Source organism: Sceloporus occidentalis, unplaced genomic scaffold (genome assembly GCF_023333645.1).
Source record: "Sceloporus occidentalis isolate IW3139 unplaced genomic scaffold, rSceOcc1.0.p SCAF_1, whole genome shotgun sequence".
In the NCBI taxonomy this organism is placed as follows: Eukaryota; Metazoa; Chordata; class Lepidosauria; order Squamata; family Phrynosomatidae; genus Sceloporus; species Sceloporus occidentalis.
Genome location: NW_028316981.1, coordinates 151,023,503 through 151,167,681, shown reverse-complemented (window position 1 = coordinate 151,167,681; position 144,179 = coordinate 151,023,503). Strand labels below are relative to the sequence as shown.

The 144,179-nt window shown below is 42.3% G+C and overlaps 3 protein-coding genes across 7 annotated transcripts in view; 1 reads left to right on the top strand and 2 right to left on the bottom strand.

Annotated features, from left to right (window-relative positions):
- Positions 1 to 2,049, bottom strand: part of PYM1 (PYM1 exon junction complex associated factor) — an 8,332-nt gene extending 6,283 nt beyond the window's left edge. The window contains exon 1 of one of the 2 annotated variants that reach the window (XM_089477461.1): positions 1,989 to 2,049. In XM_089477461.1, the coding sequence (XP_089333587.1) occupies positions 1,989 to 2,019 (31 nt within the window). In that variant the 5' untranslated portion in view covers positions 2,020 to 2,049. The remainder of the gene's footprint in view (positions 1 to 1,988) is intronic. The other variant, XM_089477453.1, reaches the window with a different exon arrangement.
- Positions 2,050 to 42,933: 40,884 nt separating this feature from the next.
- DGKA (diacylglycerol kinase alpha) lies at positions 42,934 to 118,569 on the top strand. 3 transcript variants are annotated; one of them, XR_016271749.1, is made up of 25 exons: positions 42,934 to 43,119; positions 82,207 to 82,302; positions 83,115 to 83,191; positions 85,024 to 85,153; positions 85,608 to 85,688; positions 87,631 to 87,680; positions 88,714 to 88,788; positions 89,718 to 89,837; positions 91,203 to 91,320; positions 95,114 to 95,202; positions 96,352 to 96,471; positions 97,863 to 97,961; positions 98,706 to 98,798; positions 100,812 to 100,885; positions 101,360 to 101,434; positions 102,021 to 102,106; positions 103,284 to 103,373; positions 104,408 to 104,568; positions 105,315 to 105,379; positions 105,709 to 105,799; positions 106,423 to 106,621; positions 106,879 to 106,999; positions 109,734 to 109,794; positions 110,132 to 110,400; positions 117,835 to 118,569. XR_016271749.1 is itself a non-coding variant. In XM_089477317.1 (24 exons), the coding sequence occupies exons 2-24, from the start codon at positions 82,233 to 82,235 to the stop codon at positions 110,228 to 110,230; spliced, it is 2,244 nt and encodes a 747-aa protein (XP_089333443.1). In that variant the 5' UTR covers positions 42,934 to 43,119; positions 82,207 to 82,232; the 3' UTR covers positions 110,231 to 111,622. The 3 variants fall into 3 exon arrangements, 2 of the variants coding, with proteins under 2 accessions (XP_089333443.1, XP_089333452.1); XM_089477317.1 differs by lacking the exon at positions 117,835 to 118,569 and having other exon boundaries at positions 110,132 to 111,622; XM_089477326.1 differs by lacking the exons at positions 42,934 to 43,119; positions 117,835 to 118,569 and adding an exon at positions 81,874 to 81,898 and having other exon boundaries at positions 110,132 to 111,622.
- On the bottom strand, positions 113,871 to 134,497 carry PMEL (premelanosome protein). 2 transcript variants are annotated; one of them, XM_089477298.1, is made up of 12 exons: positions 134,373 to 134,497; positions 124,705 to 124,833; positions 124,422 to 124,568; positions 123,788 to 123,931; positions 121,613 to 121,774; positions 120,464 to 120,907; positions 118,531 to 118,983; positions 117,590 to 117,751; positions 116,930 to 117,023; positions 116,438 to 116,640; positions 116,016 to 116,106; positions 113,871 to 114,207 (listed from the first exon to the last, which is right to left on the bottom strand). In XM_089477298.1, exons 1-12 carry the CDS (start codon positions 134,437 to 134,439, stop codon positions 114,048 to 114,050), a joined length of 2,256 nt encoding a protein of 751 aa, XP_089333424.1. In that variant the 5' UTR covers positions 134,440 to 134,497; the 3' UTR covers positions 113,871 to 114,047. The 2 variants fall into 2 exon arrangements, with proteins under 2 accessions (XP_089333424.1, XP_089333431.1); XM_089477305.1 differs by having other exon boundaries at positions 116,016 to 116,103.
- Between the last annotated feature and the right edge of the window lie 9,682 nt (positions 134,498 to 144,179).

The following is a 144,179-nucleotide window of genomic DNA, read 5'->3' as shown; positions in this document are numbered from 1 at the left end:
CTAAGCATTAGTGTCTTTTCTAGTGAATCATGCCATCTCATGATATGACTAAAGTATGACAGCCTCAGTTAGTCATCTTGGCTTCCAGGGAGAGTTCAGGCTTGATCTATTCTAGGACCCATTTATTTGTTTTATTTATTTATATGAAATACTTATATCCTGCCTTTCTTCCACTACGGGATCCTTTTTTGGCTGTCCGTGATTATCTCAGCGCTCTCCAACACACCTTTTCTCCAGCACCATATCTTAAATGAATTGATTCTCTTCCTATCCACTTTCTCCCCTATCTAACTCTCACATCTCACATCTCTCTATATGTTTTTAAGGTAAATGAAATAAATAAATAAATAAAAACAAAATAAAAGAGTTTATTCTCTTCCTATCTGTTTTCACTGTTCAGCTTACCTCCATCCATCAATAATAATAATAATAATATTTATTTCTATCCCACCTCTTCAACAAGATTTATTACAAAATGTTGGGTTTGTTGGTGAGATTAAAGGAGGAATTTTTTTAGTATTTTAAGAAATCTACAACAGATTGAGGTGGCTTACATCAGTAAAAAAACCATATAATACAATAAAATAAATCCCATTGTCCCCTTCCTCTTTAAAACAAATCAATATAAATAAATCCATGGCGATGAGGAATGCAATGGCTTGGAATCATAGATTCATAGAGTTGGAAGAGACTACATGTGAAAGGGATCTAGGAGTCCAAGTAGACCATAATTTGAACATGAGTGAACAGTGTGATGTGGCAGCTAAAAAGGCCAATGCAATTTTAGGCTGCATCAATAAAAGTATAGTGTCTAGATCAAGAGAAGTAATAGTGCCACTGTATTCTGCCTTGGTCAGGCCCCACCTGAAATATTGTGTCCAGTTCTGGGAACAATTCAAAAAGGACATTGAGAAACTGGAGCGTGTCCAAAGGAGGGCGACTAAAATGGTGAAGGGTCTGGAAACCATGCCCTATGAGGAACGACTTAGGGAGCTGGGGATGTTTAGCCTGGAGAAGAGGAGGTTAAGAGGTGATATGATAGCCCTGTTTAAATACTTGAAGGGATGTCATATTGAGGAGGGAGCAAGCTTGTTTTCTGCTGCTCCAGAGAACAGTAATCAATGGAGCAATGGATGCAAGCTCCAGGAGAAGCGATTCCCCCTCAGCATTAGGAGGACCTTCCTGACAGTCAGGGCTGCCCGAAAGGGGGACACACTCCTTCCTCGGTGTGTGGGGGAGGCTCCCTCCTTGGAGGTCTTCAAACAGGGGCTGGATGGCCCTCTCTCACAGGGGGTGCTTTGATTGTGAGTTCCTACATGGCAGAATGGGGTTGGACTGGGTGGCCCTTGGGGTCTCTTCCAACTCTATGACTCTATGCTTCACAAGGGCCCTGATCCAGTCCAACTCCATCCTGCCATGCAGGAACTCTCAATCAAAGCTCCCCCAGTGACAGAGGGCCATCCAGCCTCTGCTTAAAGAGTAGCCTTAACAACTTTGTTGCTCATGTTGTGTATTTTTACCCTTCAAGACTCTTAAGGTGTGTAATTTAACTTAAACCCACGCCTCCTTTCCACCCAGTGAATCACTCTCCCATACAGAGAGAGAGAGAGAGAGAGAGAGACAGGAGAGGCCCAATCCCCATGAAAGGCCCTTTCATCAGGTGGCCATGTTGCCTATTGAGAGGAGGAAAGGGGCACACGTGTGAACAAGGAAGGCTCATCATCCCCGCCGCTTCTCCAAGGCTGAGGAGCAAGAGCAGGAGAAGTAGTCCCTGCTGCAGGGAAGAAGACCTGTGGTGGGAAGGGGGCGGGGCTTGGCGGAGAAGCGGAGGGAGCCTTTCAGGCGGAGGGAGAGCGGCCAAGGAGGAGGCGGAGCGCCGCCCGGAAGCGCCCAGAGGAGGCCTATGGCGGGGCTGGAGGGACGGGGAGCCCAGCGGCGCCCGGGATCCCTCCGCCTCCTCCCGTCCCCATCCTTGCTTCCCCACTCACCGGTTTCATCAGTAACATAGGGAGTCGCCATCTTGGAAGCGCGACCTACTTCCGCCTGCCTTGCCTCCACTTCCGGATGTGACGTAGGAGAAGGTGGAGGAGGGGGACAAAAACCAAAACCACTCCAGCGGCCATTTTGTATCGAAGCGAGCGCCGCTCACCTCTTTCCCTCCTGGCTTCCTGTAGTCCTGACCTCAGCAAGACTTGCCCTTCGTAGTTGCTCTACTATTTCCCCCCTGTATTTTTGCCCGGAATTCGCAACCCGCACTGCAGAAATAATCCCGTTTTGACACCGCTCTAACCGCCTTGGCTCAGTGCTAGGGGATTATGGGAGTTGTAGTTCGTTGTGGCTGTCTCTCTCTCTCTCTCTCACACACACAGAGCTCTGCTGTGGTGTAACAACAAACTACAATTCACAGGATCCCCTAGCATTTGTACATGTAGAAAATAGAAGCTATTTGAACCAAAGGGCGCAGTATTCCCCTCTTCCTACGCAAGACGTCTTTCTATGCAGTTAGAGTGGTATCAAACCGGATTATTTCTACAGTGTGGATACACCCCCGCTTTTTATAAGTTAGAAATGGACACACTCTTGGGAATTGTAGTTTATTGTGGCACCAGAGCTCTCTGACACAGGAGGCTAAATGTCTCACAAAACTACAGTTCCCAGGATTCCCCAGCATTGAGCCAGAGCAGTGAAAGCGATCTCAGACTGGATTGTTTATGCAGTATGTTTGGGATGATGAGATCCATGACTGTGAACGCAGCAAGCAGCTTCATAACACAAGCGCAGAACTGTGCCCATCTCTAATATATGAAAAGTGGGGGTGCATCTATACTGTTGTTAGCTGCCCTTGAGGCCCTGTGGATGAGACGGCTCCAGGAATCCCTGTCCTCCACTGCCCTTGCCTGTTACCCTACTGATCAAGTCTATCCATCTGGTTTGTGGTCTTCCTCTCTTTCTTCTACCCTCTACCTTTCCTAGCATTATCGTTTTTTCTAGCAATCGGTGTCTTCTCATGATGCGGCCAAAGTACAATAGTCTCAACTTGATCATCTTTGCTTCCAAGGAGAGCCCTGGTCTGATCTGTTCAAGGACCCATTTCTTTGTCTTCTTGGATGTCCATGGTATCCTAAGTACTCTTCTCCAGCACCACATTTCAAATGAGTTTTCTTTTTGTCTGCTTCCTTCACTGTTCAGCACTCATATCCATACATGATAATTGGGAATACAATGGCCTGGACAGTTCTGACCTTCTGTAGTCATTATTTTTGTTTTCTTTGCATTTTCATCTTTGACTTTCGTTATTAACTGTTCCAATTCCTGAATGTCTTCTGCTAATATAATGGTGTTGTCCTACATATCTTAGGTTGTTAATATTGTTTGCTCCTATCTTAACTCCTCCTTTTTCTGATTCTAATTCTGCTTTTCTTATGTTTTCAGCATATAAGTTAAACAAGTAGAGTGATAGGATGCCTGACCCTTTGCCTATTGGGAACCACTCTGTTTCCCTGAATTCTGTTCTGATGGTGGCCTCTTGTCCTTGGTACAGATTCCTCATCAGGACTATCTGATGTAGTGGCACCCCCATGTCTCTGAGGGAATTCCATTGCTTTTTCTGATCTGTATAATCAAATGCTTTTCTGTAGTCTATGAAATATGCTGATTCTTTTTTTGAATTCTTTGGTGCACTCTGTATTATGTGCTCTTTTCCCCATAGAGCATCCCTGCCTTTGGTTTGAACTTGGCTTTGATTTCTCTGATTTTTTTGGTTGACGTCGCTACACTGTAGAAAGAAGGAATTTTGATACTACTTTTACTGCCATGGCTACGTCCTACACAATCCTGGGAGTTTTATGAGGCACCAGCGTTCTGGCACACAAGGCTAAAAGCCTGGTTTAATCACAAATCCCATCAGATGGAGCTACAACACTTAAAGTGGTGTCACACTAGATTATTTCTGCATTGTAGTGACTTTAAATTTTTAATCCAAATTCATCTTGTCCTCGATCTAATCTACATTATTAAAATATTCCTCATTCCAGTCAAATTGAATGTAGGTTACACATGATTCACAGAAGTTAAGGCTTTTTGCAGTGTGTGTGGGGTGAGGTGGCTATAAAACTCAAAACTCCACAGAAAAGGCTTTGTGGTTTTTATTGGAGTATCAACGGAAATCTGTAGAAATGTGAATTATTGCATGTGTGGCTGCCCCTCTGTTTTGCACACTTATAGCTGCACTTCTTTGGCAGAGAGAGGGCAAATAGTTGTGAATGGCACAAGAAAGTGAAGACAGCTAACTGTTGATGCCAGTGTGTGAAAATCCACAGCAAGGCACATAATCCAATTACCTGTAAATTAGTCTCAGTTCCTGTTATTTGGAATGTTATTTTCTTCTTGTACCTGAGATTTAAGAATTTAGGAATTGTCAGTGATCTTAAAATTGCATTTTGTGTAGCTGCAGCAGCCAAATATTTTTGGAAAACAAGTAGAGACCTTTTAAAGAGTCAGACTTACCAGTTGTTTCTGAACAAAAAACAAAAAAGGAAGATTATGGTCAAAACCAGGGCTGGGGTGTAGGGTAGGAGCAAGAAGTAAAGGAATTAGGTTTTTACAGGAGTAGGAGTAGGAATAAGGAATAACAAAATATATTTGTTACTCCTTATTCCTGTTATTGTACATGCAAACACCAAAAAACAATTTTATTATATTGCACTGGGGAAGTCATGTGGCAATGATGATTTTATTTATTGAAGAGTAGTGTAGAAGTAGGAGTAATGTTAAGAAAAAATATCTTACTCCAGAGTAAGACAAAGAGTAATCCCAAAATCACCACCACTCCCCAGCCCTGTCTAAAACACACTGTAGAAATAATCCCATGCTAGGGAATCTTGGGGATTGTATTTTATTGTGGCACCAGAGCTCTCTGACAGAGAAGGCTAAATATATCACAAAACTACACTTCCCAGAATTCCCTAGCGTTGAGCCAAGGCAGTTAAAGCGGTTTCAAATTGAATTATTTCTGCAGTGCGTTTTAGACCACCATTAAAATCTTACCACTTTACTGCAAAAAAAGTCCCTGCCTGGACTATTATACTCAGTGTTGTTAAGCAGTTAGCTATGAATAAACCATCATCCGGCAGGCCTATCCAGGCAGTTTTTTTTAATCATGAATTTTAAACATGAATTTTATATTTAATTATTGTCCTACATATTGTAATATAAATATTGCATAGAGATGCAGCTTAATAGTTGTATTTTATGTAATTATGATGTTTTAACTACGTTGTAACCCGCCTCGAGCCATGAGGAGAGGCAGGTAATAAAATAAGATAATAATAATAACATTATTATTATTATTATTATTATTATTATCCTCTCTATAAAGATACGTTGGCTCATTGAGTTCTAAGTGATGCTATCAAATTAAGTAAAATGTATACCAGTTCTATTCAGATCTGTTCGTCACATGGGAAGTTGTGCATGGTTTGTTGTTAAGTACCGTCAAGTCGGCTTTGACTTAACGGCAACCCCATGAATGAATGTCCTCATAAGTCAACCTGTCATCAACAGATCTGCCCAGGTCTTGCAGATTTGGCTGTGGTTTCCCTGATTGAATCTATCCATCCAGAATAGGGTTTTCCTTCTCTTTTCCTGCTGACTTCTACTTTACCATGAATTATGGTCTTTTCTAGAGAGCCATGTTTTTTTATGGTATGACCAAAGTACAACAGCCTCACTTTAGGTTGTATCTCCATGGCAGAAATAAAGCAATTTCCATATCTTCATCATCTGCTTTAAATTTATGTAAATAATTTTTGTTTTCTTAATGTTCTACTCTAAATGATCTACTCTAAACCTGGTTTTGCACTTATTTTCCTTTTTCAGTAATTTGTCCTTCTTCTGTAATTCCAAGTTTTTACTATTTTCTTCTAATAGTATGGTGTCGCCTGCATATCTTGTTGATGTTCCTTCCTCCAATTTTCACACCTCCTTCCTCCGAGTTTAATCCTGCTTTACGTATATGTTCAGCATACAAGTTAAACAGAGTGATTATCTGGACCCATTTCAAACCGGCCTCAGGGCGGGATACGGAGTTGAGACGGCCATGGTTGCCTTAGTTGATGATCTCCGCCTGGGTATCAATGGGGGAGGTGTGACCCTGTTGGTGCTCTTAGACATCTCAGCGGTCTTCGATACCATAGACCACGGTATCCTTCTGGAATGCCTGAGGGAGGTATTGGAGGCACTGCGCTCCAGTGGTTCCATTCCTACCTCTTGGGCAGATTCCAGATGGTGTTGATGGGGGACAGCTGCTCTTCTAAAAGAGAGCTGATATCTGGTGTCCCTCAGGGCACCATCCTGTCCCCCATGCTGTTTAACATTTACATGAAGCCACTGGGCAAGATCATCAGAGACATGGGGTGCAGTGTTATCAGTACGCTCTATGTACCCAAATCTACTCTATGTGGTCCCATTAAAGTTGTAGTCCCATTAAAGAGTTTTACCTTTGTTGGAGGCCTGAAACTTCAAAGAGTCCCAGGCCCAATCATTTTTTCTCCTGTATGGTTTTTAACATTTTTGTCTGATGAAAAAGCCAGTGAACCTTCAAAAGGCTAGAACAGAAGAGGAATTTCTTGCTGCAATGACCCTGTCGGACTGGCCACCGCAAGTGTCTCCTTCACATCAGGCTGACACAGAATGGTCCTACCCTTCTCCTTTTTCATAAAACCACTGCTGAGCCAGATGCCGTTTTTGTATTTTGGATTTTATTATCCAGTTTTGTTTTTGGACACTGGATGAGAAGGAACAGAGTTGAAAAACTAAGCAAAGAGTTTTGGCTCGCAACCACATTTTTACTTGTTACATCACTTCCCATTGGTGACAGCCATACTGAGAAGAGATGGATACCTGACCTGTTTTTAAATAGGCTTGGTGGGTGTGTTTCCTAGGATACTTGAATGCAGGACAAGCACCTCTCTTGCTGCCTCCAATTAGGAGATGTGAAGTCTGATCCTTTGTGTGTTTTCTCAGAAATGTCATTTTGTTTAATGAGACTTTCTCCATGTATTAAGGACTTGACTAGCCATTTTTTTAGCATAGGTTGGCTGTTTGTATGTAAGATGGAGATGTTGAAGGACTACTTCTTAGACAAAGAGGAAAATATGATAGACAAGTAAAATCTTGTAGTTTCCTCCCATCCTTGCTCATCTCCGTTATTAGGAACTGCTTAAATGCTGGATTGTAGTGAAATAGTTCAGAGTAGGAGACAGGAATTCTTTTTTGTTCTCCTCCATTCAATTATTGGCTGTGATGTAGACTTCGCACCTTTATAAGCAGCTGTCTGGAAGTTTAGTTTGGCCCCAAGCAGGTTGTGAATCAGTTGTGTCTTGAGTGTGCTATTGCTGCTAGATTTGGTGTTTTATCATAGATTTGGCGTTTTGTTGTTGGAAGGCTTGTGCTCAGCCTTTGCAGCAGTAGGGTTCTGTAAGCTTGGCATACAGAGCTTTGGCATGCAGCCCCATGTTTTTTCCTTGGCTTTTCTTTTATTAAATGAAATCAGACTAGAAAAATGTGAATTTGATTAGGGGAGTATCCATGCTATATTTTAAAACATTTTTCCTCCAGCCATTTTTTTGCTAGTAATCCCTTCTCCAGCTGCTTTTCTGGCTGGGAAAAATATAGAGATATGTATCTTTTCAACATAGAGTGAAACAATTTTGAATTTAAAAAATATAATGAAGATGGTCCATTCCCATCACAGTCTTTCTCTTTAGACTCTCAGCTTCCTGACAGTGCCTTGGATTGAATGACAAGCTATAAGATTTAGTTGGGGTCTACTGTCTAATGGATCTTGATGTTGCCGAGGGCTGGACTAAATGATGCGTATAAGAGGCTTTCCCGACAGTTGATGCCTATAATGCTTTACACTATCCGCAGCTGATGGTGAAAAAGTATCATTCTCCCAGCAGCTAAATATTGGGACAATTTTATATCCCCACTGCACAATTCATTGCTGTTATATCATAAGACAAGATACTGGATTCCTTTCCATGGATGACTGCATCTGTTGCACTATAAAACAAAGTAGAAATGTACAGAGACCCCAGAGTATCATGATGATGTTCTTGTCCGAGGGCTGTAATTTAAACTGCCCAATGGAGCCCTTCTGTGAGTAGCAGGCAGGTCAAGGTCTAGAAACAATATTGTGGGTTTATTTTGCCTGCTCTGTGCAGAAGTGAATTGTGTGCATTGTTTTCCAGTCTTTACCCTTACAAGTCATGTGGATTGGGGGAATAACATGCGTAAGCCCAACAGTGCTGTGATGTTCTCCGATGGATATTGTATCTTATCTAGCATCCATTGTTTTGCTTGAGTTACTAAGTGGCTAATTCCAAGCGGGTCTGGCCAGGAAGGTTAGAATTTAGAAGCCTTTTCCATTCTAGTGACCTCCAGATATTAAGTGATAATTTTCATCAATTTACCCAATGTAGCTAGCCATTAGAGATCATGCAAATTGTAGCCAAAAATATCTGGAGGGTATAAATTTGAGGAAGGTTGTCTTAGGCGGGTTATAGACCGCCCATTTGGGGTGGTCTGCACCCGCCCCTTTCCCCGGTGTATCGGGGCCTCAGCATGCAGAGCGGCAGCTGCTGAGGCCCCGATCCGCCGCTTTTCAGGCTGCGGGGAAGCAGCAAAATGCCACTTCCCCGCAGCCTGAAAAGGGGTGTCCCTGGGGCTTCAAGCCCCAAGGACACCCCACGGCGGCAGGGAGAAGAGAAAGGGGCCGCTTGGCCCCTTTCTCTTTTAGTCCGCTGGGCGCAGCCGTCTGAAGGCTGCGCCCAGCGGACTAAACCAGGAAGGAGCTCCGAAACGGAGCTCCTTCCTGCTCCGTGTTCAGGGCGCACTAAGCGCCCTGGCGCGGAGCAAGGACGTCACGTCCGCGCCGCCCCGTCTAGAGGCGGCGCGGCCGTGACGTCCTCACGGCGGCGGCCATATGGAAGGGCCACCACCGTTTAGTGCGTGACGAGCATGCACTAGGGTTAGGGCGGTGCGGAAGCACCGCCCTTTTGTAACCCTAGTGCGTGCTCGTCACGCACTAAAGTGCCGGTCTGTAACTGGCCTTGGCCAGCAATGCTTTCTATTGTTGGTGCATTCCTTCACGTAATATCTGATTTATGGAAATTCTATGGTGAACCTGTCACAGTTTTTTTTTTTGTGGGGGCGGCAAGATTTTTTTCTGAGCCTTCCACTGATGCTGAGGGAGTGTGACTCTGGGTTTCCATGTCAGGGTGGATATTTGAATCCTGGTCTCTAGAGTCATAGGCCACTCCTCAGACCACTACGCCATGCTGGCTTTCAGCACTTTTTGTGCAGAGGACCATTAGCCTTTGTTTCATTTTGCCTGACCAAAAAAAAAATTCTATGCAGATCAGATGCTTGCATACTCTTATAGCAGCAAAAACTGGTCTGTAACATTCTGTCTTTGTTTGAGACATGGATTAACATGGGGTTAAAACTGTGACAGTCTAATTAAAATTGGCAGTACTATAATTATATGTACATTCATGGTAGGGAATGTGTGAAGTGAAGGCTAAAAGATAATGTATGAATGGTGGAATGGAGGGAGGCTTTACTTGTTGAATCTCATGGAGATTCTGTTCTTGTTTCTCCTGAGTAGTGTTTGTACACAATAAAATGAACTGTTTCAAAATTATTAATAGATCATGTCATGCTGTCTCACTGATGTGTTGTTCCCACCCTAGAGATGATTTAACATTTGGTAGAGGACATCAGTTGTGAACAACTATGCTGACTGGTTTGGCATCATATAGTTACTTCAAATGTTCTGTTGCCATGTTTACTTCATGCTTCTATGTACTGGTTCAATATACTGAGATATGAGGCTTCCCTATGAAGTGGGAAGAGAAGTGCCCAATCCATAATATGTGAGGAGGGAATAAATGAAGTAGGCATTCCAGCCCGGTTAGCAAGGAAGACAGCCGCACAGATTTATACAATGGACCAGACTCTAGCAAAGGAGTAGTTAGTGCCACCCTCCCTCCAGAGTAGAAGTTTCAAGCGTGGTAGCTTTATTAGACTGCTACAGCAAAGAGAACTATGTGTCTTGTGGTACCTTAAAGATTAATGAATGTTCATTTTTACAACTCTGCAAGATTCTGGTATTTCCTTACCACTGTGTACACTTTAGCAAGGGAAAGGTAATGATGTGCTTGAAAAACATTTCCTAGGAGAACTGATAAAATGACTGAGCATTTACACTTACTTTTGTGGTATTTGAGAAATTTTGTTTCTTTTCTTTAGCAGCAACATAGCTGTCTTGGTTTTTGTAATTGCCCAGTAGATGTCACTCTGGCTTGTTAACAGTACAGGGTGCTGGCCTAAGAAAGACGTGTCTGGTTCATTTCTCCCACCTAGGTGTGTGGCCTGAGAAAGCAGTGCCTTCACTGGTCATGGACATCCAGTGCTGAACCATAATTTAGTGCCCACATCACTCTCACCCTTATGGGACATACCTCTCTGTTTGCACTTTTCAGGAACTTTTCATCCTTTTTCATCCCACTTTCAGGGACAAAACAGACATTCGTTTTTTGTGGGTTTTTTGGGCTATGTGGCCATGTTCTGTAAGGCATTGGTTAATTAGCATGGTCAACAATGATGTCTGGTTTTTAAAAAACAAAAATATGTACCAGATGTGTTCTGTCCTTTATTCATGTTAGGATAATAGCATCCAAGGAGGGCTGGTATAACTCTTCCCAGCCATCTTGTCTCCTGCAGCATGATTATAATCCCTGGGGCGGGGGGCGGGGGGCGGCGGCGGGGGTGGGGGGTAAATCTCCTACTCATGCAATGGGAATGTTATCTCCAAAAGCAAACAACTTTTGGCACTGTGCTGCTCTTCTTTACATGGCGTCTTTGGAAAAGCCACAACATATATATATTTTGTGGACTGCATCATAGAACACAGTGAGGATGCTCTGCAGCCTTGAGAGGCTGCACCATCTGAATTTTGGCTTCTCTGTATCACCATTTGGCATCATTGCATCTGTGGTTTTGAGTGACCAAAAGTGAGGAAATATCACTTCTTGTGACTCCTGGAGCTTTTTAATTTCAGTTTTACGGTGAAGAGACACGCCCAAACAGTATGTAAAGATACAAAACAGTATGCAGTAGGCCTGGGAAGGAGTTAATCCTTTAGATGTATTGATTTGATTGGAAGATTATTTATTGGCTAAATATCGTGGAAAGTGCAGGGGCCTTTGGGGGGATCCCAAGGGCCAATCTCAACCCCAAAGAGCTGTATGAGCCTGCGGACTACACAGTTCCCTCCCCTGCCATAGAGTTACAACATATTATACAATATACAACACGCTACTCAGATATATTATCACTTCCATTATGGTTTCTGTGGTGAAATATACATATCTATAGATAGCTGTCATTTCTTGCTGTTATAGTTCTTATTTCTGGCCCTGTGTTTTGCCCAGGCCCAGGACAAAAACAATTTGTTATTTCTTTCATTATTGAATGGCACTTTATCTTGCCTTTCCTTTGAGGGGTGCAAAGCAGCACACATTGACTTCTATTTATCCATTTTATCATTGCAACAGCCCTGTGAGGCAGGTTCATCTGAGGGTTGGTGAATTCATGGGTTTCATAAATGAGTTAATACTTGAACCAGGTCTTTTTTCAAAACAGTTGCAGAAAGGTCTACTAATATTCATGGAAAAGCACCATGGATGCATCTTCCATTTTGAAGCATGAAGGTAATGGCATCTAATCCCCCTGAAATGCTCTCCCAAGGGCTGTTGGGTTACACTTTTGACATGTTTTCTACATGTCTCTGGATAAAACCTTTAACCTGTGTTACTGATATTGGACTACCAGAAGTTATCTAACCACTTCGGGATGTATACAGCAGGGCTATAATTCTAGTGTCCAAGAAATAATAGCATGGGCATCATACAATACTAGGTTTGTTGTCAATGGTAGTAAGCAACAGAATTCACAACTATAATGATTGCGTATTAAATCATTGTTCTTACTAATTTGTTCCAAGACGTTGTAAATCCCTCTTATTAATTCCCCTAGCAGCAGATACATAATGTAGAAAGCTGTTGCATCTTAAATGCAAATTTATCATTGCTGGGTTGGTATGAGCTTTCAGGATCTATCGCTTACTTTATCAAATCCCTGACATGTTATCCAGAATGTCAGTAGTACACATAATTGGGGGGTAGGATTGTAGACTGTAAGATTAGAGAGAAATACAGAAATTGCTAACACTGATAATTATATTATTAAGACAGACCTTTTACTGTAGATCCAAATATCTTGGCACTAAGTAAGCCAATTAGCACATGTAGTCTAATAAGAAATGGTTACCCCTAGTCTGTTTCTGGTGTTAAACTGAAACACTCTAGTAGAAGTCAAAGACAGAGTTCTGTTAGTCTGTAGAATCAGTATGTAGAGAGATCTTGTAGAACCTTTGAGGCTTTCAAGCACATGCTGCCAACTTCCTTCTTTAGTTAATCTCAAAGGTTCTACAAGATCTCTCTACATACTGAAACACTCCAGTGAGACTTGTATTGATATAATGATTTCAAACTATGACTGAGATCCTACATTGGACAAGTGAAGTGTAATGCTCTGTGTCCTTCCCCCACAATGGCAGCCATTAAGTTCCAGGAGGGGCACTGGTGCGTCCCAGTGACGAAGGGAGGAACAGAGAGGGGGGGAATTCAAACAACATAGAAACAACTGGTTTTAGCCGGAGGGAGAGGGAAATAGATAAAGGTATGCACGTACACAGATGAAGTGTATCCTCCTTTTCCTTCTTTTCAGAGCCCAGATAAGCCACATCTCCATCTGAATTCCCCCCCCCCGCCCCCCATCTCACTGGTCAGCAGCAGTGGTGGCCCTTCTTAGAGTTTGACAATTGTTAGAGTGGGGGAAGGTTTTGGATCAGATGCAGAGGATTAGAGAATAGCAACCTGCATCCCTTCCAAAAAGACATATGTTAGGACATATGTTCCTAACAAAATGTCACTCAGTATAAGTGAATTGATTGTTTGCTGTCAGGATAATTGTTTCATCAGCAATAGTTTGTTGAATGGCTATTGTTAATAATGTAATTGCTACTGACAGTGCTTTCTGCTAGTAATCTCAGACTTGTGAAGGGTTTGTGTATATATGTCTAAAAATGTGTTTGGTTGAAATCTATCAGAGCACTGAAACATGATGTCATTTTGTCATAAGTATAAAATGTCATAAGTATAAAAAAATTGAGAGTGTAAATAAGATTAAGATGTGAAATGAGCAAATCAAAATAAAAAAAATTTTTTTTTTAAAAAAAAAAGAAACATGATGTCATTTTGCCAAACATTTTGTATGTTTTGCCATTGTTCCTCATTCAGAATATACTCTTCTAAGCCTCATTCCCACTGGGCTATGAATCGAATCAAGAATCAGATTATAGGAACATGGTTCCCATTTGAATCCGCGTTCAATCCAACTTTGATCAATTTCTCTAGCTAAAACCCGAATCAGCGGTGGATAACCTGGGTTATCCTGACACCACTTTTCCAGAGGTTTTTTTGCAGCTGCCATGTCAGATCTGTGGCAAATTAATGGGAACGACAAGGGTGTCCGAATTGGGGGAGGAGCAATGTTCAAGGAGCTGTCCCGGGGTTGTCACCAGCTTTGTTCTTTCGTGGTGCCATTTCCCGCCATTCGCATAGCCTTTCCCCGGTGGTGTGTAAAACTTTGTTGTTGTTTTTTTAAAGAAGAAAGTTAAACTTGTTTTTCTGGAGAGGGAGGGAAAAAGAAAGGAAAGAGGAGAAGGGATATGGAGAAAGGGAGGCTGGCGAAAACTTTTTGTGAGCGGAAAAGAAAAAGAAAGAGAGAGAGAGAACTCAAACCCTGAATGTGGTTCCTGCATCCAGCCTTGTTTCCTTTTTTGAGACAGAAAGGGGGTGGATGGCTGCTCCATGTTGGGGTGGTTTGAAGAAGAAGGTGGGATAAGAAGAAGAACTGGGGATTAGATATCACTGTGACGTCTAATTGCCTAAGCGCTTGATTGACAGCTTTTTTAAAAAATGGTTCCAGAAAGGCAATGGGAACGGGGAACAAAAAAACCCACGTCAAAATACAACAGAGAAATATCAATGGGAACAAGAACATGGGTCAAGAAAAACTGAGTCCGTTTGCTCCCTTTTGTAATGGGAACAATGGACCTGATTCGAATACGACATGGAAACTTGATCCAATCCAGACTCGCAGTGATATACGTCAGTTTATATGCCCAGTGGGAATGGGGCCCAAGTCTCCAGAGGGAAAGAAGCAGTATACACACAACAACATTAGGGGCATTTGTTATACTATCTGGTTTGCCTAGTGCTAATTAGCTGTACTTGCTTTGACGACATTAGCTTTCTGATCATACATATTTTCCTGGAGTAGTGCAATTGTTTGTACTTGACAAAACAAGTAATAAAAAACAGAGGTACTGAAAATTCATTAGATCTATTTAGATGCAGAAAAGACTGCTTTGGTACAAAGTCTTTTAGGCATATAAATAGACATTAATACACACACACACTGTAGTCTTTTTCTAAAAAGACATTGGCTTTAATGGTTTCTAACTAGTCTTGTCCCAAATTTCAGTTTTATTTATTTATTTATTTATTTAAAAAAGTGAAGTTTGAAGCATGGATGTTTTGCTCTTATACTTTTTATATGCCACCATCTTGAAGGGGAGAGAGAGGCAGGCAAGCTCCAACTGCCTTCCTCGAAGAAGACTAGCCCTCCCTTCAGCCACCATCTGGAAGGGGAGAGAGGCAGGCTAGGTCCAACAGGCCTGCCTGGAAGAAACAGAGCCCTCCCTCCGGTCCATCTGCCTTGGTCCAGGCCTGAGAGGGAGAGAAGAATGCTGGACCTGATCCCCTCCCCCCCACCATTCCCTTCTCCTTTTGTGTCGTGTCTTTTAGATTGTAAGCCTGTGGGCAGGGAATTGTCTGGTTAAAAAAATAATAAATGTAAGCCACCCTGAGAGCCATTAGGGCTGAAGGGCGGGTATAAATATCTAAATAAATAAATATTTTTTAAATTCTTTTTCCAGAAAAAATATTGCCCTGAAGAATGGTATCCTATTCCAAGTATTAGAGAAGGGACAGATACTTATAATAATTACAGACCTTTGTCATCGTCACCAGTACCCATAAATCTGAGTTTCCTGTTAATCTAAAAGATTGATTATAACTATGCAGTGAATGAGCACAGGAGAGAGACCTGTGTTAGCATCCAGTTGTTGAGTAGTCATTTTTTTGTATGATGGTGTGATAACTCTTTTTGCCAATTAAGAAGGTGAACTGTCTCTGAGCTTCAATGTTCCTCAGTTATAAAATGAGACCAGTGATTTATATGGATTGCACAGGAGAGCCACATGGTGTAGTGGTTTGAGCTTTGGACTGGATGATTGGAGACCAGGATTTGAATCCCACTCCACTGTGGAATACTACTATGTGACTTCAGAGGAAGGCAAAGGCAACCCCTCTCTGAACAAATCTAGCTAAGAAAACCCCATCTTAAGGTTGCCATACATAGGAAATAATTAGAAGGCACACAGCAACAAAAACAACAAGAATATCCCTATTTTCATATGTAAAGTATGGGAGAATATATCTGTGTTCAGGACAAGCGGCTACTGTCAGAAAAGAACACTGACAAACAGAATGGTTCCCAATTGGAAAGGGAATCAGGCAAGGCTGCATCTTATCACCCTACTTGTTCAACTTATATGCAGAACACATTGTAAGAAAAGCATGCTTGGATACAGAAGGAGGAGGAAATAGGAGGAAGGTATATCAACAATCTAGGATATGCAAATGATAACATAATACTAGCAGAAAACCTCAGAGACCTGGAACAAATACTAAGAAAGATCAAGGAAGAATGTGCAAAGGCAGGCTAGTTGTTGAACATAAAGAAAACAAAAATAATGACTACAGAGAACCTGCACAACTTTGAATTAGACAATGAAGAAATAGAAATAGTAAAAGAATTCTCATACCTGGGATCAAACACTGATAGAAATGGAGACTGCAGCCAGGTAATCAGAAGAAGGTTAAGAATGGGAAGGGCAGCCAGGAAAGAATTAGAGAAGATCCTAAAATGCAAGGATATACAACTGAGCACAAAAGGTAGAATCGTACAAGCCATTGTATTCCCTATTGCCACATATGGTTGTGAGAGCTGGACAGTTAAGAAGGAGGGTAGAAGGAAAATCAGTTCATTTGAGATGCGGTGCTGGTGAAGAATGCTAAGGATTTCATGGACAGCCAAAAAGACAAATAAATTGGTCCTGGAGCAGATAAAGCTAGAAATCTCCCTAGAAGCCAAGATGACAAAACTCAGGTTGTCGTACTTTGGGCACATCATTAGAAGGCATGAATCATTGGAAAAAACCCCAATAATGCTCGGAAAGATAAAGAGAAGTAGAAAGAGAGGAAGACTGCATGTGAGATGGATGGACTCTATTAAAGAGATCTCAAATATGAGTTTGCAGGAGTTGGGCAGAGCAGTGGAGGATAGAGGGTCTTGGAGATGTCTCATCCACAGGGTCGCCATGGGTCAAAATCGAGTCAAGGGCAGTTAGCAACAACAAATATGTATACTAATCAAGTCAAACACCTCACTGCTCTGCATTCCCGGCAGCAAAAAGGACTATTTGATGAGATTGCAAAATGGATATCTCTTCCATTTGCTACTTCAACAAAACTGCAAACTTAGGTGCTGCCTAGACGGGCCCTATGGGGCGCCATCGTGATGTGCGAGGGGCGGCGCTTTCAGATGCCCCTCGCACGTGACGAGGGCATCAAAATGGCGGCACCCTGTACATACGGGTGCCACCACTTTGACGTGATGGACGCCTAGCGTCCGCATGTCTCAGCACCCTTGTGACGCCGCAAGTGCACCATTGGCGTCTTGCAGCGTCACAACCACACCACAGAAAGAACCCGCTTTTTGCAGGTTCTTTTTGCTATGCGAGAGAGCCGTGCGGTTTGTCCGCTGTGTCTCCCTCACGCAGCAAACCAGGGCAGCGGGAGACCACCCTTTTTGGGCAGTCTGTATCCCGCCTTAGGCAGTATAGTGGGACCAGACCTGGCAGGGAGAAAAAAAGAGCAGGGCATTTGACCTTTCTTCCTGGAAATGGCATGTTGCTTGATGAGCCTAGCCCTAGCCCTTTGTATTTGCAGTTCGACAAATGATGGGCATTGCCTTCTGATCTTACATAGCTTGTTATTTGCACAGCTGTGTATTCAAACAGTTCTTTTCTGCTCTTTGTTATTTGGTGGTTTTTGCCTCTCTTGCTCTTTCTCAGACATGTGTGCAGCTACTGCGAGAACTACAGGCTGGAGCTGTGACTCATCCTCCACAAAGAATATGTTTGCTTCTTTGGTTGCAGCCACTTCTGAACGACATCTCTAACTTCCTGTGTGTTGCCACCTGCTTTGAAGAGGCCTGAAAGAGAATAAGCCAATCAGCATACACAGATCATCAAACGTTTCTTGAACAGTTGCGCAGCAAGCCTGTTTCAGCTGCTAGGTTCTTACACAGAACTGTAAACATTTTCAAAAGATGATTTGTTGTTATGTCATGTTCGCTTCTACGTATGGCAACTCTGTGAATAAGAAACCTCCAAGAGACCCTGTTACGAATAGCTCTGCTCAACTCTTGCAAATGCAGGGCCTTGGCTTCCTTGACTTGAGTCTTTTAATTGAGTCTTTCTCTTTTTTTATACTGCCTTCAGCTTTACTAAGCAATGCCATCTTTTCCATTGAGTCATTATAAATCCAAATTGCAATAGTCTCAGTTCAGTAATTTTTCCTTCTAGTGAGAGTTCAGACTTGATTTGCTCTTGAACACATTTATTTGCCTTTTTGGGTGAGTCCATGTATTTGTAAAATGCTCAACTTTCTTCGCTGCTCAGCTTTCATATTCATTCACAGATTTTGGAAATAATATGATATGGATTATCTAGACTTTGATATTTGATGACATAGCTTTACCTTGAGGATCTTATCCGGTTATTTTATAGCTCCCCTTCCAAGTCTTAGATTATTGCACGTGCTTTATCCCATCATTTCCCCAACAGAATAGCCATGCATTTAACTTCAAAGACATAATAATTAATAATAATTTGTTTTATTTATATACCGCTATTCCAAAGATCATAGCGGTGAACAGCAAGTAAGCTAATTAGCAAGTAATATGTCTTATCATATTCTCCCATAGCAACCTAGGTTTATCCTGAGGCTTTTCAAGGATGGGATAAGATCTGTCTTTGAATTTAAACACATGTGTATCCAATCAGGAAAATGATGGGATAAAGTACGTGCGATAATCTCCCTAGTTCTCTTCTGATTTCTTGACAGGAGTCTCCATTTTGATTTATGACTGAGACAAAGTTTAGAAAATCTTTACCAATTACACTGGTTGTTATCACACGACTGAAATTGGAAGTATAATCCAGTGTCATCCCGAACACAATCATGCATATTCACATCATTGCACGAAAGGTTATCAGACGCATTTGCTGGCATTCTGAACGCACTCCGAATGCAATCACGCATCAATCCACACTTAAGTAAATTCGGTGAACTAGGGAATTCACAAATCCTATTCCCAGGCTACTTTGCATTTATGGGGATGTCGTTTGGTGTGATATGCATGTCTGCTGTGGACCTGGTATTCCTCCTGCATCATTTTTCACAATCCTCTATTTTGTTTTGGCTTCCAGGGCTCCTAGGTCTTCCCCGGCTGCCGGGAGGAAAAACAGCTGTTTTTGACAGGAAAGAGTAGCTCTCCATGAGGTGCCCTGCAAGCTCTCTCTCTGCCTAAAACAGTGGACTTGGGGCTTGCCCTGCTTCTGGTGCCTTGTGCCCATCAGGGACCTTTTTGCCTTCCTTCCTTCCCCCAGGGCCAGGGGGCTTCAAAAAGAGAGATACCCCCCCCCTTTTGATTAGACCCAAAGAGTTCTTCTTCCCTCATTCCTCCTCCTTTGGGGGAGGATGGAGTAGGGCATCCTGGGGAATGGGGTTTTGTTTTCCTCCCCTCAGGGGCATCGCTCTGGACTCACAACAAACCCCAATTCCCAGAATTCCATAGCCTTGAGCCACAAAGAGTTAAAGCGGTGCCAAACTGGGTTATTTCTCTAGTGTGGATGTAGCCTTAGTTGCCAGCTCTGGTTCCTACACAGCTTCCCCTCCCCTTTCCCCTCTTTCGATTCATGGCGAGGCAGCACCATTGTCTTCAATGGGACTCCCAATGGGACCCAAATCTCCCCAACTTGGCTGCAGCAAAGCTCTCCCAAATGACAGGAACTCCTTCTCTCCCCCCTCCCCCCCCCATAGCTGGAGACGTAAAGGCACAGACATAGTCACACACACGCGCACACACACACAACCATCTGGAGACCCCCACCCTGCTTTTTGGGTTTTCTTCGCAGGTTTATTCAGATGGGTTCTGCCATTGCCATTTTCTGAGGAGGCTGAGAGAGTGTGACTTGCACCAGGTCACCCAGTGGCAGTTGATCACTGTCTTCTAGTCATAGTCCAATGCTCAAACCAAGTACAAGGTTGCTTTGGACTGATTTTGAATTGGTGAATTGCCTAAATAACGTGAAACGAGGGCTAATGAATGCACAAATAAAGTGCATTGCTTAAATAACATGAAATAAAGGGTAATGAATGACTAAATAACGTGAAATAAGGGATAATGAATGAACAAGTAATGTGAATTGCATAATGTGAAATAAAGGGTAATGAATGAACAAATAACATGAAACAAGGCAAAACCACGGGAACTGAAGGCAAGCCCCACCGGAATTGTAAAAAGGTCACGATCCTGCGCATGTGCAGGGATGCTAATTCGAATTCTAGACTACGAAGGGTACATATTCATATGGTAACTTGTTCTGCATTCTCCCTACTTTGACTTTGGGGTGGGCACTGTGTTCTTCTGTGCGTTTGACAACCATTCATGTAATAGTGTTCATTTTCAAATTGGCCCTAGTTTCTTTTTTTCGAAATTGGGAGACATTCCTCCTGTGTGATATCGTCCACTGTCTTTATTGTCCACTTTAAAGTTATGTAGATCATCTGTGGCCATTATTTTTGTTTTCTTAATATTCAGCTGTAACCCTACTTTTGCACTTCCTTCTTAACTTTCCTTAATTGTCATTTTAAGTGTACAGTATGTTCTACTACTATGTAATATGGTATCATCTGCATATTATCTGCAATTTATTTATGTTACTTCCTCCAGTTTTCATACCCCTTTCTTCCTTCTAATTCTACTTTCTGTATGATATGTTATATATGTAGATTAAACAGATAGGATACAACGTACCCTTGTCTGGTCTCTTTGCCAACTGAAAACCATTCGGTTTCTCCATATTCTGTCTTGACAGTGGCTTATTGTACACTTTAGGACAGTTAGATATTGTGGTACTGATGGTATACACTCTCCTCCTAGTGATTTATTTCTCACAAGGGCTTTGAGGGCAGCTTCCACTTGACTTTTTAAAATTGTATGTTCTTTGTCAAAAGGTTCCACTTTGCAAGAAACTTTCATTCTTTCCTCACTTTTGTATAGTTCCTCAGTGTATTCCACTGCTTTTTTATTTTGTCCTGAACCTATAAAATGTGCATCCATTGATCATTCAGCAATATAGCTCTTGGTTGAAATTTTCCTTTGATTTCTCAAATTTTGTGGAAGAGAGGACTGTTGTTCTACATTTTTATTGTTTTCTTCTATTATTTTTTGCACTAGTTACAGTAAAAATTCTCTTTGTCTTTACATACAATTCAGTGAACAGTTCCATTCAAGAGTCTGACTCCATTTCTGTCACCTTTTGCTTCTCATCTGTCCTTAACTGTTTGAAGAGTTTTGTTAGTCATCCAGTGAGACTTTCCTTTCTTTTTGGCTATAAATAGAATATTCTTCCTGGGTAGTGTCCTTGGCTTCAGTCCCAGGTTCTTCTGATTCCTGGTTATTTAGAGTTAGTAGTGCAAATCTGTTCTTTACATTCTGTAGGAATGTGTTTTTTTTAGATTGTATTTTGACACTGTGGTTCATTTAATGTACTTTTAAATGTTTACTTTAGTTTTGACATTTGGATTTGATGGTCAGCATCACAGTCCGCTCATGGTCATATTTTTACAGAGAAATCTTCTGCTTCCTATTATATAGTGTATTTGATTTCTTTGTTGGCCATCTGGTGACTTGCATATCTATAATTGTCTGGTTACTTGAAGAATGTATTTGCAATGAACAAACTATTATTGGCTTTGTAAAATTTAGGAAGTCGTTCTCCTGCTTCATTGTTTCATCCTCAATCAAATTTCCCAACAATGTTTGCTGGTATTGCTAGGTTTGCATGTTCCAATTCCTTTTTCATAATTCATTGTTTTCCCTGATTCATGCTTATCATATTCCATGTTCCTATTGTATGGATTGTGCTGCTTTGGACATTCCTTTCTGAGTATATTAACAACTGAACATCCTTCTGACTTGAATCCAGCTGTATCAGTAGACACAGTGCTAGTTGTATTTGTCCTCCCCCCCCCCCCCCCCCCCAGTATCTGTTTAAATGCCTTTCTATTTGAGGTTGTCATCCTCCAGCACTATCTCGTTTCACTATGAATGGTCTCATCATATAGGATTTTCAAGTTAAAAGAAGTATTTTACCATCACCTTCCTCTGTTCAGAAGTATTTTACCATCACCTTCTTCTGTTCAGTACTAATAAGAGTAAACTAAAATGCTCCTGCTCTTGTCTCTTAAGAAATCTCCTATCCGTGTCAACTTCTCCTACTGCTGCCTTCCAGTGGCATCCTTCTGAATGGAGCCCCAGAACTGATTTTAATGTGGGTTGGTCAACATTGGCAGTCATGTTATTAACTTTGCCCCCTTACTGGTATTTGACAGGGGAAGGACATATTATTTTTCCATCCATTTAAACGATAATGATTCTTACAAGAAAAATGTGCACTTAGAAATGTGCCTGAGGAGGTTCATCTTGGTGGTCCAGTTTTGTCAGCTAATTTTTGGAGAAAGGGGGACTCAGTTCCTATAGCCTAGACTGGGAGGACTTGAGCTGAGGTCCATGTTTCTGGAGGTTCTCCATTATTCTCGCCATTAGTACTTTCTTCTGCTGATGGTAACTGTCACTCCTTGACAAGGATGGATGCAAGTTAGTCTTGTGCCTGTGCTTTCAGCATTCCGTCATAATAGGATCCATTGGGGGACCCAATGTTCACTCTGTACAAATTTGTGATAAAATCTAGTCTCCTGACAGTTTGACTATCATCCTCGCTGGCACACTAAACCCCACTTACCATATTAAGGTATGCATTTGAGAGGAGACCAAAAGATGCTAGCAAATCTTTTGTTCCCTCTCACATTTCCTTTTAAATGGATTTCATAGTCCCAGTTTATAATAATGAAAAAATGTAAGTTTATGAAATAACATGCAAACCACATGGTGATTATCACACATGATCTTACATGAGTGCATTATGCTTTCTGTGCATTCATTATTGCAATGTGGAAGCCAGATTGGTTGTGGTTTTCCACTACAGTTACATAAAACATGATTTGTAGAAGAAAACCTTTAATGTGGATTATATGTCACTTAATTTTTGTGGGTTTTTCAGGCTATGTGGCCATGTTCTAGAAGAGTTTATTCCTGAAGTTTTGCCAACACACACACACACACACACACACACACACACACACACACACACACTGTGTGACCCTGGGTCTGGAGGATTTCCATGTTAATCTGTGCATTGTTCTGTTGTTGATGGCAGGACCTCAGGGTGGGAGGATATGCAAAGAGAATTGGTGTCTGCCAATTGGTGATCATTATCTGCTGGGAAAGACCCTGGCTCTGAATGGTTTCCCATTTGCATTTGATCAGTCCTTATTTTGCTATTCTTCAGGACTGGTAGCCAAACTTTGTACACTTTAAGGGTTTCTTCTTTCCGGTTGAAATTATCCAGATGTTTATGGATTTCAATGGCTCCCCTGTGCATTCTGACCTGATAGTTGTTGGCATGGTCTAGAATTTGAGTGCTATCAAACAATATTTTATGCCCAAAATGGTTTATAACATGTTCTGCTACTGCTGATTTTTCCAGCTGACTCGTTCTGCAGTGTCTCTTGTGTTCCTTGATTCATGTTTGTACACTGCGTTTGGTGGTCCCTATTAGACTTGTCCACAGCTGCATGGTATCTGGTAAACTCCTGCGGAAGTGAGAGGGTCTCTCTTGTCCTTCGCTGAGCGCAGCATTTGCTAGATTTTCTTGGTTGGTTTGTAAACCATTTGGATGTTGTGTTTCTTCACCAGTTTCCCTATTCTGTCTGTGACTCCTTTGATGTATGGTAAAAATAACTTCCCTTTGGGTGGTTGTTTGTCTTCACTCTTCTGGGTTTTCTGGCAGCCCTTCTGATATCTGAGCTGGAATAACCATTAGCCTGTAGTCTAGTGGGGTTCACAGATCCATTTTGCCTGTTCTACCAGTGTTTTTATTGTGCTTCTTGCACAATTTGCCTGGCTCAGAGGATTCCTGGGAATTGTAGTTTATTGTGGCACCAGAGCTTTCTGACAGAAAAGGCTAAATGTCTCACAAAACTATAGTTCCCAAAATTCCCTAGCTTTGAACCAGGGCAGTTAAAGCGGTCTCAAACTAGATTCTTTTTGCAGTGTGTTTTGGACCAGTGAGAGAATATAACAAAAAGGCATTCAGGGCAGTAAATTTGTATATAAGTAAATGATGTGCTGAAATATGGGCCATTTGTGTTTCTTTTTTCAACAAAGCCTTCTTCATCTGGATTGTCATTATGTTTCAAAACCTCTGTCCTAGATTTTTATCATATTTCTGAATATTGGCCTGTTTTCCAATCTCCATGTTTAACTTACTCTCAGCAGAGAGTTCCAGCATCACTATCTGGTCTCCAAATCTTTGGCTGACATTTATTTCACATTTTTGGTGATCATTTCTAAGATAGCATCTGAAAAAATGTTCCCCAACTACTTCTTTATATGTACATACAGCAGAATGCTACGCTCTGCTAATAGATCTAAATACTACTAAAATGGCATATTCTTTTGGCATGAAATAACACACTCTGCAACATAAGGTGACCCATATAGTGCAGTAGAAATAAATGCTGCAAATGTCCTAGTTCTTTAGTAACTGCCTTTCCACAGATTTATGGCACAGAAACTCATTTTTAAGTGTGATACCCCTGCAAGTACCTTTGTAGTGGCAATAGAGTTTTATCCCAGTGGTAATAGATACAGGGTAAAATAACTATTCCTGAGGGAGAGTTGTAGCAATGGTCATGTACTTGTTGTCGTCATCATTGTGTGTTTTCAGGTTGTTTCCACCTTATGGTGACTCTAAGAAAATCCTATCACTTTTGTGGGGCTGACAGTGGGTGACTTGCCCAAGGTCACCCAGCAAGTTTCCATGGCTGAGCAGGTAACTGAACCTTGTAGTGCAACACTCAAACCACTACACCACACTCAAATACTTTTTACATTTCGTCAAATGTGCATCCTTGTGCAGGAGTCCTACAGCAGAACTGTACAGAGTGTTAATTAAAAACGATGATAACAAAATGTTAACAGTTCATAAACAGGCTAGGTATAGAAACAGGAAGACAGCCTGTTTCCGTTCACTATTTTTGTTATTGTTGTCTTGATGTTTAGTATTCCAGATCAAGGTAATTATTTTCATAGAATCATAGTTGGAAGAGACCTCAAAGGCAATCTGGTCCAACCTCTGCCAGGGACTCACAATCAAAGCACCCCCAATACATGGCCATCCAACCTCTTCTTAAACACTTCCACACCACACTCGGAGGGAGGATGTGCCACTGTCCAACAGGAAGTTCCTCTTAATGTTTAACTGGAATCTCTTTTCCTGTAGTTTGCATTCATTTTTCCATATCCTATTCTCTGGAGCAACAGAAAACCAGCTTGCTCCATCCTCAATATGACCAGTTGCATCCCTGGGGGGTGCAGCAGTGTGGCCTGCACTGAGTGACACCGCAGGTGACAGCTGATCAGGCTGTCCTCCCACAGGGGGTGGGGGTGAGCACGCCCAGTCCTAGTTCCCTGCAGTGTCTACAGTTTCCTCACAAGGAGGCTGCTGCCGCCACAAGAAAAGACAAGGCCAAGCACTCAAACCCCGATTCTCTGCAGCGTCAGCAGTTTCCTCACAACAAGGCTGCTGCTGCTGCTGCTGCTGCAAGGACAGCAAAGGGTGAGTATGCCTGGCCCTGATTCCCAGCAGTGGTGGCGGTTTTCTCAGAAGGAGGCTGCAGCTGCCACTAGGAGGGAGAAGGCTGAGCTTTCCCAACCTCAATTCCTTGTGGCGGTAGTGGTCTCCTCATGGGTAGATTGCCACCACAAGGAGGGAGAAGGGATAAACGCAGCCTTTTTAGCCCCACCCTTGTTACCACTGCCCCCCCCCCAGGTGACACCAAGGGGCAGGACACCACAGAATATGACACCCCTTGAAATACTTAAATAGGACTATCATATCGCCTTTTAACCATCTCTTCTCCAGGCTAAACATACCCATATCACTAAATTGCTCCTCATAGGGCTTGGTGGTTTCCATAGCTTTCACCATTTTGTCCGCCCTCCTCTGGGCACACTCCAGCTTCTCAACATCCTTTTATAAAAAACCTATTGCACTAATCTATTTTATGCATTGGTTAAAGTCTGTTGGTTCTGAAAAAGAAAGTCACAAACAATCGTCAGTAGGTTCCTGTGACATTCTGGTGATATTCATGCAAGCACAACCTACATAACGATCACAGCTGCTTTAGATGCTATTATGAGTTCAGCATGTATCCCATGATCTCAAGGAAAAAAGCACCCTGGGCAGTGGCATTTTTTCACAATTATTCAGTCACCACCCCCAACAGACCATCAGTTGCAGCTGCTGGCTATTGTTTATCACAATACCTGTGTCTCTTTTATCTCACCACAGGCTATCCAGTAGCCATGAACTACACTCAAAAGCACTGATGTACTCAAGTGCTCTAGAAATCATAGCTGAGCAGTAACAACAACAACCAGTTTGAATCCCACTCTTGTTCTCTGAATTTGTTCATGTTTGCATTTCCAGGGTTCCCGTGCCTTTCCAAAATGCATGACAATGTGCTGATGAGCAAAATTGCATTTGTTTCTCCTCTGTCATACAGTTTTCAGATGTCCTGGACATGTCTCTGTCGTTTTTGTTAACTGCCCTTAAGTTGGCCTCAACTCATAGCAACCTTATGGTTGAGGCATCTCTAAGCCTCCCTATCTTCCACTGCTCTGCTTAGATCCTGCAAATTCGTGGCCATGACCATCTGGCATGTGGTCTTCCTCTCTTTCTTCTGCTCCTTCCCTAGCGTTATTGTCGTTTCTAGTGAGTCATGTCTTCTCGTTATGTGACTGAAGTACGACGGCTTCAGTTTCATCATCTTGGCGTCCAGTGAGAGTTCAGGCTTGACCTATTCAAGGATTCATTTGTTTGTCTTCTTGGCCATCCACAGTATCCTCAGCACCCTTTCCCAATACTTTCTTGATTGAATTTATTTTCTTTTGTCAGCTTTCTTCACTGTCCAACTCTCACATCTGTACATGGTGATGGGGAAGATAATGGTTTGGATAATTCTAACTTTAGTGCTCAGTTGCCTCTAGGAAGGAGGAAAATGAGGAAATAAGTTGGGAAATAAATCAGAAGAGGATTGATGGCTAGAAATTATGTGAAGGCAATAGAGATTTAATGGATGCTCTGTATATTAAAAAAGGGGTTGGTCAGTGCAAGACCTTTTCCTCTCCCAATTGTATAACTGTTATAACAACAACAACAACAATTTTATTTCTATCCCACTTTCTCCCAAAAACTGGGACTCAAAGGAGTTTACAATAAAAAGAACACAATCTAGCGCAGCAGTAGTAGCGCTGTGGAAGGAGCCCTGGTGGTGCAGTGGTTAAATGCTGGTACTGCAGCCACAAGGTAATGAGTTCAATCCCAGGGCTCCAAGACTGACTCAGCCTTACATCCTTTTGTAGGTCAGTAAAATGAATACCCAGCTTGTTGGGGGCAATTAGTTACAGATTGTAAACTGCCTAGAGAGTGTTGAGTTCACTGATAAGTGGTATAGAAATGTAAATACTATTGTACAGTGCACTTGTGTCATACGCAGCAGGGTGTCAGGGGCTGCACATCCCATTTAGATTAATGGGGTGTGTGTCCGTGGTGTGTGCGCGCACCGCCACATGCACAAGCCCCATTACTTTCAATGGGGCTCAAGCATACACAGGTTTTTTATGCAGGCGGGGGGGGGGGGTCCAGAAAGGATCCCCCGCATAAAAAAAAGTCTCACTGTATAACTGATCAGTGCTACAAAAATTGTGTTTCCAAGTATGCTAGACATTTGAGGCTGATATTTAAGAATCCAAAAAACGTATACAGTTGTGATATAAAATGATTGGTTCTGGAACATTACCAGATTTCAGAAATATTTTTCCAGTCCTATTTAGGAATTCTCCCCTTTAGAGAAACTGGAAAACTCTCGAAAACTGGCTACTTTCAGATAAAATAGTAACACACTCTATCAGAAACTTAGAATTATTCCTGTTGTCTCTCATTTACCCCTCCTTTTTAGCCAATCAAAATTATCTTTGTGTACCTACCATGAGTAGGTACTGAACATTTTCTTTTCTCTGTGTATCTGATCCTTCCTCTTGCCAAAGCAGCTCCTCCGCAGAGGTCTGACAACTGCCAGCCATCTCAGAACTAATTAGCTTTTGCAATGATAGACTGTAAAAAACTGATCATCAGGGTTGCGTTGATTCATCCAAACTGTTTACACGTTAGAACTTTTTTTCCCATTTTAGCATGAGAAACAATATCAGTAATTCTGTGATCTGCCCCCGCACCTAGTTACCATAGTATTGGAGAATCTTCAGTCTGTTACACAGTATTGTAGAACATGAAGTCTCTCCCTACTCCTGCTCACAACAGTAGAATTGGCAGAAAGAAACCAGGTTCTCATTGAATATTCAAATTATGACTGAATGAACATTTTCTTACAGGGCTCCTAAAGTAGGAGGGTATACTCTTCTCTCCCCAAGTACTGCAACTGATCAGGGGCTGCACACACACACACATGCACATACCCACTCTTTCCTCACCTGTCCACACCTCAATGTGCTCACACAGTTGGATACAGAGGAGCAAAATCAATCCTGAATATGATACATCTTTGGTTTGTGTATACACACACAACTTCAGAATCTTGAGAGAGATAGTAGCTGCACATTTCATCACTTTTGTGCATGAGCTATTCCTAGCAAGAGGTTTGAGTTTATGGAGCTCTACTTACAAATGTCAAGGTGTCTAAATGTAGATGAATCAGATGGCAGTGGGCTTCTTACAAAATTCTTAAATGGGCAGATAGGTTGAACAAACTAATGTGAATATGAAGAGAAAACAAGATATACAGACTGTAGGGAGCCATGCTATTTTGCTATTTCATAATGTTTTTATGCCACTGATATACATGGTTGTCAGAAATGCCCTCAGAATGTGCCTTGAATGTACATGAGTTCATTGTATCAACTCACTTCAAATAATTTGGGGATATAGTTGTTCCAAGAATGTTTAGAATTCCCATTGTTAATCCTATACAGTGGCCATTGAAGATAAAAGCCTTGTCGAATTTAAATTAAGTTTAATGTATATAGTTATGTTGTCATTATGTTGCCTTTATAATAATGTATTTTTAAATCTTTATACAAGAATTGTACAGACAACTTGGCTGTGGTCACCCTTGCCTTATTAATATACAGATTAGACTACTGCAATGTGTTGTATGTAGAGCTGCTTTGAAGACTAGTTGGAAACTTCTAATGGTATGAAATATGAAAGTCAATGTGCTGATTTGAGAAGAATGGTCAGAACATATCTCTACATTTTTAAAACAGCTTAACTGCTGCACAGTTGAATTCTGGTCAGGAATCAAAGGTCTGACAATCTACGAAAATCTTTGCTTACCTTATGCACCACAAATGTGTTGGTCAGCAACTACATCATGTCTGACTATGCCCAGTGGGATAATGGCTGAGAATGATGCAAATTGTAGTTCTACACAACCGCAGGGCCCCTGGTTTGGGAAAACCTCAGGTTGATGTACCTTGGACCTGAATATCCAGAGGACTGTTTGCTTCCATATGAACTTGCTCATTCATGAAGCTCTTTTGCTGAAACCCTTCCCCACATACCCTTAGTGACATGATCCTGTCATGGAGCAGGGACCACATTTAGAGGGAGAAAAGCTTGAAAATTCTGAGAAATCTGGGAGCTGGTGATGTGAACTACAAGGGTACCAGCTACAGATTACAGGACCTATGCATCTGGAGCCCTGTGAGTGAGAAGAACATCCAAATCACACTTCTACTAAAGATTTCCCAGTTTCCAGCAGTGCCTCACAAACCTAGCAAAGGTGACTGCATCCTGCTAAACACAGTGGAGGAATAATGGGGTGCAGCAGGCTCTAGACATGGGGTTTTCCTCTTTAAATATCTTAATCCCATTGGAGGCAGAGCCTGAAATACATAATGAGCAAGGAAGATTTTGCTAGGCTCCAGTCTTTGTTGAACTACCAATTCAACTTTATTTGCTTCCTTACTGGTGCCATTTTGACTTCTTGCATGGATTCTCATGATCCCATGTACTTTCACTTTTGGTCAGACTTCTATCATTTTGACAACACACTACTAAGTGTACTTTCCTGTATGCATACACCTGCCGCCCTTGCCCTGTGAACTTATGTGATGGCAAGCATCTTATTCTGACAAAGTTTGCTGATAATGGCCCATGAATAACACCTTTTCTGTAGCTGTGCCTTGAATGTGGTGCTCCCAAGGGTTGCCCACCTATCACCTATTTTGATTAGCTCAGGTGCCAAATTTAAACTTTTATTTGCTCAGTCTTCTTAAAGCACTGACTTTATGTTGTTTTATAGAGGTTGGTTTTTATTGCTTCTCATTTTTATATGCTTCTGGTGCTATTTTTATGTGTGGTGCTATTTTTGATTTGTTGCAATGTGATTTTTTATTTTTTTAAAAAAAAATATTGTTGTAAGCTGCTATATGAATTTTGAACTGAAGGATAAAATTGTCTTAAATTTGGCCTTCAACAAGACCGATTCCTGCCTTAGTAGGCATATGACTGAAGCTGTAATGTCCCTAAAAGGACAAGTGATAGCTGTTGTGACAAGATGTAGAGAAATAGATAGTATATAAGGTAAAACTTTGCAGGTTAAAAATAGCATTTTAGAGGATGGTCAGAAAGCTGTGGGGAACATGTTTGCTCTGCTGCATAGATAGTGCTTTGCTGTAAGGCAACCCCAGCCATGTCAGAACAGAATTGCAGCTGCTTTTCTGCACCAGCTGCATCTTGGAACAGGCTTCAAAGACTGTCTCATATGTTATTTATTTATTCAGAAATGGGAATGTCTTGTCTGCTCCATCCCAAGGGCTTAGAGTGAAGTTCGGTGCTTTCAAAAAAATCATACGCAGTAGTGATTTGAGTGCTGGACTAATGCTGGCTCAGCCATGTAAACCCACTGGGTGACCCTGGGCAAATTACACTCCCTCAGTTTCAGAAAATGGCAAAGCAACCCCTCTCTAAAGAAACTTGCCAAGAAAACTCCACAATAGGTTTGCCTTAGGATAGCCATAAGTCAGAAATGACTTTAAGGCACATAACAACAAATGTACAAAATAATCAACATTTGAGTTTGTGAGTGTATAAATGGTTTTCTAAAGCTGCACCCACACTTCAGAAATAATACAGTTTGACTCTGCTTTAACTGCCATGGCTCTATGCTATGAATTCTGGGAAACGTGGTTTACATAGCTCTCAACAGCCCATGGCAGTTAAATAATAATAATTATTATTATTATTATTATTATTATTATTATTATTTGTATACCGCCCTATGGGAAACCAATCCGGGCGGTGGACAACAGTAAAATATAAAATACAACAATTAAAAACACTTTATCCCTCCCCCCCTTAAGACAGTATTAAACAGTATAACATATTAAAAACACAATATCAAGCATAAAAACAACAATTAAAAACTAAAACCCCTGATATCCCTCTGTGGGGTCAAACTAGATTATTTCTGCATCTGTGTTGTTGATTCTATGAAAAAATTGTTGCAAACATTTTTTTTTTTACCAAACAGAATGTTTGAAAACGTTTCCTAGCCAGCACTGCATTATAGTATCAATAATAGTGTCATATGCACAGATATTAAAATAGTAGTTCTCTTACTGCAGCTAAATTGGAAGACTCCTCTGACTACCAAATGTATGTTAGCAAAAGTTCTCCCAGTTGATGAGCATGCTTAATCTATAGGTTATAATCTGTACTTAAAATTCAGACAGCAATTATGTTGCTGATCTTTAGGGTGCCATATGGTGCTGTGTCACATGGTAATACTGATGCTCTGTGTCTTATCTAAAAAAAGAAAGAGACGGATACATTTATTTTGCTTATGCATTTGTGTTAGTGTTCATGGGAGTTACTGAGATAAATACTTTATGGGGGTGCTCCTGAGACAGTTCTGTGGATGTCCATGTGCATGAAGAAGGAGGGTCACTATATGTTGAGTTTAAAGTAAAACTATGTACATATCACTATGCTGAAAGGCAAATTATACATAGGGTCATGGTAGTAAGGTCTTAACAGAGGAGATACAGGTTGAGTATCCTTTAGCTGGAATTCCAAAATGTTCCAAAATCATCCACGTGGCTGGCTGAGATAGTGACACTTTTGCTTTCTGGTGGTTCGGTGTAAATAAACTTGGTTTCATGCAAAATTTTATTTAAAATATTATGTATAACATTACCTTCAGCCTATGTTTATAAGGTGTATATGAAACATAAATTAATTTCATGTTTTGATTTAGGTACCACCTCCAAGATATCTCAATATATATATATATATATATATATATATATATATATGCAAATATTCTAAAATAAAATAAATTTAAAAACTCAAAAATCAAAAACACTTCTGGTCCCAAACATTTTGAATAAGGAAGACTCAAGCTGAACTATACTTAGTGAGGAAATTTGTACATAAGCATTGTCTTCCATTGTTGCTTGGAATTTTGAGAGTGGATGTCCTGCTTAGTGGCAACATACTGTTTTAAAGAAGGTCCATATATGGGAAGCTGGGATATTTTATTCAAAGAGATGAAGTAATTCTTCTAGTGTTGTACTGCAGCTCGACTAGCAGTGTGAAAGCAGGAAGACATTTCATTAGAAGGAATGGTGACAAAATTACCATTCCATTTAGATTTCCCTGTTTCCTCTGAGGTTAGTTGCAGTGCTCCCAGCAGGTAGAGGGAAAATAAATTTTCTTAGCAACTATAAATTGCTGTGAACTTTCATTATTGTACTGCAAAGTATTTGGGGCAGTGTGGTCTTGAATGATAAAGGCCATAGAATCAAAGAGTCAGAAGAGAGCTCATGGGCCATCATGTCCAAGACACTGCTCTGTGAAGGATCTCCATCTAAAGCATCCCCAGCAGGTAGATGTCTAGCCTCTTTTTGAAGAAACCAAAAGAAGGAGACCCCACCATCTCTTCAGGCAACTGGTTCCATCACCTGACCTCTTTTACTGCTTTGAAGCTCCTTCTAATATTGAATTGAAATCTCTCTCCTGTAACTTCAAATTATTAGACCTGGTCCTACCATTTGGGCAGAAGAGAACATGCCTGCCCCTCCTCTCTGTGACAACCATTGATATATGCAATCAAGTCTTCAGTCTTCTCTTCACCAAGCTGAACATCTCAGATCCTTCAACCGTTCCTCATATTTTGTTCTCCATACCTCTTATAAACCTTGAGGGCATTCATGCTCTATTTTTTGTCGCGAGGAGATGCAGATCACTGTGCTGATGCATATCGGGTTTGTTGTTCCCATTTGGAGGGGGGGGGGTCACGAATCTCTTCGAGTCATTGTAACACCTGTGTTATTCACACATGCCATCATTTCAGATTAAAATGGAGCCACTTCCCTTTCTTCCAAGGAGAAGCAACAATACAGAGTGGTCTGAATTGATTTGGAAGTTTATTCATGCTGCTGATGACACAGATCTTTCAGGAAAACTCGGGGGGGGGGGGAATGGTATTGAATATCCTGGGTTAAGTGTTTTTTTTCCCCTTTGCATACAGGAGATTTGTACAGGTAGATCAGTATACATATAGGGCCCCTAGTCATTCTTCTCAAATATGTGGCGATCATGTGATGGCAAGAAGATAGCTCCCTTCTTGTAGCCTTTAACATGCAAGGTAGTTTGTAGGAAAGCTTCTATTCTTGACAGCAGTCAGTGAGTAGATGCCAGAACCTCTGCACTGTGGGTCATAGCAACCAAAGACTGTGATCCTTGTCTATCTGTCAGAATTGACTATAAATCTGTCTGTGTTAAGGGAAACTTTGCAGAGGTTAGAAATCACCAGCAACTGACTCTTTGAACCTTTTTTATCCAAAGAACATCACTGCACAGAAGAAGAGAACAGGGAAGCATCACTGTCTCAATCTTCTCTCTATTGTGGATTGCAAAACTTCTCATCTTTGCATTTGGAGGTTTGTTTCTTTCCTTTCTTGTGAGGCCCCTGGGTTTTAAGCAGAGTCATAATATGGCACTGAAATCATTTGGAGCCTAAACCGTGGTAGATAAATCTGCACAAATTCTTCATATGCTTATATGAATGTAGGAATAGTTCCAGAGCACTGGGAAGTAGATTCTGGGTCAGTGCCTCATGGATCCAGGCATAGAACTACTTCCAGTTTTAATAAGATAAATTTTATTTGTCCAGCAACCCTGGCTGCATCCACACTGCAGAAATAATCCAGTTTGACACCACTTTAACTGCAATGGTGCAGTGCTATGGGATTATGGGAATTATAGTTTTTGAGAGAATTAGCCTTTTCTGTCAAAGAACGCTGGTGCCACAACAAACTACAAATCCTAGTATTCCATTGGTTGGAGCCATGACCGTTAAAGTTGTGTGAAACTGGGTTATTTCAGCAGTGTGGATGCAGCCCCTGTGAAGTATATTGGTGGCTTGGCCCAGTACCTCCTTATGAGCTGTGCTGCTTAGCAGATATTTGTCTCTTTCCCATCCAGACTCTACAGTCTGTTCACTGCACCTGGTGTTTTTATGACAGTTAAACCATTTCCCTCTCCCTTTTTAAGTGCTGTTTGCTATTAGTGGCGAGGGGCACTTTCTTTAAGAGAAGGGAGCTTAGAGGGTGACATTTTCTTTCCCGTGAGATGTGGGTCTGGAAAGACTAATTAACAAATGATAGTAATTCAGTCTAGAAATGTGACTGCTGAGTGGGCTGAGAGTGTATGTGTATGACTGTTTAAACCGCAATACCAAACACCTCCCACCCACACACATTTAGCTGGCAGAGAAAACATCTGCAACTTCGAAAGGGGAAATTCCAGATGCAGCATTTATGACACAGTGAAAGGGACTGAGGGAGTGCCCTCTCTTATCCAGACCTTCCCTGTTGTGGATATAATGATTATACCCACACCACCCCAAAATAAGGACACCCGTCCTGGAGGATTTCTCTGAAGGGGTGGATGGGGGAACTAACATGTTTGGCCTCCACATTCGAATGTTCGAGCCTAACACTTTCTCTTACAAGCTGAGTTGTCACCAGCCTCATGGAAGTAATCTGCAGTCTCTTGAGACTGCTAGGATGATATAAGCAGGGCTCAAGAAGATCTTGAATAACAATCATTTGGTTCAGTGGACTATGTACAGAAGAGGGGGATGAGCTAAATATACCAGTTCTATATGTCTGCACCAGGAGCACAGAAAACACCAATTTTAATCTGTTGACTCTAGGGAAGGTCTGCTGTAGATATCATGTTAGCTCTACATTAACCATGCTTAGGGAATGGGGAAAACTGTGCACAATCTCTGGTGCTTGGATTCCTTTCCCACTTCCCAGTTCCTTTTGTCTTTAAACAGGGCTTGGCCCTGGGACTGCAGAAATATTGCTAAACATAGTTTACTCTATGGTGGGTGCACGTAAAACCTTACATTTGGAGCAAGTTCTGAGAATTGCAGCATGTAGGTGAAAGAGCAGAGGATACATCAGGGGATAGTAGGCTGTTAATTTGCTTGTTTGTGCATGTGTATCATCCCATTGGAGCTGCAACCTTTGATCCTCAAAGTACTTTGCACGATAGCTCCCCAATGTTCCTTATCATTAGTGGACTGATGGGAGTTGCAGGCCAAAATGTCTGATGGGCCAGAGGTTCACCACTTCCACTATATAAGGCAGAGGTGAGCAAGTGCCAGGACATTGCCCTTGCAAAGGGCTTTGGAGGGCCTCGGCACCTCTAAGCTGCCCCCAACCCTAAATTAAGTCTATACTCTTCCTTTGTCACCAAAGTTGATCTCAGGGCAGTGTACATCACATTATGAAAGCAGAATAAAATAAAAAGACTAAAATTTGACAGGTATCAGCAATTAAAAACATTTTAGACTGAATTAAATTTGTCATTTTAAGATTTAGAAGTTATACTCAAGATGCCTAGGCTAAGAGTAACTGAGCAAAGCTGTCTCTCTTGGTAAGACATAATGATATCAGAACACCACCATAGAGAATTTCTTCTCTTTTGTAGATTTATAGTACTCTTCTCCCAGTGCTGATATTTAATTAATTAATTAATTAATTAGTACGACATCTTTCTCCCAATATGGAACCTGAGGTGGGTTGCAATATGAAGATATGGAGAAAGACATTCTCTGATTATCTCGATGCATGGGTTTTTGATAGGACCTTCTTTGACCTCTGGGAACATACATTCTCAATAGCAGCTCATCATGTATTTAGTTCAGTCCTTCCCACATAGATAGAGTGATTCATGAGCAGAACACAGGCAGACTGAGTCAGGAATGCCAATATGTATATCAAGACATTAACACCCATGTATTTATATACAGAAGAGCAATTGTAGATGCCGGCACTCCTGTCCTGATGCACAACTAAACAGATTAAATACACAAGCAAATTGGATATATGCCAAGTAAAACCTAAGGATGTATAAATGCATGTAGAATCCCTTGTGGCCATTCATATCACATACAAACCACAGAGTAATTAGGAGCCATAACACTGTTTATGTTTTAATATACATAACAATACATAATACAGGTATACCTCAGGTAATTGTTTAGATGTGTCCCTGGACTTCCCTCTTTAACAGAAACTTTGGTACTGTACAATACTAGAGGTAGCAATAACATGGAAAGGAGGGGGATCGGTTCCTACACTACAAAAAAGAACAGCAGTTCAATATGTTTCAGCAATTTTTTTATGTAAAGGAAACAGTATGCATCTGTGAAATGAAATAACCAGTCAGGTAAGCCTTGCATAAGTAAACAAAAACATGTTGAACTTTTTAGAGACAGCTTGAAAGCTTCTTCCAAAATGCATCCTGGTATGATTCCCCCCCCCCTTTTTTTTCAATAGCTTCCACTTTTCTTGTGATTTCCTTTTGGGGTGTGTGTGTGTGAAACTTATAGACCTACAGTATGCTTTTTCTGTTAAGGAAAATGCAACATGGGACATACAGTAGAGAAATAAAACATGTATGTGAAAGTCACAGTGACTAAGCAAAAGCAATTAAGAAGCCACACAGGTGAAAAAGATAATGTAATTTAGAAGTCCTGAATGTCAAGGACAGAATTGTAGAATGTACAATTGAAAACACCTGAGAATCATTAAGTGTACAAGGTGAAATGATGAAACTCTTAAGTATGGGTTGAACTATGTGAACCAATCAAAATGAATGTACACGCCCACTGGGTGGAAACTGACTAAGTGGGTGGTGTTTGACAATGGCTATAATAATTGCTATGTTTGCCAATGTATTTTGTGGGTAGTTTGGAGTAGTTTTGGAGATTGTAGAGATTGTGATTTGTGAGGGCATTAGTATTTCTATATAGTAGAATAAAGTAGATCTTTTATATAAGACTACTGAGTTGTCTGGTGTCTTGAGTGAAGGATCAAGATCCTGGAGAAGTTTGAAGACTTCTGAGGAAGAAGAGTGAGAAGGCTTGGAGAGTTTGTCAGGGTCTTCAGCCTATTCTCTGAAACTCTGCCGCTTTGGAGAAAAGCACTAACCACTGATCAAAGCTGGTCAGCTCCGCTGCATAACAAGGTGGTGAGTTAGAGCCAGAGGTGAAGAGCAACAACTCCCATCATCCCTGACATTTTCAACAAGCCAGAGTAGCTGGTGAGGCAGACTGATCTGTCTCCACTCCTTTCCCTCCCTGTTTTTTTCTTCACACATGCTCACTATTTGATTCTTGAGACAGCTGTCTATCCTGCCTGTTGTACACACAGCTACAGTACAGTCACCTAGAATAGAATTTCATTATTTCCCATGTCAAACTTTATAGCAGTGTTTATTCCAGATGCACTGCTGCAACCCAATGAAGTCTGTCTTTCTCCAGTCCTCTTTCACCATCCTCCCAGTGCCAATGCTGCAAAGAAACTCCAGCTAGACAGAAGACAAGAAAAGGGGGGCTGGGCTGGGCTCCCATAAAAATAATTTATAAAAACTTTCTTTGTCAAAGTCTTTGTTAACTTAGGCATATCTGTACAGGCATCATTAACAACTCTGACTCGCAAGTTCTTATTTGAACATAATTTATTTTCATCGAAACAAAATTTAGACATTGAAATATAACATTGAAAATTAACTATCAACAAACAAAAACATAGTAGTCAAGATGCCATCTTGTCATTTAACCACTAGCGAAATGGAAACTCCAGCAGAGGGATATAAATATAATTATGTTGCAGATGGAAGAACACTTTAGTGCCAGCTCCACCTACATATTACTCACCTGTCCTTGTGGATATATTTTCCTCCCTTGCAGCAGCAAGCAAACGCTAGTAATCAAGGAGCCCTGCCCTGACTCTAGGCTTATATTTCTGCCAAGAAGGAAAACCCTATTGAGGAAATAAACAAATAACAGTGATGGGTGTAACTTTTGCTGAAGCCAAGGTGTGAGCAGGGCATGTGGAATGCTGTTTAGCTCTTTGTGGGCCAGATTCTCACAAGTTTCTTACAGATTCTCCACCTGCAGTTTCAGAACTGTGTTGAGGGCCAACCTTCCAAAGAGTCCTCATCAGTTATTTTTTTGTCTTGGAAGAAAATGTAGGTCAGCCACACCATGGGAATAATATCCAAGGCTTGTGATCCTACAATTACGTACCCATATCATGTGCCATTGAGTAGTATATGGTTGAAATCTGTATGCAAATCTAGAGATGTCTTCTGAGTGGTAGTCTTGTAATCAACAATATGCAAATGTGTATGGAATAAAACTTTGTATACAAAGTCCCAAAGGGAAATTTAAACCAAGAGTGGGGATGCTCTATGACCAAAGTGGCCAAGCAGAAATAAAAAGAAGAGAGAAATAATACATGGAATAATTTTGTAAAAGAGATGAAAGGGTGACAGATTTGAAGTCAAAGGCTTTTGCAGCTGGTATCCTTAGTTTTTTGTGGGTTTTTCGGACTATGTGGCCGTGTCCTATAAAAGTTTATTCCTGATGTTTCACCGGCATCTGTGGCTGGCATCTTCAGAAAATGCTAGCAACAAGTAAAGTCAGAATATTTGTGATAAAGCATTGCCTAACTGTTTTGCTGCAAGGTAGTCTGTTTTTCAAAATAAAGTGCTTCCGAGCTTGTAGCCAAAAAATAAAATAAAAAAATTAGGAAATCATAATGTAAGTGAGTTGGCTGCATGAATAAGAGTGGCGCAAATTAGCCTTAATTCTCAAAGCACAGCCATTTCTTGGACATGCTATAGTCTTTTTTTACAGCATACTAATTCACAGATCTAATCACAGTGTATTAATTGAAAATGGACTAACTTAAAACAAACAACTCAGTTTAAAACAACCTCCTAAATCAGCCTTAAAGGCAATGACAGATTCAGTACACTCAAATGAAAGAGTGAACAAGAGCTGTTCTGAAGAGAAAAAGATGCTGTCTAAATGTAAAAAGCACTGACAAGTTGTGTCATGTGAGTTATCAATAATACATAAGTAGAGCTGCCACAAAATATGTGCAACATGGAGTGCTCTTGATCCAACTAGCTACAAATTCCTTCTTTCAAAACACTTGATTCCATTTGTCCTACCCATAATAGCTGGAGTTTTGCTTCATAGGTCCCCCATAAATATTTTTCTGCCCACTTCTGTGAACTTCCCGGTTCCTTTTTGTATTCTGATACACATCCACCTCTCCCCTGTCTCTCTGTTTCAGCTGTTAAAACAGTACATACCTTAGTTTGCAGTGAGTGTATGATAACAATTAATAAATCAATAAATTTCAAGTTGTCATAGAGCTATTACAAAGCTTCCTGTTTGCTATTCTGATTGCTTCTGGAATTTGATTTGATCCTGATTTAGTAATACTTCAAACTTGTTGTGTGCCTCCAAGTTATTTCAGACCTCTGGAGACCCTAAGGTGACTCTATCATGGGTTTTTCTTGGCAAAGATTGTTCGGAGGAGGCTTGCCATTGCCATCCTCTAAGGCTGAGATCATGTGACTTGCTCAAGGTCACCCACTGGGTTTTATGGCTGAACTGGGAATTGAACCCTGGTTTCCAGAGTTGTAGTCCAACATTCACCACTACCCCATGCTGATTTCTAGTAGACCTAGAAATCAGCAAGACGTACAGTTCTTCCAAATTGCAGAAATAAAGCCGTTTGACACTACTTTAATTGCCATGGCTCCATCCTGTGGAATCTTGGAATCTGTAGTTTGTTGAGGTATTCAGCCTGGTCAGAGAGACTGCAAGTCCCAGGATTCTGTAGAGTACAGTCATGGCGGGTAAAGTGGTGTCAAACTGTTTCATTTCTGTAGTGTGGATGAAGGCATAGTTGTGACTACTTAAAATTGTGTTAGCCATATTTGAAGTATGATAAAATCTTGACGCAACCCTATACCTTAGGGTTTTCAAACTTCTTGGAATTTGTGTAGTTCCTTGGATGTGTCGGACCTGTTGGGTGGACAAAGCTGCTTGAAAGCCACATTGTCTAGTACTGCTGCTGTTTCATTGCAGTCCACAGTCAGAGAAATGTGGACCATGGGCAGCTCATGGACCAAGCGGGGGCTGTCCCCTATCCCTGTTATAGGGTAAGCTCCCCCCTTAGTATACAAGTTGCCACTGATTCTAGGCTGCATTCTTTGTCTATGGACACATCAGAACTTAGCACCCGGAGCAGTAGATGCTCTTAATCTATTTTGGGTCATAGTCCCTTTTGAGAAAGTTATAAATCCAATCCCAGAAAAATCTTCATAAACACATAAGCACAAAATGTTGCTTGTGATTTATTTTATTGCTCTGGAAAGTGATTTCTTTCATACAGGCTATGTGTGTCTGTGTGTGTATATGCATACCTATCCCAAGGTCGCCTGTGGACTTATGGCAAGCCCATTAATTTCATAAGGTTTTCTTAGGCAAGGAATACTGAGAAGTTATTATGCCAGTTCCTTCCTCTGAAATGTTGCCTACAGCAACGTCCAAGTACTAACCAGGGCTGACCCTGCTTGGTTTCTAAGATCAGACAGGATCTGGTGCCTTTAGGATATTTAGGCTCCTTCACAAAGGAGCCAGCATGGTGTAGTGGTCAGAGTGTTGGACTAGGACACTGGGAGACCAGGGTTCAAATCCCAGCTTGGCCATGGAAATCCACTGGGTAACCTTGGGCAAATCACACTGTCTCATCCTCAGAAGATGGCAAAGGCAAAAACTCTTTTGAATAAACTTGTCATGAAAACCCCATAATATGTTTGCTTTAGGGTCACCATAAGTTAGAAACTATTTGAAGATGCACAAAAACAACAACATAGGCTAGTCTGTAACAAAAAAGCTTACAGTGAACACTTGAGAGGCCTAAAGCTTGTACTGGGACAGGAAAAATTCAAAGAAACAGGCAAGAAATCAAAGAGAGAAAAATAAAATTTTAGATGTTGTGGATTACCTGAAACAAGTTTATGAACCCTCTAGGGCAGTGGTACACAAAACATTTTAGCCTTGGGACCCCTCTTTATATCTACATGCGGATGTCTTTGGACTCAACATAGTGTATGAATAATAATATTTTGTTTATTTAGTCTGCATATTTTCTTTTGCACATTCATGTATATTCACATTCTAACATTTTATAAAGAAATAACATCATTCAAATGAGAATGGTTTTATTTAAATAGATTTAATATTTAACTCAAACTTTACACATAAAAAAGTTTGGGAGGAGGAGGAGAGATCAGATTTGGAAACTGCTGATCTCAACGCCCAGAATTTCTCACCACTGTCTAAGTAAGAGTTCTATATGTAACTCCCCTAACTTCCTGATTTTGCTCACTCTCCCTCTTTCTGAAAACAAAAATATGTGTAAGTGTGGATGCAAAAGAAAGGCAAAAGAACCTGGTGCTGGTGAGGAGGAGGGCACTTTGTGGGTAGAGGAAAAGTGGGGGAGCAAGCCTTGGAAATAGGTCCTGGTTTCACAAAGCCTCTTCTTAAGGAGCATGAGTTTTTGAAAACTTGACCCTACTTCTTCAGATGCATGTTGAAACTGAACTTGCCACCTCATCTCCATACCCACAAGGGTCTGAAATTAAATCGACATTCTCACACTCAAATGCCTTATATACTGTATATACTCATGTATACGTCTAGAAATTTTAGTGAAAAAACTGACCCCAAAAACCTAGCTCGACTTATCCAAGGATCAATGTAAATTCTATACTTTAACTCTTATTCAAAAGGGATCCTTCCCCTGGTAAAAGGCAAGAGTGCAATTTTTCCTGGAAGCACTGACCTCCCTCTACTCTCTCTTCCATCCAGCCTTTAGTGTGAGCCAAAACAGTTATGCCTGCCATAATTTTGTAGGTTCTTTGGCATTGTTTTCCTTTGCTTCATCATTTGGATCAGTACTCAACCTTCCTAATGCCACAACCCTTTAACACAGTTCTTCATGTTGTGGTGACCCCCAACCATAAAATTGGAGTGTCTTGGTTCCTGAGACCATCGGAAATATGTGTTTTCTGATGGTCTTAGGTGAGCCCAGTGAAAGTGTCATTCGATCCCCAAAGGGGTCACAGCCCACAGGTTGAGAACTGCTGATTTAGATCCTTTGTTGCATGTCCCTAAGTTTTACCCTCGACTTATCCAAGGGTCATATCAAAATCCATAATTTTGCCCTCAAACCCTGCCCTCGATTTATATATGAGGTCAACTTATAGTCGAGTGTATACAATAGGCCTGTCTCTGAATCCTCTGCTCCAAACACGCATCTGAGGAAGTAGAATCAAGTCTAGGAAAGCTTGTGCTCCTGGCTTCTTTCTTTCAGATCGGCTGCATCTGCGGTGCAGAAATAACTCAGTGTGACACCACTTTAACTGCCATGGCTCAATGCTATGGGATTCCAGAGGTGCCACAACAAACAACGATCCCCAGCATTCCATAGCATTGAGCCACAGCAGTTAAAGTGGTGTCACATCAGGGTTATTTCCGCAGTGCAGATGCAGCCTTGGTCTGAAAGGTGCCACAAGATCCCTTTGCATGCTGATTTTCCAGACTAACAAGGCTATATTTGTGAATTCCTCTTAAGGAAGGTTTGCAGGGGTGTTTCTGCAGTCTTCACATTCTGGTGCTCTCTCATTTGATGGCCAGCTCTGAGGAAGTAGCTAGTTTTAGTCCCTGCCCCTCTGGTGATGAAGATGGTGTGGGTGTGTTGAACGTACACAATGAAGGAAAAGAAGAAGTCGGCCGAGGACTGCCTTGCGCTGATGTCAGGAGTGGGGCTGGCTCAGAGAAGGGTGTGCTTGAGTTTGGCCGAGCTTCAGAGCAGCTCTTCGGCCCAACTTCCAGGCTTGCTGAGGCCAGCTGCAAGGTAAGGGACACCCCTCCCTGGTTGCTTTCCCCTTCCTTCTTTCTTTGTTGCCAGAGGAGTGGGAGTGTTTTGTACACACATGCCTTGGACCAAGGGGTCTGAGGAGATGTGAGAAAGTGGGGTGAGGGGAGCAGATAGCAGAAGTTGGGGCATGGCAATGTGTAGCCTCATTTTCAGGCCACTGTGAGGGGGCCAAAAACCATGGGTGGGATGGGGATTTGAAAGGCCCAGAGCCCTGGCTGGTTTGGTGCTTGTGGCCAGGTGGGGCTGCTGTGGGAGGATGGTGGTGGTCCTGTTTCTCTCCCCTCACCCCCCTCTTTCCCGCCTTTGTTGGAGAGCTGTGTCTCTGTTGTGTGTTTACCAGGGAGTGCTGCAAGAAAGGAAGGGGCAAAAATAGGTCCCTTTGAAATATGTCTAACTCCTGGGGAGCATGCCTGGCAGGTTCTTATTTTAGCCAGCCATGAGGAGAACTTTGTGTCCTTTCAGGGCTGGGGGAGAGAAGAGAAGGCCAGGGAAACTTCAGGGACTGTGGTGATTCATCCCCCCCTCCTTCCTCCTCTCTGCCTCTTTCCTCTCCTCTAGCTTGAGAAAAATGTGGCACATTGTTGCATCAAGAAACAATGAAAGCTGCAAACTTTCTTTTGTTCTCCACCCTCCCCCCATCAAGAGGAAGGAAACCCATTTGCAGCTCAGTGTCTGTTGGGGAGTGTGTGTGTGCGCTGAGTGCCACTTCAGACTTGAATGTTATGCTATCAGTTGCCTTTCTCATTGAAGGCTGCCTGTGGCTTTCTCTGGCCCTGGGCAAGCTTGGCCTGGCCTCATTTCCTGTCAAGAAGGAGAAGAAGAAGGAGGGTGTTGAGGATTCAGATGGACCAGGGATAAGGCTGCCTCAGGCTGCATCCACACTGGAAAAATAACCCGGTTTGGCACTGCTTTAACTGCCCTGGCTCAAGGCTATGGGATTCTGGGAATTGGAATATGTTGTGGGGCCCAGAAAGGAGCTAGGTCTTCCAGAGGAATTGTGCAGGAAGTTGACCTTTGCGCTGGAGGACCTGGAGAATTTCCTGGACAAAACACTTCTCTATACATCTGTAGGTCCTCCAGCATGATTCTGTGGTCAAATTGTGGTAGATGTTAATGACAGAGTTCTGCTGGAGGACCTAGAGTGATGTTCTCTCAGGTTAAAAAGTAGTGTTTATTTGTGGTTTTTCCACTTTCATGGAGGTCCTGTGCCCATAACTCCAGCGAATGTGGAGGTCCTACTGTATTTCCAATATCACAGGTATAGGTCATCTCCAGATTGTTTTCTGGTGTCCCTTGAACTCAGATGCTGAAAATACTGGTTGTGGAGCCTTCCTTGTTATGCCCTGCTCTTCTCCTGAGCTACAGCCCCTTCAGTCTGTGTGGGATAATCCTCAAAAACCTCTCTGACTTTGAAATCTCTATTGAAAAAACAACACAGATGAGAATCCTCTCTGTAGCTCCCTAAAGCAGGCTGCAGAAATCAATTGCACAATGAATGGAGAGCTCTAATAGCCAGATTTGGGTCTTGTGTCTGTGACCTTTGTGGGATTCAATGTATGGAGAAAATAACCTCTTGTGGTAGGAAAAAGAATATTACTAGAATATCTGAATTTGAGAATCAGAAACCTTGACTCAAAGTTCTGCCACATGTACATTCACTTATTTCACATCATTTTACAGGATTGTCAGATTAAGTTATCTCCCATGTGTAATTTGGCTGCATCTTCTTTGATATTTTTCTTACCACACACACACATATAGATTTAGTATGTAAGGAAGGAAAGACTGAATAAACTGCCCAGTATACTTAGACTTTACAGTGCTAGGGACCATCTACCTGGAGGCACCCAGAGATTTAAAAGAACTGAACCAGCCAATAGGTTATAGACAGGCCTGCAGATATAATGTAATTTCATGCATTTGTGGGATAGTTATCAAAGTTCAGCTGAGTTTTTATGTTGAGAGGCAGGTGAGAGATCAAGGTTCAAATTCCTGTTCATCCATCAGTCTCATTGGTGATCTTGGACAATTTACTTTAATGGGACTTGCAGCATAAACTACTTTGTTGTTGTTAGCTGCCTTCAAGTTGACTTTGGAATTTATCAAATGGGAGGAGTTTCCCTTAAATTCGAATGAAAAGAAAGTGGGGCCAGAACGCATTCACTTAAAGTCGCTAGTTTAGCGCAATTACGTGAATGCGCATTGCGTTCGAACTGGCTCCCCATTGCCTGAAAATAGCATGCCATTGCCCGAATTTGCATGTGGCAGTCTATCGCAATAATGTGAAACCACATGATGGCATTCGGACTGACTTCCCATTGCCCAAATTTGCGTGTAGTGGGTTATCACGCAATAACCCCATGATTGCGTTCAGATTGCCATTGGATTATACTTCCAATTTCCCTTGTCTGATAAACTCCTTTGACTCACAGCAACTCTGTGAATGAGATGTCTCCAAACTCCCTGTCCTCTACCTCTTTGCTCAGGTCCTGTAGGCTCAAGCTATTGATCTGGCATGTGGCCTTCCCCCCTTTCTACTGCTCTCTGCCTACCCCGATTTGGCCAAAGTATGCCAGCTTCAATTTAGTCGCCTTCCAGGTATGGTATCATCTACATACCTTAGATTGTTGATGTTCCTTCCACCTATTTTCATTCCTCCTTCTTCCATGTCTAAACCTGCTGTACATATCATATTTTCTGCACACAAGTTGAACAGACAGGGTGATAAAATGCACCCTTGCCTGACCCCTTTACCAATTGGGAACAATTCTGTTTCTCCCTATTCTGTTCTTACAAATAGCCTCTTCTCATCAGGACTATCAGATGTAGTGGCAATCCCACTTCTTTAAGATTATTCTGTAGCTTTTCTTGATCTTTGCAGTCAAAGGACTTGCTATAGTCTATAAAGCACATGCTGATTTTTTCCCCTGGAATTCTTTGGCTCGCTCCATTAATAATCATATTTTTGCAATGTGCCTCTTCCTTCCTGAACCCCTCTTGGACATCTGGCAGTTCTTTCTCTATATATCACTGGAATCTATGCTGAAGAATTTTGAGCATAATTTTGCTTGTGTGGGAAATTATTCTAACACGCTCTAGACATAGAGGGGGGCCCAAAAGCAATGTGGTGATAGTTGTCCATTATGCCTATTACCTTTGAAAAATTTGGCTCTTTATATTTAACTACAGTATAAGTATAAGTATATACAGTATAAGTATACAGTATATATATTCCCTGCAGACCACCTTAAATTCAAAGGAGATCAAGCACTGCAAAATAAATTTGCCTTTGTGCATGCCTATGAATGAAACAGTCAAATGGTTCTTGATCTCCTCCTCAGGAGGTCTGCTGAGATTCTATCAGTGTTCTGCTCCCAGTCATCAAACTGAGGCCTACCAAATCTTACCGTCTCTTAAGAATGGTTGGAAAGAGAAATCCAAGCAAAAATCTTTGGGACACATTCTGCATCGGTCATAAGCTAACCACTTTAAAATAAAACTAGTAATTTCTTATGGCTTTCTGCTTTGTGATCTTGGGGAAACCTTCCAAGTATTTTCTGGTTGCCAAGAAGTCTTCAGAACACTATTATTGTGAGCCATAAAGGCAGTGAAACCAGAAGGCATGCTGTGATTTGTATATAAAGACTCTTACAGGGTTTAAGTATAATTTTCTGTTTTTTTGCAGAGAACATTTGGCTGAACAGATCTGGTTTAAAAAGAACCAGCAGCTCAGTGCATGATTTACTTTGTGAATGTTAATGCCAAGCCCTCTGATTTTTATAGGGAGTTTTCTTAGGAGAACAAGTTTAGAGAGCTGTACTTTTAAGACAGGATTTCTTAATAGAAAAGATACAGCTTTTCAAGTATTTGCCAATCCATAAATAAATTTGCATTTTGTAAAATGTTTATTCATTTTTTGAAGTTGATGGATTGATGAGAGACGGTCAACTAATAAGTCAAAATAACACATATTTGTCTTATAAACAGACATCTATTGTCTTTCTGTAAAAATGCCCCTCTTGTGCTAGCCAAGTACTCAATATTTTAGCTATTAATACATCCATAGTATGCCAAGAGAAACACCTAGTTTGGTATAGAATGTTACTTCTATGTTATTCTGAGGATATGAAGTGCTCAAAGTGAGTAAGACAATATCTTTTATTGACAAATGGTGATTAACAGGGCAATCCTACTGAGTTCAGTGGAACTTTGTTCCAGGAAAGGTAACGCTAAAGTTGGCTCTGCCCCCACATGTGAGAGAAGCATGGAGGTGAAGTAATGCTTGTATCTTCTGTCTGTCTCCCTTACAGTGTGGAGGAGGAAGCTACAAAGTTTATGAACTTGAGTTTGAGAGCCTAGTAGCAGTTGAGGTGGAGGAAGAGAAGTTGTGAGGGAGGTGTAGTTGTCTCAACCTAAGACTGGAGACGCAAAGGGTTTTGGTTGGTGGTGTCACTGCTTGAAAGTTTGGAAGAAAAGGTTGCCCCCTGCTCTGTTGCACTAGATTTCCAAAGTGGACTTTATGGTTTTTGGCCAAAGATAGAAAAGTTACTTTTGCAACTGGAACCGGCAGAAAATCCTGGCCAGCATGGATCCTACTTTTTATACCATATTTGTCTTCTCTGTGGTTAGAGAAATCTATTAAATTTATATATCATTAAGAAATCAATATTCCATATGCATTAGGCAACTTTTCCAGCAAAATCAGCATGAGTAATCACAGGAAGCCTATGTATGCAACTGCTTTCCCAAACTAGGCAAGACTCCGGGATATCTGTGATCAGCTATCTCATGGTGCATTATTGTTTTATTTAATTAAGCTAACAGGGGGAGGGAAAGTAATGCTGGAAGTGAGTTATAGATCGTAGAGTTGGAAGGAGCCTCATGGGCCACAGAGTCCAACCCATTGTTCAAAGCAGAATCTCCATCTAAAGCATCCTCAGCAAGTAGCTGTCCAGCCTCTTTTGGAAGACATCCAGACCCCACCACTTCTCTAGGCGACTGGTTCTATGGCTGAACTGCTATTACTGTCAAGAAGTTCCAATTGAAATCTACCCTCCTGTAACTTCAAACCACTGAACCTGGTACTACTCTCTGGCAGGATGTCTAACACACACATCCCTTTTCATGATGTGGTCTTTGCCCTATTGCTTTCTTTTGTCCAGCTATAGATTTAAAGATACATACATGAAAGCAGAACTTGAAAAAGTAACTTACTTTGAGAACCCCATGCAACTAATGTGATCATGCTATTTTGTTACCTAGAGTTGGCCGATAAAGATATTTTCCTAATACGGAATTTGGGTTTATTTTCCTATGGCCAGCCTTGCTAACTTTGCTTTACTTGTTTATTGATTTATTTTTATTTATCAAAATATTTATCCTACCCTACATCATAGTACATTGAGGCAGCAGGCAATAAAATCATTTTAGTCAGCTTAAACATTATAAAACAATAAAAAGAAATTTATATGGACTAAAATGCAATGGTGCCCTAGTGTGGGTGCTTGACACTGCTGGGGGGGCTGCCTGCCACTCAAATGCCCACCCAGGGCTGCCAGAAAGGATGGCCGAACAAATGAGGCACTGAGGAAGATGGGAGGGATGCATGTGTGCATGTTTGCTCCTCCTTCCCTAGTGCCTTGGCCAGCTCAGGTAAGTGAGCCAAGGCAACAGGAAGGAGGGGGAAGCGTGCAGGTATCCCTCCCTCCTTCTTTGTTGTCTTGGCTTGCTCATCCCAGAATGCCAAAGTAGTGAGGAAGGAGGGAGCAGCATGTGCTTGTCTCTCTTTCTCTGCTGCCTTGGTTCCCTTGAGAGCCACGGCAGCAGAGAAGTGGTGGGCCCTGGCAGCAGCACCCCACACACACACCAAACACACAGTGGGATGACAGACCAATTGGGTGTCACTCCTCCACTGAGGTGTCCCCCATGATGCCATGACTAAAATGTATTAACCCGTTTGACACTTAAAATCAGTTAAAACTGTTTAAAACAATTTAAAATTACAATGCATGTGCAAATTTCAGTTTTTCTTAGACAGATACCTGTAAACTCACCTCTGTGGGCCAAACAGTAGTTTCAGGGGAGCAATATAAACAAAGAAAGGTACATAAATGGAAAGATTAAATACCTCCCCCCATTTGCAGAATCATTCCTAGAGCTTGATGTGGGGGTGCAGTATGGCTGCTTGAACTGAAACAAAAAGAAGGTAGGAAGGAAGGAAGAAATGAGGAAAGAAAGGAAGAACAGTCACCCATGTGTGCTCCAGGCACAGATCTATCAGTGTTTTAGTTTCGTCTAACTCACAGCATGGACAATATCTGTATATTTTCTTTTGATTCAGCAGCCTAGCTACGACACACACAAATGTGCACATGCCAAAGTACACATTTACTCAAGAGATCTGGGCAAATATCATTGGACTTTATAACCTTCCAATGGAGTTATTTTTAATTTAGGAAAACAGAAGAGCTTCCTGTCCAAAAATTAAGTAGGAAAAACAAATCAGGCTCTAATCTACAGGAGGCTATTATCTCAAAGCAAATGGAAGATACAACAGGGCCTGTAAATATTTTGTGTGTCCTTGATCTTGTCACATGGGTATTAAATTTGCTGTCAGTATGCTGGGGAAAACTGACAATGTATAGATAGTACTAGCAAGTGGTGACAAAAGAGGAGTTTACTAATGGTTAAAAGGGGACAAAGTACAATAGAGGCACAATGTACGGATGTGAGAGCTGGACAGTGAAGAAAGTGGATAATAAGGCAATTCCTCCTATAAGCCCCCAAATAATATTTTATGGTTGGTCCCTGTGTATTATTTCTGTATAGTTTTTCAAAATGTTAGTAAGTAAATATATATGCCTGTCTTTAAAAAGCTTTCCTAATTGTAAAAGGATGTTAAGAAATACATCCTATGCCTTCTGTCCTAGCATTTGGATTACAGTATAAATCTTACAGCCCCTTACTGATGTTAGATGGGGCATCTGAGAGTTGATGTCCAAAACATCTGGAAAGTTGAACATTTCTCTAACCATGTTATGATCCCTACATTCCTAAATGATATGCATTGCCAAAACATTATGGAAAAATCATACCAAAGAGATAGCTGTTGTCTTGTGTAACAAAACAACAACAACAACAAAGAGCTGTGCAACCCTTTTAAATTCAATATCATTTGACAGTTGAAATTGTGGCAACTGATAAAGTTAATACAAAACTTTTATTGAAATATGCACAATTTATTCTAACTGCAGAGTATCCTTGTTGCAGAATTTTGCTACAGAACCATCTCTAGCAGTAGCTAGGATGTCTCCAGTTGCAGCCCAGATGAAGGATTGCTTTTATGTTCTTTAAGTAGGTAGAGGTGTCTGTAACAGGTGTTGTCAACAGAAATTGGTTTTTTTGGCATGTGAACAAGCTTATGTTCTTCTGTTTAAATTGTGCAAAGTCCACATAGAGATCTTTGAAGGAAGGAGGCATGTTTGCTTTAGGATTACTGTTGATCACCAAAGCATTCTTGCTCCCCGGGTAACAGAACATAGTAAAAGAGATTTTCCATTGAAGGCATTATTGTATGACTGTTACCTGTAACCTTCCAGGTTACAAGTACTAATCTATGTCGACACAACCTGTTATATTGAATACATGCATTTCCCAAGGTTGGGGGGGGGGAATCCTCTCCAGAATCACCCTTATTTCCCCCTCAACCCTTCCCCCCACTGCTATATAAATTGTTTGATTTGTAGGATAAATTATCAGTAATATAATTGGAACAAATATTCTATTTCTTCCAATTATATTATATTATATTACATTATATTATATTTCTACTCCTTTGTCTAGAAACCCCATACTGATATTGTTGATGCACACATACTGACAAAAGTTTTAAAACATCTTACACTGTGATATTATCAAGCAAAAAATTGGAAGAGAGAGGCTATTGGTCGCTTTCTCCCCATTCTTCCCAAGGACCACTTTCATTTATCATCTACTCGATCTCCATTTTTGAGTTTCAGAGTAAGTGAAGAGGTGGGCAGTACATTCAGTTCACTGCTGATACTTCAGCCTTAGTCATAGGAACATAGAGTTGGAATAGCCCTAAAGGGCCATTCAGTCCACCCCCTGCTATGCAGGAACACACAATCAAAGCACCTCTGACAGATGGCCATCCAGCCTCTGTTTAAAAATCTCCAATGATGGAGACTCTACCACACTCTGAGGGAGTGTGTTCCACTGTCCAACAGCTCTTACTGTCAGGAAGTTCTTCCTAATGTTGAGGTGGAATCTCTTTTCCTATACAGTCGGTCCTCCTTATACGCAGATTTGCCATGCGCGGATTTGAGCATACGCGCATGGCAAATCCGGAAGTTGTCCCCAATGGCGGCGCGCGTGCACGCACGCCGCCATTGGGGACAACTTCCCTCCCTCCCCTCTCCTCCCCCCAACTCTTTCCTTCCCTCCCTCCCTCCCTCCCTCCACTGAGGGAGGGAGGGAGGGAAGGAAAGAGTTGGGGGGAGGAGAGGGGAGGGAGGGAAGTTGTCCCCAATGGTGGCACGCGTGCACGCGTGCTGCCATTGGGGACAATGGGGCTTGAGCATACGCGGATTTTGGTATACGCGGGGGGGGGGGTTCCGGAACGGATCCCCCGCATATACCAAGGACGCACTGTAGTTTGCATCAATTGTTCTGTGTGTTACCAAGTTTGGATTTATATAAAATTTTGGGTACATGCGGTCTGTGCTATGACCCCTGACTGACCCCATAGAGGACCCGCCATTAACCTAAAAGCGGAGAGACCACGTAGGCAGCCTGCCCTACAAAAGGCAGAGCCCTAGAGAAAAGGCTAAAATTGGGAAATTCCATAGGAAGTCTTGGGAGTCGCCAAACCAGATTCGCCTCTGCTGCCCAAGATTAGACAATGGACTTGGCTTCTCACTTAATGGGCCAGTGATCACTTAACGGCTCAGCAATCAAGTTGGCTGCCCTTCTGAACTGTGTCCTGACCTAATGCATTGTGCAAACATATTACCTGCTATTGGCTTAACAATGCCCAAGCAATCAATGCCTTTGTCTAGCAAATCCCATAGCCTCCAGATAGGTTTGGCACTATCTAAACCCTGAGTTTTCAGACCTTCTTTGGATTTTTCTGAGCCTGGGTTCTTTGAGCATTAAGCTCCACTGAAATCACTGAGCTACACTGAGCTCTCACTGTCACGAACTTGAACCCGGCTCTCAAGCCTCCATGGCCCTCTTTCCCCGCTCCTGCAGCCGTGATCCACTGTCCATCCAAGCTTCATCAGGACTTCCTGGAGAAGACTTCTAAGGTAGTATAATAATAAATAAATAAAATAAAAATTTTATTTATATACCGCCTTTCCTGAGATCAAGGCGGTTAACAACATTTCATATTGACAATAGTTAAAACCATCAAACATCATTAAAAACATCTTAAAATATAAAACATAGCAATAAACCAACTCAACAGTGCTGTCGAGAGGGGAGGAGGGGTTATTTCAGGGAACAGAAGTCAGGGGTATGCCTGCTTAAAAAGGTGTGTTTTTAACCCCTTCTTAAATTGGTCTAATGAGGTGGCCGAGCGGAGCTTGTTGGGAAGCGAGTTCCAGAGCTTGGGGGCCGAGGTAGAAAAGTCCCTCTGGGTGGTAGTAGACAATCTAGCCTCTGGAACCCTCAACAATTGATTCCCGACTGACCTGAGTGTGCAAGGCGGATTATATGGGGAAAGGCGGTCCTCCAGGTACCCTGGGCCCAAGCCATGTAGGGCTTTATAGGTAATAACCAACACCTTGTATTGTGCCCGGAAGCGAATAGGCAGCCAATGAAGGTCTTTAAGGACCGGTGTTATATGACTGGCCCTGGATGTACCAGTGACCAGTCTTGCCGCCATATTCTGCACCAATTGCAGCTTCCGGGTATGGTACAAGGGTTGCCCCATGTAGAGCGCGTTGCAGAAATCCAACCGAGAGGTTACCAGAGCGTGTACTACTGTTTCAAGGTCCCTCTGGCCCAGGTAGGGACGCAGCTGGCGTATCAGCCGAAGCTGATGACAGGTGCTCCTGACCGTCGCGTCCACCTGAGATGTAAGGTGGAGCGACGAGTCAAGGAGCACCCCCAGACTGCGCGCAGAGTCCTTCACGGGAAGCGTGATCCCGTTCAGGACAGATGGAACCACCGCCATTCCTGGGCCAGGAGAACCTATCACGAGTACTTCCGTTTTCTCTGGATTCAGGCTGAGTCTGTTTTCCCTTATCCAGCCCATTACCGACTCCAGACAGGCAACGAGAGGAGAGATGCCATCCTTGGTCACTGAATCCTACTGGTGTCTCTCCTTCTCAACCTATCTCCCGAATTCACCCCTCCCCTGCTGTAGCATTGAATGTGTGCATGTATGTGTGTGCTTCCTTTTTGCTGCGTGGTTTTACTTTAATAAATGTTATTAGATTAATTGCACCTAATTGGTATCAGAGTCTCTTTCTCGTGGGGCGTACTGGCGACCTCTGGTATACACATAGGGACCCGATCCTGGCACGTGGCGTTGTTAGGGCCACCTCTCAGCTAAATTTCAGCTAATAAAATTCCCCTAATTTGATCCTTCCTAACATGTGTCCTAGTCTCTGGAGCAGCAGAAAACAAGCTTGCTCCATCTTCAATATGTTATTCCTGTTACCTGTCAGGGCTATCATATCACCTCTTAACCTTCTCTTCTCTAGGCTAAACATACCCAGCTCCCTAATTCTCTCCTCATAAGACATGGTTTCCAGACTTATCACCATTTTGGTTGCCCTCCTCTGCACACACTTCAGCTTGTCAACATCTTTTTTGAACTGTGGTGCCCAGAAGTGGACACAGTATTCCAGCTGAAGCATGACCAAAGCAGAATAGAGTGGCACTATTACTTCCCTCAATATACTTCCCTGGGCTTCCCTCAATATACTTCCCTCAATATACTTCCCGCACTATACTTCTACTGATGCAGCCTAGAATCCCATTGGCTTTTTTAGCTGCAGCTAAAAAAGTCGCACCATTTGAGACAAGCCAGGGGGAGTCCTAGAACCTCCTCTTTTCTGAGATCTGAAAGAGATTGGCATCATCCCCAGGGGTGGCTCTTCTTGGCAACACATCAAACCTCATCTGCCACAGCACAAAGCTAGCTCTCCAAGGGGAGAGTTCACATATGTGCATTAATCTGCTTTTGAAAATGCTCCAGGGCTCTAGCCACCATAATTTGGCCTGGCTTTCAGGCCCAATTTTTAATCCACTATATAGCATAGCTCTATAGCATATTCTTCTCTGTATAGCACAGCAGGAGGAGGCCTTATAGGGATGTGAAAGGGGGGAGGGAAGCAAAGTTACCAGATTTGTGTTTCAGACTGCCCAAATCCCTCAATAGGAACATTTCTTCTGAGCATTTGAGCATACACTACATAATTTTGGTTTTTTTAACAACATAATTCTTCACAGATCTACTGAGATATAAGAATCACAGAGTTCAATGGGACTTACTGTTAGGGAAGTGTGTGGGTAGGACTGAAACCTTTGTTTTGATGCCCTGTGATGGCATGGCTTGGGGCTACTGCATGCAAATAGTGCCACAAACATGGTTATCCTGTGTATGGGGTATGGAAAAAGGAAAAGGTCCAGTGCAGGCAGCTGCCTAAAAGCAGCAGATCTTTCTGATCTTGGAAGCTAATCAGGGTCAGCCTTGGTTAGTAATCAGATGGGAGATTGCCAATGAATACCAGGTGCTGTAGGCTATATTTCGAGAGGAAGGAACTGGCAAAACCATGTCTCAACATTCTTTGCTTATGAAATCTCTATGAAATGTAAGGAGTTGCCATAAGTCAGCAGGTGACTTCTATTGAAGTCACACACACTCACACCAAGTACAGCCAACAAGTAGTGGCCGTAGAAGAGAGAAAAGATGTAGCTGTGTGGGATGGGGGAGTGAGCTTTTGCACAGAGGATTTGTTTCCCCCCCCCCCCAACAAGGCATTTTCAACGTAGAATTGTGGATTGCGCTGTGTACAGTTCTTCCATTATCACTTATAATAAACAGGTTTTAGTGCTTCAAAATTTGGGGGGAAAGAAATTAATTTGTATATTATGGAAAGTGATGATTTCCTCAAACCACTCCTAACCTATGATCTAGCACTGTCTTTTCTTGTATCAGCTGTGCTAAAGAACGACATAGGAGTCAAATGAGGGGAAAATAACAAAACAGACTATGTATAAGGAGCTTTTCTGATACAAAATAAGAAAGCATTAGTGTTATTTTGGCCAAAATTTAATCTGTTAAAATTTCAGGCCCAGAGCAAAAGAGAGCTGTCATTGCAGGATCAGTTTTAGGCATGACAGAGAAAACTGTACCCAACTGACCAACAACTGACCAGCGGTTGTAGCCACTTAACTGGCGAAACTGCTACATTCCCATTCGTGGTCAGTACTGAAAGGATGAGAAAAGCAATGTCCCTTTAACAGATAGTTTGTACTGTTAACCTTGGAACTCAAGATTGCTAAGAGAATGCTAAGTGATAGTTTGGCAAAGACAAGCCATTGAAAAGAGGTCCTGACTAATTTTCTTATCTTTTTGCATCCTTGAATTACCAGTCACAGGTCTCATCTTGTGCCTCTGCTGAGACTGAAGGGAATGGACGGGTCCCATGTGATGTAAGAGGCTTGGGAGGGATACAAAGTTCTGACCCAATTCTGGCTTTTAGGGGTGGGGGCAAGAATAATGCTTGCTCTCTTACAAGAGCTAGTTGAAACAGAGCATGAGTTAGAGGGGAAAAGCCATTGACAATGGAAAGAATAAATCAATGGAAGGAAGCAATTCTGTCCTCCAGTCTTCACCTTTCTTTGAAAGATAGCCGCCATTTCAGACCCAAAAATAAAATCCTGGAGACCTTTCTTTATCTCTGATAGACTTGAAATTTGTTGTATCCCTTTCTTGCTTTTCACTCTGCCTATCATTGATGAGACGGGAGAGGGACACAGAATGGATGAATTTCATCTATTTTTGGACCAACCAATTCTAAAAATATGTTGCAAGATTCCAATCCTCATTTGATTTGTATTGAGAATAGATATCTAGAATAAGAAAAGAATAGATGTATTTAGTCCTAGGAACTTTACCTTGCTTTGGCAGTCAGAACTACTAATAACATGTAAGTACATGTGCATTAGCTCAACAATGAAACATGTTTCAGCACAAGTGCTATTGAAGAAACATCCTGCTTATCTTCAATCACAAAAGAAAGTGGCTACTAAGAATGCCAGATACAGTGTAGACTCTTAAATTATTCTATTATAACACTGTTAAATTATAAGAATAACTAGTTTGGTACCACCCAGGTGCTGTAGGATATTGTACTAGAGCAAGAGATAATTTCTAAACTGTGTTAAAATCCAGGATTTTGAAATAAACAAGCTGTAAACATCTCAAGCTATTCTTGACAGGCTTTAAAAAGTCTCTGGAAATGTTAAGGAACTGTTGCTATCTATTCCTGGCAAACTCTTTCCCTTGTTAGTGGCCATGATGTTAGTTTTCACAGACTGACTGTGGCAAATGGAATGATGTCATGGAGGAATGTTGTAAATTAGGTACATCCATAAGTCAGTACTTCAGTTCTGCCTATCTGTAATGCAGGCAGGTACCCAGTGTAGCTGAAACCATGGATGCTGATAGAGCATCAATGCACAAGTGAATTGTGGATTAGCACATCAATTATTTTGATTTAAGGACAATGGATAGGAATGTTTATCATGGATTAATCAGTATTAATTATTTTATGGTTTCTCAGTGGTAGTCTTTGTCTCCTTAATATATATATCCTTTTCTTTTGCCTTGAAAGTGTCTAGGAGACTGTATAGGAACATGTTGGTACAATGCAACCATATATGATATTCTTTCAATATGACACCAGAGATTATGAGGTTGCAGAGGTACTGCATATTGGGGGGTTGTTTCCAGTACAATTTAAGGTGAATTGCAAATCAGGCTATACAACTTCTGTTCTCAATGGGAATCAAATTCTATCCTTATTCGATTGAATTCTGTTGTGATAAGGCAGGGCAAAAGGGGGGGGGGGACCTGGTTTTTCTGATAGCACATTTTTGGCAGTTTTTTTCAGAAGAATCAATTCTGACGCGTGTCCAATAAGTGGGAACACCAGATCAGAATCGATCTGGGGAGGGACAAATGGCAGAGGGATGCTGCCTTTTTGGTCTTTTTTTAAAAATAAAAGTAATCGAAAAATTGATAGATTGGTCAATAAGTAGCTGCTTGACTAATCTATCAATTTTTTGATTAGTTTTAATTCCCCCCCCCCAAAAAAAAATATGTCCCCTGTCATCCTCCTCCCATATCCCGCAACCTTGCCTCCATCCCTGATAGCCTTGGCTGTACCCCCGACGGCCTACTCGCTGTCCCCGCTGTCCTTGGCTTTCCCCCTGCCAGCTTCCTCACTGTCTCTGCTGGCCTCCTCGTCCTCCCTGCCAGCCTTGTGCTCCATCACTGGTTTCCCCCATTCCCGGTTTGAAGCAGCGCAAACTAAATGAGGATGAAAAAATAAAAATAGATTCAACTGGCATAAAAAAAGATCGCCTTTTATAGTGAGAACAAGAGATCTTTTGAAATTGGGTACATTGGGTAAATTTTTTTTAATGAAATAATAATTTCATTATAATATGACATAGTGGCATAATGTAACTATTTTTTAACAGAACAAACAAGAAACTCAGCAGGCGTTGTCTATTATTTTCTTCAAAGATAAGGTTTTCAAGGTTTATTGGAAATCAGACGAGGTTTGTCATTGCCTTCCCCTGAGGCTGAAAGGTCACTCCGTGAGTTTCATCGCCAAAGGGGGAATTGAACCCTGGTCTCCAAAATCATAGTCCAATTCTAAAAGCACCACTCCATGCTGGCTCTTTTTTTTTTTTTTTTTAAATACCAGGCTTCAGTTGAGAGGTAGTACAGTTTTCCCCCCAATTCTGAGCTGCTATTAATCTTGCAGAAAAAAAAAATGTGATCAGATCCTTATGATTTAGTGTCTCACAGATGTCACAAAATGTGGAGAGAAGTCCTATTTTTGGATCATCAGGAAATGCTTAGTTTGTAGTTTGGCTTATTATTAGAAATTATCTCAATTTAAGATGAAAAGCAACATACTGTATATACTCATGTAGTCTAGAAATTTTAGTCAAAAATTTGACCCCAAAAAACTGAGTAGACTTATCTACAAGTCAATTGTAAGTATTGTAAATTCTTTGGCATTGCTTTCCCTTGATTCATCTTTTAGATCCTTTGCTATATGCCCCTAAGTTTTATACTCAACGTATCCATGGGTTATATCAAAATCCTTAATTTTGCCCCCCCCCCCAAATCTGTTCTTGATTTATATGTGAGGTGGACTTATAGTTGAGTATATATGGTACTTAAGGTCCCATCACCATTCTTAAATGCCTTCTTGAAAGCAGGAAAATGTCAATTTCTACTTTTTGGAAAGTACTCAAGGATTGAATTTGTAAGCATTTTGAGGAAGAAAGTTCCAGACTGTGACAGGGCCCTGCTTGTTGAAGTGCTATTGTGTGCTTCCAAATCATGTTTGACTCATGGCAATCCTAAGGCAACCCTATCATAGGGTTTTCTTGGTAGGTTTCTTGAGAGAAGGTTTACCAATGCCATCCTCTCAGACTGAGAGAGTGTGACTTGCCCAAGGTCACCCAGTGGGTTTTTATGCTTGAGTGAGGAATCAAACCCTGATCTACAGAGTCATAATAACCCAACACTCAAACCACTATACCACACTGGCTCTTACTTGTTGAAACCACCTCCCCAATTGTTGAAAATTTTGGCATAAGAGTATATCAGGAGTCCTGCTGGAACAGAATAAGGACCTATGTAGCCCGACATTTTGTTTACCCAGGCCAATTAGATGTCTGTGGATGCAGGCTTTCCTAGATGATCTACAAGTGTGTGGATGTCGATGTGATTGTGAACCTACATAGCTAGGAAAGATCCAATTAATTTAAGGCCTTAAGGATGAGGACCACCATTTTAAATAGAACCGGGAAGGGGGGGGGGGTTTAAAAGCTATTAAATTTTTGTAGACTTAGAAGTAGTAATTTCATTCTCTCGCCCCACCTCTTTTTTGTTGTCTCTTGGTTTTTGTTTTCTTGTTACTGTGTGTTCAGAACTGTAATCAGCAGTTTTGAATGTGATAGACAAACACTGGTGATGTCTCTTCAGGGAGTGCCCACATGATTCAGCTTTCAAAGAAATGAAGAGTAAGGGTAATATGTGATAGAAAGAAGAAACAGTGAGATACAAATGTGAGATAAATTTTGTGAAATAGAGCTCTTTCCTATAAACAAAGTCAATTGAGTCTTGCCTTCCAACACCTGTGTTTACACCTGCAGTTTCTTTAAGCCACTCAGAAAGAAATGCAACAGTCATGCAAGGTGCATGTGAAAATATCTATTTTCAGCATCCTTTGACATTATTTTGTCTCCTATTTAATTTGATGATCATTGAAGGAAAAATAATAATATAAAAACTCCCTAAATTAACAAAGATGAAGGTTAATTCAAAAAGCACACTAGGTAGTTGTTTTGGAACAAAGCTGCAGGAAGGAGAAGGAGAGGAAGGAGTGGGTGAAAAAACTGACAATTGAAACAATGTAGATGGGGGAAAGCCCAGGAACATTCCTTCAAATGGAGGATCCCTGCATCTGAACAAATAATATTTTCTCCTCACACCAATAGAAGGGCACATAGAAATGCAAGTTGGTGTTTGTGCTTGGTGCTTTGGGGAGGGAGGGTGCTATATATAGCTATAATGGAGAAACTGAACCACCCTACTGTAGAGGTCAGGTGCTGGTGTTTTTTCAAAGTTTGCAACAGTATTAGCACCACTTTCACATTAGCAGATTTGGCCTCAAAGGCTGACTTTTACCTAAAGGCTCTCACTGAAGGATCCTACATACATGGGAAGGGTCTCATGTTTTGCTGTTGGTGGGAAGGACATCTTTCCCTTGCCATCTTCTTGATGTGCTTATGTAAGAGATTTAACATTTCATGATCTCATGAACCGCCTTGAAAGATGGAATGCTGAAGGATAGCCAAATAACAGGTAAGAGATACTTTGCATCACCAAATAAAAAACCTTATGTTTTCAAGGGCGACATCATCTCCCCCTCCCCAGAATATAAGTGGCAAGGATGACTGCATAGTTTGGAAAATTAACCTTTTAGTAGAACTGTAGTTTATCTTACCCCTATCAGATATGGATAACTTCAACAATTTATAAGATTCATTCTTCTTAAGAGTCACTTTCCAAGCTCTGGTTTATTATGAGAGATAAAGTGCAAGATGGTGTAATATGTGTGTGTTGGGCAAGAGACAAGCAATAGGAGTCCAGCTTCCAATTCAGCAAGCCCAGGACTTAGCATGCTAGGACAGCTTGTGGTCAAGACGCTGCAGAAAGAAGGATACTATTTTAATATTCTGCAGAAGACGTTAATCCAGACCTGAGTACATTTCGTCTTGATTATGATGCATGGACCAATGCCGGGGGTGGGGGGGAGAGATATAGTTCCTTAAAAGTTCATTAAAAGAACTTTACCCCCCCCCCACACACACACACTATCTCTCTCTCTCTCTCTAGATATACTGTATAGTTTCTATAACTAGTTACCAACTAAGGGGGAATGGTTAAAGACGACAACAACCTGCTAGAGACTTAAGGGGAAATAGTTTTCTAAATCTCTGGCAAAAAAAAAGACCTCTAATTCTGGGCAATGAGCCTCCTTCCTTTTCTTCTGCTGGATGTTTATGGTACTGGAGTAGAGGGAGGACAAGACTGATGGCTCAGGTTTTAGTTGTACTGCTAAACTTTTGGTTTTTAATGCAACAGCCTAAGAAGGCAGACCTAGGAGCAAGCACTTGGGCCAGATATATTTGCTGTTGAGAGTTGTAGCTGGAGTAACCCCTTTATGAGGAGCAGAAATCAGGAATTGTAACTTCTTCTCCATCTCTTCCATGTTGTCTCTTAGATCTGTTTCTATTGTCACATGGTATTTACCTGAACTGCCTTTTAAGGGTGCCTCCACACTGCAGAATTAAAGCAGTTTGACACCACTAACTGCCATGACTCTATGCTACAGAATCCTGGGTTTTGTAGTTGGATCAGGCACCAGAGCTCTCAGACAGACCAGACTGAATGCCTCACCAGACTACAAATCCCAGGATTATGTAGCATAGAGTCATGGCAGTTAATGGTGTCAAACTGCTTTAATTCTGCAGCTTGAATATATCCAAAGTGTGTTTAGATTAGCTTCCCTACTTTTGTTTCTTTTTCTGCTTGGAGTAAATGTGCTATTTGTGGGCCTTATCCATGGAAAAAAATATATATTGGCTAAATCTCTAGGAAATTATATGATGGGGGAAGCCAGGGAAGAAAAAGGCATACTTTTGGCAAAGTCGCATGATTGCGCTGGAGATTTTCAGATGACGTCGCACTTATTCAGGATTTAACCTATGAAGATCCAGAAATGCTCCAGCAACAAACCATTCCCGGGACTTCCCCCTTAAATAAGCAGACTTATGCTTACCTAATGGGAGACTATTTTTCCCTCTTACACACCTGCATTTGCTCTGGAGTTTCCCCAATTCTCTATTTGGGGATTTGCAGGACATTGTAGAGTGCATCTTTTTTCCCCAGAAGCATTTGCTCTGTTGCTGGAAGAACACCACTTGATATAACTCTTTGTTTATATTGCTCCATTAGTGTGTATAGAATCATAGAGTTGGAAGAGACCACAGTCCAACCCGCAGCCATGCAGGAACTCACAATGAAAGCATCTCTGACAGATGGCCATCAGCCTCTGTTTAAAGACCTCCAATGAAGGAGACTCCACTGCACTCCGAGGTAGTGTGTTCCACTGTCAAATCTTACTGTCAGGAAGTTCCTCTTCATGTTAAGGTGGAATCTCTTTTCCTGTAGCTTGCATCCATTGTTCCACATTCTAGTCTCTGGAACAGCAGAAAATAAGCTTGCTCCATCCTCAATATGACACCCCTTCAAATACTTAAACAGGGCTATCATATCACCTCTTAACCTTCTCTTCTCCAGGCTAAACATACCTAGTTCCCTAAGTCTTTTCTCATAAGGCATGATTTCCAGGTCCTTCAGCATTTTGGTGGCCCTCCTTTGGACACGCTCCAATTTTTGAACATCTTTTTTGAATTGTGGTGCTGTTAGGAAGGATCAAATTAGGGGAATTTTACGAGAGGCGTGTCCTAACAACACACGCAGCAGGGTCGTGTCCCTATGTGTATACCAGAGGTCATCTAGTCCAACCCCAAGAAACAGACTCGGATGCCAAAGGAGGTGCAATTAAAATATGAACATTTATTAAAGCCACACAACAAAAGGGATCACACACGCACACACACATTCAATGCTAAAGCAAGAGAGGGGTGAGTTCGGGAGTAAAGGAGAAAGGATAGAGGCACCGTTGGGATATTTACCTTAGGAGGCTTCTCCAAAGTGACGGATGCGAAGGATGGTGGATTGTGAGACACGGTTGTGGGAGCGAAAAGGAAAGCAGCGACCGCGGTGGCTAGGAGCTGAGTTCCAGCGGGCAAAGCTAACTAGAGGCCTGAATGACAGTGAGCTTTGCTTCGCTCAAGTGATTTCAGCAGAGCACATGGCTACAGGAACTCAAGCTCGGAACGAGATGCTCTACAAGCAAGGTTTCAGGTTTGGAACTCAAAGCTCAACAAGCCCACTGGAGGGCTGGAAGTGGGGTCCTTTTATACCCCTGAACATAACCTCAGGCTATGGCAGCCTGGCGAACAAAGGCTTGATGACTTTATCTTTGTTTAAGCTGAAACTTACACAATGGATACACAAAGAAGAGGTCTGGCACTTTTCAGGAGGGGACAAATATCTTGATGGCTGAGCCATTAAGCTAATCACTGGCTCATTAAAGAGGGAGCTACTGCTATTGTCCTCCTGCTTTGGGCAGCTTGCGAAACTAGTATGGCAACTCCCACAACTGTTGCTGAAAGGTTTAGATCTACCTTTTTTCTGTGACCATGCCTAGAAAGGCTGCTGGCTACATGGTCAGCTCGCTCTTAGGGTAATGGTGGCTCGCGATGGGGTCAGTCAGGGGTCATAGATTCAGATCGCTGGGCACCCAAAATTTATATAAAACCATACTTGATAACAGTTCCCAGAACTGGACACAGTATTCCAGGTGAGGCCTGAAATAAGGCAAAATAGAGTGGCACTATTATTTTCCTTGATTTAGACACTATACTTCTATTGATGCAGCCTAAAATAGCATTGGCCTTTTTAGCTGCCACATCACACTGTTGACTCACGTTCAACTTGTGGTATACTAGGACTCCTAGATCCCTTTCATAGTCTGCTTAAGCCAGGTGTCCTCCATCCTGTATCTATACATTTCATTTTACTACCTACAGTAAGTTCAGTATCTTACATTTCTCCCTGTTGAAGTTCATTTTGTTAGTTTTGGCCCAGCTTTCTAATCTGTTAAGGTCATTTTGAATTTTGATCCTGTCCTCTGGGGTATTAGCTATTCCCACTAATTTGCTGTCATCTGCACATTTGATAAGCATGTCCTCTATTCCTTCATGCAAGTCATTGATAAAGATGTTGAATAGCACTGGGCCCAGGACAGAACCCTGTGGGACCCCACTGGTCACTTCTCTCCAAGATGAAGAGGAGCCATTGTTGAGCACCTTTTGGGTTCGGCCAGTCAACCAATTACAAATCCACCTAACAATTGTATTGTCTAGCCCACATTTTACTAGCTTGTTTGCAAGAATATAATGGGGGACCTTGTCAAAGGCTTTACTGAAATCAAGATATGCTATATATACAGCATCCCCTTCAAGTTGTTTCTGGCTTATGGCAACCCGATCATGGTTTTTTTTGTTGTTGTTGTTTTGCAAGATCAGAGGAGGTTTGCCATTGTCTATCCATGAGGCTAACAGCATGTGACTTGTCCAAGGTCCTTTGTATATACCATCCTAGAAGAGCTTACAGTTTTAATTTTGATACAAGAGTAAGAGGGAACCCATATGCAGTTGTTTCACTTATATATGTGTAGGCTTAGTTAATGGAGCCCAAAGATGATTAACTTAGTGCCTTCCAGATGCTGGATTTCTGCTGTCAGTGTGGCCAATGGTAAATCTTAATGAGAATTGTGATCACTGAACAACTGGAAGGAAATGAGTTCCTCATTCCTAAATCAGGGTGTGGAAACTGTGGTTTTATGACAGAGTCCATATGGAAAAAGTAAATTTGAAGGGAGTTGAAGGGACACAAAGAGGTGGCCATTCTGGGATGCTGCTCCAAGCTACATGGTAGTTGAGGGGAAAGGGCATAGTCTTTTGGGTGAGGACAAAGGCAGTGGCATTAGATAAGCTGAGACTGTATGCACTCTCAAAAGTATTCTGATATCCCAGTTTAAACTAGCTGTGGGCTTTCTGGTCACAGGAATATATTATCTATTAATAATGTAAGAAGCATCATCTTTGGGTGTGTGTGTGTGCGCGCGCACACACACACACATATATATATAAGGATTGTAAGTAATTAAGATACCTGGTTGAAAAGATAAAGACAAGAAGAGAAAAATGAGATATTAAAATTAAAAATGAGATAGATGGGATATTTATCAAGATTGTTCAGGAAATATCCGATACTCCTTAGGAGGTTACAAATTATGATTTTGGTCACAAGAAAAGTAGGCAAGGAATAGAACATTTAAGAGGGAATCAACAAATTATTGTATAATGTATCACCTTGTTATGTTATTACCACAAGAACCTAGCTGATGTTACCTTTTATTTATTTTATTTACTTTGTTATTAGTTCCTAATAGTAAGAGTCAATGTATGTATATATGGAAATAAAACTCAATAAAATATTTTTTTAAAGAGAATATATTATCTATCTATGCACTAACAGATAAAAGGACTTGAAAAATTGTTATTTTAGGGACCCCTGGAGACTTTAGTTTGAATTATATTCCTTTTTGTTTTCCATATTACCCCTATGGATACTTCCTCTTCCTCCTCCTTCAGAATAAACCAATTATTATCTTTTAAAGTCTTTGGTTACTATTACTTGGTTCCTTAAATGACAGAATAAACTTTTAATCATGGACCAAAAAGACCCTTAGAGATGATTCTAGGTAAGATTTTCTGGCTAATCAGTGATATCATATGATGATGGTTATTATCTTAATTCATTTATATTCTGACTTTCTACCAATAATGGGACTTGAGGTGGCTAACAATGTATTTAAAACAATACAGTTGGCCCTCTGTATCCACTGATTCAAGCATCCATGACTTGATTTTTTTAAAAAAAATTCTAAAAAGCAAACCTTGATTTTGCCATTTTATATAAAGGACACCATTTTACTAAGCCATTGTATATAATGGGACTTGAGCATCAACACATTTTGATATTCATAGGGGTTCTTGGAACCAAACCCCAGCAGATATCAAGGGCCAATACAAATACAAAAGCATTAATAAAAGTATAACTATGTTAAAAAAACAATTAAACCATTTATAAAGTTAAAACATTACACATTAAAAACATTTCAAAAATAATTAAAAGGCTATATACAAACCTTAAAAACAGCACCAAACCGCATTAAAAGCCCAACCCTATTCAGTTTGTAAAAGCATGATAGCACAAAAATGTTTTTACCTGCTAACAGAAGGAGAACAAGGACAGGGCCATCCTGGCCTCTTTAGGGAGAGAATTCCAAAGTCTGAGAGAAACCACTAAGAAGGTCTTCTCCCTTGGTCCCACCAAACAATCTTGAAAAGGTGGTAAAACAGAGAGAAGGGCCTCTAGATGATCTTAGAGCTCTAAAGGGCTCATAAAGGGAGATGTGTTCATTTGAATAACCTGGATCCAAGCCACATACGGCTTTATTGGTCAAAAACAGCACTTAGAATTGAGGCTGGAAATGGACAGGCAGCAAATGGAGCTGTTGCAGCAAGGGAGTTGTGCATCTCTCATCCACTCTCATCTATCTAGAATCCTTGTTCCTTAATCTGGGATTCTGATCCTCTAGGTTTCAGAGATCGAAAAAGTATGATATATGGCTTGCTATTGCCAATTCCATCACTGTATCACTTTTAAATGCATACCTCCTTCTACCTGACCTACCTTATGGCCAGTCTAGCACATACTGATTTTTCATAGTTTTTGTTATGAAACAAGGCTGTGCTGATGGCCCATGGGCTGCTGTCCATTTCCAGGGCTATGGTGTAGTTGCTTCCATTTGGTGGTGCATAGGGCCTATCCTATTCCCCTCTCCTCTTACTCCCAGGTACTGCCCATTGCACTTTGTGCAAATACTACTGTGGCTTTCTGATTATGAAATCTTCCACAGCTTGGACCTAGGAACCCCCAAGGGTTTTCTCCTTTGCAGTCTAAGGTCCAAGGGGAACTGGAACACTGATCTCTGTCTCCTCTGTCTCCAGCATCTGGTTTTCATTGTGCGTTTCTGGCCTCGAGAGCCAAGGGCATCTGCCACAAAGCTAAAATTAGCTCAGGATGTTGATCTAGTTAACTGAGTTTGGTAACTCCAGGCTCCTGGGCTGGCTCCAGAGATGACTCAGTTCTCCTGCCCAACTTGCCTTCTCAGAACTCTGTGCATATTTGATCCAGTTCAAGTCTTATGCAGTAGTGTGCTCTCCATCTTGGTCTCTCTTTCTTTAGCCTGCTTGATGCACCCATCACTTGATATCAGTGTCTGTGCCAGAGGAAAGCCTTCCTTCTTTCTCCCTGTCCTGCTTAGTAAGCAATTCCATTTCACTTTTACTGTTGGGAGAAGCCCTTTTGGCATTTGGGGTCTTGCAGCAGAAAAGGCCTCTTCCTTTGTCTGCTAGTGCTTGTCAGCACATGCCTCACTAACTATTGGCAGGACCTGATGTTTATGGAGAGCAGGATTTTTGTAGCTTCGTGCAATTGAGCTCAAGGGGGAGGAGGGGAGGGAGAACTTGCTTAGCAGTCAATCATTTTTGTGTGGCACAGTCACTGAGACAAGAACTGTCTTAGAGCACATGTTGGATAAGAGAACAGCAGGTTCCCTTATCCTTGAGCCCTGTAAGGCCAAACCAAAGCTCAGGATTTCTCATAAACTCATCTATGATGCTCATGAAGCAACTTCCTGTTTCTAATTCTGAGGAAAAGGGGTGCAGATAATCTCATACTTCCTAGCTTCCCCCCCTCCCCAACTTGACAGATAACAGCAGATTACATGTAATTTATATCTGAATTCCTCAGCTTGTTCAGGCATAGGAACTATAAATTCACTTATATCTGAGAGCAAAGAAAGCAGGAACAAATCAACACACAGCTCACAACAGGATGCAATATACCATATATACTCGACTATAAGTTAACTTCATGTATAAGCCGAGGGCAAGTTTTGGGGCCAAAGTGATGGATTTTGCTCTGATCTGTTGATAAATTGAGGGTAAAACCTAGGAGCATATAGCAAAGGCTCTAAAAGATGAGGCAAAAACCATGTCAAAAAACTTTAAAAATTCCAGCAGACATAACTCTTTGGAGTTTATCAGACAAGGGAAATTGGAAGTATAATCCAATGGCAATCCGAACGCAATCATGGGGTTTAACGTTATTGTGTGATAGACTACCACAAGCAATTTTGGGCAATGGGAAGTCAGTCCGAACGCAATCATGGGGTTTGAATTCATGTAAATTTGCTGAACTAGCGAATTCACGTAAATGTGTTCTGGCCCCACTTTCTTTTCATTCAAAATTAAGAGAAATTCCTCTCGTGTGATAATGTCCTTTGTGCTTACTCTTCAGGCTGGATGGATAAGAGAGTAGAGGGAGTTGGTGCTTCCAGGACAGATTATACTCTTGCTTTTCACCAGGAAATGCTTCCTTCATTTAAATAAGAGTTAAGATACAGTCCTTACATTGACCAGTGGATAAGATGCAGGGTTTTTTGGTCAACTGTTTGACCTAAATTTCTAGACTTATACATGAGTATATACAGTAGATCCATTTTGAAAGAATGCACAAACATAGATGCCACAGCAGCTGTGCCAACCTGACTTCTGGATCTGCCTCTCCTCCAGTTATTCCAGAAGGTTTCAGCACAGTGAACTGCTAACAGACCTCTTACTACCTGTATGCATCTTCCATATTTTCCTTTAGCCTTCCTACCACACAGCTACTTACTCACCTCATTTTCTCTATACCTGTCTTCACTTTTGTCTCAGATTGCTCAAAATCCACTTTAGATTGCTTCCCTTTCTGAGATCGCTGAAGAGCAGCAGAGACAGACATCCTTAGACTACTAGATACTTGGGAATTGAGAGGGATTGTCCCTGCCTGCTCAAAATGTTTATAGTATCACAAAATTAGACATATTTATTTTTCAGGACTCACCATCTTTCTGTATGTGTGATAACATAATTTACTTTGTTGGTCTTTAACCTTTTTTATCTTCTGTGCAAACCTGTAAGGTCCTCTCTCCCTTCTTACTCTTGTACTTCAACCCACAATATTGTTTATGGGCCTTAGTGTGGCCCATAGGGTATTGAGATCTGTGGCTTAAGTAGTTGGGAATTTGATTTTACAGTCTAAATTGCAAAGAGCAGGATACTTAAATGGAACAATGCTGAACTACTCAGCATTATGCACTTTCTGTAAATTACATTTTGAGGGTTGAGCCTGCCTGTTTGGATAGCTATGTTTGTGAGAGCTTAATCCGTTGATATGATTGCTGCTTACTTGATTCCACAGACTAAATGATGGAAAAGATAGATATGCTAGCCATGTAAACAGCTAGGGACATTCCTTTAAATGCTTCTGGACATGAATGAGAATTCAGGAACTGCAGTAGTGCCTAGTTATATTTTGTATTCAGTACATTCAATTGCTTGCGAATTTCTAGAAGCCGTGGGAATCAAAAAAGAGATTATTGTTGGTTCTTTTTTCTCTTTAATGTGGATCTGTTTATATCAAGATACCAGTATTATATGTTTAGTACCAGATAATCCAATGTAGATCATATATCAGGTTCTATAAATCTAAAATACATTGTTTCAGATAACAGATAAACATTCTTGCTGTTTGAAGTCACATATATGGGGTGATTCAAAAAGAGTGATGCAAGGGTAAAGCTGTTTTTACTTAGTTTTGCACCATTCCTTTTGAATCACCATGTATGTACTAAGGAAGATGGATTTGGAAGGTGGCTTAAAAGAGCATCCCTTTGATTGACAAGTCTCAGTCACGCCTCAGATTTTGCACCAGTCCTTCACCATAGGTTTCTGAATCATACCAGATCCATCTCTGAGTTTTCATCTGGCCTGTTCAAATCAAATTCTGGCCAATTCAGATGACTAAGTACAGAATGGTAGTTTAATTGCTTAATGGAAAATGGGATTGAAGATGTATGGCAGCTTGGTGTGATTTATTTTAGCTTTTAATTTACAGAAGTGTGCATCTGGAACTAAAACTGCTTCCATAGTTTAAAAAACAAGCAGTACAAAAATGTATATACAGTTCCTCATGATTCCAAGTTAAACATTTTGATTTACAGTCTTGACAAATGTATTACTTACTTAAAATTAAAAAGTAGCAAATGCTGAGTTTTCATTTTCAAAACCCAAATTTAGAAGAAAGTACAGTACTGTACTAAGAAATACAAGGCAAGGGAAGAAGACTTTTGATAATGAAAGAATCAGAAAAGGCAAATATATAATTTCATTCTTGCTGCACTGAAAGCTGCCAGAGAAGAAGGAATCCTTCACTATTACTTTGGTACTGCTTTGCAGACCATAGTTTGTGAGAATTAAATTATACTGAAAGGCTAAATTGACATTTTCAATCATACAAAAATGTTAATTTGCTTACTATTTTGCAAAAAATAAAAATAAAAAATAAAAATGAAGAATAAGGAGCACAAGGAATCCAAACGCCCACCCATGATTATTGTTGTAGATGCTGTTGTTGTGTGTCTTCAAGTCATTCAGACTTACAGTGACCCTAAGATAAACCTATCATAGGGTTTTCTTGGCAATATTTGTTCAGAGGAGGTTTGTCATTGCCTTCCCTTGAGACTGAAAGCATGAGACTTGCCCAGGGTCACCCAGCGGATTTCATGACTGAGTGGGGAATTGAACCCTGGTCCCTAGAGTCATAGTCCAACACTCAAAACACTATGGGATACAATATAATAATCCACTAAATAACTGACCATTTGATGCTATTGAATGACATCCCAAAATCTTGCAATCTGATACTAGCCATCTCATCTTCCCTAAAGGGAAGAAGCTGTAACATACTGTTACATAGTTTTTCACTCTGTTTTCAGAGACATCAGATTTGCAGAAAAGAAATGAAAGAGAAGAGTAAGCAATGAAAACAAGACAGCACCACTAGTTACATTAGAAGTAGGAAAATGGAGCAAAACAAATACTAAGACACCATAGGGAAATTATAGAAAAGAGGAATTCATTCTTTTAATCTGTTTTTTCTTTAGAAAGTGTACCCATGGAACAAGAAACATTGTTTTATTGATAGGAGACCAGCTAAAGAACAAAAAGCAGAAAGAATCTCCATACTTTCCATACAGTGGGCCCTTGTTATCCACTGGGGTTTGATTCCAGGATCCCCTCTGGATAGCAAAATCCGTGGATGCTCAAGTCTCATACAATATAATGGCATCAAAAATATATGAAATGGCAAAATCAAGGCTTGCTTTCTGGAATTTATTATTATGATTATTATTATTAACCTTTATTTATGAAGCGCTGTAGATTTACACAGCGCTGTACATACAATCTTTTGAATTAGACGGTTCCCTGCCCTCGGGCTTACAATCTAAAAAGACATGACCCAAAGGAGAAGGGAGTGGTGGAGGGAAAGGGTAAGAGGTCCAGCAATTCCTCTCTACCTCCGAGGCCTGGACCAAGGCAGATGGACTGGAGGGAGGGCTTGGCTTCAAAATGGATGGTTAATCTTCCAGGGAAAATACATACTCTCAAGTAGGATAATACATATACAGTACATAGCAATACAGGAAATGGTTCGATAAACAGGCACCAAAAGAACATCAAATAGTAAGCGACAATTATGCAATGCCTGGGAAGGCTTCTCTGAACAGGATGGTTTTCAACTCCGTTTTGAAGCTGGTTAAAGAAGTGATGGCTCTTGCTTGTGGGGGAAGAAGGTTCCAGGAATGAGGGGCAGCAAGTGAAAAGGGGCGAATCCGGGATGGGGCAGAGGAAATCCTGGGCTGAGACAGCAGACCTTGACTACCAGAACGGAGGGCCCGAGTGGGAAGGTGAGGAGAAAGAAGGTCTGATAAGTAAGGATAAGTAATTTATATATTTTTAAAGCATTTTCAAGCCGTGGATGCTTGAAAACATGGATTAAAAAATCTGTGGATAGGGAGGGCTGACTGTAGTTCTAATGGCCCCTCTATGATTCTGTTCTTACTACTCCCTCTTTTGGAAACATGTCCCTTTGCCAGCAGGTAGCAGCATCAATTCTACAGTGGGCCTATCTGCTGGGGTTTGGCTCCAAGACCCCTCATGGATACCAAAATCTGTGAATGCTCAAGTCCCGGTAAATACAATGGCATAATAAAACGGTGTCCCTTATATAAAACTACAGAATCAAGGTTTGCTTTTTGGAATGTATATATTTTTAAAATATGTTCAAGCCGTGGATGTTCAAATCTATGGATAAAAAAAATCCATCGATATGGAAGGCTGACTGTACCAGCTCTAAAATGCACAGATTCATGCAGAGGAATATATAACAATAAAATCAGCCCTCTTCCTCCCCATACTCAGGTAGGGCTCATGCCTGTATAGCCCCAAAGTGGTTCCTCCAAAGGGATGGATCTGCTGACCATGGGCTTATCCTTGTTTGTAGGAGCCCTGAGTTTATTTTCCTCTCCCTACAGTGTGCATGTGTGCATGCATGCATGCACACACATGTAGATGTAGTTATATTCAGTTGTGGGCTGGCTGTTTTGGTGTTGTATGCAAGAGGACATTAGACTTCACAGGCAGGGCTTAAATTATTTTGAGGAATTTAACACCATTTTTATTGGCTATGGGAATGGATTTATAACTTAGCACTCAGAGAGACCATAGGGGTTTCTGTGGCTTTAGAGAAACGTTTCCAAATCAGTTACCTTAAGGGATCTTCCTGATCTTAAAAAGAAACTGTTGCTGAGGACTTTGCTAATTACCTCTGTTCCCAGGATGCAATAGGATTGCCCTGTGTGTGGCAGTATTGATTTAGGAGTGGGAACCATGTTCTGGTTTCCAACATCAAAACTGCTTTATTTAGTGGCTACAATAATCTTGGCAAATGTTGTTGAGGTTGTCAGGGTAACGTTTCCTTTGTTCTGGCCCACAAGCTACCATGTGAATTATTTTGTTTAGTTTAGTTTTAGGTCCTGACAAACAGGTTGCAGTTGTGGGTGAGGGTAATAATAATAATAATAATAAAATCTTTATTTATATCCCGCCCTTCCAAACGATCAGGGCGGCTTACAATGATGCAACAAGTGCAAACAGAATACAAAGGTTAAAAACATATACACAACAGCAACAACAATCTAAAAACAACAATAATAGCCCCTTAGCCCAACCTCATGGCCACGGAAGAGGAGGGAGGCCCACGGGATATTTAATCGGGGAACGCCTGCTTGAATAGGAAGGTTTTGAGGTCCTTCCTAAATTGGGCCAGGGTAGTAGATGAGCGGAGCTCCGTGGGCAGCGTGTTCCAAAGGGCTGGGGCAGCTGTGGAAAAGGCCCTTCTCGAAGTGGAAGCTAACCTGGCCCCAGGCACCTTCAGCAATTGCTGCCCAGATGTTCTGAGGGTGCGAGGCGGAATGTACGGGGAGAGGCGGTCCTTTAGGTATCCAGGGCCCAAGCCATTTAGGGCTTTATAGGTAATAACCAACGCCTTATATTGAGCTCGGAAGCGGATGGGTAGGACAGAATTGCAGTTTAACTAGGAGGAACTATTGTTAAATGGCTTGAAATTGTTAACAGGCCTTGTGCTTGGCCTGGGGCTTTAGATAGCTCTATGCTTATCCTTCCCAATATGCAGCCTCTTATCCAGCCTCCTTTGGAGAAATTTTGATTGACTGACTGATTGATTGATTTGCTAAGAGTCCATAATTCTATAATCCCAAATGTCTGGGTAACAGGAAAACAAAATTATCCACATAGAATCATAGACGCGTTCTGGACGGGCCCTATGGGGCGCCGTCGTTACGCGCGAGGGGCGGCGCTTCCTGATGCGCCTTGCCCCTCGCGCGTAACGAGTACGTCAAAATGACAGCCCCACATACAGATGGGCGCCGCTATTTTGACATTGTGGGCGCGCAGCCTCCGGACTCCACGCGCCAGAAGTGGCACCATGAGAGTGCGCCTCGTGCCTTTCGGCGCCTCTTCCATGGTGCAGGAAGAAGCGCCATTTTGGCGCTTCTTTCTTGCTGCACCTGGGAACCGCGTGGTTTGGCTGCTGCGGTTCCCGGACGCAGCAACCAGCAGCGGTGCGAGACCGCCCGTTTTGGGCGGTCTGTAATGCGCCTTAGAGTTGGAAGAGACCCCAAGGACCATCCAGTCCAACCCCCTGCCATGCACATATATGTGTGTTTTATTTATTTGGCAAGCCTTACATACAGCTTACTTCATTGTGTAATTTGATGGTTTTAAACATACATTTTTATGTTTTCTTTTATTTCCTTATGTGTCAGAGAGTGGAAAGGATTGGCAGGACAATGTTGGAAACACAGGCCCATTACAGACGGGCCATATAGTACGCGCGGAGCGCGTACTAGGGTTAGGAAGGGGCGGTGCTTCCGCACCCCCCTAACCCTAGTGCGTGCTCTGTGAGCACAAAATGGCAGCCGCCGTTCCACACGGCTGCCGCCATGACGACGTCACAACCGCGCCACCTCTATACAGGGCGGCGCGGACGTGACGTTGTCGCTCTGCGCCAGGGCGCTTAGTGCGCCCTTAGCGCGGAGCAGGAAGGAGCTCCGTTTCGGAGCTCCTTCCTGGTTTGCGCCACTGGGCGCAGCCTTCACATGGCTGCACCCAGCGGCGCAAAGGAGAAAGGGGCCAAGCGGCTGCTTTCTCCTCCTCCTTGCCGCCGTGGGGTGTCCTTGGGGCTTGAAGCCCCAAGGACACCCCTTTCCAGGCTGCGGGGAAGCGGCCTTTTGCCGCTTCCCCGCAGCCCGGAAAGTGGCAGATCGGGGCCTCAGCGGCTGCCGGTCTAGCCACTGAAGCCCCGATACACCGCGGAAAGGGGTGGGTGCAGACCGCCCCAAACAGGCAGTCTGTAACCTGCCACAGGATTGTTTAGAACTAGGGAACAGTAATTGGGCAGGCAAGGGAAAGAGTCCTTTATAGCTCTCTCTGGCGGGTTACAGACCGCCGAAAAGCGGCAGCCTGCACCCACCCGTTTCCCTGCCGGATCGGGCCTTCAGCAGCCAGAGCGGCAGCCGCTGAGGCCCTGATCCGCCGCTTTCCAGGCCGTGGGGAAGCGGCAAAATGCCGCTTCCCTGCCACCTGGAAAGGGGTGTCCTTGGGGCTCCAAGCCCGAAGGACACCCCGCGACGGCAGGGAGGAGGAGAAAGGGGCCGCTTGGCCCCTTACTCCTCTGCGTCGCTGGGCGCAGATGTCTGAAGGCTGCGCCCAGCGACGCAAAGCCAGGAAGAAGCTCTGAAACGGAGCTCCTTCCGGGGTCGCGGAAAGGGCGCCCTAGGTGCCCTGGTGCGGCCCCAATATGTCACAACTGCACCACCTCGTTTGGAGGTGGCGTGGTCGTGACGTAGTGATGGCAGAGCGCGTAATAGGGTTAGGGGCGTCCTGAAAGGACACCCCTTTCTAACCCTAGTACGCGCTCATCGCGTACTTTAAGGCCCGTTTGTAATGGGCCTCTGTTGTGTTTATTATACCCTTTCTTCTGCTGCTGTCTGAATCAGGAGAGAGAATTGTGCAGCTCTGCTGATGTTGTTGAACTCCACTTCCAGCAGTAATGTAGACTTGAGTCAATTGACTCGGACTTGACTCAGACTCAAGTCGCCTCAGTTACTTCACTTGGACTTGACTGAGCAATAAATGATGGACTGATTTGACTTGTCTTGAGATTTGTAACTTTTTATCAACTGACTTGCTGGTCTAACTCCATCCAGAAATAACAAATGTATTAGGCAATGGGCTTGAGGCAAGGGTTATGGTCTACTCTGCAGCCTGTCCTTACTACACATCAGAGGATCCTTTCCCCTCAGGCCCACTGCCTAACATGTTTGCTGCTCCCCTCCTCTAACATTCATTTTAGAAGTGGGACTATTATTAAAGATCCCCTCTTATTGATATGTAGTCATATCAGCACAAACCTTGGATAACCATTTGTGTGTGTGTGTGTGTGTAATTGAGTCAAACACACCCAAAACTACCTGTTATGTAGTCTGGCTGTATATCTTTTTTATTCATTGAGTCTAACTTAGTGGATGAGAGTTAATGCTATATTGTGATGAAGTCACGCCTGTCATCCTACCAAAAGAATTGTTTGTTCCACAGTTTTAGCTTAAATGACCATTTCTTGAAAACAGGCAATGCCACAAGCGGTTGTGGTTCTGTACATAATAGCTGTACAAGAGAAGTGAGCAAAATGCAACCCTGGAGCTATACACAGAATAACCACATCATATTCATTGGGTCACCCTTTGTCTGGCAAAACCTCTAAAATGATGAGCTTACAAGTTTAAGTTTAAGTTTCCTAAGGCTTCAGCCTTTGCTAGGGAACAAAAAATATTTAAATATCAAAATATCAAAGCCAAGCCTGTTAGAGTTTAGCTTTAAAATTAGCAGAGTAGCAGAAATGTGCTCTGGTCTAATTGTGCTTTCCTAAGAATTGAGACTGATTCCAAAAAACAACACATAGTTTGTAGATTAAAAACAAAAGTTTACTAATGACATTGTAGTACATTGCTACTACAAGTGTAAATCTATATTTATATAAAAGCTATATCCTAATCTAGCTAGTTCAGACTGAGAAAAGAAATCTTTATCTTTCCAAAGAAAGTTGAGAGAGCAGGAAGATGGAGGACAAGGGGTAGAAACTGGTCCCTGGGTTGGCTGCAGTTTCCCACTTCTGCTGTAGAATTATTTTAAAACTAGTGATGAGGGCTACACGAAAGAGTCTGATCTTTTCAGCACTCTGTGGTGTTGGGGAGGCAGCCTATGTTGCTTCTAGTTCGTTGGCCTTCAAAGTCTGAACTAACATGGCTAGGGTTGCCATAATTGAGGACCTCCAAACCGGGACAAATGTAGGACAATGTTTGAAAATGTAGGACTTTTTTTTTTTTAATTTCCTGGCTAGGAAATTTAAAAAAAGTCCTACATTTTTAAAACTTGTCCTCCTCGTCCTCCTCCCGGTCTGGGAGGAAGCCTAGGCCTGCTCCCAGGCCAAGAAGGGGCGTGGGGCGGCTTGGAATCGCGGCAATCGCCGCGGTGCCAAGCAGCCTCATCCTCCTCCCGGCTTGGGAGGAAGCTTAGGCCTGCTCCCAGGCTGGGAAGGGGCGCGGGGCCGCTTGGAATCGGGGCGATCGCCGCGGTGTCAAGCGGCCTCGTCCTCCTCCCGGCTTGGGAGGAAGCCTAGGCCTGCTCCCAGGCCGGGAAGGAGGCGGAGGCTGCTCCTCATAGCGGCGATCGCCGCGGTGGGAAGCGTCCTCCTCCTCCTCCTGGTCTGGGAGGAAGCCTCAGCCGGCTCCCAGGCTGGGAAAGAGGCAGGGGCCGCTCCTCATAGTGGTGATCGCCACGGTGGGAAGCGGCCTCCTCCTCCTCCCTGGCCTCGTGGAGGCCTTGGAGGACCCCGCGGCCGGAGCTCCGACCGCGGAGCCACCTCCAAGGCCTCGCTGGGGCCCGGGAGGGAGCGTCTCCGCGGCTGGAGCTCCAACCGTGGAGAGCCCTCCCAGGGGGCTGAGGTGGCCGCGGTGGGCGGGGCCGTCCCGGTTTGGGCGCCAAACCGGACCAGGACCGGGATGGCACCGCCCAAACCGGGATTGTCCCGCCCCCCGGCGGGATATGGCAACCCTAAACATGGCCCTAGTTTGGACTTTTCTGTGCTGGCTGCTGAATCTGTTTCTTTGTAAAACAGATACAGCTTTAGTACTCTTCTCTCCAAAGGAAATGTAACCTGCAAAGGTCGTCCTGAGTGTGTCCTCTCACTTTGGGAAGGAGGAGCAAGGCCCTGAAGGGATGCAAATTGGCACCAGAGTTGACAGTCCAGTATGGGGTGTGATTCTTCTGCTTTTAATAGCTGTACACATGGGGAAAGCTTCATGTACTAACATTGTCCTTCCCAAAGGAATCATATCTGTGATTTCAGAGCCATGTCCCCTTCCCTTTGTGCTAACAAACATAATGAAAGCTGAGTACAGGGAAGAAAGATGAGACTGAAAAAACTAGAAGGAGAAGAGGATTTGAGAAAGAACTGGAAAAGCTGTTATCAAGAAATAGGCAAGAAGAATGCTTGCTCTCTCCTGCCATTAAGAAAAGTGTGAAAAAGAAAACAAACACTGGTCTGGGCTGATGTGAGGAGAATTTGTGGGCCTTAAAATGCCTATTAAGAGCTCAAATGTGTCCTTCCTGTCCTGATATGCTAATTGCAATTAGTCCTATTAGGACTAATGGGTCTGAGCAGAGGCCTTTTCTTTTTATACTCACAAGAGAGTATGGAGCAATTCGTGCAGCTTTTCGGTTCAGGAAGGTAAGGCAGGGATCAGTTTGAGTATGAATTAATGATACTTATGGGGGTGGGGTGGTAAATATCAGGCTGACAAATTGCAGAAATGAAACAGAAAAATCTGACATCAAAAATGCTGGTTCCAGTTTCAACCAGGGAGAGGGACTTGAACCATGAGCAAAAGTATGCTCATGGTCCAAGAACACTGAGAAGTACATTGCTACTACAACAAGTGTAAATCTGATTCCCAGCTTGCAGTGGTTACTCTAGACCTCATCACTTTCTTAACCTCTGATGGATAAGTATAGCTACTAGAAATGTTTGTCTGTATATTCCTGAGAAATATTGGGGAAGAACTATAACTCATGCTATGCATGTAGAAGGTCTCAGGTATAATTCCTGGCAGGGCTAACAAGAGAGAGAAAAACCTTACCTAGAACTTTGTGGGGCTTTTGCAATGTAATCAGTACAAAGATAGATTGGCCAATGGTCTGACTCTGTACTTCAGCTTCATGTTGATCTATCCTTTCGGATGGCTGTCTGAGTCAGTTGCGACTCGACATTCATGCCAAAGGGAAACCTTTACCCCCTCCCCCTTTTATAGCTTTGTGCAGATAGGGATGTGTGCACCTGTCTGTTTCAGCAACTTCTCCCTTTCCCCACCTCTAAAACTGCCTGTGATACTTTCCTGCAGGTAATATTTCTTCTCTATCAAAAATCCCTTTTAGGGTGTGTACATCTTTTTTAATGGTGCACATTTCTACATGACTGGGCTTATTCTGACGCCCCGTGTTAATATATGGAAGACATTATTTCCTATCCTGTTGTTGACATAATAAAAAACACAATACCTAGCTTGTTCAAATCATTCTTCATCCTCATCCATGATCACAGCAATACTTACAATAACCCTGTCACTTAGTATTATTATCCTCATATTGCACACCAGAGGCTGAAATGGCATGGCTTACCAGTGAACTAATGGTAGACACCAGATTTCAACTGGGAGAGTTCCTGGCTCATGCCCGGTCTCTGCCACTATGCTGTATTTGAAAGTCTTGTAACTTATACTTTGAATAGATTTTTACATGTACAGTTGGCCCTTCTTATACACGGATTTTTTATACACGGATTTAAGCATACACGGTTTGAAAATGTTCCAAAAAAGTATAAATTTACCTTGATGTTCCATTTTTTATTAGGGACACCATTTTGGTATGTCATTATACTTAATGGGACTTGAGCATACACGGATTTTGTTATACACGGGGATCTTGGAACCAAACCCCAGCGTATAACAAGGATCCACTGTATTCTGTGATACATGCCACAGTTTGTAACCCTATTTTGTATAACTGAAATATTTGCTTATTCTTCCTCTGTTTACCACTATTTCTATTTTCTTCCCCTTATAACCTTGTTATTGATTTAGATCAGAATATACAAACTTTTCAAGGGCTGTATCTAGTGTTGGCAGGAGATCTGAGGCCAAGGCTTAACGCACATATGCTCATGGACACACCTAGAGAATGGGAGGGGAGGCTTTAACCTTGCTGAAGTTCCACTGATCCTGAAGTAAGGCCAACTCCCTTTTCTGTGATCTTGATCTGGACTGTTGCCTTGGGTTACAGGAAAGAAGGATGAGGTGTTAGCTTCCCCTGCCCCAGCACCCCCAGCTGGGATCGCTACTTTTTCATCACCGTTAGTAGCACAGAAGCAATGAGTATGATTAGCTCTATTGGGTGTGTGTGTGTAGGGATCTGGGGCATACAGAGCCATGTATTGTACACCCCTGAAATACTGACTGGAAGCTTCCTGGAACCAGGGCATATTCTCCCATACTTTGTAAGTAACATGTAGTGTTGCTGCTGCTGTTGTTTTTGCTGTTACATCAAACTGTCTAGATTTGAATGTGTTTGCATAATTTCCATACTTAATGTGGCTTGTACAATTCTGGAATGCCTCTGGCTGCAGGGTGCACATTCATTTTCCTTGTCTTCTCATGAAGTAGGAGAAATTGCCCATCTGTTAAGGTAGGAATCTTGAATTAACACAAAACAGTTATGAAACTGCATAAATACATACTTAGATCTACTACATTGAGTGCCAGCATGGTGTAATGCCCCATGCCGCGCGGCCCTCCTCTTCCTCCTCCGCGTGGTGGTGGAGGAGGAGGGCAGCGCGGTTGAGCGGCCCAGGAGGAGGAGGAGGAGGCGGCGGCAGCAGGACTGGGCTGGGGCCAGTCCTGCTGCCTCCGTGGGCCGCATCCGGCCCGTGGGCCGGGGGTTGCCGACCCCTGGTGTAATGGTTTGAGCATTGGACTATGACTCTGGGGACGAGGGTTTGAATCCCAGCTTGGCCATATAAACCTACTGGTGACCTCTCTCAGCCTCAGAGGATGGCAATGGCAAACTCCCTCTGAAGACGCTTGCCAAGAAAACGCCATGATAGGTTTGCTTCAGGGTTAGTATAAGTAGGGAACTACTTGAAAGTACACAACAACAACAATGGTGAGTGCACATTTAGACTATCATTTTTATTCATGAATAAAATGGAAAAATATAAAAGGACTCTTATGGCATACAGGCAGTAACTGTAATAAAAACCATAAGTAGTTTTATGTGATACTGTGAATTTTTCATACAGCCTTTAAGTGATCTCTGTGGTCTACACAGAAATAGAATAAACTAGCTTTTTCCACCACAACATACTGACCTGAAACTCCTCATCATGAGATTTGTTGAATACCACTGGTGTAAATGGGTTTAAAAATTGGAACTAAACATATTTAGTAAAGGATAAAGGCATCTCTCAAGTGTAGTCCTGGAGGACAGTATCCTATTTTGATGTTGTTGTGTGTGTGTGCAACTCCTTTTTAACTTATGGTAACCTTAAGGTGAACCCGTATAGGGGTTTTCTTGGCAAGATTTGTTCAAAGAGTGTTTGCCATTGTCTGAGGCTGAAAGAGTGTGATTTGCTCAACATCACCCAGTGGGTTTCCGTGGTTGAACTGTGGGATTTAAAACCTGCTATTCAGAATCCTTGTCCAGCACTCAGACCACTACCCCATGCTGGCTGTGTGTCTTGCTTAGATTATCTCTTAGCATTAAGTTGCTGAAAGTTGTGAGTGATGATAATTAGTGTCCTGCTATATGTATTGTCTGAATAATCCCAGATTGGCTCTAATTGTTGGCAGAACCTTCTAGGCTACATAGATTTTTCACCTAGCCCAGCAAGACATGTATTTAAATTGGTACCTATTCAATGTTACCTGCAATTTTTATAACTTTCTTTGCTGAAGTATACAGCTGATAATGGCCCAGCCCTGACAGTTCTCTACAAATTTCCACCATCATACTTACTGCCAAGATCACATCTCTGTAAAATGTGTGGCACTTCCAGCAATAACGCTCAAAACGTCAGCACAGTGGCTCCTCTCCATTAAATATTAATGGGATAAGGGTTGACACCATCTGCGGCAAAAGAGTATAAATTGCCAAACTGCTTTTTTCCCCCATCCTCTTCTCCTTCCTCCTTGCCCTCTTCTTTTTATTCTATCTCTTTCTCCCCTCCTTCAAAGTCTACCAGCCCATTACATTGTGTTAGGGCATCTGTAGCAGAGCCCCTTGTAGCTAGCCCTGACTGGGTCTCTAGCAATGGGCTTGCTGTGGGGCAAGAGGTGCAACAGTTGTTCTGAGAGAAGCTCACTTACTTACACAGGTATCTGGTGACTGTCCCTTTGGGTGAGAGACAGAATGGGAGCATGTCAGGGTGAGATGGCTGCTGCTGCTGCTGCTGCTGCTGCTGCTGCTGCTGCTGTTGTTGTACAGGTTCTTTCTCTGCTCTGGTGATGCTCTGCTAGCCTATGTACGTCTGCTCTGGCTAGGATTCTGCCTGAATCAGGAGCCAAAGGTGCTTTTGATTGCTCTGTTCCTCCAGGAGTTAAATCTCCCAGTGGCACTTCTCCCTCTCTGAGTCTGTGCAGCTGGAGCCTTGCCTGTTCTGTGGCTGCATGTGCTGTGGCGAAATTCCCAGTTGCTGCTCTGGATACCAATTGTGCCAGTGAAGAATGTGCTGGCTCAGCAAATCGGTCAGAAGATGAGAGGGAGAGGAAGAAGGAAGGAGGGAGAGATTGTGCCCCCAAGCATCCTCTCTGCCTGTTTCATCTTCATCTTTGCCTTGCTGCCTACCGTGATCTCCTTGACTCTTCTGTTTTGCAGATATAGAGGGGAATAAGGACGGCACCATGTCCGGCAACAAGGAATGGGCCACGCTCAGCCCAGAGGAGTTCACCCAGCTGCAGAAGTACATTGACTGTAAGTTGTTATCCTTCTCCCCTCCCTTCTGTCTCTCTAGACTGATCACACTGTCTGATATGGAAAAGAGTCTGGTGTTTCCCTTGGAAGTGATATCAGTGTGGTGGGGAAGTGTGAATTTTGAAAAGGGGTCACTGTCCAAAATCAGAGGTCATTCTGGAATAGCACCACACCAAAGTTCACAATTAATTGACCTGATTTGTTGAGGTGAATGGGAGGAGCACAAGCAGCCACTCTTGTGCCAATAATCCAGGTGAGGTTCATAAAATAACAAGGAGCTTCTTTTGCATTACTCCTTGTCCATCAGTCTCCTGCCCCACCCAGTGATGTCAGCTTTGTATCCTGTGTGGCAGTCAGAAATCTTTACTAAGTGTCTGCAGAAAAAGCCTGAGGGAAGAAGTCAGGTTTGTGAGTGGGCTTGCTGTGTATGAGATTCTCTGGGTGGCTGCACTAGTCTGCAGATATGCTAGGCTTAAAAAGATAGTTTTCATTTCTACTTCCTCCAGACTGAAGTTATTGGCCCAATCATCTTAAAAATGAGCATGAGTAAACATAGCTGTTGGACATTAAATCTCATTATGCCTTAAATTCTGTACCATCTCAATGCAACTGTTGAATAATATGTGCCAGATTTGGTGTTCTCCTTCAGCCCACTAGTACCTATGGCTCTTTTCAACATGGAAGGGAATTGCTGAGTTTTGATCCCTTGCTGACTTAAGGGTTTTACCTATCACTATATATTTAAGGCAATGGCATGTGCTAGGAATCCTGAATTGAATAGTTAACTCTATATCCAATCTTTGCCTTAACAGACAGTAGCAAGAAGGTACAGGATGTGCTGCAGGAATTTTATGGAGAGGGTACATTGTCCCAACACCTGCAAGGAGATGTAAGTACATCTCTCTTATTCTTCCCCTTTCATTTTTTTTTACCTTGTTCTACCTTTTGGGGAGTAGCTCATTTCAGGAAATGAATTTGCCTCAAATGTTTATGTAGACAAGGTGACCTTGCAAAGCAATATTCCTTCCCCACAAATCCCTGTGCACCACTTCCAGGCACACCCTTTCCATCTCTCTCCTCTGTCTGATAGAATCATAGAATTGGAGGGTGCCTTGAAGGCCATCTAACCCAACCCTTTGCTAAGTGCAAGAAATCCAGAGCTAGAGCTTCCCACCAGATGGCTCTTTCGTCCTGCTTGAAGACTTTGTGTGAGGGAGAGTACCCTATAATCTGTTCTGTTATGAAGCTGCTTTTATTGCTAAAAAGCTCCTCCTAATGCTCAATTGAAATCTAGGCTGTTGTAACTTATATCTAGTAGTCGTGCTCTCTGGGGCAGAAGAAAACAAAGCACTGTGTTAATGCCATTCAGGTTTTTTTAAAGATTATTATCATTTTCCCTCTAAGGCAGTGGTTCCCAACCTTTCTAATGCCGCGACCCTTTAATATAGTTCCTCATGTTGTGGCAACCCCCACCCATACAATTATTTTCATTGCTACATGCAAATATGTGTTTTCCGATGGTCTTAGGCGACCCCTGTGAAAGGGTCGTTCAACCCCCAAAGGGGTCCTGACCCACAGGTTGGGAACCACTGCTCTAAGGAATTTGTGCTCCAGGCTGACTGGAATTCTTCCATCCTTCCCTCATAGGATTTAATTTTCCAGAACATGGTCCTATTTCTCGTTCTCTCTCTAAATCTATTTTGTCTGTATCCTTCTTAAAGTGTGGCTTTCAGAACTGGAGACAGTACTATAGAAGTGACTGGACTAGTGCAGAATAAAGTGTGTTGGCTTATTGTGCACCATTAACTCCTTCAAGCTTTGAAAATTATGTCTTGTTAATGCAGCCTAAAATTGTCTTAGCCTTTTTTTTTGCAGCTGTATCATGGTTAGCTTGTAATTGACTATAAGATTTTTTACTTTACCTATAGAGCTGCCAAGCCAGGTATCTTTCATCTTACATTTGTGCTTTTGATCTTTCCACCTGTTTATAGAACTTTGCCTTGGTCTTCTACTGAATTTAATTATATTAGTTAAAGCCCAGTTTTCCAGTTTATCAAGGTCATGTTGAATTTTATTCATGTTCTCTGAGGCATTAACTGTTCTTCACAGTTTTATGTCATCTACAGGATTTTCATCTCCCATTTATTTACACAACTGATTTTTAAAAACAGTACTAATCCTGTACATCCCTCTCAGGCCTCCTTCAGTTCCCTCAGTTACCACTAACTACTCACTGAGTACACCTTTCAAAACAAATTTAAAATGTCACCAATCCATGTTATCATCTAGCTGGCATTCAGGTAAATTATTGACCAAAATATAATGGGGTACTTGATCATATGTTTCAATGAAATTTTGATAAATTATATCCTGTCTCCTGTCTTCCTTACGATATCCTGACAATCCAAAGTGCCCCTGCAGCTTCTCTTAAAAATGCTCTACATACCCAAAGTATTCCTCCATATTTTTTGTTTCTTGTTAATCTGTGTGATGACTCCTCCCTTTTCCGTTTCCATCAGTCCTAATCCCACGGCCACCAAGCAGTTGAGGAAAGAAAAACCCTTTTCTCTTTCAGATCCCCCAATTCAAAATACATCTAACAGTGAAGTGGCCAAGTTTTCTCTAAATCAAAACTCTGACTTGTGTCACAGTGGACTGGATGAACCAGGCACAGTGTTTACTCTTATTTCTCTTCTCTTTGGCTTGCTCTGCCAATGCCAGTCAATAGACTTTGAGGGCTTCAAGCTCTTCTTGAAAACCTACTTGGAGGCAGAGGAGATCTCCGATGAACTTTGCTGCCACCTCTTCATGTCTTTTCAGACTACAGCAGGACAAGCCACAACAGAGCCAGGTATGTAATCTGGCAAGGAGATATACATTTGAAACACTGTTAGACACAAAATATTGACTTTCTTTTATCCTGTGAAGGACTAATGGTGAGATGAGATTTTTAATCTTTTTTTAAAGAACTAAAGCTGCTGCTATACCATAGAATTCATGCAGTTTGATACAACGTTAGCTGCCATTGCTCTGGCATGGTTTGTGAATTCTGAATTTTGTAGTTTTGTGAGATATTTACCCTTCTCTGTCAGAGTTCTGGTGCCACAACAAACAACAAATCCCTGGATTCCATAGGATGGAGCTATGACAGTTACAGTGGTATCAAACTGCATTAATTCTTCAGTGTGGCAGCGGCCTGGATCTATAGAAATTGGAAACAAAAGCGCTTCTGAGTATCTCTATGGACAGCCCTTCAATAAAGAATTGTTGACAGATCTTAACACAACACTCTCTTTGTGTTTCAGCCAGTGGTTTTGTTTGCATCAATGATGTTTCTTGTTACTTCTCACTGCTGGAAGGTGGACGACCAGAAGACAAGCTAGAATGTAAGTACCACAGAAAATCAAGACAATAAAAGGCTCCCAAAAACCTCAGTTCAGATCCAGATTTGGTGGGCAGGGAAGTTAATGTCGATAAGAGATAATTATTATTGGATGGTTTTTGTGTCTTGAGGACAGATACATCTTCATCCGTATCCTGCTTTCTTAGTTTTGTGTTCCTTCAAGTCATTTCTGACTTATGGCTACCCTAAGAGAAATCTATCATGGGGTTTTCTTGGCAAGATTTGTTCAGAGATTTATCTTGAGCCTCCTCTGAGGCTGAGAGCATGTGACTTGCCCAAGGTCATCCAGTGGGCTTTATAGCTCAGCTGGGAATCAAACCATGGTCTCCAGCATTGTAGTCCAATATTCAAACCACTATGCCACACTGAATCAGCCTGCATCCTGCTTTGTTGTTTGTTGTTATTGTGTACCCTCAAGTCATTTCTAACTTATGGCAACCCTAAAGTGAGCCTATCGTACAGTTTTCTTGGCATGTTTCTTCAGAGGGGGGTTGCCATCTGAGGTTGAGAGAGTGTGACTTGTCCAAGGTCAACCAATAGGTTAACATGGCAGAGCTGGGATTTGAACCCTGGTCTCCCAGCATCCCAGTCCAGTGTTCAAACCACTATACCATACTGACCCTCCTGCATCCTGCTGCCATTAGATATTAAGATGTATCTTGTTCCCGAACTGAGTATAATTCCAGGCCTCTCACTGGCGTGCATTAATGCTATAGCATAAGCTTTCTTGATGGTAAATGATGCAGCAGATGGTGCACAGCAGAGAAGCATTCCAGTCCTTTCATCGATCGGGTCCAACATCCCCTCACAGCCAATGGTAGAATTTGGGTCCCCAAACAAATTCTAGCCAGACTTACCTCTTGGCCAGCAATCAAATCAAATCCAAGTAGCTGACATATATAGCGAGATGTTAGGGTGGAGTGAAACCCACCCCACAGTGAAGCTGATGAAACATGGGCTCACAAAGTTTATAGATTGCAGATGTAAATAAAGAAAATTAAAGTGATCAACCATGACCTGTCTCCCCCCAATAGCTATGAGAACTGTGCAAGCAGGCTTGCAAAAGAAGAAGAAAAAAGAATCACTCCCCGATCCATTCCCAGCCTTTTCATGTTTTCCCAGCCTCAAACTGCAAAGCAAATATAAAAAGTATTCAGCAAGGTCATTAATACAAGTTAACTGTTTCATGCCACTGAAAAGCTCTTAACATGTGGCAATGATGGTAACAGGGACTGCAAAATCTATTTGCCTGGCAGGTAGAGGCCCAGTTTACTACAGAATGTCTCTGTCATGCCCAATTCATTCTCTTTCTCTCTCTTTTTCCTATCTTTCATGCACACACACACACACTCCAAATCTTCCACTCATAGAACACTTCAGCATCCCCTGAATCACCCCCAGAATGTGTGTTTGCATTTGTATTTATTATTTTGGTAAATGGTTAGACCACTTCTTTATGCAAAATGTTCTTTGTGATATGCCCACTCTGACATGCCCTGAGAAGGTGCATTCATCCGCCATTCTTTGATAAAATATATACCTACATTCTTCTCCTCACATTCTTTATTCATCATAAATTGCTCTAGCATTCTGGATTTTCTGAAGACCTTTTAGGCTGTAACTGCCATTTCTTAAACTGACTGTTGTACGTTTAATCTTGTCTTAACTTTTGTATGTTGTAGATTTTTAACAATATGTTTTTTAGTTTGTTATAAGTTGCTTGGAGTCCCAAACTGGGGAAAAGGCAAGCTAGAAATAATCATAATCATGCAATTTTTCCATAATAATAAGGCTAAGCAAGAAGTTCACATGAAATGGGGCCTTTCTTTGGTTTCCTGGACCAGGAGGACTGTGGGAGAGTTGTGTGTTCTTGCTGGTCTCTTATCCTGGAACAACCATGTCTGATCTTCTTTTTCCTCCCACAGTCACCTTTAAGCTCTATGACAAGGATGGGAATGGCCTTCTTGACAGTTCAGTGAGTATCACGAGACCTGAAAAAGCTAAATAGATTGAGCCTCTAGGTCCCCATCTCTTCAGTCCTTTCCTCTTCTCAGTTTTAAGCAGAAGAACTAGCTCATTTCCTCCAGCACCCAATAACACAGATAGTGTGTGCGTACCACACACACAGATATGGCACCTAACATTCACTGGGACCATTCTTGTGCATTATATCCCATGGCAGTGATGTGGGTATGCTTTCCTCCAGATACTGTTGGGCTGTGAGTCCTGTCATCCATGACCACTGGCTGTGCTGAGTTGCAGCCCAACAAAATCTGAAGGGCCATACATTCTCTACCACTGTTCCATGGCTCTGTCCCCCATTATTCTTCACTTGATGACACTGCAAATCTACTGATTACCTTTCCTCACAACTTTGCCTTCTAGACTTCCAAGAGATCACTTTTGTGTGACCCAGGCACCAAAACATTGATTTCCAGCATTTCCCCTTTCCTGTTTTATGTCACTGAGAGACAATGGCATTACCCATTTGGCAGTATGCTTCCATCCTTGTTATGATTGCTGTCATATCACTGGTGCCTTATTTGGAAGAGGATTTGACACACAGGACGGAACATAGCCTTTCATTATCTCTTTTCAAAGTTGTGTTGTGGGTGTGTTCTCCTGCCATAACTGAACCAATATCAGAGGCCATACCATACCCCACCCCACCCCATGTGCACTGCTGGTTTGCTGTTTAAGATGGCCCTTAGCATAGCTCCTATACCTTTAACAGCTGTATAACAGGAAGGAAATGAGCCAGCAAAGCTTTTCTCCATCTGGTGTATCTTCCGCCAGAATGAAAATATTAATTCTGTTTTGACCATGCTGAGATGGCTTCTCCTCTGCACTCTTTTGTCTTTTCTCAGTTTGGTGATATGGGGACCTCTATAGTTAAACTGAAGCTCTGACTCGTAAATGTATTTCTCTTAGATGCTTACATGCTTGGCCCTTTTTATTTAAGGATCCCCCTTTGTTTTCAGTACTGACCTCAAACTGTTCTTCTGCAGGAGGTGGATCGCATAATCACACAGATGATGCGTGTAGCTGAATATTTGGAGTGGGATGTCTCTGAGCTTAAACCGGTAAGTGCAAAATATTTGCAGTAGACCCATTTCCTCCCCTCACATGCACATACGGTCACACCTCGCATATGCTGCTATGGAGTGTTGGATTATACAAACTAGATAAGATGTTAGTTTCAGCGCCAGAACTTGGAAGAGTTACTTTTCCAAGCTCTCTTTTGTGCTGATGATTTAACCAGCACTAGGCAGGGAAGGGAGAAGAGTAGTGTGCATTTCTGACGCTTGCATTTCTGAGAGTAAACAAGGAAAATTGGAAAGGGAGGAACTGGAAGTAAATGGGCTAGGAACCATTCATGTGTAAAACCTGTATTTTGTTGATCAGCTTACCATCATACAGTGGTCATTCCCTTTTCTGTATGTGCTGTTGTCATTTTGCAAGAGCTAGAGTGGTTGAGAGAGTAAGCCCTCATTTCTCCCCTTTTTCCCAGCCCCAGACTCAACATGCTTTGATGTTGCAAAAATTCTGTAGTTGATTTTTTTTTCCCTGCAAGAGAATGGTAGATGCTAGATGGGCATGAAGAGTGAGTTCTGTCACATGCTACAACTAATTATGGATTCATTGGCACACAGTGGCCCTTTGGTATTCGCTGGGGTTTGGTTCCATGACTCCCCATTGATACCAAAATCCATGGATGCTCAAGTCTCATTACATACAGTGGCACAGTAAAATAGTGTCTCATATATAAAATGGCAAAATCAAGGTTTGCTTTTTGGAATTTTTACATACTTTTAATATTTTCAAACCATGGATGATTGAATCCATGGATAAAGAATCTGTGGATATGAAAGGCCTACTGTACATGGATCCTTTTCTTCTTAGAATGGTCAGGGAGGAGGATGTGAGTTGCACACTAAATTAGATCAAATGGAATGGAGCTAGCCCTGATGTTGGTCCACTCTGAAGTACTCTTCTTTGATCTTTAACTCAGATCCTGCAGGAGATGATGCGAGAGATTGACTACGATGGCAGTGGCACAGTGTCTCTGTCTGAGTGGCTCCGTGGTGGAGCTACCACTGTCCCTCTCCTGGTGCTGCTTGGGCTGGAGGCTGTAAGTATATGAGGGTCTGGGTGGGAAGGGTAGGGTGGAGAGAGGTGGCCTGAGATTAAAAGATAGGCATGGTCTATCTGTCATTCTCATTCCATGCATAATATTCAGTCCTTGTTTCTTGTTACTATAGTGTTGCTGAAGCCTGAAAAGTTTCTTTTTTAAAAACAAAACTAGTTCACAGATTCCTTCAACCTGCCTGGCCAGTAGCCATGTAGGCTGGAGGATTGTGCGAGTTATAGTAAAAAAATAAATTAAAAAAAAATAGAAAGAAATTCTTGGTGGCGGCGGGGGAGATTATCTGGAAACTTTCTCAGGCTCTGACAAAAGCATGGTATAGGACCAAGGAATGCTTCTCAGTCTCAGACGGAAAGGAATCCGTTTGATTATACCTGTCCATACTGCTACTGTCTTTGAATAAAAGCTCAAATCTAGTGGGACTGGGAAGAAGCTCAGGGTGAACTATCACCATCACATCCAAACTCTGCTGACCAGGATAAAAAGTGACTGTGTAGTGGTTTCTCATCCCAGCTGCATTTCACATCTTAGCAGGTCATTATTTTTAATTCCATGATCCTAAAATCAGTGAAGAGGGAAGCTAGCTACACTAGCAGGCCGATGTCATTCCTAAGTGGGATTAAGAGGATGTATCACCTCCATATTCAAAATCCCATGGGAAATGCTTTGCCCTGTGACCATAATGTCCCATTTTGGGCCCTGACACTTGCTGCTGCCACTACTAACACCACCATGGCAGCTTTCCATAGGCAAGACTGTACTGTTGGGTTGTACACAGCCTGCCCTCCCAACACCTGCCCCACCAGTGGAGCTTTTCCTCAGCAGCAGGAGGCACTGTCATAAAACTGAATAGGTTTTGAAGTGCTTTGGAAAATTACTTTTGAGATTGCAGTTCCTTGAATCCTATGAGTTGTCATCCTCCCCAAAGTAATGCTTCCAAATGCTTGCTCTGTTTAGAAAGTGATTTTGTCAAGGCCAGACTAACATATTGCCCCTAAATGCAGCTGTAAAGTAATGCAGTTCATTTCTATGGTGCACTTTTCTCCATAGCATTTATATCACTCTAGGGGAAAGCAGTGTTTCAGCTTCTCCATTCTGAGGAGCTTGAATAAATGTTTCCTTTCACGTCTTATTCTAAGGAGCTAAAGATGTGGTGTCTTACATGAATGGTTTTAAGTTAAATGTTATGAGATTATTATTTCTAGGGCATGGGCAACCTTTCTGCAGAATTGTGACCCACCGAGGCCCTCTCTTGTTCAAGAGGTCCAATATCTTTCGCTCCCTCCAGACACCAAACCTATCTCTCCCAGGCAACGTTGTCTTGACTCCTGTTTTTCTCCCTTACCTCAGACCATGAAGGATGATGGGCAGCACCTCTGGCGCCTGAAGCACTTTAACCGCCCAGTTTACTGCAATGTATGTGAGACACTGCTGCTGGGGCTACGCAAGCAGGGGCTGCGCTGCACTTGTGAGTGAATCACTCTGTCCTTGGGATGCAAATGGGGAGAGCAACAGGCCATCTGTATTTCCCTTTTTTTCTGCTGGCAAAGTATACATCCAGCCTTAAAATTAACAAGAGGCTTTGGGAATTCTGCATTTATAAATGAAGAAATGGGGGGGGGGGGACTGTTTTCTTTCAATCACCACCTTCTTTGGAAGGATCTTCTGAGATACTTTAGAGTTTCTTATATTACAAGGACCCCCTGTTGCTTTGTACCTCTTTCTCTGTTCCTTCATCTAACATCTAGGAGATGCAGATGCTTAGATAGGTGTTTTGAGAGCTATCAACCAAATCCTCTGAAGGGCCAAAGGTAGCCCCATCCCCCCAAGTCTGGTATATAAGACATTGGAATTATATATCATTCATTACATTGGAAAAAAGAGGCACAACACTCAATGCATCTTGTAGCATCTGTTCTCATTAAGTTACTTTTTATTAACAAGGATCTCAAGACCCAAATGTGAAAATTCCCCTTGGTTTATAATACGTACCTAGAATGTGGACGGATATTACATCTAGGGACTCCTTTTAACACAACTATAGCTATGCTTGAAAGTGCAGCGAGACCTCGCAATGCTCAGACTTCCCATCCATGAATTCAACCACATGCAGACAATCGCGCCCTATATTATTAAATTGTGGTGAACACTGTTGAATAATGTGGGGTGCCACCATCTGTGTTCTTTGACATCTGTGGAGGGTCCTGGAACTGAATCCTTGCAGATATGGAGGGCCTGCTGCAACTAGTTTCAAATAACTAAATTACTGATCATTTATGTGTTTGCCCAATATCTTACAATATACATTTCTTTATCATGGTCATTTTAACAAGTGATAATGTCACTCCTTTTGCGGTATAACTAATTTTTAATTATTTGCATAGTTCTGGGGGAGTGACTTCAATAAATGGTAGAGGGGGAATGCCCCATGGTTCAGGTGCTGGCTCCTGCTGGCTCTAATGCTGCTATCTCATTCTCTGATGCTGGTGCTGATGTGACAACAAGGTGGACAGGAGGAGTGTGTGTTTTGTATTACAGGCTGGCATTTCATAGCATTCAAGTTTTTAAACAGAAATTAAAAATAACTTATGTTTCTTTGAGAAATCGTGAAAGAAAGGGTTACATTGCAAAAACTGCAGCTATAAATACGTTTAGGTTTTAGAGATATAAGTGTAACTTGTTTTTAAAAAGAAACTTTCTAGTATCTGGCTTAACTGTAGAACATGTCTTCATACCACTCAAGGTCACACAGAAAAAAAAATCAATACTTCTAGTTCCTGAGCTAGTGTCGCCCCCTCATGGCATAATACAGGGTAACATTGGTTGGGAACAGAACCTTGTAGAATCTTAATGCATAGTCTTAGGACTCCATGTTTATCTGAATGGTGCAGAATTGCACTGCGCTACACTTGCTCCAGCATGATGAAAATAGCAATTGCTCCCTGACATAGACTTTCCTGGCTGTATTAGAAACTTCTAAAGTGGTTAGTATTTTTTTTATCAAAGCGACTGCCGCATAGATTGCATGGCTTATAGCATGGAGTGGGGATGGGGGCTTACTGCTAGCCCAAATCCAGAATTCTGTGTAAAAGTCAAGTTTAGTACTTTATTTGTGAACAAGATTAATTTATTCAAATGTTTGTTTTATTAGAACAGATGTAACTCATTGAGCACAGACTCAGATGGAGAAAGATTAAGTACTGGTTGTTTTCCAAGAAAGGCAGACCCACTTGGCTTTGTATAAATGATACCTTTTCCGTATCACGGACTACGGTATGGAAATTTGTTAGTACACATCCAGGCATGGTCTCCTGTCAAACTGTTTTTCCACATTCCTGTAACAATTCAAATAGGAACTGGAGGAATGAAAAAGCAGCTTCCAGTAGCATTGCTACACCGTTAACATAAAAGCATCCCTTAACATAAAAGCGTTAACATAAAAGCGTCCCTCTCTTTAAATTTAATACCATCTGTAATCTGAGTCTCTGTTTCCATTTTCTCACTGGTTAGGGTGTTCCATGTCACCAAACTGTCTCTTTTTAGAGTTTCTCTTCCTTCAAGCTCAGGCCCAGTCCTCTTACTGTCTACACATTTCTCCGGCTCTGCCATCCAGTATTGACTCTTCTTATCTCAACAGATTTTCTTGGGTTGCTTTCACAAATATCAGTCCCATCATCTTCCATCTACAAAACTGCATTATCAGGTTGATCATTCAGTTTCTTTTTCTTGATCTTGCTTATACATGCCATCTGGATACAACCCCCTTTCCAACAAAATGTCATCTGATTCCCTAATTGGATATTTCTGGGGTAACTCTTCCCTCCATGATGAACTCATAAGCATCCTACAAAGTTACTTGTCTTTCCAGACTTTCTGGCAATTCTTCCATATATATGTCTCCTCTATTTCTCTAAAAGTTAACATAAATAGCAATATTATTTATAACTTTGAGTGTTCAGCCATCCACAACTACAGTTTCAAAAACAGCAAACTTCATTAGCCTCCCGTTTGGCAACAACAGACTGATCTTGAACTTCCCACTCTCACAGACAAGCAGTCTCTTTCCTATTTCTCACAGTTCTTAATTCTTAATATCCTTAATACTTAAATGTCTTTAATTCTTAAATTCTTAAAGTTACTTTACTTTTTTAATATTTTGAATTTTAGTCTGCCAGTTGATTTTAACTCTTTATTCACGTATTTATTATATGTAAGAGAAAAAGTGAAATTTCTTGAGTTGAATGAATTGGGCAATCCTTCTATTATGGTGGGCCAAAATACCACAAAGGTGCACAGCCTTTCAAATTAAATAATTTATACTTGTGATTTAGTGTGTGTGTGTGTGTTATACTGTATAGTTCCATGTTCTTGATCACAGTGTCACCAAATTTGGTATATTCCCCAATGGGACTAAAATGAAGAATGTAGTAAGGTTTTAAACCAATTTGTTGTCTTCTTTGGGTTCTGTCCAAACATGCCCTTTGGATTTCTGTTTTTCTCTTCTTAGATTGCACATTTATGAGCCAATTCTAACAAAGTTAGATATTTCGGGTTATATTGGTATCCAGGATATTTCTTTGCAAGTTTAAGAGTGGTTGACAGACTTTGGCTGTGGAGGGAAATTTGCTGTATTCGGTACATTTTTCATGGGAAAATGTGATGTGAACAAATTTAGAGTGTATGTGCCGCCAGAAAAACTTTTGTTTTGTTCATAAGCAAAATCATCATCATCAACTTAGACAATGCCAGATGATTTTTTGGTAATCAATAATTGTACATTTTAGCCTAAAGTTGTTATTTTTGGAATATTTGGGGGGGAAATGACCTCTCTTCTATACACGCTTTGTGTTCTGTCTAACTGAAGGGACAGAAATTAGTATGTACTATAAGCTGACCAGTAGTAGTTTGAGCATTGGACTATGACTCTGGTGATCAGGGTTCAATTTCTCACTCGGCCATGAAAACCCACTGGGTGACCCTGGCTGGGTCACACACTCTGAGCCCCAGAAAACTCTATGATAGGGTTGCCTTAGGGTTGCCATAAGTCAGAAATAACTTGCAACAACAACTACAACAACAACATGCTGGCCAAAGCATAAGGATAGAAGCACTATGGGGAGGGGCAAAGAGGCTAGATAAGTGCATGGAATCCATTGGTGATGATGTAAGGAGGGAGAGCTGCTTGCACCTGAAAATGTGTATTCACTCCTTGTTGCCCGGCATGGTAAATGAATCTCTCCTTTTCATCTTTGTGCCCACAGTCTGCAAGTACACAGTGCATGAGCGTTGTGCCCGAAAGGCCCCGCCAAGCTGTATTAGCACCTATGCCAAGAGTCGCCGTGATACCAGTGTAAGTAACGTGGTAAAAGGAAAAGCTGATTGTATCCATAAGACAGTCTTCTGTCTACCTGCTTTTATTATCCAGGGGTTGTGGTGGGCAACCTCATCTCTGCTCCTTTCATTCCCACATCAGTTTTCTTTGATTCAGTAAAGTCAGAGAACAAACTATCTCTTGTACTCCTCCAGTTCTCTTCATGAACTCTACAACTAATCGTTTCACCCCCTGTTCTTGTAATAAGCATTGGTTGCACAGTCTATCTCTTCCTTGCCCCAGAAAGTAGAACTAGAGTTGTCAACGTTTTCATCTCTAGCCATTACTTCTTCACGTCTCTTAACTGTTTCTTACCTTCCTGGCCATAGTGAGTACCTGCCCTTCAGTTCTGGGATCTTAGTTAACAGTGAGTACCAGGCCAATTCTGACACCTCAGTTCCTGCTTCTATAGAGTTTGTTATATTTCTTCTCTTAACTGTTAAAAAACAGCACAGAAAGTCTTGGAGAAGATGTATTGTGGAAGTCCTGGGCAGTGTTCCCAAGTGTCCTGGATCCCATTATTTTGTTCATGTTCTAACACTTCAGGCCAAAATTACATGCTGCATTATATGTAGCATGCAGTTTAAGATTCCTATCTTTTTAACACTAAAGAAAGTGCACATAGCCCTCATTTGGATGAGAACTATCCTGAGTGGATGGGGAGATTTAAACCTTTGCCCCCATCTGTTTTGGGCTTTGTTTTGTTTTGGTTTTTTTAATTTTAGAATTAAAATTTAATCTCCATCCTGGAGAGAGTTTTAAAAAGAAGAAAAAAAATTCCTCTGTTGGTTCAGTTTAGGCTTCCACCCCTCTTTTTTTGAAGTTCCTTAATTGTGAAGGGACATTTTGAAATAAAAACCAGATTTGTGTACAAAAGTTTAAACCTCTTCCACTCACCCATGATGGTTTTGATCTAGACTGGGATTATGCATACTTTCTTTAGTGTAAAAAAATTAAAATCTTAATCTGAATGCTGTGTGTTTAATGTAGTGTGGGAAACTTTAGCCCTCTAATCTTACATCTTTCTAGGACTCAGGGGTAGAGCTCAAGAATTTCTAGGTTCTTCTTCTGCTGGGGTAGCATAATACCTACCACCACTTTACCGTTTCCTCACTTTCTCTCCTACAGGCACAAGCTCATGTCTGGGTAAGAGGTGGTTGTGATGGTAATAAATGTGACCGGTGTCAAAAGAAGATCAAGAGTTTTCAGAGCTTGACAGGCATGCACTGTGCCTGGTGTCATCAGAAGGTAATCTCAGACATTCACAAAATTTTGGATGTTGACTTTACCATGGATAAGGTTTATTTATTTATTTAATTTTGTATGCCACCTTTCTCCCAAATTGGACCTAAGGCAATTCACAATAGATACTTTAATAAACAATACAGTTTTAAAGGCACAATTAAAAACATCACATTAATATAACAAGTTAAAATATAAAATCATAAATACTAAGTCAAAAATATAAAAACATACAAAAGCAAAAGCACCAATAAGAAGCCTCCCTCAGTCCAGCTACATATTATAAATCTGCTTGAAGAGAAACATTTCTGCCTGCCAGTGAAAGAAAAATAGGGATGTAGCCCCTGGCCAGCCTAGCTTCTCTCAGGAGGGAGTTCCAGAGGGTGGAATCAGCCATTGAGAAAGGTCTCTCTGGCGTCCTCAACAAGCAAGCCTGTGATAGTGGCGATACTGAGAGAAAGCCTTCCCCTGAACACCTTAAAGCTCTGGCAAATTCATATGGGGAGATACAATCTTTCAAATAGTCTGGACCTAAGCTGTATAGGGCTTTACAAGTTATAACCAGCATGAAGTCGAAGGCTTTCATGGCCGGCATCCATAGTTTTTTGTGGGTTTTTTGGGCTATGTGGCCATGTTCTAGGAGAGTTTCTTCCTGACGTTTCGCCAGCATCTGTGGCTGGCATCTAAGATGCCAGCCACAGATGCTGGTAAAACGTCAGGAAGAAACTCTTCTAGAACATGGCCACATAGCCCAAAAAACCCACAAAAAAACTATAACCATCATGTTGAATTGTGCTTGGAAATGAACTGGGATCCATTGAAGCTTTTTTAAACAAGGGACATATATGTGCCCTGTAAGTGGCTCTGGTCAGCATTCTGGCTGCAGCATTCTGGACCAGCTGCTAGGATTATTGCTGATTTGGAAGATAACTACAGGACCTTTCCCAAATGTGGTGACCTCTAGATTTTTTGTTCACAATTCCCAACTTTCCTGACCCTTGGTCATGCTGGTGGGAGTTAATGGAAGTTTTAGTCTAAAAATAGTTGGAGATGATGAGGCTGAGGAAACTATCAGGCCATTTAAATATCTAATATAAGAAAGAGAACAGAGAATGTAACTTGATAAGTAGCTGCCAGTTTTTAAAATTGCTATTGAGTGAAATGTTAAATCTAGTGGTTGTAGCCCAACATTTAACATTATCAGTTGCAAATGATGCATATCTTTGCCTTACTTCATGGCACAGAGGGCAAGGTCACAACAATGATCCTAAATTGGTGTGCCAGAGGCTGGGAAGGGAAGAGGTGATGCCTCTGCACTCTCCTCCTGCTTGTGATGGGTCCAACTTGGTAGTGGAAGAGCTCTGAGAAACATGCCAATCCCTCACTGTTCTCCCTAGATCCATGATGAGTGTCTGCCTCTCATGCCTACAGCCTGTGATTGTGGGATCCTCAAAGACCATATCCTGCCACCCTCAGCAATCTATCCTGTTGTGCTGGTGAGAGCAAGGGGTTTAATTTGCCAAAATGAATAAACTGAACATGGAAAGTTTTCTTGAGCTACAGCAGTCTAAGCTGTAGTTCAAGGAAAAAAACCTTGAACTACTACTGAGATTATATACACTGTGCATTTTGAGACACACAGACCTTTTTTCCTAAGGATCAAGAAAAACCTTGTGGTTTTTTTTTTTGAGGTCGAGCAACAGTAATTGGCTCCAGTGTCAATCATAAACTAACAGATGGAACATTGTCAGTCACAAAGTCTTTTTTTTTCCACATCTTTTAGCAGAAGTTCATCTTTATCAAAAACAGAGATCAGTTATGTAATACAATAAAATGCTGAACTATTTTTTAATCAACTAACCAGATGAGGGCTCAGAGCTGAGAGTCTGGCCACCTGAAACATAGATGGGGCATTTGCTTTGACGACAGGCATGTGTGTCAGTACCAGAGGATGCACAAGTTCCCCCCAAGGGGAAAGAGGTTCTGGAAATGGAGCCACAAAAAGAGTGGGCCTTCTGTTTCAGGACCTGTCTCAAGCATTTGAATCTATAGCTTAGGACTGTTACTTTTTTGGGTGGATAGTAGTTCCTAGAATCACTTAGCTAGTGAAGCCAATGGTTTTGGGAGTTGCAGTCCAAAAAAGTAACTTCCATGTTATGAACTTTGGAGCTTTCCCTCAAAGCAAGATGATACGCAGGTTCTTCTTCTACCAACTGATTCTTGTCCCTTTGGTGTTCCAGGAGCGTCAGAACAGCCAGAAGAATGGACTGTGTGGGACACCTTCAGAAGAGCCAGCTCAGCCGTTTACCACCCCTGAGGGCCAGGCATTGCGGGTAAGTGTGGGAGAAAAAGGAGAGTGTTGCCACCAACCTCTTGCCTCCCTCTTCTTATAGCAATGCTGATTGAAAAGTTTCTAGGAATTGTAGCCCCAAAATTATGTTTCCGTGCTCTGGTACCCTGATTAGCACTTAGTCACCCAACCTGTTAGCAAAGGAAGAAAGGTCAAACAATGGGTAAAAGTTTTCCTTGTTCTCAGATTGTTTTTCCATATAAAAAGTGGAAAAACCTTTGAATGTCTTCCTGTGTTTCATGCACTATTTCCACCACATGTGAGAGCTGTTAATAGAAATATACTAGAACAGAATATTCAGTTGCCATAGGTTTTACCTGCAATTTAGAGACATAATAATTTAATCCTTGCATATTGAAACTCCTCCACTCTAGATTTGAAAAGCTGTTAAATTTTGAGCTACAGCTTGCCTGCTTGAGCTGAATGAAACTAGAGGTTGCACACAGTCAACTGCCTTTTTAAAAACAAAGCATGAACAAAAATAGACTTTTGTGTTTGAGAGTTTAAGCAGAGGAAATATGGAGAAAGACTGCTTAGCCTTTTCTATCTAACTGTTTTTGCCATCAGCCTCCCTTTCCAATAACTTCTTTTTCACCTGCAGAGGGAAAGGTTTTTCATACTTTTCTACCTTCTGTCTCACCATGGATGGAGAACAACTTTGGATGAATCAATTTTAATGCTAAAAAAATTACCAGAGGTGAAGGGGTTGAACCAGCCTTCCCCTCCCACTACATTCCCCATCACTGCCTTACCAGATGCCCTCCAGACAACTCCCATCATTCTCAGCCAATGTAATAATTGCTGGCAGATGGTGATGGAGCTGTAGTCCAGCATATCTACAGGATGCAAGGTAGCAGAAAACTGGACTTAGCAGGTCCTTCTCCTACAAACTGAGTGTCTCTTATCTGAAATGCTTGAGACCAGAAGTGTTTTGAATTTTGGATGTTTTCAAATTTTGGAATATTTGCATAAATATAATGATATCTTGGAGATGGGACACGAGTCTAAACATGAAATTCATTTATGTTTCATATACACCTTACATTCCTAGCCTGAAGGTAATTTTATATAATACTTCAAATCATGTTGTGCATGAAACAAAGTACACTGAACCATCACAAAGCACAGCTGTCATTATCTCAGCCACCTATGAAAAAAGATTTGGATTTTGGAGCATTTTGGATTCAGATTTTCAGATAAAGGATACTCAACCTGTTTGCACTTTGTTTATATCAGCAGCAGTTAGAGGCTGCTTTTGTTTTTATTTTATTTTATTTTATTTTATTTTATTGTTAAAGAATCTACTTAGGGAGTAGAGTTTCATTCTTACTTGCATGTCATATCTGATTTGGCACTCTGCCAATGACCTCGCTCACATATGTCTTTGCCTTTGAAAAGGAGGCTTTTCCTGCTGGTTTGAAGTGCTCCAGAGTGAGTAAATGCTCCGGTGATTTAGGAGCAGCAAATAAAACCCTTAGCCATATCCTTAGCAGATATGTTGGATCAGAGGGTTCCATTGCCTCATGTCATTAAACTTGTTTTTCTGGTTGATTCCACTGAGGACCCCTGGGAACACATGTTTCATGAGAGATGCTGCAAAATAACAGTTAAGAATCCCTAGAAGTTTGCAGGATTAATATTCCCAAGAGTGGTGGAGATAAGAGAATGGAAATAAAACCCTGACTGTTAAATCTGGTTTATGCTTTGTCTTGCATACATGCCCATGGTGATGTTTAGAGTTGTCAGATGTGTCTTGAGGTCCATAGATCTATTTGAAAAAAAAAGACTCACAGGGAAGAGAAACAGTGGAGTTGAGTGCTCAGGGATTCCAATTCCTGTTGTAGAATTCCTGCCAAACATATACACCTGTTTCTCCACTCATGCCTCATTGCTGAACCCTACTGCTATTTGCTTGCCACAGCAGTAGCAACTGAATTTGGCCATTCACCAAGCTGTATTTCCAAACTTTTTCTTGTTTCCATCCCTCTTTCCACAGATCATCCCCGTGCCTGACACTCACCCCTTGCTTGTCTTTGTCAATCCCAAGAGTGGTGGGAAACAGGGAGAGAGGTGAGAGGGGATTAGGGTCTGTATCAGTATGGGTGGGGAGGCTAAAAGTATGCATTCTTCATGGACCCATGTCCTACAGTCAACACCAGGTTTGCTTTTGGAGGGCTTGAACAAGGCAACAGTTACAAGGCTTATTAAAAATCTTTTTTTCTTTTTTGAGACATTTCATTAGTTGAATGAATCAGGCATTGTACAGTATAAGAAATCTAAGTTTCGAATCTTTCTGCTGGCGTAGAAAACTTCTTTCTTTTTATTGGTGGGCAATCCTTCTGCCACATTAAGAGTAACTTTTGGTAGGGCTGCTGAGAGCCAATTGGAAGGGCTTGGGGTCCGAGGTCTGATCTCCATTAAGGGATTTGCTCATCTGGAGTCCTTTCCAAATGGTGTTTTGGTTGGTGTTCTGGTAGAGTCTATTAGCCTGTTAGAATTTTTGCTGGTTTCTAATTGTCCATTTTTGTCTTATCTCATCGGCAGAGTGCTGCGTAAATTTCAGTATCTCCTCAATCCACGGCAGGTCTACAACTTATTGAAGGGTGGCCCTAGTCCTGGGTGAGCTCATTTGAACTGTGACATATGTCTACCATGTTTATCAATTGAACACTTTCTGTGTTTTATGTCTTTCTGTATGCTTTAAGGATTAAAGGAATATGCCAAGGAGAACTGGGTATGGGAGGGTACCACCAGACCTGGAGAAATTATATGACTATACAGTTGGCTCTCCGCACTCATGGTTTTGACTTTTCCAGATTTGATTATTTGTGGATTTGATTATGTGTTCTCTAGGAATCTCTCCTCCAGCAGGACTCTGCCAGAAGTTGATTATAGAGTCATGTTGGAGGACCTAGAGATTCCTAGAGAAAACACTTTTTAAAGCATTTGTAGGCCCTCCAGAGAGATTTTATGGTCAGCTTCCACCTGGTGTTGGTCATAAGAGTTGTGCTGGAAGACCTAGAGATTCCTAGAGAGGTAACAGTGGGTTTTTATTTACAGTTTTTCTACTTTCACGGGCACCCCTAACCCCAGTGAATTTGAAAGGCCCACTGTAGTAGGGTGACTGTGATTTAGGTCTAAGAGACATCTCTAGAATTGGGTGCTAAACTGTTTGGTGTGTGTATATGTCTGTATTTTGCCCCAGGCTGAATTTTTTCCGAGATGTACCAGATTTCCGTATCCTAGTTTGTGGTGGTGATGGCACTGTGGGCTGGATCTTGGATGCAATTGGTATTTATTTTACTTTTTATTTAAGGTATTTCTATATCATCTCCCAACTCACAAGGCTGGTAGGGCTTTTGAGATTCCATAGGCTTACATTTCCCTTGTCATGATAGAAAGCCAATTCACAAGCTTGGTTTTAGCATTAAATCACCAGAATCACTTGAAAGGGCTGGTAATGTATCTGTTTTCCACAGTACTTTATAGTCAGCTAACATTTTAAATATGTGAAAATGTGACTTTTTTATTTCTTTTTTAAATACTCAAAACAGATTTCTGTTGTACTGCAAGGTTGGGAACTCTCCAGCCTTTAGGTCATAACTGGCTCACAGGAGGTTCCCATCTGGCCTGCCAGCTTCCTTTCAAATAACAAATTATCTTTCCTTACTCTCAAAAAAAAAAAGAATAAGAGTAACTGCAACATAGGGGGCATTAGGGTGATAGTGGTGGGTAATGGCTAGCCTTCCTATCCCCAGTGCTGCAACCCCCTTTGAAAAAATTGCCCTTTCCTGATTGCAGTGAGACTGTAAACCAGGGATAGGGAAACTACATTCCACAGGCTGCATGTGGCCCCTAGGGATCCCATTTTTTAAAATGCCTCAGAATGTGCTCCAAACACCTTCTAGAAGTTATGAGGTGCAATTTCTTCCCATGTTTTCCCTAGCACATTTTAGGGCCAGGAAAAGCTTTTTCTCCCCAATATGAAATATCCCAGAACATGGCAAATTGCTTCTCACACTTCCATAAGGCATGGGCAGTGTGTGTGTGATTTTTTAATTTAAAAAATGTCTTAGGAATGTGCAATCCTCCACAAGTACCTTGGATGGAAATCACTGCAGCCTCCTAATCCCAGAAATTTGCTGATCCCTGCTTTGAACAAATCTTCATTGTCACCAGTGGAGGAATTTTAAAGCTACATTGTAGTGTGCAATATGGGGAGAAGGGCTGTGTGTGAAAGTGGATGGGGTGGGGGCAATCACATTAGGGGTTGTTTAGCTCACTTTAGGATATGCTTCTCTATCTCTACCCCTTGTATGTCTTGCATGCTATCCCTGATGTGCTTGCCCAGAACCTATTCAGCCCTTGAGGTGAAAAAGGATTCCTGACTCTGTTGTAAGGTAAATCAAGATCTGGTATACAAATTAGCAAGTTATGCACAGATTGTTTTTGCTCCTTTTCTTTTCAGATAAAGCCAACCTACCAAGTCGGCCCCCAGTGGCTGTGCTGCCTCTGGGAACTGGCAATGATCTGGCCCGCTGCCTTCGTTGGGGAGGAGGTGAGTAAGTCCCAATACTCTGCTCTAGTTCAGCCTCTCTCCTCCTTCTGGACACTCCGACTCCATCCAGTTTATCCACTGAGTGTTTTTTTCCCTGCTTGTCTTATCGAAGACTGTTTAGACAGACACTTTTTTCTGACTATGGCCAGTGAATTCATTTAATGACAGCATGGAAAGTGACCTGGTGTCAGTTTAACTGATTCACTTGGATTCTTTGCTGAGGTTTTAGCCTTTAAGTATGAGCCATGTGCTGTGGGTCCCTTTAAAAAAGAAATCAGCTTCTCCAATTTTGAGCTCAAAGTACCAGTACGTAACTCATTTACTAATAACCTGTCAAGTCTAACATGAGGCCATAGGTAGATGATGGACCTGTGTTTGGAGAATCTGGCCTCACATTGCCACTCAGCCAGAAGGATTATTCACCCACATACATTGCCTCAGAAGACTGTTGTGAGGAGGATATTTTTCTGAGCTTCTTGGGGAAAGGATGAGATACAAAGAGAAGAAATAAAAGCATAGTAACATGTATATAAGAAAGCTGCCTTCATTTTTAAAAACTTTCTGACAGTCTGATTGTGTAACATAAGTGCTTTCTATTGTGCCTTAATCTTGTTCTTAACTAGTAGCAATGTTATACACACACACACACACACACACACGCACATGGGAATTTAGCCTGTAATAAATGAGATGGAAAATATGGAAGAAGTAGCCTGAGCTGCATGGCTATGTATGTCAGTTTCTTCTTGATTGATTCTTGGTCAAGATGGAGATAGTCAAGGTGGAAGAGTCTATGGCCAGAAATATAGAGCCTGGAAGAGTTAGCTGTTTTTGGACAACAGTTTCTAGTGGTCATGCTTGCTAGTGGAGTCTAGGAGTCAGTGTCCCAAAAAGTAACATTTTGAGGGTCTGAAAAGGTCAGATTGGGCTCCTGCTTCCCTCCTCCTCCCCCCCCCCCCACTTTCCTCAAAAAATCAGTGATAGACCCATGTCCTTTTTCATGCTTTCTATCTGATGTATCTCTTTCTGCTTAGGTTATGATGGTGAGAATCTAGTGAAAATACTGAAAGATATTGAGGCAAGCAGCGTGCTGCAAATGGACCGCTGGTCAGTGCAGGTGATGCCTGACAATCCTGATGAGAAAGGTGATCCTGTTCCCTATGAGATTATCAACAACTATTTCTCCATTGGTGTAGTAAGTATGGAGAGGGAAAGGGAATACAAATGTCAAAAATAAGTCTGATTGTTCATGTCTGTCTCCCCACTGTATATATTGGTTAGAAACAAGACCAGTGAAGTTTGCGCTCTTGATAGTATTTTACTGTACTGAAGATCACAGAGTGAAACAGATGTTTTAAGTAGCTAAACCTAGATGCTATAGACCAAAGTTTGAATTCCTGCTAAGCAATGGAAGCCCATTGGGTGATTCTGGCCAAGTCACACTCTCTCAAACTCAGAGGAAGGCAAATGCAAATTCATTGTGAACAAATCTTTTCAAGAAACCCCTATGATAGGTTAAGTTGTCATAAGTTGGAAATGACACAAAGGCACACAACAACAACTAGATATAAAGATTATCCCCCTCCCTTTTTTTTGCAACACTCTTCTCATGTATTGGACTACAACTCCTGTAATTTCTGTCCAGAGATGATGGAGGTTGTAGACCAATATATCTGGAGGATACTGGGTTGGGGGAGCTAGTGTATAGGGAAAGGGAGAATGGAGGGCAGTTGCAATAAAAAAGATGTGTAGGGAACTGGAGAGTTTGAGAACTGGGGAGTTGAAGAATGGAAGGATAGAGAGGACGTTAGAGGGTTGTCCTGTGGGAGCTGCATGGGACACACCCTTCCATCCCATTTTTGCCCTGGCTGCTCAGTCAGCTTCTCATCTTTGTGAAGCACCTGATACATTTTGATTTTCTATAATCACTCCTTTTTCCAGGATGCCTCCATTGCCCACCGATTCCATGTCATGAGGGAGAAATATCCAGAGAAGTTCAATAGCAGGTTAGTACAAAATGGCAGAAGCCACTGACCTGTGTGCTGGTGTCTCACCAGCATCTTCTTGAAAGTTTGTTTTGCTGCTCAGAATCCAGCCTTCTCTGTCACATTTAAGATCTAAGTGTACAGAAATCTCTTATTCTGAAAGCCCCTTGCCTCTGTAGCATCACTGCATTATCCTCACCCTAGAAGCATGTATGGTGGCCACCATTTGACTGGTGAAGCATCTGGACCTATAGGGAGGAGGTGGTACCCCATGGAGTCAGTGGGACTGGGTTTTTAAGCTGGTAGATTGGGCAGCTTATTGTTTTTGGTACTGCCTTTTTCCTGAACAGGATGAAGAACAAGCTCTGGTATTTTGAATTTGCCACCTCTGAAACTATCTTTGCTACATGCAAAAAGCTCAAGGAGTGTCTGTCTGTGGAGGTGAGCTATCTTCTTTGCATCCCTTCATATGAGCAGCTTGTGATCAGGATTGATGGGAGCTTGCTTCCTCTGTTCTGTGCAGTGACTGCTGCTATAGATAGATTCATTTTAGCAACAGTGGATGCCATGACCAGGTCCAGCCCCTTGTAAGATATCTTATCTTGGAGCATGTGCAACATGCCTTTCTCAAGCCAATGGATAGCAACAAGCTACCTCAACCATTGCAAAATTGTAATTATGGCTTCCCGATATGGTAGCAGCCCAGGTGGGTTTGGACACCCTTACTTTTTTCTTTAATGTCACCCTTGCATCTTACTTCCTATAAGAACAGCTGGGGAGCTTGTGGCCCACCAGTTGTTGTTGGGACTCCAACCCCCATTATCTGGACCATTGCCCATCCTAGCTGGCAGTGGTAGTAGCTGTCCAATGATATTTGGAGGGATACAAGTTCCTCACCTCTCCCCTGGAGCTTCATAATGCATCCTCTGTCCAACCAGTCCTGCGTTGGGCAGAACTGGAGCTCTGGGCCTTGAACAACTTCTCAGGGCTGTAGAGATTTTATTATTTCAACAGCCAGTTACCTGATCACTCAACTTCTTTTCCCACACATATTCCTCACTAAGTGCTGCGGACAGCCCATTGACCTCAGCGGAGCACTTTCTGGAGTAGCCATGCTCAACATTCCCAGCATGCATGGTGGCTCCAACCTCTGGGGTGAGACCAAAAGACCTTTGGGAGAGGCAGCAGCACGAAGCACAGCAGGTGGAGCAGCACAGCCCCAGGTCATCACTGATGCTGAAACCCTGAAAAACTGTGTACAAGGTGAGCTGAGAGAAAGGGACCAGGTGGGTTGGGCTATTCAGGTGAGTCAGTGGATGTCAAGAAAAAGGACAATGCAGCTTGAGACAGAAAGTAGGAATGGCCTGAGATTCTTTAAGTGGCAGTCTGGGTGGGAAGGGCCAGGCTGATCATATGTCTAATAACACTTGAACTATCCAGATACAGTCTGCCTGAGGAGAATAACTCTGCTGGAGATACTTCAAATATATTCAACTTTTCTCCTTTCAATTCCCCTCCAGATCTGGGTGATCGGCGGATGGAGGTGGTAGGCCTGGAGGGTGTGATTGAGATGGGGCAAATTTACACAGGACTGAAGAGTGCAGGCAAACGGCTCGCCAAGTGCTCAGAGATCATACTGCGGTAAGTAGGCGGCCATCAAACGGGGGATTCTCTTCCTCTTACAGGCCCCATTCCCACTGGGCATATAAAGCGACGTATATCGCTGCGAGTCTGGATCAGATCAAGTTTACGAGTTGTATTCGAATCAGGTCCATTGTTCCCATTACAAAAGGGAGCAAACGGACTCGATTTTTCTTCACCCATGTCCTCATTCCCATTGATATTTCTCCGTTGTATTTTGACACTTTTTTTTTTGTTCCCTGTTCCCATTGCCTTTCTGGAATCATTTTTTAAAGCTGTCACTCAAGCGCTTAGGCGATTAGACGTCACAGTGATGTCTAATCCCCCCTTCTTCTTATCCCCCCTTCTTCTACAAACCACCCCAATATGTAGCAGCCAGCCACCCCTTTTCTGTCTCAAAAAAGGAAACAAGGCTGGATGCAGGAGCCACATTCAGGGTTCTGGGGTTTCTCTCTCTCTCTCCCTCTCTTTCTCTTTTTCACAAAAGGTTTTCAACATCCTCCCTTTCTCCATATCCCTTCTCCTATTTCCTTTCTTTCCCCCATCCAAAAAAACCAGTTTTTCTTCTTTTTTTTTTAAAAAATAAAGTTTTACACATTTGAATATTTATTATTATTATTATTATTATTATTATTATTATTTGCAAAGAGAGGGAGAGAAGGATGGTTCTGTGGGGAATTTGAAGAGAAAAAAGGTTGAGGGGTTGGATAAGTACATAAAGAGAGAGGGACCTGTATTTCTTAGCATTCCTCCCTTTAATTTTTGGGGGGGGGGCGTGCTTAGGCAGTCTAAGGCCCTTTTATTACCGTTGGGAGCCTCAGGGTTTTCCAAGGCAGAAAGAGGCACCCACTTGCAACCCAATGGGGCTCCTCGTGAGCAAGAGCCTCAGGTCCAGCATTCCTGCCTCAGACGGATTTGGGGGAAGGCATTTCCTTCCCAGTAATCCCCCACAAAGCTGAGGAGAGCCTGAGTGAGGAGGCTCCTGGCCTCCATAGGTCTCCTCCTGAGCAGGGGTACCCTTCTTCTTCAAACCACCCCAGCATGCAGCAGCCAGCCACCCCTTTTCTGTCTCAAAAAAGGAAACAAGGCTGGATGCAGGAGCCACGTTCAGGGTTTTGGGTTTTCTCTCTCTCTCTCTCTTTTTCCTTTCCACTCACAAAAAGTTTCGCCAGCCTCCCTTTCTCCATATACCTTCTCCTCTTTCCTTTCTTTTCCCTTCCTCTCCAAAAAACCCTGTTTAACTTTCTTTTTTTTAAAAAAAAAAGATGTACACACCACCAGGAAAAGGCTATGTGAATGGGGGGAAATGGCGCCGGGAATGCTAGGAAGGAACAAAGGTGGTGACAACCCTGCGACAGCTCCTTGAACATTGCTCCTCCTCCAATTCGGACACTCTTGTCGTTCCCATTAATTTGCCACGGATCCAACACGGCAGCTGCAAAAAAAAAAAAAACTGGAAAAGTGGTGTCAGGATAACCCAGGTTATCCACCGCTGATTCGGATTTTAGCTAGAGAAATCGATCAAAGTTGGATTGAACGCGGATTCAAATGGGAGGCGAGGAAGGGGCGGGACTTTTGACTGCCTACAAGCCCCAGCGGACTTTGCAGCCAGATGTCCCGCCCCTTCCCAGCCTCTCAACCAATCAGGGAGGCCACCGGGGAAGAAGCGGCGGGACTTCCAGTCGCAAAGGCCACTGGGGTTTGTAGTCCCGGCCCTTTTGCCTTCTCCTCACGGGTGCCTTCGAGGGCACCCACAGGGTGGAGGCGACCCCAGCCCTCTCGCCTTCTCCTCACGGGTGCCTTCGAGGGCACCCGCGGGGCGAGGGGAGGGGAGGAGGCGACCCCGGCCCTCTCGCCTTCTCCTCGCGGGTGCCTTCGAGGACACCCGCGGGGTGGAGGTGACCCCAGCCCTCTCACCTTCTCCTCGCGGGTGCCTTCGAGGACACCCGCGGGGTGGAGGTGACCCCAGCCCTCTCACCTTCTCCTCGCGGGTGCCTTCGAGGACACCCGCGGGGCGGAGGCGACCCCGGCCCTCTCGCCTTCTCCTTGTGGGTGCCTTCGAGGGCACCCGCGGGGTGAGGTGAGGGGAGGAGGCGACCCCGGCCCTCTCGCCTTCTCCTCGCGGTGCCTTTGAGGACACCCGCGGGGCGGAGGCAACCCCGGCCCTCTCACCTTCTCCTTGTGGGTGCCTTTGAGGGCACCCGCGGGGTGGAGGTGACCCCAGCCCTCTCACCTTCTCCTCGCGGATGCCTTCGAGGACACCCGCGGGGCGGAGGCGACCCCGGCCCTCTCGCCTTCTCCTTGCGGGTGCCTTCTGTTACTAAGCTCTGAGGGAAGAGCGGTTACAGCGGCAGTACGTCTATCCATAAGCAGAATTCATATCCATCAATAGCAACTGAATGCCACTCAGGAAGTATCATTAGGTGCTGAGCTGGCTCAGTTGAGTCAAGTCTAGTGAGTTATATTAGACCAGCCATTATCCCTCAGATTCTCATTCACAATATGGGGACAGAAATCCTAACCTGTCTTACAAGCTGTTGTAAGAAGAATTATACTAATATTTGAAGGTCCTTAAACCAAAACTAGACCCAGTAGGAAATCAGTCCTTAAAACAGCCACTGACTGTTTAAGTATCATAATTTGCTGAATTTATTCTTCAAATAGTGGAATGAATACCCTCTCCAAGGCTGTGCCTTCTCCAAGCTCTCATTCTAGTTTTCTCTCCCTTTTGCAGAACCCTCAAGCATCTCCCCATGCAGATTGATGGAGAACCATGGATGCAAGCACCATGCACGGTAAGCTCCTAGTAGGGCCATTTCTAAGGTTTCCTTTGGGTTTCCTTACTGGAGCCCTAGGCTGAAACTAGCCTATCTTAGGCCTTCTAGTGTGTTGCACCTGGCAGGTCCCAAAGCTAGGATGTATTCATTGCTAAGGATAGGGTGGTTTTTGGGAACAGTGTTCTTATAATTATTATTTTTAGAGGTTTGCACAACCTTCTTGCACTGATCTGGGAGCTTGATCAAAAAGAGAGGAAACCAGTAGCAATAGCTGTGTTTCATAGATGTTTGCTGTGCTCCATGGTCATATGAAGTCTCCTCATGTATTGGCATGTGCTCTTCTGTACATTTTCAGATCAAGATAACCCACAAGAACCAAGCCCCAATGCTCATTGCACCACCTCCCCGTTCCTCCAGTTTTTTTGGCCTCAAGAAGGGACCACAAGAAGCTTAAAAGGGAGTTCTGTGCCTGTCCAGGAATGGCTGTCTCCACGATGGTGCCACTCCGGGGCCTTTGTCGAAATGCCCAGATGTTCTGCACTTTGGGGGTGGACTGCTCCTCCACTACACACTCACAACAAGTTCGAATGGGAGCAGTTTCTTGTTGCCTTGTACTTGACAAGGGTAAGGGCCACTGTAATCAGACCCTTTGCTTCTACCGCACAGATTCAACCTGGCCATTTCTCTGGTCTGGGATAGGAGAACTTAGGCCATCTGTCTTCTTAGGTCTTGCAGTTCCCTGCCACCTGGAGATGCCACTCAGGTTGTCTATCCGTGCTAGAAACCTCTTAATGTGTGGATGCCAAACCTCTCCTTCATTGTCCACTGGAAGCCCCCCTAAACTGCTGGCCCATGTTCCTCACTTTTTGCCCCTTGTAGATTTTACTCCATGCCCTTGAGGTACTTACTGAAAGACTGTGGTCACACCAGCTCCCATCCCCAAGATCTCCCTCTCTCCTTTTTATTTATTACAACACCATTCCACATTCCTCCACTTAATGATTATCAGAAGTGCCTCAGCATAGTAATAAAGGGTTGGGCTTGGATGCTTTCCTTTCCTTCTGTGGTAGTTGATTTTGAGGCAGAGATGTCAGTAGGTAGGGAGCCTGGGCTGCAAGCTTCCTGGGTTTAAGGTCTTGCTCCATGTTGGCCACAATACTTCAAAGATGAGACATCCTGTTAGCAGGAAAGTATGTGGGTTTCTGTGGGTTCCTGTATGCACACATACAAGTGTATATGTACACACAAAAGCAATCTTCAACTATTCTCTGTAGGACACATACATTATAGTAGGACTAGGCCAATGGTTTGTACCTTTTCCTTACTGAGAATGTATCTACATATCTAACTTGCAGCAGAATCTGCACTAAAGCATGGGGTCCTGAACCAGTTCATTGCAATTAAGGCGCAAATCTAGAGTGCAACACAGTTCCTGCTACTTGTGGTTATGATGGAGAATTTAAGTATTTCATAGCAGTGTCAGTGTAGGTTCCTTGTCTACCCACCTTTTCTACTTTTAAGGAGAATATTGTGTTGTTCCCTCCTGCTGCTGCTTGCAAGAGGACAGCATAGCAGAAATAACTTAAGGGCAACCTCAGGCAGTGGTTTGAGCATTGGACTATGACTCTGGAGACCAGGGTTCGAATCCCAGCTCAACCATGGAAACCCATTGGTCAAACTTGGGCAAATCACACTCAGCCTCAGAGGCTGGCAATGGCAAACCCCCTCTGAAGAAACTTGCCAAGAAAGCACCGTGATAAATTCATCTTAGTGTTGCCATAACTCACAAATGACTTGAAGGCACACAACCACCACCACCCGAGGCAGTAAATATCTGTATCCCTGAGTAGGTCTCAGATTCATTGTACATTCTTGACCTTCAGTCTATGTTTGAACAATTGTAGCATTGTGGGATATGGCAATGATCTCACTGCTAGGTATGATCCATAAAACAAAGCTTCTTAACTGTATAAATGAGAGGTAGGGAATATGTAGCCTTCCAGATGCTGTTGAGATGTATCTCCTGCTGATCCTAGCTGGCATAGGTATAAATGGGAATTGCAGTCCATCAACATCTTGGGGGTGTATCAGTGTAATATAGAGAGGGGAAAGGTGGTAGCAATTACAAATGCAGCATTTAGAGAATATCGAATGCATCTGCCATATTTTTCCAGATTCCTAAATGAAGCTATGTCCTAAATACTGTGATGAAAGTGGATGAGTTCACTAGTAGGTTCATATCCCTCTTGTCAATTTCACTCCTAAGAGAGAGTGCCCTTATTGGGATAGAGAATATTGTTGAAGAGCAAGTAGAGTATATGCAACCATTCTTTTACAAATTTTCAGAACCAGGGGAAGTTATTATTATTATTATTATTTGGATTATAACACTCAGAATACTTCCATCCAGATGTGGAATGCTGGGAGTTGTAATCCTAAACCCCAACTTTCCCTGGTTTTCAAACCCAAACCTTTAAAATGTTTCTAACTTGTCCATAAACAAGTGCTTGCATTAATCATATAAAACTTAATGCCCATCTATTTCAGTAGAACTGTTCACAGTTCTGGAGGTTTGTTTTGTTAAATTGCTATGAAAACCCTTCATCTGACTGGAGAGTACAGTTTGACAGAATGAGAATGTGTTTACATAATGATTAGATACACTTCTCTGGGGTGTGTGCCTGGTGTCTCCAATATACGACACTGATGAAGGATGCTTTCCTTCATTTGTCTGGGGGAAGGCTGCCATCCCTTCCATATTTTCACCCATTAGACTCACTCCTTTGTCTGAAAGTTAGATTTTCTGTATTGGGCTCTGTTTTAAAAATGGATCCAGAGAATAATCAAAAGATCCCCGACATTGTTCTATGGCTGAAATGTGTGGGCAATCTCTGCTACATTTTAGTTGTGCTAACAAAACCTGAAAAGCTGCTTTTCTGTAACAAAGCACCCCATTATGCTTTACAGCAGAGAAAGGCCAGAAAGAGAGGAGGTGTTACCTAATCCCCGTAAGGGAAAGGATAAAATATGGTGGGGTGGGCAACTAAAGTAGGGAGTGGGTCATTTTTTGTCTCCATGCCTCCCATGGTGAGTCATATCACTGCATTTTTAGTCAAAAATTTGACCTCGAACTGAACAAAGGACACCCACTTTCAGGCCATACTTTTCCCAACCCTGAGGGGAGTGGAAGGGTTAAGAATCCTTCCCTGTGCCCTGTAACAACCCAAATAGGAAGAATCCTCTTTAAGGGCCTGCAACTAAGAAAGATTCCCTAATCAGAAACATCATAGCATTTCTTGCTCTCTTATCACAGATGTACCACACTAAATCCTGCAGAGCATTTTTCTTAGTTATATACATTTTGAATCACATGCCCCTAGATGTCTTGTCTGCCATGCCTGCATAAGCCTGCCATGTGTTTCTGTGGTGCTGCAGGAATGCCAAACAGTTACAGGTCTTCCACGCCTGTCGTCCCATTTTGTCCCTCTCTTTGGGACAAGAGTATTCTAAAAACCTGTTCTGCAAGAAGTAGCCTTCCTAAACAGCTCTAGCTTCTGCCACTTCTCACTGTGGTCCTCAGGCAGTCATTCATGCCATCAGTTCTCCAGACTTACTAGCTATGTTCATCTGTTACTGTGCATGCATAATACTATACAAGAACATGGGCACTGGGGGGGGGCATTGAAACATGATGTGACAACATGTGGAGGCTGTAGTATTCTGGACTGTGCCAATTCAGAGAGCAAGTGGAGTTTTTTTTTTAAACTGGCTCTTTCCAGCCATGTAGGAAATGAGCACATCAGGAAGATGGTTTCTTTTGCCTTCTATTACACAATGTCATACTAAGGAGTTTCTTTTTAAGAGGAGCAGCTGTTTGAAAAATCCATTGTGTGCTGTCTGGGGTGGTATGGTCCAGAATCCTATGACTTCCTTCAACTAAATATGCTAAGATTGCAATATTAATGATTACTGGAACATGTAATATCCCCCAAGCATGTAGATAAAGATGAGTAGTCAACGCTCCAATAACTGAAATTGTTCAGTTGTTTTTCCCCCATTCAGGAAAGCACTAAAATGACAACTATCAAGGAGTCATGTTTTTTACTTAGCTGGAAATTGGATGAAAAGAACAGGAATGCAGGGGAGGTCAATTTAGCAGTGGGAAGGATTGCAGAGGAAGGATATTTTCCTTTTTCTCAGTGTGGGCTCCATGAGACATTGGGTCAGTTGTTGGTAAGACTTGATGGGTCCCTTGATGTTCATCTCAATGTTTAGATAACATTCCCACTCAGCAGTGGGCTGCTTTCCCCACTGGCCCCATGCCCAAAAGCCTGGCGTAGGAAGAGGCGTACAGCAGTACGGTCAGGCAACCAGCTCCTGGGAGAGGTTCCGGCAGACATCACAGCACGTAGGGGGATATATTTGACTCGTCTGCAATGAAAGTCAGCATTAGCAATATTTCATGTGAATATCAAGTTGGAAGCAACTGAGCTATCATCTCACCATTCCTTGTTTCAGCTCATTGTTTTCAACAGAAAAACTCAAATGTCTTAATTTGGCAATTTGGTGGATTCTAGCTGCATGAGAAGGACCACAGCTTCAACTAAGCGGGTTCACAAACTTTTTTGCTATGGAGAAAATCAATATTAATGAACTGTCCATTCAGAGAAGCTATTTTGTGAGAGTGCATGAAAGGCAAATGCTGCAACCCATAGAAGACTTAGGAACACTGAAGAATTATGATGGGAGAACCGTGGTGAAGTAAAAATAGCCTGTGGATGGACAAAATGAGGCTACGGAGAAGAAATTTTTTACTTCTGATTGTATATGCAGTCACTTTGAATGTAGTGACTGTTCCCCTTTTAGTTCTTTCTGATCCCACTGATATAGCCACCATCACTTGCTATTTGTTAGCACAAAACATTGTATTTATTTAGCATGTTAATGCTACACCAGTTGGCCTTGACAGATTGTCCTGTCCCTCTGCTGTATCCCCCCAAAATGAGTAGGAATAAGTAATGGGCACAGTCACCAGGCTCAAGATTGTTGATATGTCAGAAACAACTAGAGTTTGGAAAGTTATTTTCTTGGACTACAACACTCAGAATGTCCATCTAGCATAGGCATGTTGTAGTCCTAAACTTGATTCTTCCAAGCTCTAAGCACATGCTGTGCATATATGTAAGATCATATAATCCCTCTGTAGTGTTCTAGTAAAAACAAGTGAGCAACAAGCAACCCCTGGTACATCTGTTTTACAATTCTTACAGCAGCCACACTGCAGTAACATTGGCAGTTGCTGCCATCCACATTACCAGAGTTAAGACAGTTTCTTGCCAGCCATTTAATTCTGTCACTTCAGGAAGGGAAACAGACACACTGCTTTCAACTTTCATTTGGCTTAAAGGCTCAACAGATCACACCAAAGGGGCAACAGGATGCCTCCCCTTTCCTAGCCAGATCGGGGCTGTGACAACCTCACACTGTGGCCCTGATCTGGCCTTTTGAGGGTGCAAAAAGGAGCCACAAAAAACGACTCCATTTTGCGCCCTTGAAAGGGCGCCATAGCCACAGCAGCGTGGCTGTATGACACTCCTTCGGCACTGTGTCGTATGGACACAGCACCGGAGGAGCTCCATGATGCCATGCACCATATGGAGCAGTGCGCTGTGTCATGGCACCCTAGGGTCAGGATGTGCGTCATCTAGATGCAATGCCCTGACTCCACCCCAGGCCGGCCTTTTAGGCCGCTCTGTACTGGGCCTTAATGGTATAGGAGAGTACAGTCAGCACCTTCTTGTACCATACAAAGCCTGCTGGGCTCCAGAACAATCCAGTGCAGCCTCCCAACCCTGAGAAGTTGTTTGCTCCTGAGTTAGATTGAAGGTCACAGGGTAGACCTCTGTGTATGCTCTTAAAGAGCCGCTGTGGAAACCAATGGTCATGAAGCAGTTTCATATATTGAAAAGATAAGCTGCACTGCTATTAAGATCCCACACAAATGCAGTGAGAACTTATTTTCTGCTGGTGAACTGCTAAGTATGAAACTGTTTGAATCCTTTTTCAACCAGAAGATGTAATTATCAGGACAAGACTTTTGCAAAAAAAGCCCTGATCTCAGTTGAGAGGCTTCAATCTTCTACTATCTTCTACTACTTGCCTATAGCTTCTGGCCTAGGCCAGCATGCTTACTTTGACCTTAGAGAGACTGGACACAGCATGGCTGGACAAATGCTTACCTGTAGGTATAGGCAACAGCCCCCAAAGCAGCAGCAACAAGTACTGCTCCAAATACTAGTGTTATCTGAGCTGAGGCTGAACTTCTTCCTGCTGGAGAAGGAAGAGGAATTAATACTGGGCATCTTTTCACAGGAAGGAATGGACAAGAGATACAACTTTTGTTCAGAGATGGAGGAGCATTTCTAGGGATAGATCAGGAATGCCTGTGTGCCTGCTTCACTATACAAAATGTCGTAAAAAAAACAAGGAACAAAGACAAAGCCCCCTATCCAAGGTGTTGAGAGCAAGAATAAATAACAACTGATAATGTAAAATCAGACTGAAGGGGAGTTCTCTGATAACAATCTTTTTAAGACTTTGGAGTTGAGTTGGACCTCAGCTGCAGCAGGAAAGTTGGCTCCCCAAGCCTCAGAATCCTTACCTTGGATGCTGACTTGGGTGCTAGCAATAGCCAGGCTATTGGCATTAGCCAGAGAGATGTTGACACAGTAGAGGCCAGACTCATTGAAGGCCTGGCGCAAAACGAGCTGACAGTCAGGGCTAGGCTGGACAGGGCTGCACACTGTCTCCTGGACCATCAAGCACTCAGGGTCAGAAACAGTTGTGCAGACTTCATCAGGAAGGCTACAAAGCAAGAAAATGCTATTAGCCCAAATGTTAAAATAAAGCAAGTCTCCTCCACCCCAGTTATCTCCACTAATGCTATGCCTGCATTGTATTGCTTAGGCTCCACTATAGCTATCCTGAGAGACTACCCAGAATAGGCACTCTGACCAGCTGGCCCACAGATCCCCTTCTCTTTTCCTAACCTTCTTTCCTTCCTCTTGGTTCAGTCATCATGGACTAGGAAAGTAGAAATCTCAAAGGTGGAGGGTGGAACCAAGAAGGCTGCTGTCCTGCTTGCAAAACTTACCTTCCTTGGCAGGTCACAGTGAGGTCTACCGTGTTTTCAGAAACAGCTGATACCAGTGGTACCACCTGCACAATTTCCACACTTTCAATGCCCTCTGCAAGAGAAGAAGAAAATAAAAATGGTTACTTATTCTTTCCCAGATGTATTTCTGCCTAGTTCTGATATGGTTTATTCCTGTCCCTCCCCCGATCCCAGGAATGAAAAGGGGAGGCCCTGATTGTCATAGTTTTTCTTGAAGCAGAATGTAGAATGGAGATTTGCAGCCCATCTTGCATCAAGACACAGTTTATGACACTTTATTTCCCACTCTGTCCTCTGTTACTGGGTTTTGAGACTGCAGGTTTTGGAACTTGCTCATTGGTCAGAAGGAGGTGGGCCTTTTAATGTAGGTACTAGTTCCCCCTGCACATCCACCTAGTCAAAAGTACCTCTCCCCATCTCTGGCAATAAAACTACAGTTTTAACCAAATGAAGACTTTATAATTTGCTCTCTTTTCATGACAGCTAAAATCTGCTACCTGAAGTAACTGTATCATTCGCTCTAATGGCAGAGTGAACCCTGGAATAAATCAGCAGGAGCACTAGGAGTGTATTCCTCATCCTTATGGTCACTGAGCCATTCTCTTTTTCAAACTCCCACCCTGATGTCCCTGGACTCACGGACAATGTCCAGATCAGTGGCGAAGGTCCCATAACGGTAGAGCAGGCAGCCAGCTGGTGCCTGGCGTTTTACCACAATCTGGACAACTTCGGTTGCAATTGTTCCAGTTTCAGGCATGACAGATGCAGACAGATTGATGGTTGCTGTGTCTTCAGTGGCATCTGGTGGAAAATAATTCTAGTTTTAAAGAGAAATGCCCTCTTCCCTCCACATCATCCTTTCCCATTATATCTTCTCAAAATAGATAGCTGCTGGCAGTGGAAGGACAAGGGTGCATTGGCCTGCATTAGGAGATGAGGAAGCAATGGATGTCCTGGGGTTTGTATCCTCAAGGTCAAAGTGGCTGCTTTGTCTGAGAGTGAGGAGCTACTATCTTCTGACTGGGGAACTGGATGGAGGCTGTGCAGAAAAACTTAGGCTGAGGTGGTGCCTGAGTTCACAGATGGTAGTCTGAAGCAGGGTACTGGGAGTGCAACAGCAGCATGGGAGTTGTTGCCAATGATAGGTGGGTGCTGCTTAAGGCATCCAAAGGAAGAAGTGCCATCCTCTCTTAACACGAGATTTCAACCACACCTCAGCAAGGAGCTACATCAGTCATGGGCAACTTTACATATTCACCCTTTTAACACAGCACATTCAGCCATCACACACAAGAGTCTAGGTGGCCTCCTGTCCCTGCCTTCACAGTCTCTTCTGAGCCCCGGATGGGTGAATAAACTACCTGCAAGCCCATCCTTTATGTGAGCAAAACAAGAACAGCAGAGCTTGCAAAGGTTACCCTCTTGGATTACTACTGCCAGAATACCCATTAGCCATACTGGTTGAGGATTCTGGGAGGTGTAATCCAAAAAATTAATGTTTCCACCCTTTGAAAAACAGCTATGATGTGCAAGCATACGCCATACTGAATCAATGAGGGACAAGCACTCTACTAACCTACCTGCTGCTGGAGAGACAGGGATGTCAGTCAGACTAGAGAGTGTTGTCAATGCTCCAGGAAGCACAGCTGCAGATGTTGCTAGAGACAAAACTATGGGTGCCAGAGTGTCTGGGTCATCCTCAAGTGCCACTGTAACTGAAGATGCAGACTCTACAGTGCTTGGCAAAGATTCAGATACTGCAGTGGATGCTATTGCTGGTGCCATGGTGCCTGGGAGAGATGTGGGGATGGCAGTAGTCACAGCTGAAGGGTCCTCAGTGCCTGCAGCCCCTTCATCCAAAGTGGCAGACACAACAGTTGCAGGATCTTCAGATGCAACAGCTAAATCTGCTTCTTCTGGCAGAGCACTGACTATAGTGGCAGCTGCTGCTGCTGTCGCCAAAGAACCCGCTTCTTGAGTTGTAGATACCTGTGGCTGTTCAGTTGGGAGTGCTGAAGTCACAAAGGTTAGTGCTGAAAATGCAACAGAGGGAGAGAGATGCAGAAATGAATATTATACAGGAAAAGTTCTAAGTCTGTTTTAAGTCTAACAAATTTGAAAGGCAGCTTAGACAAAGGCCATATACAGTACAACAGATGCAAAACAGTTTTTGATAAGAAACTATTGATTGATGCTTCATCCTTTAGTTATGGTCTGGAATTAACCTATTGCAATCCATGATGTCGTTATATAAAGCACACATTTGGGCTTGGTGGAGACTGGTCACTGATGGAAAAGAATGAACAGGTAGTAGAGGCTGAATCACATCCATCTGTTATAGTGTGTGGGATAAAACCAGGTACATTTGGGGGAATTCAAGAATTGAGTCCAATAGCAATACTGCCCAACTTCCATCAGTCAACAGTATACCCTTCATAACATTGTCAGATGTATCTCTCCTATGTGTGCTGGCTGGGGGGTTCTGGGATTGTAGTCCAAAAGAATAACTTCCCAAAGAGTAACTTTGTCCTAGAATTAAAGTGAAAGGTAACTAACACTGAAGCTGAAAGAGGCATTTTGCAGACTCAGGATTGTATTAAAATTCAAAGAGACCAGTCTTAATCTCAGGAATATCTGGTGTTGTGTGGTTTCCACAGGATTTCTTTAAAAGGACTCTTTACTTCTGCCTGCCACTTGTCAAGTACTCTGACACATTGCAGATATTTCTGTGACAAATTTTTTTAGGGCAGCCCAGTAATGCTTTTGGTTAAATTCCCCAAAGCCCTAGGCATTATGGCCAGTGGTCAGGGATGATGGGAGCTTTATTTCAAGGCAGCTGGCCCTGTCTGTTGGCCAACAACCTCACGTAATGGGAACTGCAGGTAAGTTTTACAATATACCTGACATTGCTAATCTTCCAACATGAAGATTAACAGCAGTGGATATACTAGTCTTTCAGATAAACTTCTTCATTATTACTGATCTTTCCATTAATAAAATCTTCAGAGAAGTACACAACTGGAAGCCTCTGCACTAGTGTTCTTAGGAACATTAGTTTTAATGGTGCTTCTGTGGCCATCTTCTACCATTCCAGGTTGTGGGGTTTGATGATAGGAAGGAATAGCCCACATGATGCATACATCAGGGGGTACTGAATACCTCCTTACATAAGCATGTAAAAAGTACAATTGCCATCATAACCCAAGATTCCTCAAGAGAATTTCAGCCTTAGACCTCCATTGTTGAACAGCCACTGGCCATTCTGGCTGGATGATTCTGAGCCTCATTGTCCAAAAATGCCTGCCTCATTGTACCACTCCCATTCTTGAAGAAAATCATCCTTCCAAAGCAAATCCTTCACTATATCTAGATTTCTCCAAGATATATGGTTTATTCTTGGTACAGAAGGAGACTTTCTCTCCTTGTACAGCAAGAAAGCCAAGCCCAACATTTGCTTGTCAGTAAAGTGTTAAACATGGGGTGTTAACCATGAAAGAGCTTCCAAGCACTTACCAGAGGTTTGAACACCCTCAGAGCTTGTCCCAGGGATGCTGGTGCCTGTGGGCAAGGCACTGGGGTCTTGGGCTGTGGTGGCACTTGGAGCTGTCACGGGGATGGTAGCCTGACCAGTGGTGCTACCCAGAGCTGTTGTGGGGATGATGAGGGGCTCCTCTGAAGTGCTTCCACAAGAGGCCAGAGGGATGGCAGCCTGGAGCACCACACGAGGGCTGAAGGTACCCGCAGCGAGGTATGTATGGGTAACCATGGCTGCCCGAGAAATCAGGGTCCCGCTCTCATCACCAAAATCCCAGGAGTAGGAAATGTCAGCATCACGTAGGTATTGACTAGGATCATGGAGCCTCACACCAAAGGAGATTGCCCGGTTGCGAACAAAGCGGCCATCAGCCCCGTCTACATCGAGCACTTGTGCAATGTCCACGATGAATGGGATCTGGTCTGGGAAAAGGAGCAGAAAGGTCACCAGTGGGGCAGGGAAACTGCCTGGGCAGAGAGAGGGGGGCACCTGCTATGGTAAACACCTTCAGAAAACACATCTGGCTGTATTACTCTGCTCCTTCTCCTCCTCTTGCCACCAAGTTACAAGCACTTGTAATGAGTTACTTCTTTTGGGTGGGTGGATGGGAACTGAGGGCACAACAAAGTTTCATTTCAAAAGTAATGCAACAAGGAGGAAAGAAATTATGCAGTTGATGTAACAATTTACTGTTGTTTTTTAAAAGTTAATCTCTACGGGTATTTTGCTAAGAATTTATTCAAGCAGCAGCACAATGAACGAATTTTTAAACCCTGTTGGTAAGTGACAGGATTACCTTTTCAAATACTATAATGAGTAATAGGAAGGGATTAATTTTTTGAAAATAACATTCCAAGTTCTGCTTCCTCTCTCTTTCCCTCCCACTAGTCTAAGGTAGTTCCATCCAAAATGTTCAAATTACAGGAGAGCCGTCCAAAGTCCTGGTCCTTCCAAACTTTAGTTACTGTTTTAGAGAGCTATAGGAGTGGAAGGATAATTTAACTAAATTGAAGGATGGAATCCCAGTGTTGGTCTTGTGAAGTTTATGAAGGATCCCCTTCCCTCCTGTCCCCCCCCCCCCCTTTCAAGTATTCTTCCTAGCAAAAAGTAGAGCCACTGACACTCACCAGTGATGCTGAATTGTGATGAAGTGCTACCTATAGGGATGAATTTCTCACGCCCCCGATAGTGATAGACTTCCACTTCCATGGTATAGGAGCCAAGGGGTACATCACTCGTGTCAATGGTCAGTAGGGAAGAGGAACCATCTACTATTTGCCAGTAACGTCCTGGTAAGGGGAAGAATGATGGGAAAGAATGACCTTGGTAAAATGGATGGGGATAGGATGTTGCTATGTCCCAAGGGACCATAACACTGGATTGTAAAGAAAGATCCTTCCTTTCCTGGTACGCTTTTACATATGGCAATACTGAGCCACAATATATTTTTAATTCAGGCAGCACACATACATGTATGTGCCCAAACACAGAGTCCCACCTTGAATGCCTTTTGTGGCAAAATGGCAGAAGATAACTTTAATAAATTAATGCCAAAGAATGCTTCTATGAGCACTAAAATTCCACTATACTCCAAGTGGAAGGGCCTGTAAGAAATTGTACAGGTTCCCCCATGGCCACAGCAGATTGCTAACAGGATTTTCACCCTCCCATCCCCACTGGACCCGTTTCTTTTAACAGCTGCATAATAAGCAGCAGTTTTGTAAGATTTTCATTTCAGGAAACATGGAGAAATGTTCACTTGTTTATTTAGTTATGCTTCTTTACTCTAAGTATATATATTTCAGGAGCTGAAGTACACAATGACACTTCTTCCAATAATTCTATTCAGTAGCAGGACCCCACAGCTCAGTAGAAGTGGAAATGCTTTGCATGCAAGAGATCCTAAATTCAATCACTATAGCATCTCCACGGGCTGGGACAGGCTCATCAGAACCACAGAGAACTACTGCTAGTCAGTGTAAACTGTACTGAGCTAGATAGACCAGTGATCTGCCCAAGGTATAAAATTCCTATGCCAGAGCTGGTAGTGCTGGTTTCTACAAGTGCAAGTAGCTGCACTTTCTCTGTCCCATCTTCTGTGCTAGATAAAAAGAACATCATGGCAGGAAGAGATGCAGGCCTTAGTATTAAGCAGACAAAAAGTATGTGTGTGCAGGAGGAAGCATTTCCCTTGAAAGGCAAGTGTGGTTTTTTTTCTTTTCAGTATTTAATACAAAATTATTTTACCTATACATATTTTATGTAAATATGTACGTACATGAAAAAATACTTATTATTATTATTATTATTATTATTATTATTATTTGTACCCCACCCTTTTCTCAGGATGGGGACTCATACATAAATACATATAAAAATACATATACTCATCTCTGGGTTTAGGGACACAGGACCCCTGTGAATGTGGAAAAACCACAAATAACAAAAGCAGTATATTTTTACTTCTCTGGGAATCTCTAGGTTCTACAGTGCAACTCTGTGGTCAACATCTGCCAGAGAATGACCATAGAATTGGGCTGGCGGAGCTACAAATGCCTAGTGGAGTGTTCTCTCTAGGAATCTCTAGGTCCTTCAGTGCGACTGTTGGTTATGTTGACCATAGAGTTGCACTGGAGGACCTAGATATTGCTAGAGAGAACATATTTATAAAATCCATGAATAATCAAATCCGCAAAAGTCAATGCCACAAATGTGGAAGGACAAGTATACATATTTATAAATTTATTTAATTTAGGAACCTTATCACCCAAGAAAACAAAGCAGAAATGGACCCAGAGAGTAGCAGCTTTCTCTGTGTGTGCCTTACCAAATGATGCCATGGTACTTCAGTTCTCTCCCTGCAGGAGATGGTCATCAAAGTGAATTTTTTCTTCCAGCTGGAAAAATCAGTTCAGCAAAAGATGCACTCTTCCCATGGGAAGAGAACTTAAGCTGTATGATGGCATGTGGTAAAGCATGGAGAAAGCTGCTGCTCTCTGTCTTCATTTCCACTTTGGTTTTGTGTGTGTGTGTGTGTGTGTGTGTGTGTGTGTGTGTGAGAGAGAGAGAGAGAGAGATAAGGCTCTTAGAGATTTTTATCCTATGCTTCAAAGAAGTTTCCAGGACAGTTTACAGAGGTTTTTTTCCTTCTTCTTTAAAAAGTCATATTTATCATATACTCTTGCTTCTTCTGCTAAGGTGATCAAGAATGAACATTAAGAGATTTTAAAGGGTTGTTACAATGTACTACTACATGGGGATTTGGGAAGCTCTCTCTCATTGGGCAAAGTGCAAGCACTTACCCCATGTCTGCCAGACATAGACAAACTTGCCACGTTTCCCACGGTCACTTGGGGAGAAAGGCTGCCCATCCGGAAAGAAACAGTCGGATGCTTCTGCATCTTGATCCGGGAAAACAGGTTCCCCTTCTGTCACATGGGTGGTACCTGCAGTACATGGAAAGAGGGAAGTGAGGGGTAAAATTAGGTAATGCAATATTTATGCAATATGCAGTAAGCCCTCAACATCTGCAGATTTAGCCATCCAAGGACAGCAAGCCTCATTGCTTTGAATGGGGTGCATGCACATGGTATGTTGCACCTGCCATTAAAATCAATGGGACTCAAGGTCCTGTAGGGTTTTTTATCCACTGGGGGGGGGGGGTGTCCAGAACAGATCCCCCATGGATATGAAGTGCAGACTGTATACACAAACCTTGTTGTTGCTACTATTGTATGCCTTCCAGTTCTTTCCAACTCATGGCAACCCTATCATGAGGTTTTCTAGGGCTGAGAGTGTGTGACTCATGTAAGGTCACCCAGCAGGTTTTCATAGCCAAGTAAGGATTCAAATCCCGATCTACAGAGTCCTATGCTCAAACCACAACACCATGCTGGCTACACAACTCAAATCTCTATATACATGCATTTAGCTCACCATTGATGGTGCAGTTTTGGCTCCAGACAATGCGTCCATCCGGCAGCACCGTCTGATTTCCAGGGAAGTGTAGAGCAATGCTGAATGTGGCTTTGGCACCTGTTATGGTTGGGGCATCATTGCTGATATCAAATGTTACATCACCACCTGGGAAGGGAAAGAAAGGTGTAAAAAGGGCTTCCAATTCTGGGGCCCTGCACCTCCACCAAGGTAGCATTATCAGGCCTGTTAAGTCTCAATGCATGACTTTCCCTTATGGGGAACTACCACCCTGAAGCCACACCTCGCCAGCAATTGTGCTGCCTGGCATCTCCCTCTCTCCACTTGGGGTACAGTCGTGAATTCCAAGTCTTGAAGGCTGAGTGCTTCTGGCTCCAGTTTTGTTCCCACCTGTTGTTCCTGCCAAAGGCCCCTAAGGAAAGACAGAAACAGTTATTTTCAGACAGCATCACTCCATAATTTCCAATATTTTACAAATAAAGAGGGACACACATCTTACTGGTGTAAGATATCCCATTATCATCCTAAAGATCACTTCTTGCTGTTTCCCATCCCCATAATTTCATAGAGCATGTAAAATTTACCTTAGCCACCCGGGGTCCCTTTCTGGGAGAAAGGTGGCATACAAAATAAATTAATAATATGGAAGTACAGATTCCAATCTTCAAAAACTAGGACTTGTCATCCTATCATTACTGAAGGGCCATGACCCACTATTAATTTCATTTGCAAGAACACATCCTACATCAGCTTCCAGAGCAAAGGGTTTAATTTTTAATAATGTATACTTAACACACAGTTTAGTCTCACAATGTATGTGGTTGTCCTTATGGCAGAGGGATTATAATTCAAACATGCTTGGCAAAGTTGACTGGAGAAAGAGAGACAAAGGGCCCGTACAGACAGGCCAAAATAAAGCTGCTTTGGGTCACTTTGAAAGTATGCTGTTTAAATGACACATGCATCTTAAGAGGCCAGAAGCTGCGCCAAAGCTGCTCTCCAGTCCTTAGGACTACAGTGTGGCTTTGGCATGGTTTCTGGCCTCTTCAGACTCATGCATCATTTAAACATCATACCTCCAAAGTGACCTGAAGCAGCTTTATTTTGGCCTGTCTGTACAGGCTCAGACATAGATATCCAAACAGCGAGCCATGAAATGAAGAGGACTTAACAATTGCTGTTCCTATGCTTACGGCTTTGCGTATTTTAGCTGGAATCAAAACTGATCCATCTCTTTCTTTGATAATTGCTTTGTGGTTCTAAAATGTGAACAGTAGCACCAGAAACCAACACAAATAACCTTTTAGAAAGGGGATCTGCTGTTGCTGTTGTTATGTGCCTTCAAGCCATTTCCAGCTTATGGTGACCCTAAGGACCCCTAAAATAAGATTTAATTATTTAATTGGCAAAAGCTGTTCAGAGGGGATTTGCCATTGCTTTCCTCTGAGGCTGAAAGAGTGTGACTTGACCAGGATCAGATGTAGGTCTCCATAGCTGAACAGGGATTTGAACCCTGGTTTCCTGAAGCCCTAGCCCAGCATACAAATCTCTGCACAACACTGGCTCAGAAGGCATCTCCCCAGGATAAAAGAAGAACAATGATTTACCAGCAAAATATTGCTTGGCTGCATGAAGCTATAGTTTAAAAAAAAATTCCAAGCTTTTGGGAAAGCATCTTTTGCAGGGAACCTGCTACAGTTTATAAGAACCTATCTTTCCGTCCTGAAGCCAATGTGCCTAGGATAAAGGCAGGTGAAAAACTTTTCTGTCTCTTTTGTTAATGCAATCAAGATTGTGTAACACTCTTTCCCTCACTTACAGGACACAGAAGTAGGGTCAGTTCGCATTGGTCGATGCATATTCACGTCATATCGCATCGTTCATTCACACCCGCGCTCTCTGAATACGCTTTCCCGATTCGTATTCGCGTCATATCGCATCGTTCATTCACACCTGGGCGGCCTTCCGAATCGAGGTTTTGTGAGTCGGCCAATGTGTATTCAGGCAAAGTGAGGCAAGTGCAGATTGGATAACCACACCAGCCCAATACAATGTGTATTGGCCGATGCGCATCGGCAGCCTTGCGCATGCTCTGTGGGGCTCTGAACGGGGGCAACATTTTTAACTTCTGGGGTGAAGAATGAGGTCACTGTTTAGCAGAATTGCTGCCTTTAGCGAAAGGGGTATGCACCTTCTGTATATGTGTGTGTGTGTGTGTGTGTGTGTGTATGCACACACATAAATACATACATACATATTTATATATATACATACATACTTATATATATATATACACATAGTGGTAAAGCCAAAAGTGAGATGCCTTTTTTATGTGTACACACACATTTGTCTGTATGAGTGTTTATATATATATATATATATATATATATATACACACACACACACACACACACACACACACACACACACACAGATATACACACATATACACATAGTGGTACTGCCAAAAGTGTGAAGCCGTATTTATATGTGTACACACACAGCTGTCCCCGCCGGGGCTGGGGAGCGATTTTTCCATTGAACGAGATAAAGCAGAAACCTTTTGTGTCGGGGGGTGGGGGGTGGGAATGTATATGTATGTATGTGTATATATATATATACACACACACACAAACTGTGGAGCAGCCGAAAGTGTAACGCTGCATGTATATGCTTACACACACATCTTTGTATGTACATACATATACATTCCCACCCCCCACCCCCCGACACAAAAGGTTTCCGCTTTATCTCATTCAATGGAAAAATCGCTCCCCAGCCCCGGCGGTTGTCCTGAAAGGGGAAAGGGCCAACGGAAGGAGATGGGGGAAATTCCAGCGCAGCATCATGGGAAATTTGTAACCCGGTGGTCTTCAGGAGAACCAGCGGATTGTACACACCAGCCAAAGCAGCAGAGGTTTCGCACTGGCCATCAATATGGATCCTGTGAATCCACTATTTTGGTGGACTCGCAAAACGGAGGAGCCGGCTGCCTTCAGTTCAGAACCCCGCCGTGAATATGCATTGGCCAAAGCGTATTCACGTTATATCGCATTGGTCAATACGTATTCTGAGCTCACAGGTGTGGAACACCAATGCAATATAACGCGAATACGCATCGACCGATGCGAACTGACTCTACTTCTGTGCCCTGTGTGGAAAGGTCCTGTGCATAAGGAAGCCAAGAGGAGGATTTAGACAGAGAAAGGAAATAGCTGTTACCATATCCCTTGAAACTCTAAGCCTAGATAAGCACAGCAAGTTTGTGTTCTGAAAGTGTGGGTTCATATTAGGGGCTGCTACTGGAGCCACAAATCTATCCACCCATTCAGGGATTTGCTGTATAAAAAGGCCCTGGAATTCTCACAATCTAGGGCATTCATCCCCTGGATCCTTGTATAAAATAATATTCTCTGCTTTAGAACTCTATGGAACAATACATAACCTATTCCTTCTCTCCTTTTATTTATTTTCTCCTGCCTTGTCTATGTTGTGCTGTAATTTCCCCATCTTAGAAAATGAACACCACCCTATGCACCCACATCACCATATACATCACAACCTCGGTCTTCTATCTCTTTCAAAGAAGAGTTTTTGGAGGGAAATATTTAATTGCTATTTTCTGTAGTTTAAAAACTCTTTCTGGAAAATCTGTGATCTTGTCTCTAAGGCCACTTTGGTGTATTTTAAGAGAGAATTCTGGTACCAGGAATCTGTGGTCAAGACATTCTTAAAACTTGACTCACTAGAACTAGAACATGATATTTTAGGTCACATTTACCAGGCCAATAGTAGCCTGCTCTTTGGGAGAATAGATCCAGGGTCCAATGGAAAACGGCATCACTTTTGAACCAAATTCTCACATTTGTGGTCTAGAAGGACTTTCAGCCTTGACAGACCGGCACTAAACAACACATGCCCCAATGCTGCCCTGACGCCGCCATCACACCGTGTGCCCACGGTGGCTTCTGTAGGCTTCAGGAAAAGGTGACACCTACGTTTTATTCACATCTTTGGTTTCTGAAATCTCCATTCCTTGCCCCAAACCAGGATTTGATGGCACTTGAGTAACTGCATGCTGGTCAGTTCCAGGTCTTTCTATTGGACTGCACTAGGTCAGAAAACAGCCTATAATAAGTGTGAAAAGATTATATTCATCTCTGGAATTTATAAAACTAAGATTCTCCAGTCTGCATTGTTCTTTGCAAGAATCGCACCTGGATATCTCTTATTTCCAAGAAGCCTGGCACAACAGAAAATACTGGTTGCTAGTCCTCTTTCTCAGCCACCAATAGCAGTTGTCTGCGATTATTTAAAACATTTTCATGCAATCATATTCAATGTGGATTCTACAGACAGCAACGGAAATAACACAGCAGTATTTCTGCACTTCTATCCCTGCAAGGTAGGCCAAGCTCCAAGAAACCCTTTGTCTATATTTTTAGAAGCAGTACGACCATCATCCCCATTATTGAAAAATAACTCTTAGCTTTCACTTATGAAAATACAAGCTTGTAACATTTATATTGAAGTTTCTCAAAGTGACCAATAACTTGGGACAGCCTGTGTAGTGCAGTGTAGTGTAATAGTCAAGAGTAGCAGATTAAGACTGGGAAGACTCATATTTAAATTATCACATCATGGTGCTGACTTTTGCCCAATTACTCTCTTTCAGTCTATCTTATCTCACAGGGTTGTTAGTAGGCTAAAAAGTGGTAGGGACCAATTCACCACTTCGTGTTTTTTAGAGGAATGAACATTATTAGGGGAAAACAATGAACAATCAGGAATCACACTCTCTCAGTAACAAAATATTAACATTTGAATGCTAAAAAAAAATGCACCTTCCCACTAAGGCTGCACTAGCTAGAGATGATGATAGAGGACAACTGAAAGAAAAATCATAAACTACTCTTTTGCACACACTCCAGTCACTCTTCTGACTCAGAAGGTTGGAGTTTCATCAGATGCACTCAGGCACCTTTCTTGTTACTTCTTTATCTTCATTCACAGTCTTAAATGTTAAGAGCTTTTGTATCACTCCTGTATTATGCATAGCACAAAGAAAGTGCTTGGAATTAAATAAATGCAGAGTAATAGATGGGGAATTTTCTTTACCTTTTTAATACACTTGTGTGGATCTATTATTTTGTAATGTGTTATTAGTTTCAAGAACTGCCTGGCTCTTCCTTCCTTCTGTTTAACTATGCCTACCAGTATCGCAGATTTGCATATCAAAGGGAAAGTAATAATATGGATCTCTTGTAATTTTAACATTTGTAAAGCAGAGAGAAATGTGGCAATGGTGGCATTTTTCATTCCAGCAGCAATGTGATAAATGGGATCATTTCATAAATTCATTTGATTTCTTCAGCTTGCTACTCCTTCATAAATTTAATCCCTACCACCATTCCCATCTTCTGCCAGACCCAGGAGAAAGGAGATTACCCATATCTATTATATAAACAACCCTCATCGTCTCCCTACCTAAAGTGTAGAAAAGATCCTTTTTTGGACTACAACTCTTTGAGTTCACCAACCAGCTTGACCATGTTGGCTGTGGCATTCCAGGAGCTGTAGTCTAAAAAAGTAACTTTTCCAGCTTCCACCTCTATCTTCCTCCAGAGGCTCACACAGAAGCTGAAGCAAGTTTTGTATGTGAATGCCTGGTGGAGATGTGGTGGAGCAGCAGCCATAGTTTCTGCCTTGTTAGCCCAGAGTTCAACTAGGCAGCCCTGCCCTCAGCTGAGAGTCACATGAAAGAGCTTGGGCAGAGGTTCCCTAGCCCCATGTGACAGGAGCCCCTCGGCACAGTGGCTGAGCCATCACATGCTGCCTATAGCTGCAGTGGAGTAGAAAAGTCTTGGGCTCCTTGCCATGTGAACGGCGGGGGGGGGGGGGCTGTTAGCGGCAACTGCAGAAGAGAGTGAGCAGTAAAGTGAATCCACTTCTTGAAATAACTGGAAACAAGGGGATATGTTCAGAAAATCCCCAGAGAGGGAAGCTGAAGTTAGAAAATGGGAAAGTGGGATAAAGCATGGAGATAGATTCCTGGTTCTCTTGGGTTTCCTAAAATCATAGAGTGGGAAGAGCCCCCAAGGGTCTCCAGTCCAACCCTCTGCCATGCAGAAACTCAAAATCAAAGTACCCCTAACAGATGGCCATACAGCCTCTCTTAACAACCTCCAAAGGAGGAGACCCCATCACTCTCCGAGGGTTTATTCTTAAAAAGTCTGTACCACCTCTCTCTTCTTCTTAAGATCTAGATTTCACTTCTCCAATTACAGTGAAAGAAGGCAGGGGTAGAATTCAGAGGCCTAGCCATGATAACCTCGAAAATCAAAAGGAGATCTTGTAGCACCTTTGAGTCTAACTGAGCAAAAGACATTGTAGCATAAGATTTTGTAGACTTGGTAGTGATGTAATGGAGGGAAAAACCCAGTGCAGAAACCATCATGATACAGAACATTAAAAATCGTCTTCTATTCAAACAGGTAATTGCTCCATAGCCCAACACAGTTACACTGACTGGCAGAGGTACTGGGGATTTCAGGAATATTTCCTAGCCCTATCTGAAGATGCTAGGAATTGAACTTGGCACCTTCTCTGTGCAAAGGAGGTGCTCTGCTACCAAGCTACAGGCCCTCTCCTCCTTGTCAGAACCACATCTAGTGGGCATTAGGTCACAATGATTCTTTGGTAGTGGCACCTGATTTAACAAAAGATCTACATCTGCATACTTCGCTAGGCAAATAAATAGGGTTAAACTCAAGAGTGAAAGTTGATGCATCTACCCCATGCTGAATGATAATTTTGTGTGGAATACTCTCACTGTGTTCTTCACTCTGAAGTCCAAAGAGGTGGAGTCACTTAACATCAGAAGGCAACCCTCTTGACAGCAACCATGTCCACAACCAGTTTTGAAGACTGACAGGAGGAAATGCAGGTATCAAAAGAGGGATTCAGTCAGTAGAAATCTGTATCTGGAAAGCTGGCACCAAGCAGAAAGAGGAAAATATATATTTCGTACAAGTTTTTACCCTTCCAAAGGACTCAGAAGGGTCCATCTGACTTAGCCCTGTGATCCCTCTGTTCCTATATAATCTTTTTTTTGGTGACCACACCTGTGATGTCATGCGCCCTCAAGTCAACTCCAATTTACGGAGATCCTATTCTAGGGTTTCCTTGGCAAGATTCATTCAGAGGATGCTTGCCATTGCCTTCCTCTGAAGATGAGAGGATGTGACTTGCCCAAGGTCAGCCAGTGTGTTTCCATAGCTGAGAGGGGATTTTAACCTTTCTCTCCCAAACTCCTAATCCAGTCCTCGAGCCACTACACCATGCATTTTAAACCAGAACTTGGAAAAACAACTTTTTAAGTTACAATCCACCCATCCAATATGGCCATGCAAACTCAGGGATTGTGGAAGTTTCTACAATATTTGTCATCCTATGTTGGATATAAAATCTGTAACAATTGAGGGATTTCCCGGACAGTGACTAGGTGTACCATTTAAGGCCAAATCCCTCATATGTACTACTTTTGCTCTGAAAATTCAATGGCTGACCAAAGAACACTCCCAAGACATATGTAAACTAGACCTCTGGCTGCTATGTCTGATATCACTTTACAGTAATCATCTGAGAAAATAAAATTTGTAGAAAAGGCCTGTGGTGGACCAAAATGGAAGAAGACTTAACCTACAAGGTTGTGGCTGCACTTTCCACTACATCTAATTGGCTGAAACAAGAAGGAGGAAGAGAAAAATAAGAGTGAGGAACTGGACTATTGTTACATTACCAGTTGCACTGGTGGAAAGTTTAGCTCCTCTGGCTCAGTTGTACATCATGCATGCAGTCACACGTGTGCAAATTTACCCAGATGGTTGTGGTGCAAAGTAACACTGGCTTAGTTGAACAACTGATGCTATGGACTCTGACTCTGCTTTTGCACCAGTCTAGCACTGTATAGAGCATGGGAAGAAGAGAGAAACCAACAGGCACTAAAGAGATGTTGAATCTGGACTAGGCATCCACAACTACAATCAATGACTGTGAATGAAAGGCTGGTCAAGTTTCATGGTCAAGATTTCCTCATCCTCCTTTTAATGCCATCAGACTGGTTAATTAGCTGTCTAGGGCACAGGTTCTTAGTCAGTCATCTTCTGCATATCAAACACACACACATTCCACATCCCAGACAGCAAGCACCACTACAAGGGGATTAGAGAGCCTTGACTGCCCAAATCACCACGAGGTTTGGCTTTACAAGAAAAAGCAGCAAAGAGAAGTAGGTGTGTATATGTGTGTGTGTATGTTTGTGCACATGTATTCTAAATTTGGCAGTAACCCATCACTTTACTCAATGATGTGATGGCTATTTCTGCATCAGAATACTATCAGTAGTTTTGTACTTGTTGGAATTGGGGATAGGGGAGAAAAACAGGCCCCAGACAATTTTATCCTCACACTCTATTTAATTAATCCAGAACTGAACCAAAATTTAGAACTACAGCAATGCAAGTTGCAATCAGCTTTTCTTTTTCATATCCACATTCTTTTCCACCATGATTACACTCAGAATTAAGCCTCTTTTTTGGGTGAGAGCTGCCTGCTGTAGCCACAGTCTGGATTACACACCACTGCACCTGCAGTTAACTCTAAAGTAAAATTAAAAACCATTCACATAACTCCAACCATATCTTCTTTGGCCCTCAGCTCTGGAAAATAGTCTTCATTCTGAATCTTACGGTTTAATCAGCAGTAATTGAATAAATACCTTTTTGTCTTCAGAAGGTGAGCGATAAAGCTATATGTATATCAGACTTTTTGTTAATTTTGGGGAACTTTTAACTTATTTCTGTAATGGGAGAACCCCAGCCCCCTGCTTCTCTGATCAAGTGGAGGCCTGCCTTTAATAAGGGTAAGTGAATGACTTCTCTCCAGGACTTCCAGATTTGAACATTCCAAATAAAATGTCCATAAGACTTTCAGCTTGGGTTGCTTCTTAAGTACCTTGCAGGAAAACAAAACGCTGAAGGAGAGGAAACAAAAATGAATTGTTTCCAAGTGCAAACAGCAAATTTTAGCCCCTTTCACACTTCAACAGCTGGATGTTATTCATGTGAGAGATAATATGGAGACTCAGATCAATTACATCAATGCTGTTTCGAAATGTTTGAAGCATAGGGAATGATTGTAAATAAAACTAATTTAGGCCTCACACGTGGAATGTCCACTGGTGTTGATTTTTGTATTGAAAAAAACAAGAAGGGAAACCTAAACAGTGGATACGTACAAATGAAACTGTGTATGCAGATGGGGTAAGTGTTGTGTATGCACGTGTGCAGGTGCTCAGAATGTTAAAATATGATCACATATGTAATGAAAAGTAACATAAAAATTGTTTCAACTTACATACACTGTAGTATTATAATAGTTTACTGCTAAGAGACAGGCTCAGATGAAAGAAAACAAAATTAAAGGAGGAAATGTATCTTTTTCCTCCTGTGAGGGAGCTGTGAGAAATGTTAGTTGAGCTGAACACACAGTTAATTATGGGGAGAATTTTACTTGAACTAAACACAGAAAATATTAGGATGTTCGCACTATCTGTATGGATTAGGTCAGGGCTACAGCATGGACTGTTATTTTCTTGGAGCCTTACTCTACAGTGTAGTTTGGGAAGAAGTTTGACTTGATCCTGCAAAATAAATTCTGCCTTCAGGACCCTGTTTAGCAAATGATGATAGGGGCTGGTCCTGCAGGTGAAAGAGACATATTTGATGCTGCATCCAAAGAAATGGATTTATATCCATGAAAGCTCAGGCAAAAATAAAATTCAATTAAAGATGTTGCCACATTTCTTTTTTCTCATCTTTCCATCCTCCTTTTTATCTATTCAGAATAGTTATTGTTTGCCCAGAGAGAAAAAAACTGGACTGTACTTACTGCGCTGAGCGGTAGCTACAGCCAAAATGGCCCAAACTGCAACCCACAAGTACCAACTTCGCGACATCTTAGCTCTTCGGTTCTTTGTAGCCTCCTGTGGTCCCAATGGCAAAGGAGTGCAGGGAAGAACCACTGGCTATAAGAAAGGGACCTAATTTGTATAGACCCGCCTCCTCCTATGGGCATTAAGGAACCACTTTCTTTCTTCTCCACCTCCTCCCCTTTCTAGTAATGGGGAGCTATGAGATGTGTGATCTAGTCACAAGTTTGCATTGTGGTGAACACAATGGGGCCCCATTATTTCATTCCTTTGCTGGAATGCCAAGGAATGGGATGGGCAAGACTCAAACACTAAGGCTCTTCACAAAGAGAGAAGGAAGTTTGGGGTTAATTAGAGATCCAACAAGACAAAATGACTAGTTATGCAACTTCATTAAAGCGTATCGGGGTGAGATTACAGGGCACCTAAGCTGCTCGGCAAACCCATTTGCCTCTTGGCTGCCAGTCTGGTTCTTTTGCACTCAGCTCAAAAACCAGGGCCATAGTTGGTGGGTAAAGAAAGCAGTGAAATTCAGGGCTGCAACACACAACTCCACTGGTTTCTCTTCCAAGCATATAGAATTTTAAAATATCTTTTTATAACGCAACTCAGTGGGAGAATGATCAAGGATCACATCAAGAGGCACACTTTCCAGTTCAACATACCACACTGAGGTCTTTCTCAAGTTTCAAGGCAAGGCTGGTAGTGATTGTGGGGTGGAGAGGGTTGGGCATGGAGATGGGTTCAGGTTCCTGCTTGTCCATTTAAAAAAAAGGCAACAAAACATCCCCAAAACAGACAACTTTCAACCAGTTACGTTCTCTCATTCAGCCCAAACTACCTTACAGGGTTGCTGTGAGTTCAAGTGGGATAGGCATATCTATGCTGCACTAAATTCCTTGTCCAAAAAGCAGGATATGAGTACAAATACAACATTCTGCCAGTTTCCACACAGAGAGCTGCTATCCTCCTAGTCAGTAGTGACATTGCTGTACTGCTATTTCAACCTCTCCTCCTTTAGGGTTTAAGTCCTGCATATTTAGGCATCTATTTATAATTATACATATTATTAACTTACATTCTGAGTATGCAAATTCAACACATTAATCATTGCATTTTTTCTACCATTATGTGTCAACTTCAATATAGTGGGCCCTTGGTATCTGCTGGGGTTTGGTTGCAAGAACCCCTGAGGATACCAAAGTCCATGGATACTCAAGGCCCATTATATGCAATAGCATAGTAAGATGCTATTCCTTGTAAAAATGGCAAAATTAGTTTGCTTTTGGGAATTTATATATTTTAAAAAATATTTCCAAACCATGGATGCTTGAAGCAGTGGATAAAAATCTATAGGTACAGAGGGCAGACTGTATGTATTTCATTCATTTTGGTTGGCTGAATAAAGGTATCATGGTTTTATGAAGTTTGGATGTTATTGTACTTTGCTGCATTGCCAATACCACTACCCCTAGCCAAGAACTATTTTTTAATTCTTTTTACATCTAGCTGATATGAAGAGAGGGAGGCTTCCAAGTATCCACAGAGAGTAAATGAACTCTCTGGGGCTCTCAAGGCTGTTTGGAAGTGAAGTTCCACTGTGCTGCCTAGCCCCTAGGCTCATGCTCCTGACACAGTCACCACACAACTCAAGGCCATCTCTGCTCACCTCCTTTCCTTTCTCATCTTCTGGAAGAATAAGATTTCAATGCTATGCCTGCGCAGTAGTAACCGGAGCCTGCAGGGTGAGATGAGGCTCCTGCCAGTACCAGTATTCTTGCATGGTTTCCAGCTTCATTGCCACTGTCACATTTTTAAATATATATTTATTAATTTTGATACATACATAAAATTGATTCATTTAAAACATTAAAACAGACAAAACAGACAAAACCAATCTTGGCAAGGCAAACAAAAGCAGATTCAGGTCTTACTGTCTATTTAACACAGATTACTTATGATTTCCTAACAAACTAACTCATTCATTCGGACAAGGTAACTTCCTGTTATTTCAGCATTTCATTTCCATATAACTCTTAAATAATATATTTTGTCATTCACCAAACTATTTTCATGATTGTCTCATCATCTTCTGGTACTTTTTTATTTCTTCTAATTCTTTTTCTATACAATAAAGCCCCTATATCCAATTAGGAATTTTTTTCTTTACAAATGTATCTATTATTATTCTCAGCAATCTTTCTATATCAGTTTTGTGTAGGATCTTTTGATCTACTTAACTACAATTATTAATGTTTTTTCTAAAGTAATACTTTCAAATTTTACGATTGAAATATATTGTGCCAAGAAATAAGAGAAAACTAGTATAAGTTATTTTACAGGTAGTACATGACTCTGGAAAAACTATGTAAGATATACAGAAACATTATTATATTTTATCCTATTCCATGCAGACCAATCTGGAATAGAAAAGAACAGCTTGGATTGGACGTTTAAAGATAATTTCCTCTTTTTCCAAAGCAAAGTATGTAAACTAATAAGAGGGAAATGTTTTAGGAATGAAATCCATGCATTATTTAAAATAGAGTAGCCTATTTCTAGCTGAAACACATTTTTAAAAATCAGACTCCCCAATGATACAGAGGAGAGTCATCTATTTTGTTTCATTTTTTAATTAATAATTTTAGAAGTACAATAAAAATTACAGAAAGTAAGAAGAAAACATACACGAAAAACTGAAAGAAGAAATAGGAAAAAGTGAAAGAAAAGAGAAGAAACCCTTTCAAGAGTTATGAATGCAGATAGTGCATGTTGCATTCAAAATTATTCTTCTAGAAATTAATTATATAAAAATCTTTTTTAGTATAACAACATAATACAAAACTCAGTCCCTTTGACTACATATTTCCCCATTAGTCTATCTGTATTGTGGTCAGAATTCTTAACCCAGTTTACCATACCTCCTTTAGCTTGTTCTTCACTTTTTAAACTCTTAGCTTTCCTCCCTCTCTTACAAGCCTGGGCATACCCTCATGTCTTTGCTTAAATAGTACAGCAATTGTCAAAACAAATATTGTCTGAAATATAAAATTCCTTCTGCGAAAACATTATTTTCCAACACAGAAACCTCTCCCAACAGTAACAGATTTAGACACTCGCACCTTAACACACCCTTTCCAATTCCACTCCAAATCTCGATATAGTGGCATCATGCAATCTTCATTCATCTTGACAACACCCCAATACTCAACTTTCCTCTCAATTTTAAAAGCAATTTCATCTATCAATTCAATTTGAACTTCTGTGTTCTTATTTTCCATTAACACAGAGCCTGCCAACACACCATCTTTGAACAATGCCAAATTATCCAAATCTTTTTCCTTCACCTTAACAATTTGATCTTCTGGATTCTTATTTTCCATTAACATAGAGCCTGCCTACACACCAACATTTTTTGACAATGCCAAATTATCCAAACCTTTTTCCTTCCCCTTATTTACCATTTCAATTGCCAAAATTTTCACTTTATAATTGCTTGATTCTACCCCATCCCATTGCTTTAGTACTGTAGTATTCAGACATTTTACCCATGTGGTCCCTTTTACATTTACATGTGGACGTCGTGCTGTTCAATGTAGTATAGTTGGCCCTCCATATTCATGGATTCTTTATCAACAGATTTAAGTATCCACAGCTTGAAAATATTAAAAATACATACAGAAATTCCAAAAAGTAAACCTTGATTTTGCCATTTTATATAAGGGACATCACTGTACTATGCCACTGTATTTAATGGGACTTGAGCATCAACAGATTTTGGTATCCACAAGGGGTCCTGGAACCAAACCCCAGCAGATAGCTAGGGCCCATTGTATATAAATAAATATATTTTGTTTGTTTAGTGGCATATTTTCATTTGCACATTAATGTATGTTGATACTTTAACATTTTGTAAGTAAATAACATTATTCAAATTAGAACAGTTTTAGTTAAATAAATTAAATGCTTAACACATGTAAATTTTACATACTATCTCACACACAGACACACTCACATACACCAGTGTTCACAGATATGCACACACAGTCAAGCTCTTTCATTCTTTCCTTCTTTCATTCAAATACATACTCATTTACTCTCACATACATACAGTTACACAAACATTAATTCTCTTGTGTATATCCAAGTATATACAAGGGCATAAGTGATATGAAAAAAAATACAGTATGAAGAGCGTGACCGAGTGTGTGTGTGTGTGTGTGTGTGTGTGTGTGAGAGAGAGAGAGAGAGAGAGAGAGATAAAACTTGTGTGAGACTCTATGTGTATGAATGTATCTGAATCAGAGGCCCCATTCCCACTTGCCCATTTGCCCTGGATAGAACTGGGCAGATCCAGGTCCCCCCATATCAAATCTGCTTGGAAACAAGTGCCCACTACCCTTTACCTCGATCGGGGCAATTTACCCCTCTGAAGTTCACATTTGCGGTACCAGTTTAAAATGGAGCCTCCTCTGTTGTCAATCAAATTCACTCCTGCTTTCATCAAAGGTGACGTATCCTACAACAATTGGTCAACGGAATGGGTGCTTTCCCCCCCTCCTTTTTAAAAAAAACCTGGCGTCAGTGTGTGCATATTCTGGCAACTTGTCAAATTTAAAAAACCTCTGTGTGTGTGTGTGTTGTGTGTATTTGGGTCATTACAGATTATGGCAACCCTAAAATGACCCCATTTTGGGGTTTTCTTGGCAAGATTGGTTCCGAGGAGATTTGTCATTGCCTTCCCCCTGAGGCTGAGAGAGTGTGACTCCTCCAAAGTCATGGGTTTCTGCAGCCTTCCAGCCTCTAGCTTCCCCTTCACTTCCAGCCCAATGCTATTTCCGAAACCCTTGCCTCCCCCCATGCCATCCTCTTCCTGTCACAATAATAATAATAATAATAATAATAATAATAATAATAATAATAATTCCTCACTCCAGAATGCCATCTCTGCATCCTCTTGCTTTGCTTTCTCTCTGGCTGCAACCCCAGAATGCCTTTACAAAAGCATTCACATATTGTATCAATTTGCCAAATTGAAAGGGAAACATTTGTAACATTCACATTGTAGCATTCACATACACACAAAAAATAATTTTTAAAAAAGCCTCTTGCATAGTGAGGTGCCGTGCCGGCAGCAAGCAAACAAAAGGGAAATGTAGCACAAGCAGACACATTCTATCAACAGCGGGGTACAAACCGCCCAAAAAGGGCGGTCTGCCCGCGCCTTGTTTTGCCGTGCGAGGAAGCCACAGCGGAAAGACCACGCGCGGCTTCCTTGCGCGCAAAAAGACCCTGCAAAAAGCAGGTTCTTTCTGCGGTGCCCTTGTGACACCGCAGTGTGCCAATGGCGCACTCACGATGTCACAAGGGGGCGCAACGTTCAGACGCTAAGTGTCCATTGCATCAAAATGGCAGCGCCCATATGTGCAGGAAGCCACCATTTTGATGCCCTCGTCACGTGCTAGGGGTGAGGCACGTATGGGCAGTGTGCCCTTGGCCAACCCCTAGTCTGTGACGAAGACACCCTATAGACCCGTCTGTCCAGGGCCTATATGTATCAACCTGTAGAACTATTTGCATAGTCTGTCAAAAATAAAAATTCCAAAAAAAGAGAGAAAAAGATGCCTGCAAGAGGGGAGGCATGTTCCGTTCCCTGCCCTCCCTCTGACCTAATCCTTCCCCTGACCTCGACCCTTCATCCTGCTCCTTCCGCCTTCGCCCCGATCCTGCCTTCCATAACTCCCTTCCTCTTGTTCCTTCTTCCTCTTCCTCCTCCTCCTCCTCCTCTGCCCTGATGAAGGGGAGGCTTGTCCCACCCTCTGCTCTCCCTCTGACCTAATCCCTCCCCTGAAGTTGACTCTTTGTCCTGCTCCTTCCTCCTCCTCCTCCTCCTCCTCCTCCACCTGGATTCTGCCCTTCATGGCACCCTTCCTCTGGCTCCTTCCTCCTCCTCCTCCCCCGCCCCGATGAAGGGGAGGCATGTTCCACCCTCTAGACCAAACTGTAAGACAACTGCAGGACAAAACTCAGCCCAAAATGGAGGACATTTAAGAAAAATGGAGGACCTTAAATGTCCTACATTTTGGGCTGAGTTTTGTCCTGCAGTTGTCCTACAGTTTGGTCTAGATTTTGTCCTACGTTTTGTCCCATGTTTTAGTGGACAATTATGGCAACCCTATCTTCAGGCCCAATGGCATTGGGCCTGTCCTTTCACTCCCTCTAAGGCCAGAAGATGACAGTTGGAAGGAGGGAGGGGAAAGCTCTTTCTCTTCAGACCCGATGGTGTTGGGCCTGTCCTTTCACTCCCTCTGAATTATGAGAGTTTTATTTAGAAAGATGCAGAGTGCAATCACTTACATGCACAAGAGCAATTCACACAGACACAGTATTCAGAGTTAACCGAAATGGAAACATGTAAAACTGGAAAGCAGCGTTTTAAGGTTTTTTAAGGAGGGTGATATTTACCTATCCAAAGAGTAGACCATGGAAAGCAGAAGTGGCTCAGACTGAGTCGGAGGGCAACACAGGATACACACAGAATGCAGCCTAGGACAACTGAATGTGTTACAGTGTATGCGGATGCTAGGCCCTTGGGATCAATATTTATACCTGAAAACTAGCCTCTGGGGATGGGGTATCTCATGAGGTAACAAAGGCTTAATATTATTTCCCAGGAACTGACAATGGGATTCCAGACTGGTTGATGGCTTTAACTTTAGGGTGACAAAAACAGTGACCAGGATAACTGGATAGGAAGGTTTGCTGGAAGCATAGCAGGGGGTAAGCAGGGAGAACTGGATTACTACTTCCATACAATCAGACCTCCTTTGTCTCTTGGTGTAAGAGGAAATGCAGAGGACTTGGGGGAAGGAAGGAGCAACTAGTACACCCATTTAGCCTTGATTGTATTATTACCTGGATTGTCCACATGCCCTCGGGTCTTTTCTCCTGGGAACCTTACCTACTGTTTCTAAAGGTCATTGTGATCTCTCAAGAACATGTTAGCTCCAGATAAGTAATATGAAAACATGAGGACCCCAAATATGGCGCGGGGTATGCAGGGTGTGCTAACAGGGATGAAGAGAAACCTTGACTTGTGTGTGTGTGTGTGTGTAAGAATTAACTAGCTAAGAAGATGTGAGGGAGAAAGCAAACGTGAAAAAGTGTGCAGCTAAGTGTGTGTTTGTGTGAACTAAAGAGAGAATTGTGTGTATCAGAAACAAAGAGATAAAGGAATCCTGTGTAGTACCTTTGGAGAGTGAAAGAAATTCCTCTCAGATAAATGGGTCAGCAGGGAAAAGAATTAGTGTGAATGAACCCCCACAAGAGTGAGTGTTTGAAAGAAAAAGAACGAGAGAAACAGTGTGATGGAGAGAGAATGAGTGAAGTGTGCATGTGAGAGTGCTGCAGGGACAGAAAAATGGGGCCTCTTGGAAGCCCCAAATTTTCTCCCAGGGGCCCAAAATCTACTCCTTGGCCAGCCAGCCCAACATGTTGTTCTTTCAGGAGTGGAGCCACCTAGGCTGGTTCTCCTCTGACTCTGAGGGGGCCCAGACAGAGCCAGGGAATGGCAGCGGCTCTGAGCAAGAGGCTCCTCCAGCCTCTGCTGCTGCCAGAGTTCATCACGGATGCTGTCTCTCCTTTGGCCTCTGTGCACCTAGGGCCTACTGGACTGACCAGGTCCACTGGTTGAGGCTGCAGAAATGTCTTGTCCCAATAACCAGGGCTGTGACAGTTGGAGGAATTAGAAGTGGTGGCTCAGGATGGGCCCTGCCAGATGCCATGACCCAGCAAGCGTCCCTGCTCTCCTCCTCCTCCTCTTCCCTCAGGTAAATGTGGCTTCTCCAAGCACCCTCCTCACCTTTCTCTTCCCCTCCAGGACAGAAAAAGTTTGGGAAGCAGAGGAAGGATTAGGACCTCTAAGTCTTTCACAGACACACACCTTTTGAGCAACTCTCCTCCCCCATCCTCCAACAGTTTGAAAACCACTGCTTTGGTGACTCCTCAACTTCCTTAAACTCATTCATCATGTCTTGTATCAGTCCCTCTTTCAATTTTGCTATATCATAATTTCTCAGATATTTAATCTCTTCCAATAACTTATGTAAAGGACAAAGAACATTGCTCAATCTTCAGCAGATCCAGTAGTTACAGGTTAAAAACAGAAAGCAAGTCTCTCTGTCTCCCCCACCCTTTTTTTTTCTTCTTCACCTCTATAAGTCAAAGGTTGTTAGTCTTCCTAAGTCCAAAGGTTGTTGGTCTCTCTAGATCCAAACAAGCCATCATATCTTCTCAAAACAATTCAACACTCCCAAGAACAAATCATCAAGAAATAAAGTAAGAAGTCATATATCTTCTAAAATTACTGCCCCATCTTATCTGTTTAAATTTTATTAAGCTACTTTATTGTAAAGTTTTTTTGCTATTAAGCTAAAATCTTGTAAATAGCCTTTATTTTCTCAAATCTTGTTTAATGAAGGAAGGCAACTCACCAAGGATTTAATGTCGCCCTCCCTTCACTTGTAAATGAAGCAATGAGATGTCATTAAGAAAGTGAGGATTGTTGCAGGTCCAGTATCCCTAAAGCACATTTAGGCAGTTGGTCCTGGTGTTACTCCCAAGGCCCCACTGCTGCTCAAACTCACTTCAAACCGCTATGTATTTTGCAGTCTCCTTGCAAGGAGCAGTGTTTCGGACCACATGTGGGCAATCTCACACTCCCTTTCACAGCGTTTGATGAAGGACATGAACCTCCCATTAGTCCTCACCAGGAAATCCACATCTATCTTGTTTTAAAGAAGAACTGCCTTGGAGCAATTACACAAACATGGTGCCCTATATTTGTCCTCTGCGTTGCCCACCTGTATTAAATAGAAAACGCTAACCTTTTATGACATATCTGTTTTGCTGGCCAGCTAACATGGACGTTGGTGTTTATTTTGAGAAAGAGAATGAGAACTCCCCTTTTCACTGTTCAGCTTAAAAACCTTTCCACCTGTTTTTCTGATATATCGTTTACTGGTCAGAACGCGTACTGGAATATGAACGTCATCCTCGAATTGTATCCTCTGAATGTGATTATTATTTATTTAACATGTGATTAACAGATGGTTGGAAAGGTCATATTCCAACCGATTTCCTAGAACCCGGTTATTGCCCAGAACAGCTACTGTTAACACACTTTCCCTAAAAGGTCTGCAGCTCAATGCATCCGTCTCATTAAGCCACGTGCAACTGGTGAATGTGGTTGGCTTCACTGCCTCAGAACAAGAAGTGGGTGCTTTATTCCCATCTGTTTATGAATATTCACAAGCACAAGCCAACAATATGCCAATTGTAATACTTCATCGGACGACTCTAGTTTCTGAAAACTTAAGACCATAAGAACTATTTCACAAACCATCCCCAGACTATCTGTATGAGAAGAAAGTCTCAATAAGGCCAGTGGGCATAGTTTCAGGAGTAAAGTTACATAGGATTTAATTAATTAATTAATTTCAAGGTACAAAAGCCTCTGGGTTTCCCCCCTTCTCTGATGGCAATAGACTCTTTAATCCTTTAAAGTTTCATAATAGTCAATGGGGCTTACTCCCATGCGGACATTTCCACAAGATGTCATTCTGTATCTTTAAAGTGCCCCCCAAAAAGACATGGTGTTTTTATGGGTCTTGCTCACCCAGTATAAATGTACATTCCTGCTTCTTAGTCCTGCTCAGTTGGAGAACAATTTGAAACTCTTCCTGGAAAAAGTTGAAATGTAGGACATG

Excerpts from the sequence above, each read along its gene's own strand:
- DGKA (XM_089477317.1), top strand. The coding sequence starts at position 82,233 with ATGTCCGGCAACAAGGAATGGGCCACGCTCAGCCCAGAGGAGTTCACC. Across the intron at positions 91,321-95,113 it reads GCAGGGGCTGCGCTGCACTT|TCTGCAAGTACACAGTGCAT; the intron begins GTGAGTGAATCA and ends TTGTGCCCACAG. Across the intron at positions 104,569-105,314 it reads ACTATTTCTCCATTGGTGTA|GATGCCTCCATTGCCCACCG; the intron begins GTAAGTATGGAG and ends TCCTTTTTCCAG.
- PMEL (XM_089477298.1), bottom strand. The coding sequence starts at position 134,439 with ATGTCGCGAAGTTGGTACTTGTGGGTTGCAGTTTGGGCCATTTTGGCT. Across the intron at positions 120,908-121,612 it reads ATCACAATTCAGCATCACTG|ACCAGATCCCATTCATCGTG; the intron begins GTGAGTGTCAGT and ends TCCTTTTCCCAG. Across the intron at positions 116,107-116,437 it reads CACCCAAGTCAGCATCCAAG|CAGGAAGAAGTTCAGCCTCA; the intron begins GTAAGGATTCTG and ends TTCCTTCTCCAG.